At 39.2% G+C, this 144,179-nt stretch overlaps 5 protein-coding genes across 7 annotated transcripts in view; 2 read left to right on the top strand and 3 right to left on the bottom strand.

Annotated features, from left to right (window-relative positions):
* Nucleotides 1-33,418, top strand: part of LOC121377571 (protein delta homolog 1-like) — a 47,379-nt gene extending 13,961 nt beyond the window's left edge. For all 3 annotated transcript variants that reach the window (XM_041505619.1, XM_041505618.1, XM_041505621.1), the window contains exons 4-8: nt 6,877-6,969; nt 9,601-9,690; nt 14,200-14,292; nt 23,630-23,750; nt 33,236-33,418. In XM_041505619.1, the coding sequence (XP_041361553.1) occupies nt 6,877-6,969; nt 9,601-9,690; nt 14,200-14,292; nt 23,630-23,750; nt 33,236-33,317 (479 nt within the window). In that variant the 3' untranslated portion in view covers nt 33,318-33,418. The remainder of the gene's footprint in view (nt 1-6,876; nt 6,970-9,600; nt 9,691-14,199; nt 14,293-23,629; nt 23,751-33,235) is intronic.
* Nucleotides 33,419-42,748: 9,330 nt separating this feature from the next.
* Nucleotides 42,749-44,790, bottom strand: LOC121377390 (secretin receptor-like). The gene has a single exon (XM_041505372.1). It carries the CDS (start codon nt 44,308-44,310, stop codon nt 43,123-43,125), a length of 1,188 nt encoding a protein of 395 aa, XP_041361306.1. The 5' UTR covers nt 44,311-44,790; the 3' UTR covers nt 42,749-43,122.
* Nucleotides 44,791-46,237: 1,447 nt separating this feature from the next.
* On the top strand, nt 46,238-48,494 carry LOC121376869 (PDF receptor-like). Its single transcript, XM_041504653.1, has one exon. The coding sequence runs from the start codon at nt 46,593-46,595 to the stop codon at nt 47,802-47,804; it is 1,212 nt and encodes a 403-aa protein (XP_041360587.1). The 5' UTR covers nt 46,238-46,592; the 3' UTR covers nt 47,805-48,494.
* A 1,299-nt stretch (nt 48,495-49,793) lies between these two features.
* LOC121376868 (pre-mRNA-processing factor 6-like) lies at nt 49,794-95,222 on the bottom strand. Its single transcript, XM_041504652.1, is given in 26 exon segments — nt 49,794-52,045; nt 52,772-52,898; nt 53,872-54,010; nt 55,784-55,851; nt 56,498-56,631; nt 57,418-57,492; nt 61,523-61,594; nt 61,596-61,625; nt 63,153-63,317; nt 63,699-63,792; nt 66,676-66,797; nt 68,158-68,227; nt 68,583-68,691; nt 70,547-70,697; nt 70,699-70,710; nt 71,543-71,661; nt 75,177-75,303; nt 76,562-76,754; nt 79,632-79,726; nt 80,125-80,232; nt 85,114-85,195; nt 87,181-87,275; nt 88,178-88,375; nt 88,651-88,738; nt 90,457-90,516; nt 95,104-95,222. Coding segments are annotated over 26 exon segments (2,775 nt in total). The 5' UTR covers nt 95,193-95,222; the 3' UTR covers nt 49,794-51,892.
* Nucleotides 95,223-104,745: 9,523 nt separating this feature from the next.
* LOC121376870 (techylectin-5B-like) lies at nt 104,746-118,171 on the bottom strand. The gene is made up of 4 exons (XM_041504654.1): nt 118,035-118,171; nt 117,021-117,117; nt 113,348-113,512; nt 104,746-105,216 (listed from the first exon to the last, which is right to left on the bottom strand). The coding sequence occupies exons 1-4, from the start codon at nt 118,140-118,142 to the stop codon at nt 104,945-104,947; spliced, it is 642 nt and encodes a 213-aa protein (XP_041360588.1). The 5' UTR covers nt 118,143-118,171; the 3' UTR covers nt 104,746-104,944.
* Between the last annotated feature and the right edge of the window lie 26,008 nt (nt 118,172-144,179).

Below are 144,179 nucleotides of genomic sequence, written 5' to 3'. Positions count from 1 at the left end.
CAACTGGTATACCAGAAGCTGTGGTATGTACTATCCTCTCTATGAAATGGTGCATATAAAAGATCCCTTGCTACTAATTGAAAAATGTAGTGGATTTCCTCTCTAAGACTACGTAAAAATTACCAAATGTTTGACATCAGGTCAGGTCAGGTCAGGTCAGGTCATAGGGTTTTACATGCACATTCAGAACAAGCTGTTGTAGCGTCCATGACAGGAAAGGGGGGGGAGGGGAGAGGAGGGGCCGCCTGCACTAGCAGGTGCAAGGGAGCGCCAGCAGCCAGGGGGAGTGGTGGTGGTGCTATGGAATTTTGAATGGAGCAATTAATGCCAAAGAGAAAGGGTGCACAATTTTGATTGAGGAAATTTGGTGCAATTTTGAATGGTCGGTCGAAAGGTAAATGGCAGAGCTAATATAGGTTTTGATATTAATGAATCGAGAGTAATTTTAGACCTCTACGATGCTGTGGTGTCTCCCCAGGTTGCCCATAGGGCCCTTAGAAAGGGCCTGACCGCTTCTGGTCATGGCATGACAACCCAGGGGAGACTCGTGCAATTGTGGTTTGACATCCAATGGTCGATGCTTAATAAATCAATGTACTCTAGTGGTGTCATAAAAGGGAGAGTATAAACTAAAACATGACCTTATGTGTTGGAAAGTTGCATACCCGGACCACCAACACATACTGACACTTTAACAAATGAAAAACGCATAAGTTTAGTGTTAATAAAAAAACACGATTTTTCCTGCTAACTGCATGGGGGCACAGTGCTCTACAAAGCGAGTAAAATACTCGCCATGGCGACTAAAAACATTCCTGGCATCTAAAAAATAAAATCACATTTGCCAGTTGGCGACTGTCCAATAATTTTACTTTAATCTGTAAACAAAACTGGACATTGAAAACACTGTGGACCAGTAGCAATTTATCTTCCATAAAACGTGTTTTCTATCGGTAATTTGTTTGAAAAATAAAAGTTTGAGACATGTTAATCGGACTATGAATAACGATTTTCCAAATAAACAGGGTGATGTTAAGTGGAAGATAATACTTCGTTATGATGTTATCTACCTTAACTTGAATATCAAGCGTTTGGAAATAATTCGGCTCCAGTTCAGTTTTGAACCAAGTCGGTCGTGTCTGCCTGTCCCATTTAGAGCCAGGTTTTATTTATGTATTAAAATAACATTGTTGAGCCACTGTATGTCTTTACTTGTCTGTTTGAAACTCAAATGTTAATTATTTTAAATATCGACTTGTATATGTGTTATGCTGCGCTCCGATCGACTCGTGCTTATCGTGATAACGGGTCCCTCCACGATAACGACGTCTCCAGTTGTGAATGTCGTTTTAATCATGTCGGAAAACATGTTCACCAGTGGAGGATGAAAACATGTTTCTATTTTTATGAATCGACTTTAGTCAGCTTTAAAGACACAACTATTTACACAACAGTATTTATGGATTTACAAGGCATTATGTGACGAAAATAAATATTATTTAAACCAAAAGTAAGGTAGCCGATTGGTAACTACTAGTAACAGCTATTTTCTTTTCTTTTCGAGACGTCCACTCTTGTTCTAAGACTCATTCCTGACGTTACGCATTAGTAACCATGGCCACCACCTCGCCAGAGGGTGTATTCACTGGAATGGAACAATATGACTGCATGTGCCTGTTATATATAATAATAGCTGTCACATTTAACCATTTTATTAATTAAATATAATAATATACTTGTTGATATTAAGCAATAATTGCATTATATTTCGTTGAATGTGCATACCAGTCCAAAAGCCTTGCTTAAGCATTCCTTTAAACAAAACACACTTTAACTTTGTATTTGCCAAGTTATGAAGAATACGTTAAACCAGTGCAGAATATTTCTCACTGAGAAAATATGAAAAATATTTCCTCCATTATCAGTGGCTGCTGGGGTAATAAAATGTGTTTACCATGTTGATCAATTTGCCATTCTTCTAAAAACAGCTGATTAACGGACGCTAGTTTGGACAATGGTATCTCGATTGGTGAGGAAGTAGTACATGTATATATATATAAGTACATTAACCTAGTTACCTACCTACCTGTGAGGAGGACACAAGTTAAGTCCCGACTTTTGAAAGTGGGATATTAACATTTGACTGTAATAAAAAATATGTGTTCAGATCAGAACGCATTTAAAACAACAAGTAGAATAAATAACATTATTTTATTGATTAATATCACATAAAATAGGGATCTGAATTTATTGTTTTAGACAGATCGGTATGATGCAATGTATATATGGGCATTGTATGGGCTGTCACATAAAAATAGTAATACGATTTATCTTGCTACCAACATCGGTTACTACAGGTGTTGTTTATTGTTTATTAAGCTTTCAAAGAGGCGCGATTATTTCATAACATTTTCTGTGGTGTCCTAATTACTGGGGAAATTCCGTCATTGTTAAAAAGGTGACCACTGGCAGACAGTAGAGGTATGATCGCATGCCTGTGTAGACAGTAGGGGCCAGATTGTGCACCTGTCTAGACAGAACTAATTACTACATGACCTGTTCTTTTGTTCTTGAATTTGCATCCAAAGTCCGGAATAGAAGGCGTGTGTGTGTGTGTGTATTTTTTTTTCTGTTTTTGGAAGAAAATAATAAGATAATGGGCCTACATTGCCAATTGCTGGTTATTTTGGCTGATATAGGATTCTCATAATTTCGGTACTTTCTGTTCAGACCAGGAAGTATTAAGCTTAATGCTTCCGGGAAATCCCTGTCTATTATCATTTCATTCAAATTATTGTTTGGCACCAATAAGTACTCGCATGTAAAAGAACCGATGGGGTTGTGTGTTGTAATGTAAACGGACAGCTTTCAAGTTCGTTCTAGCATACATTTTTAATTTTTTTTTATTATTATTATATTTTTTTTGTATTTATGATAGGACATTTGATGGAGAAAAGCTACGAAATTTGTACATATTGCATTCTCATTTAGTTACTGTGACCCATTAAAATTTGCATTTTTATCTGAACTACTGAAGAAAATCGTTTATGTAAAACTAAAACCACACGAACGACATGTCGGTTGTCTCAAAAATTCTAATTGTATGCCTTGTATATATACACACATACACACACACACACACACACACACACACACACACACATATACATATATATCAGGGTTGAAAATTAACATGAAAACCATGGTCGCCAGCAGGGCCAGTTGAAGACAAATCTTACTGGCCCTTCTCAAATTCAACTAGCCCTCCAATTATCACATTGTAATTTAAATGCACAGCAAAAATCAAAACTAGAATATTCTTTGTTGAATAACAGTCATGTGCTCACGGTATATAGTCTGTTTCCTTCAAAAGGAAACCGATGAATTGACATGTTACTTCATAATGAATACAGTTAAAATTCATATAAAAACATGTTATCAAGTTTTAAACCCATACCAACTCAACATTTTTTCAACAAAAAAAAAGAAAAAAAGAACAAAGAAATCCAGTATATAAAAAAAAAAAAGCTTTGCAAATTACCATTAAATTATGATGATTAAATCTCATTTTTAATACAGGAATGAAAACAAAATGCTAGAACAGCCGAGGTATACAGCTTGACTTGCACTGTCTCTGCAGTAAAAACAAATAATGTAATACAAAGAGAATATAGGTAGAACTGCGCATGCTTTAGTACATAAACCTAGTCTCGGGGTGGCGATGCAAGAAGGGTACTATCTCCAATATTGGATTTCCTTGGGAATGGATGAAGCACACACACGTGTGCATTTAATTTGGATATTGTAAATGCTACATTAGTAGGCTGCTAATAAAATGCTACATTAGTAGGCTGCTATATTACATAAAATGTCTTAAAGTAATAACAATAAATCTGTCAAAAAATATGTTCCCAAAATCGCTTAAATTTACCAAAAGCATACTTTTCAAATGTACTTAGTTTATTATATTACATAGCATAACGGTGTACTTATTGTTTATTGCAGTAATATTTGGACAGTTATGTCATTATGTAAGTCTTGGTGTCAAGACTTTAGATCTGATATGTTCTTATTTAATGCAAATCGCTTAAATTTAAATTGACAACGACAAGCAGTTAAATGACATAAGAGGTTTCAAAGAGACGTAATTCTTTTTAGGTTACTGCAGATTGTTGTATCTGTGAAAATGTCCTTCTCAGTTGAATTAAAAAGAAGAGTCAATGGCAACCTTGTTTGCCATACCACTATATTTTACTAAACTGCTGGTTCACCTGCTTTGGTAACTATCCCCGCCTCCTCCCATACCCCCTTTTGACCTCTAGTTTACGCTAGTTGACGCTACACGAAAATAGGAAACCAGTCTAGCAAGTTGTTTTCGTACACAATTAAAAATAAACAAACATCAAAATGCAGCGTATTCAACTTGCATTAATTATGAAACGAAATAAAAATAAGTAGAAACTGATGTGCAGATCGAAATTTTGTTTTATTTCTTATTTATTACCGTAGGCTTAATATACGTAGGTACGGTGTGTACGTCTTGTACGTTTTTCGTGACTAACATTAATTCGGACCAACTGCAAAATGGGAGTAAAATTATTATTTTGTATTAATATTTTTTTCAGAAGTGATAATCATTGTGGAGTACAATGTCTGTGAATTTACATAAAACTTTATTATGACTTTTTTAAACAAATTATCGTCAATGGCTTGAGTACCAGACATTTCCTCTCCAAGCCAGTTTGCCCCTAACTATTTGTCGGTACGCCCCACCCCCAATATTAATGTTAAGCAGTAAAGATGACATTGATTAATATACATGGGTGTTAGTGATCACATGACCTATTTTACCTACAAACGTAGTCATGTTTCATAATTTTGATTGTTTTTTGTTTTTTCCTTATCAATATTTAAAAAAAAGGATACCCCAAAACACCAAGTGGGGGCGAACAGGATTTTTTTGTTGGGGATGAACATATTTGAGGTGGTGGTGGGGAGGGGGGGATGCATATTTTATTATCACTCTTCAAACTTACCTGGATGCTGTGAATGCCTTTTTGCTTTATGACACCACTAGAGCACATTGATAAATTAATCAGCTATTGGATGTCAACCATTTGGTAATTGACGGTTTTCCATTAGCAGCATTATAATACACAGTATACACTTCTCCACACAGGATAGCAAATATCATGGGGTTTATATACCAGTCATGGGTCACAGTTTGGGACAATATACATTCACACCACTAATAACTATACTTTAATGTTTTTATAAAACATTTTGTCACCTTTCCTTCTCTCCATTTAATAAATAAAATGTTCCACTTAAATTGTTTTTGGAATACAGATTGCAGTAGTGAAACAATATGGGCCCATTCATAGGCATACAGGATGGGGGGGGAGGGGGAGGGGCGTATGAACCCAAATGTATGTAAACAAAGCATTTATAATAGTCTAGGTGAAAAAACCCTGTTTCATATCAATTTTATTACCATTATTTCATGGCTTACATTGCATGACAACTTTCAGTGGACTAATTTTTAGTCATTCAAAGCATAACAAAAATTCCAGTACCCAATGTTCCAACTACAGTCTGATATTCACTTGTATCTCACAACTTCAACATCTGACACATTGACACTTATTATTACTTTTTGTTTACCGCACATTAGGTGATTGTCTTACCACTGGTCTATGTCCTGGCTCTATATAAAATATTGAGAGGCTTCTTATTACAATTTGATTGGCTGCACATTACAATTTGATATCCTTGCATTAATTATGCAAAGATTAATTGTAGGATTGATTAATTAAATATGTACTTATAATTGACAAGTAGGCTAGACCTAAATAATGTAAAAGTGGTGAAAAAATAGCACATGCAAACTAATAATATCAGTGATAGAGATAGTGTGCCTTTAAGCAAAAAGAAAAAATTCATATCATCGTGTTATTAATATTTTATATTTTAGCATTACCTAAACTATATCCTAACAGAATCTACAGGAGAAAATAGTAAAATAAAAATTCAGTAGGACTTACATGTTTTATAATCTTCTGTCACAGAATATATGCTGTCTGTAAAAACAAATAACACTGACGGTTGACTTTCAAGTGGTATTTGTCTTATCTCATAGCAACAATCCTTCTTTTGTTTTACAATATCTTGTCACTTGGAAAGTTTCCTTCTTCCGTGGTATTGAGGAACAGAAAAACACGAAGAAGGCATTATTTATAGAACTTTTTACAAAATGTTATAGATGCAAAGTTGTTTACTTCCTTGTTTTTCAGTGTCACGTGGGACCCTGTTGTTGCCTTACGCCACCTATTGAGGAGTTGGCGCACCTCGAACACCCATTCAATTCAATAGAATAAAATTTTCGCGTTTTAAAAATACACGTGTTCCACCTTCCCAGTAAAATGTCTGAAAGGCTGCGAATCACGCTTTCATGTTATGCCGGTTAGCGCGTCACGGGGTCACGTGACTTAGCTCATGGATTCGACAGGCGTTTTGGCAAACGATGGGGCAAAACATGACTTTTTTATGCAAATAAATATTATATTAAAAACGGGTTAATGTTTTAAAATTTATTTTATTGATACGTCATATATATTGTAAAAGGTATACGTAGATACCAAACAATAGTGAATTACATTTTTGATAAACGTGGACCTTTAAGTCACAGTTTTTTATTATAGTCATGGGTTTTTTTTGTTCAGTTCTCTAATATTTGTTCTTTCAAACAAATGATAATTTGTCATACACTTATAATGCTCTTTATCTCTGTGAAAGTTGTAATCATAATTTTATCTGCATTAGGATGTCATATAATAGGGTACGTGTTTGAATAAAGATACGGTTTATATCTTACAGATACATGCACCTTGAACTGTTTAAATGATGGCTGTCGTCGTGAGGCTAGTTGCTTTTGTGATTGTAAATACTACTGGAGAGGAAATCGTTGTGGTATATGTCTTTTTAGTGAAAAAAATATTTTTGTAATATATATTTTTATGGGGTTAAAAGCATTCAGTCACAGACCATTGACCTAATTAATGACCCAACAAACTGAGAATATATCATATACATTTGATTTGTCCCTATAAGTACTGTATTTAACAATTTACATAACCAACCACTTTAATTATTATTGATACATACGGTCGAACCTCGTTAATCCGGACTCCGATTATCCCGGAAACCCCACTTTCCGGACAGATGAGTGACAAAACGAATCGGCTACTATGCAAATTTATTCATTAGTCTGGATATTCAGCTTCCGGATCCGTACAGTTATAATCCAAAACAAGTGTCAAGAATAAAGGAAATTCGCTTCATTTATCCAGTTAATGCTAAAACAACAAATCCCCTGCCTTCAATAAACGCGACCAGTTAAGACCAGTCAGGCAATCCATACGAGATCTAATGGCTGCAAGGGGTTTCATACCTCTGTTTGTTTTACACACTTATTGGTTCGCTGCACGTTAGATATACCACTCTATGATCCTATTGTTTTATAATCTTTAGAACAGTCAATTGAGGGTAATTAAATTATAGTTACTGTTACAATTGGTGGACAAAAGACAAATGGTCAGAGTTAAGGGATATCACATGTTTCGTTTTTTAAATACTTATCAAGAAATGCACATTTTGTAAGAAATTTCCTTTGATCGATGTTCCATTTAATTTAATGCTTCTTATCTTAACAATGTCCACTCAATTGAGGATAATCAATTTTGAGTGACTGTTGCCATCTGCCATCTTTTTGCCCCACATAAAGATCAAACTTTTAAGGTTTTGACACCATTTTCTAACTGTTATGGAAAACCAACCAAAGAAAAGAAAACGATGTTTTGGAACCGATTTCAACCCAGAGGTCTATGTTTGGTACAGACACAACAAGAAGGCGTGGATGACATCCAAACTGTTCTGTGATTGGTTGAGAGCTTTTGATAGGCAGATGAAGTCATGAGGTCGCCGTGTTATTCTGCTTGTCGACAATGCCGCTAGTCATGTCATGGTTGTAAGCACGTGCGGTTAACCAACGTAAATGTCCATTTCTTGAACTTGTTCTTAAAATGCAAAGCTCTTATACGTCAAACTGTGCTATTAGACAATGCCGTATTTTAGATTACTTTGTGAATATTGATTGAGGTTTGTGCAGTGTGCATGTGATATTGAAGGTTAAACAAATAAATGATTGTATTTCATGCTTGGGTTTTTTTTTGGTAATCAAAGGGAGACTACTCTGAACATGATTCAGTAGTCCGAAAATTTGTTTATCCGGTCAATTTGTGGGAAAACCATTCTGTCCAGATTAACGAGGTTCGACTGTATATATAACCCATTCCTAAATATGTCCTCCTTTGGTTAAATTATGGATCTGCCTCTGAAATTTCAATAAGGAAGCACCTCTAATAGATGTGTAATGGACATATCTATAAACCAATAATTTGTATATATACACATGTAATATATATATGTATGTATGTATGTATGTATGTATATATTCAGAAACAATGACCTTCATTTGACCTTGAAATTAGTCACTTATGAAAATATAGCAAATCAAAATGGAATGCTTGGATATTAACTAATTAAGCATTGTGAAAATAAGTTTTAAAGAGTTTAATCTCCCCTATAACTGAAATTTGGTTTGTGTTCCGTGGACTTGTTTTTGGGTAGCAGCAGATTGACAAAAATTTTACTTTAAATTTAGATGTACCATTAAAAGTGTGCAAATACCCATTTAACGTACAGGTTTAGGTAAGTAAGAGTTGCAGATCTGATATCTACACATGTTTACATGTAACATTTAATTAGTACATGTATAGTATTTAGACAAATCTAAGCCAATCTAATTAAAATTAGCTCTACTGGTTAATTACTATTACCTCAGTACCTGTGGATCTAATAGCACCCCACTGGAGCTCATATGTCCAGTTGACCTTTCATTCGACCAATCAAGACTTTACTTGCAAAATCATGCCAGTGATTTGAAAAGAATTTAAAAACATTTGGGATTATGCCGAGGGTATACGAAATGATTCGGGTGAATTACGAAGTATGCCGGAAACTAATTTCAATATAAAATTTTATATAAAATTTGTTTCAAGACAGAAAAAAACAACTAGTGATGGTATAGCCATAAAATCTGTTTATACTAGTATACAATCCAGAGTTTATTACTGCATTTTTTCCCCTGTTTTTTAATGTTAAAATAGACCAACAAGTTCGCCTATTGCATAAATAGTTTCTCCAATATTTTTAGAATTTGTATGCTCCTGAATAACGCTATAAAGGCGACGTGTAATTGGTCAATATTTAAATTGTTATTTATAGATGAAATGTCACCTGGACATGGGAGCTACGCAATGCTGTTAGATCTACTGGTAGACCGGTAGAGGTAATTTTAATCAGATTGAATCCAAGCATCTATATCAAAAGAGTATTTACAGATTACAACAGCATGATAACAGTGGTACTTGTTTGTATAGACACAAACAAAAGAAATTAATAATAGACAATATAGTATAAAAATTAACATAACCACATGTTCATGATTTTGCTGGATTCTGTACTGTTTATATTTTACAGAAAAATGTTCCTTAAAATGTGTTCATGGGGAACTTGATGGGAAACATTGCCTATGTGAGTGTTATGGCCTGTGGACTGGAGATAAATGCGGTATGTTTGTCATAGTAACTGTTAACTATGATGGTAGTCTGGTTTCCTGGAATACTACAATACTTAAGACAAATATAGTAGAAAATTGTCTTCTTTCTTTCTTTCTTTCTTTCTTTCTTCTTTCTTGTTTTTCTGTTAACTATGGTAGTCTTGTTTCCTGGAATACTACAATACTTAGGAAAAATATAGTAGAAACATTTCTTCTTTCTTTCTGTCTTCTTTCTTGTTTTTCTGTTAACTATGGTAGTCTTGTTTCCTGGAATACATAAAATATAGGTTATGTTGTGATTGACTACATAGTTATATGGTTAATGTACTCGACTATGGCCACAAAGTCTTTTATATAAGTACATGTTGTGATTATGGTAAATTAGCGTTGATAACACAATTTAATACATAAAAATACTGAAATGGTCAGAACTCTTTCCTATTTATATTGGTTCCAAAAAATCCAATAATTATGAAGTCATAATTAAATTATATTTATTACAACATAACATCATCCCATTGGTCCAGATGTAGCCATCCCATTGGTCCAGATGTAGCCATCCCATTGGTCCAGATGTAGCAATGGGAGTTGTCATCAGGGAGCGTCGTATCTGATAACGCAGCTTAATGTTTATGGACCAAAAATAATTCCAAATAAAGTATGACGTTTTAGTGTTATTATTAGCAAGTATCATTCAAATTTAAATACAAGTATTGTCTTGTCATTTTTTTTGCGTTCTTCTGGGTAATAATCCTGTAAACTTATGTGAGAACGGCTTTGCCAAAAATTCACAGTTTGTGGATGATTTATTTGTTCATACCCCAATGAACGTAAAAGAAATAACAGACAATCCTTAAATAAACTGAACCTAGTGAATACAATTATCTATATAATTAATTTAAAAGTACTTACGCATGAATGAATCGGAAAGTATATCGGCAGACTTTTTCCCCCTCAATCATTTATTGAACTGTTTTTTGATGTTTCTAAATTCCTTCATTGCTGTGTTTTGAACGCTGTGTCATCAAACTGAGGTTGGTCATACATCTAATCATGCCCAGCAGAAGAAGATCTCTGTTACTTAATTCACTCATTTCAATCCAACATTTTAAAATGTAGTTTGGCTCAAATCTGGCTGAACATAACATTGTTGTATTTTCATTTGTCTGTGTTTGGAGCAGTCACCTTGAAAATTCTGTATCTTTAAAAGTTACTTCTCATTGATGTCATCCAACACCCTATTGACACTATCCATTACCTCACTAATTATGTCTTGGTCTATATTGATCCTGACCTCTGGCCAATAATTTGGGACTGAATTGTCCTTCAGCATACAGGTAGTATCATCCAACACATGACTTGAAACATTTGAAATCATGCAGATATTGTCATTGGTTGTGTGTGTGTGTGTGTGTGAGAGAGAGACAGAGAGAGAGAGGGGTGAGAGGGAGGGAGGAGAGAAGGAGATTGCCCACAGATTTTTAAACAAACATTTTCTGTTATAAGGTGTCGATGCTACATTCAATAAAAAAGAGTAAAGTTTGTTTTATTTAACGACGCCACTGTCCAGAGCACATTGATGTTTTTTAATCTTATCATCGGCTATTGGACATCAAACATATGGTCATTCTGACACTGTTTTTTAGAGGAAACCCGCTGTCGGCACATAGGCTACTCTTTTATTTGCACTTCCCACAGGCAGGATAACACAAACCATGACCTTAGTTGAACCAGTTATGGATCATCATCACTCCTGTCACGGGGATCCTATAATACCCGTAACTGAATGAAACACGATTGTCCAAATATCTCTCCTAACTGTATATCTATTAGATCTCTCTGTAACAGGCAGTTATACCCGCTGGCTCGTCTAGGTATGATCAGAGATAAGATCTAAAAAAGGTACATATTATTATAGCACGTTTAGTTCACTAGAAAACACAACAAAAACACAATACACTTTGGAATCTGTATTAACCTACGCTGACAAATGTACTGCCGCAGTAGTTAATTAACAACAACAAATAATAACAACCCAGAACTGATCACTTAATTAGTTAATCTCTAGGTGTCTAGTTTACACAATATGCTAATCACTTCACCGTGACACAACACCCACACGTGTGATAATTGAGAAACGCTAACACACACACGTGTGATAATGGAGAAACGTTGCCAGGGGAACTTAATTAATAAAGGAATTACAACTCTATTCCTAACTGGTTAATTTTTAATTAACCCTAACTACTCATTCAATAACCTTGTAATACAGACTTAATACTAGTACCTATCACAATAAAGACAATAACCTACAGTTTACCTAGGTCCTCTAGGATGACTGGATAAGCTTTATATATATATATATATCAGACCGGTGAGCCTACAGTATACTGCGTCAGATGACCGGCAGCACCGTCTAAATAATATTGGTATAATACAGTATTAAAATATTTAAAGTCACATCAATCACATCAAGGTTATACACAGAGCAGAAAATATATAATTACCAGTCCAGATGGACAGCGATCCCCTGGAGCCTTCCTATGTTTCTTCCCGATATATCTAAACCCTAGCTATTTATTATAAAATCCCAGACTGGACGCGGAACCGAATCTTATGATGTGTATATTTCCACAGTAACCAAGCGGTATATTTTTCTCAGATCGTCAGACTTAATGACGCCAAGTCGCCAAAATCACGGTTGTAAAAACCGCACTCGCGGAGGTATTACGTAACTACTGGCCACCTGGCCTCCACACCTAGACTAAGTGCATATTGGGATGCACGGTCGCACGAAGGTATTACGTAACAAGGTGCCCACCTGGGCTAAGTGCATTTGGAACTGCACACGGCCCTCTAAAACAATTAATATCGCCACAGGCGAAAAGAAAATTAAGAGCATGTTCCTTCACATCACTGGTCGGTGCAAGTGGTTTTACACCTACCCATTGAGCCTTGTGGAGCACTCACTCAGGGTTTGGAGTCAGTATCTGGATTAAAAATCCCATGCCTCGACTGGGATCCAAACCCAGTACCTACCAGCCTGTAGACCGATGGCCTAACCATGATGCCACCGATACTGGTGCTACATTCAATAATCATTATAATGCATCTAATTACCTTAAAACATTTGCACAAAATATTGTAATTTAAACAAAATTGTACCCATTTACAAATTACGGTAAGATATGTGTTATACATGTACTTATTGTGTTTGAAAAAACCCAGTGATATGAAAAGTGTCGTATAGCCTTAATCCAAGATATATGTTATTAGTCGTTGTCTACCCCCGCAACCAGTCCAACCAGAGGGGACTATATAGACTATATAGGTTTCATCTCCGTCCGTCTGTCTGTCTGTTTCTGTCTGTCTGTCCATCCATCCCACTTATAGTTTTCCAAATAGTTTTTTTTTCACAATGCTGAAATTTTGTGCATGGCTGTATCATGTACTGTACGTTACAGATCAAGTTTTAACATTTATTGCGATTTACGCATTTTTCAGTTACAGCTGTTGAATTTAGGAGATAACATCTCATATGAAAATTTGTTGGGTCCATGCAGTAGGTGACATGTATTAATTGCTTTAATTATAAATAGCAGTACTCTTGGAATGCTTGTTCTTATTGTGTTTGAAACCAAAACAATGGTGTGGAAAGTGTCTGTAATCGAGCTTAAATTAATTAACCCAAATCCTTAAATCTAGCTGCTTATCTCAACAAAATTAAGAACAAAGCTCCAAATAAAAACCATGCACACTATTACAGTACCATGTCGGTGTTTGAGATTAACGGTATCCCTGGGATACCAGAATTTAATTTTGGATACCAGACTTCAATAACCCAGTATCCCACCAGGATACCATATAATGTTGTTGGTTTTTTTAATCCTGCATTTTTATTTTTCGCTGAAACAATAAAAGTCGTCATTTACTGGTGAATTAAGTTAAGTAACAGTGTTGTCCAAGTTTGTTACGATGTTATTTATGAATTTCATTTAAGCAGGATACTAAATTCTCAGGTGAGATACCAGATTTTGAAATGTTAGTATCCAACTGGGATACTGCTCAAAATTTTTAATCTTGAACACTGCATGTCAGTATAGTTGCGGCCAAATTTGGGTGTTTTATAATTATGATTTTTTTTTTTTTTTTTTTTAATATTTGTATCAAATAATAACAGAAAATGGTACTGACACATACTGTTACTACATGTTTATGATTTTGCTTGTTACTGTACCAGTGTTCGAAATAAGCACTTATCCGTTTATCCCGACAAGTGAAAATCTATTCGGACAAGCAAAATGTGCCTCAGTGGTTGTCCAGTGGACAAGTATAAATATTCAGTGCAGTTTCATTAAAATTGAGCAGTCATAATTTTAACATCATTCTGGTACTTGAATAAAACAAACCATTTATTTGGACAATATTGGCGGACAAGTAGATTTCTAGATGTATTTGTCCAGTGGAATAGTAAAAAATTCTGCTTATTTCTATCACTGTGTACTGTTTATATCTTGTAGACATCTGCTCGGCTGATTGTTTTAATGGTGGCTCCTTTCACGAAGAAACCTGCTCGTGTACTTGTCCAAGCAACGTGGGTGGACCTGAGTGCCGTACGTCTGGTTTAAGAATGACTACACGTGTTATCGTAGTTTAATGGTATATAGATGAAGAGTTTCGGTGCAAAAACCAATAAAATGCCATTTTATCAAAAAAAACATTTTCTACTATCATAACTCAGTTCAAGGCGTTATGTTCTGATTTTCATACTTGTTTTTTGAAATTCTCTCCTTTATTTACTTTACTTATTTTAACTTAAGTTCACTGAGTGTGGACTTGATATGTTTTACATACATGTATATAAAGCATAACAATTTTTTTTACTAAAATAGCTTTATCAAATTTTTGCATCTGAACTCTTCATATATATATTACTGTAACAGATAAAACTTAACCTCCACTGAGGGGATTCGAACCACGGGCTCTCTGTATGAGAGTCCCGTGTTCTACCAACTGAGGTAATAGGGAAATCTCAGCGCTGCAGAACTCTCGTACTGAGAGCCCGTGGTTCAAATCACCTCAGTGGAGGTTGATTTTTCTGTTACATTGAGGGAATGCACATGTATGCAGTGTTTCTGCCAGAAAGAAATTTTTGGGTATAGCGCTATGGAACTGAATGCAACCACGGTCAACAGGGGGTATGGGGGGCCTTCCCCACAAAGTAATGGGTTACATTTAGGGTTAGGGTTAAGAAAATCATACAATAATGATAAAAGAGTCATTAATTTTGTCAAAATGTAAACTTAAAAAAATAAAAATTTGGGTATTGCGCCATACCCGTTTTACTCTGGCAGAAACCCTGGTACATGTATGTATAGTTGAACCTCATTCTATCTCTCTCCTCTCTCTCTCTCTCCCCCCGTTTCTTTGTTCTATTTCTCATCCATCATAAAACAGTTTCTTTAACAAATACTTAGAGAGTACGGTTCATGTGGTATAGATCGACCCCACTGGAAATACATACATGTTAGTCTGATTTAATCATTCTGCATGTAGCAGAATTAAAAAAAAAAGAAAAAAAAAGAACCCCAAAACCTATTTTCTTTTAACAACTTTTGATTAATACATCCATTGAGCTAACAGAAGTTCGTATAATGGTGAAAATCAGTAGTGTTTGTTTACTGAAGTAAATGATGATCATAAATAATATACAGTAATAGTATATTTCCAACGAGAAGTCAACTGTTTATCATTAAAATATTATTTAATAACATGGGTTGTAGGAGAAGTGAAGAGTATTGTAACAGCATTACCTTTTGCCCGAGAATATTTTTTTATCCAAATTAAATAATCCCTTCCGACTACTGCGGGCGAGATATTGAGAACAAAACTAATGAGTAGAACGTTTAAAGTTTTGTTTAATAACAACACTAGACCTTGGGTAGAACGTAGCCCAGTGGTAAAGTGGTAACCTGATGCAGTCAATCTAGGATCGATCTCCATCAGTGGGCCCATGCATTGGGCAATTTCATGTTCCAGCTAATGCATCATGACTGGTATATCAAAGGCCATGGTATGTGCTATCCTATCTGGGATGGTGCATATAAAAGATCCCTTGCTGCTAATCGAAAAGAGTAGGCCATGAAGTGGCAACAGTGGGTTTCCTCTCTCAATAACTTTGTAGTATGTACTTAACCATATGTCTGATGCAATATAGCCGTAAATAAAATGTATTGAGAGTGTCGTCAAAATAAGCATTTCCTTCCTTTCTTTCAAAATTGGTGTATCGTGGCATGTACTATATCTTGTCTATGGGGTGGTACATATATAAAGGATCCCAGGCTGTTCAGGGATAGAAGCTAACACTAGCCCCCTTGCCCCAGGCGAGTAGAAATCCCTGGGGGCAAGTACAATTTCAGTGTTCTCCAACCCCAGTAAGCGGCTTGTACACCCGCCAAGCTGAGAATTTGTGCCGCCAAGCTGAAGATTTTCGCAGACGGGTCCGCCAAGCTGATAAAAAATGCCGCCAAGTCGAAAATCAATCCGCTATGACGAAAAATAACTTCCGTCAGTTCTATTCACCTATCGCTATATTTAGCCTGTACTTTGACTTGGAGTATATAATAATAATATTCTAATTCAACACATTTGTAAGAATGAATCTGATTGGATCCCTGCTAAAAATTTCAGGTGGTAAAATCACCAATATACCGGTCGCAAATTTTCTGGCAGAAATACGTCATAGGTTAAGCGAGGAACAGGGTTGTTTTGTAATGACATCATAAAGACAATTTCTGTAGCGTTCATATTACGTACAGAAGTCGTTAAATACTGAGAAATGTTTGGAAAGAGTTCGACCCGTACCCCTCTATATCAAAGGCTCTAAAGACTAAGCCTAACCCTATCCTAAAACTACCTTAACTATTGAAGGGGGTACGGGTCGAACTCCTGCCAAATTTTTATGTCAGAAATGAACATATTATTCTTTATTAGTCGTTATCTAATCATGAGAGCAGATTAAATATGTCAAATTACACATCTATGTTCGAGCCGCTAATTGTCCGACCACCCATTGTCTGTTAATGGGCTACCTAATGACGTCACCAGTCGGTGACGTTTATAGGCTTATTCTTACTACAAATGTGACAATTTCCTATTTAAAATCAACCAGCAAACAGTTTAATTAGAATAGGGATAACCCTACTGTGTTTTCCGATTTGCTAACGCATCGCCAATAAAACTAAATTTGCGACAGTAAAACCACCGATATACGTCCGCAAATCGGAAAATACAGTAGGGTTATTCCCTAAATAACGTTAGAAAATTTATTGCATGAAGTTAGACATCAAAGGACCTATTGAAGAAACCAAAGGACCTACTGAAGAAAGCTCGGGCTTCATGTCTGAATGCTCGTAGTGTATTGTTTGTACTGCGATTAGCATCGTGCATGCACCCTCCTCTAATTACTCCAAGGCCTATACGATCCCTGGTTTGTTTCATTAGCATGCAGTTTACCGCGATATGACGTCACGACCACTCCCTATAAAATCCTGCACAGGCTAGCACATTGCGTACTGATCGTTTATACCGACGTAATATTTAATCATGGCAGGGAAGAAAGATTTGTCTGCTTTCTGATTTATCCGTAGGCCTACATGTACCAACGATAACACTTCAAGGCCCCTCCCTAATACCGGCACAATGTAGTTAGAATTCGCTCCTCGCCAACCGCTCTAAGAACAACGATGAACGCCCATCAAAATGTCCACGTGTCGAACGGGCCTCCCCAATATCCAGCAGTGATAAAGCGGGAGTCGTTAATACAAGTGGCACAATCTCAGCGGTGCAACGTAGATTGCCTCTCAACAGCTTGGCTCCTCTAATCCAATCAGCGAGCGGTAATTTTTGACAGACGTGCACAGCCCCCCGTCACTTCATCATTGGCAATTTGCATATTATGATTTTTAGTAAATCTTAGTCCTTGCAAGTAATTAACAAGGGTCCGGGCAAATTTCATGCAGGTGAATTGTCTGTTGCTGGCTGTTGGCATGTTGAAAACCATAAATCGAGAATAATATTTTATGCAATGAAAGGCGGCAAAATACTATCCCCAGATGCCAGGAAATCACATCTATATGAGCTTTTATTTTCAAAATTTTCCGGGTGAGATTAGCCAACTGGCCGCACACATTTAGGTCAATGATCATGTAGGCCCTACTACTTCAACGTGACCGGTGCCGGTGCAGCAGATCATGAGATAGATTATGGTTAACTTTATTTAAATCAACTATTAAATGCCAGAAAAAAAAAGGCCTCACATGTCCGCCAACCTGGTCGCATAAAGTTGGAGAACACTGCAATTTAAATGGCGCTAGTCCCCCGAGCGAGTAATATTGGGCAGTTGTGACACAGATTCATGATGCAGACAGTCAATCTATTTTATCAATGAAACCATGACAGATTGACTAAAGTCAAAAGTATCGCAGTTTCGTTTGGTCTCAATAAATCCAGATATTTACTGCAAACACAATCAGAACTTTCCGATATTTGTTTCCGAATTCCGAAAATTGCTGTAATATTCCGATTATAGATGAAACATGTTTGGAAGGGAAAAATTTTTTTATTTGTGTGTGTGTGTGTGTGTGTGTGTGTGTGTGTGTGTGTGTGTGTGTGTTGGTGCTTTGTGTTCGTTTCGTCGGTAGTAAATACAGTCTTTAATTAAACGCATTGTAATAGATCATGTTGGCATTGATCGATTTTAACTAGCTGCTTCCAAAAGGCTCTAGTGGAGATTTCCAAGTTTACCAAGTGGACATCCGAATGTATTAAGACAGAATAAAATAATTCAGTAACAGTAAAGATAATTCCTGAATTTTATTTGCACCATTAAAGTACAAGCAACATAGTAATGTGTGTTCAATCCTTGAACAACTTGCTAGGTCCCATATAGGTTTCGTCTTCACAAACTTCTTCAATAATGAAGTGGGGGTGGGGTGCTAGTGATTTTTCCTGGGGACTAGTAACTGTCCTCAGCTACTAGTCCCTCGGGCCAGTGAAAATATTTCCTAATTTCTACCACTGCTGTTAACTGAAAGAGTAGCCCATGGAATAGAATCAGCTGGATTCCTCTCTCATTACTAGGGTCTCCACAACAGGGCTAAAAATGTGGCTGTTTTCACGAAAATCCATGTGGATTCCCATGGAAGCAGTCCACGGGAATCCTCCGATTCTAAACATTTTCAGAGAACTTTGTCAACAGTGTTAGTATATAGACTTATGTGTCATATGCTACTAACTGTATCTGGATTAGTGTATATAAAACAACCCTTATTATTTACTGGAAAAAATACCCAGTTTGTCAGTAACAGTGTATTCAAGTTTAAAGCAAAAAACAAACAAACCGAACACATTTTTTTTCTACTAACAGTTTTTTTTAGTTGTTGGTTCCATTTTTCTTTACAGTCAGTTTTTTAGCTGTCTTACCAGCCCCAAGTTCAGCCAGCAAACGTTTGGTAAACGTTCATGAACTAATTGATCGGTTTCTAATAAGGCCATTTGGTTTACTGTGACGTGCATAAACCAGTCTAGCGGACATTTTTCCACTTGGTCTGGCTGATCGCAGCACAGGTTACTTTTCGAAGATTGCTTATTCATAAACAGCGCATGGGATACTTTTGTCGATGTATTTTGTGCATTGGTTCAATGTTTGTATGGATATTACTGAAGTACCTTTCTGCTACCGATAAAAAGATTTATTGATTAAAAAGAGCAGCTAATTCAAGGTAAGGAACATAATATCGGCGAACTAACATAGAAATGTTTAATGTACATACGTATTACTAAAAGTGGCACACTGCTGTCTATTGTTATTATGTAAGAACTGAACAAAAATGTTCCTTTCGGTTCTTTTCATTGGCAATTTGGTTCATTGAAATGGACCAACCACTGCTTGTCTTGGCCAGACTATTCTCGATAAACTTCTATGTTTTGAACATGCACGGATTCGAATGTATGATATGCTTTTGAAGCCAGTTTAATCTGAAGCTTAATGAGCAGACTTTTTTTTTTTTTTTTAAATACTGTCATGTTATACTCACTGATTATTCAATTTAATAAATTTGTGGAAATATTTCACGCGAATCCAAATAGATTCGGATGTTTTATGGTTGCGCGAATCAAATTCGGATATTCGCGCGAATTTTTGGCGCTGCATGAGTACTTGGGCACAGACCGAGTCTAGCAATACTTGAGTCCGTTCACAGGAATTGAGTACCCATGCAAGAAAGAGCACTCTCATTTAATAATATTTTTAACGTCATTTTGCCATATGCTTGCCGCCGGTTACATTGTAGGGCTATGAGACATGGAGTGAAAACAAAAGTCGAATGTGTGGAATGCAATACATTGACAATTTGGCATCTACGTTCAATGCTAGAATTAAGATGCATACTGCTATTTTACTTTATTCCTTAGTTTCGTTATCCTCTAGTGTTAGTGTCGGGTACTCGGGTCCGGGTTGAATTTGACCCTTGAGTACCGTATATCTTCGCCTGTAAGTCGATCTCGGCTATAAGTCGAGTCCCTAATTTCAAGCCCTGAAAACTTATTTTTTTATTGACCCGTTTATAAGTCGACCCATGAAAAACTACTTATAAATATTGAAATATTTCTTATTTTCAGCACATGAGAACAATAATATTTGAACAAAAGAAAATTATTTTACAAACTTCGGTTTTCACGTTTTGTACATCGCAATATGATCAAACTATTCCAATCAAACTATCATTATTACATAGCATCAAAACGAAACATTCCCTGGTATAATATCCGCCCGGTCCCCTCCATTATTATTTTTAGTTAGGGTTGAGGGTTAGGATTAGGATTGGGGTTGGGGTTGGGGTTGGGGTTGGGGTTACAGTTAAGGTTAGGGTTAGGGTTAGGGGAAGGGGGGACCGGGCGGATATTTTTCCCATTCCCTTAGTAGAGAGTGAAAGCTGTTTGACTGTTACTGTATAGTACTGTACAGATGGTTTTGTGCACAGACAACAACTTTATTTATAAACACTGACAACAGATCACTACGATAAAACTGAAAGTATCACGTTTTGCCGCCATATTAATACATGTAAGGAGGATAACTCTGGAAAGTACACTGGTTTTTGTACCAAATGATGTGTGTCCCTATTGCTCTAGATAAGTGAACTGCAGAGATCAGTCTATTTTAAGGGTAAGCTTAGTAATATTCATGAAGTTAATCACCGCCAAAACATTGTTTGAACAACCATTAATGCCAGTGACCAGATTTCAAAATAAACTCAGGCAACAGGTAGTTAGTATTGTTTACATTTTAACTATTAGTTATGACTGTTAATTTAACTAAGTGGACTGTTGTCTTGGCATGTGAGTGAGATCGTACGCCTTTTCGCATAACCAAAACCGTTCTAATGCCAAAAAAAAATAGGTTATAAAAAATAAATGTGTCAAATTAACATGAGTATAAATACATGGCATACTTCAACAATAAAACTTGTAAAATAATCCCCAAAACAGTAATATTTTTTGGTGAATTTTTTTTACCCTCTTATAAGTCGACCCCCCAAGTTATAAAATAATTTTTGGGTGAAAAAAATTCGACTTATAGGCGATGATATACGGTACTCAAGTCCAATATTTTGGACTCGTGGTGCCCCTATTCTTTACCTGTGTGGTTTGTAACCATAAGTCTGATGCAATACATCCATAAACAAAAATGTTTTGAGTCCCGGGTACCTCATTGGCTAATTTTACTTTAAAAGTTTTTTCTTTCTTTCATCTGGGGAAATTGCATAATCTTCAAAGTTGGGTGCATGGGGGGAGGGGGGCAAGGCTATCAGCTTCACCCCATACTCTTACTGTCTGAACATGTGAAAGGTTATGAAAATTAATTTTTAAACTAAGCTATTTGGTGTGCTTATTTTGACACTTGGTCATATGAGGGGTCTTGGGGCGGAACCTGCTATACTGCTGCAATCATAATTACACTTTTGATATTGGAGGCTTTTTAGGGGGTTTTCCGTTTGAGCTAACCAAAATGTCTTTTTGTAAATGTTCTCTGGGTGTGGGACGTACTCCAGTGGTAAAGCGATCAAGTACTGCATGGTCAGTCTAGGATCGAACTCCGTCGTTGGGCCTATTGGGCTATTTCCCATTCCATCCATTGTGCCACAACTGGTTTATCAAAGGTCATCGTATGTGCTATCCTATCGGTGGGATGGTGCATATAAAAGATCCCTTGCTACTAATGGAAAAATGTAGCGGGTTTCCTTTTTAAGATTATCAAATGTTTGACATTCATTAGCCGTTGATTAATAAATCAATGTGTTTTAGTGGTTTCATTAAACAAAACATATTTTAACTTTCACTTTTATGTTGCCTGTGGAATACCAGTGACTGACCTGTCATTTTCAAACATTTTTAATGTGACTTTATAATTTATATAATGCAAATTTGACAAAAGATGACCTACATGCAAGTTTAGTCTTATTGTTACACGTAGATTAATACTATGAGTTTTTCATGTGTTCTATATGTAACAGAAAAATCAACCTCCACTGAGGGGATTCGAGTCTAGAGTTCTACCAACTGAGCTAATAGGGAAATTCCCACTAGCTACTACCAATAGGAGCACTTTATCCAAATACTACTACATATAATTTACATAGTACTCTCTGATTAAACGGATAAGTTCATAACATATCATACTTTAACCACAAAACAATGGAATGGGCTTAAGAATTTCAACTTGATATATGTCTGGAGTGTACAACATACCACTATTTAGCATGTTCAATGATTGATTGTGGTGGTGTTTGTGAAGACATTGCATTAGCCAAAATTTACGTCACTTGTTCAGAATGATCTGTATTATTAAGGAAACCAAAGAAATACGATTCATCTTGGCTATAACCATTTTGTTACACAAACGTCTTGAAGTAACATTGCCAAAGTTTTTAAAAACTGGAGAATTGTTTTTTGCAATTTTTACACGGTTCAAAGATGATAAATTTTTGTCCATATGTTGTTACTTAATTATCTTAGCTATAAAAGCATAAACATAGCTTCTATTTGGAAAGAAAATACCTTTTTAGTAAAATGTTGTATTTTCTTGTATGCATACATGTATATACATGTATATATGAAGAGTTCAGGTGCAAAACGCGATATAAACCATCTTCTTTCTGTTTTTTTAGTTAAAGCCATTATTGTATGTCAGTAAGGGCTAATCATAGGCCCGCTGACTTGCCGCAAAATGCGATTGATCCTTATGAAATTGTATTGGGTAAATCTTGTTTTTTTTTAATGAAAACATGATATACGCCAATTAAAAAAATCACTTTTACTGAGGATATATCGCGTTTTGCGCCTAAACTCTTCATATATATATATATATATATATATATATATATATATATATATATATATATATATATATATATATATCTTCATAACTGATGCAGTTTTTCATCATACCTACAGAGTAAATGCGTAAATGCGCTTTTCCATTTCATCTGAAAAAACCCAAAAACATGATGTTCAATATTGTTGACCACACAAGTTTCATGTTTTCTCGGTCTCAAGTTTATGATGTTTATAAGTTATAACTAGTTTAGATTGTTAGCATTGAATGCAATTTTTGGCAATTCCAGGGGTTGCAAATAATAATTTCCTTCAGGGGCCCTTGAGCACCCCCTGGACCCCGGCCACAGTAAGCTTTTTTGTTTGAACCCCTCTCACATCCCTGTATAAAAGAGCATCATGGTTTTTTTTTTCTTTTCATTTTTCCCCAGCTAAACAGCACTTGTGGTGTCTCATGCAAGTAAAAACCTTGTTAAAACATATTTTAATTTGACTTTGGTCACGATTGTTTTTGCTTTGTTAACTTACATGTACGTCAGTTTAATATATTTTCAGAATTGTTTCCTAAGGCCATGCATGAGGCTGATGGTTTAAGTGTAGGTACTATAGTGGTGATTGCCGTCGCTTGTTTGGTGGCTGTCACTGCTCCTGTGCCTTGGGTATTGTACATGAGAAGGTAATTCATTCCTATAGACAACATTGTGTTTACATTTATCATAGTTTGACACCCAATAGCCGATGTATTTTTCGTGCTGGGGTGTCGTTAAACATTCATTCATTCATTCAATCCTATAGACATTTTTCTCTTTGTTAATTACTATTAGGATTAGTAGTTGTTGGCGGGGGAAAGGTTTTATTCAACTGGTCCAATCGGAGGGGATTATAGGTTTCATATCTGTCCATCCGTCTGTCTGTCTGTCCATCTGTCCCACATATAGGTTTTCAGATGGGTTTTTTATAATGCCTCGAGACATTGAGCTGAAATTTGGTGTATAGTTTTATTATTTCCTGTTACAGACCAAGTTTGAATTTCATTGTCATTTACCCATTTCTTACGTAGTCATGTCCCTTGAACTTAAAATTTTATATTTAGAGGATTCATCACTGGAATCTTTTAATATAGAAAATATCAACTGAGTTAATGTTAATCGGTATTTGTTGAGGCTCTGCCGAAACAAATACCGATTAACTAGACGAGGTTGATATTTTACATATTAAAAAACACAAGTAGCAAATTCTATTTATCCTATAACACTTCTAAAATAACATTTTAATTAATTTTTTAGTAAATCACAGTGATAAAGTCGCCGCCATCTGTAATATGATGCCATCATGATTAGCTCAAATTAGTTTGACGTCACGCATTTTAACTAAATCTTTGAAAATGTTACACTCAGGCACACAATTCTTATTGGTTTGTAAGCAAATGACCCATCCACAGCAACACATTACCTAGAGACCTTGCAAATTTGCATACCATTATTAACCGGGTTAATATACTAAAATTATCACATGGGTTTATGACATGGATATCATGGGTAAGTTATAGGGTAAATATCTTTATCATATACAGTTAAAGATCAAATTTAACTTCCATTATAATTTAATTTAGGAGATTCGTTGAGGAAGGGGACATGTATTGCTTTAGCAGTACTTTCAGAATGCTTGAACCCTGAGTGAGTGCTCCGCAAGGCTCAATATGTAGGTGTAAACCACTTGCACCGACCAGTGACCCATAACTGATTCAACAAAGGCCATGGTTTGTGCTATCCTGCCTGTGGGAAGCGCAAATAAAAGATCCCTTGCTGCCAATCGGAAAAGTAGCCCATGTAGTGGCGACAGCGGGTTTCCTCTCAAAATCTGTGTGGTCCTTAACCATATGTCTGACGCCATATAACCGTAAATAAAATGTGTTGAGTGCGTCGTTAAATAAAACACTTCTTTCTTTCTCAGAATGCTTGTTGCTAATATTTTGTGGGGTGGGTGTCGTATTCAGGAATGAGAATTTCTATAGACATTACCTGTCCTCAAACAAGTGCACCTCCCCCCCACGCAAGTGGTCTGGTCCGAACATCCCAACAGCCAATGGGATGGCCTAAATTCTTCTACTGCATACTGCTCTCTAGTTCCGGTCACATGACTGTAACTTCCTTCTTTTTCTCTTCGCTAAAGGGTCTGGACGTCCTTTTGCTTGGCTCTGTTTGGAGTCAACTTTTTTATAAGACCTTTGGTTTTGTATTCATGTTTGGGTGAAATGTTTTTCACCTTCGTTTTTATTAGCTTTCTTATGTTCTTTTCGTGTATTTCGCTTGACTTTCCAAGCGTTTAATTACATGAAATGTTGTTTATATTGCCGGTTGTCGTGTCGGACGCCATTTTGCAAATGGCTTTGTGTTGACTGGCTTTGTGTTTGGGTGAAATGTTTTTCACCTTAATTTTCGTTAGCTTTCGTATGTCTTTCGCGTATTTCGCTTGCCTTGCCAAGTGTTAATTACATGAAATGTTGTTATATCGCCGGTTGTCGTGTCGGACGCCATTTGCAAAATGGCGTCTTTATTTACCGGCTTTGTATTTGTGTTATGGTTGGTTTTTCTTTCTTTTCACAGATTGAAAAATTACTATTATCATATCTGATAATGTTCAGGCGACTAGTTCGAGCGTGTTACGCTGCAAGAAGTTAGTGCCGGCGGCGACCCACACGACTTATGTCCAGGTTGTCGTGTTCGTGTGGCCTCACTTCTAGATGCGACCTTTGTGCGGGCTTGTCTGATGTCGAGTTCGCGGCTTACCTGAAGGTGGTGTCAGCGAGGACCAAGAAGGTGGAATCTTCGAGGACCAAGAAGGTGGAATCTTCGAGGACCAAGAAGGTGGAATCTTCGCCTTCGATTGCTGACTCCGTGGCGGAAGTGTTACGTTCAATTCTACCGACCATGCTGGAAGAAACAATGGCGTCAATGGCGACCTTACCCAAACCGGCGGGTTCGGGGTCAGGTCCGGTTCCAGTCCCCTCTTCAGGGGGTGCGGCTTCTTCAGCTCCACCGATACCTAAGACTTCGGATGACAGGCCTGCGGTCTCTATGCAGCCCTCTAAGAAGCCGGCTCATTCAGATAGACGCTCCACGGATTCCAAGGCTCACCGATCTTCGGCGGGGATGTCCTCTTCGGCGCATCGGAGCCGGGACCGTAGCCATTCCACATGACCTGTATGGCTCCCTACGGGTTCCACAGATCGTCAGTGCCAACCTTCAGTCGATGTGGCTTCCACGGCCTCCAAGGGCTAGATGGGACCATCCACGTTACGGTTAACCGGCGGCTTCCATTACGGTACATCGATTGACCTGTGCTCGAGTTCTACGAGACTTGGTGATGAAGCGCCTGTGGCATCTGTCATTGAAGAGCCCGACTCTACGGACCATATGACTATGAGGGATTGCTTGGTGGCCGTCTACGACATGTTGCCGTCCTTGCCACATCCAACGACGATGTGGTCATCCGTTCTTTGGTATCCACACGGGACCGCCCACGGTCCGGTTCTCCGGTATCTCCATCGGGCCATGACCAGAGCGACTGGCTTGTTCACGGGTGCTACGTGACTTTCTGATGATGAATCGGTTCTTGCGGTGCTGGAAGATCTGGATGCGGCGGACCACCTGTCACTGAGGGATTGTCTGGCTGTCATATCTGATATGCTACCGCCGCTGGCCCATCCACCTGTTTCAGCCAAGAAAGGTCCAGTTTCGATGATCGCCACGGAGGTTCCACCGGCAGATGTCGGCATTCGATCGTTGGCTGCCACAGGCCCCCGTCGGTTTACACGGCTACCAGTAACCGGCCCGCGTTGTTCCAGCAAGCAGACGGAGCCCTGTAACGAACTGGAAGATTGCTGCGTCATCGGCTCACCGTTCGGTACCGTCGTCCCGTGATCGATCGAAGTGGTGCAGCGTCCAGGGTTACACCGGCTCCTGACGGGACCGTCCACGGTCCGTGTTTCCGATTGCAGCCAGTACATTGGATCGAAGTGCCTGTGCCAGGTTACTGACTGATTTTCCAGATGATGCGTCGGCACCTTCCGTTATAGAAGATCTGGACGCAGTGACCCACATGGCTGTGACTGATTGTCTCCCGTCTTCAACCTATCCTTCAACGGTATGGCGCTGGCTTTGGATGACACTGTTTCTGGCGGGACCAGACGAAAGAAGAGTCCACACCAGTCGGCAGCTGATTCGGCGTTTAGGGTTTACACCGGCTCCTGACGGGACCGTCCACGGTTCGTGTTTCCGATTGCAGCCAGTACATTGGATCGAAGTGCCTGTGCCAGGTTACTGACTGATTTTCCAGATGATGCGTCGGCACCTTCCGTTATAGAAGATCCGGACGCAGTGACCCACATGGCTGTGACTGATTGTCTCCCGTCTTCAATCTATCCTTCAACGGTGTGGCGCTGGCTTTGGATGATGCTGTTTCCGGCGGGACCAGACGTCTTCCTAGAACTTACAGATTGGCACGTCCTGTCGATGGCTTCAGTTCAGCGTACATGTACATGGCGACCATAACTCCTCATGTGCAGGATGCCAGAGGATATGGCTTGTTCCAGCCGTCGACTTTGATGTTGGTCTACCTTATATCTTCCGTGATGTCGATGTGCACTACGATTGCACACTATCATCAACCGACTTGCCTGAAGCGATCCATTCTCGACTTTCAGCACAAGCCGGTAATCTTGGCAGACCTGTGGTCTACATACGGCTCTTTGCCGTGAAGGGGTTCGACGTTACAAGCGTTCCGGGTTGGTGACGAAGACAGTCTACTGGTCCGGTCACTTGTGTTGAGATCCCGTGCACCGATGTTCGAGGAAGGTTCAGCGACATTCGGCAGATCGTTCTCTATATCCGGTGGCGATGCAAGACAGTCGCTACTTCCGCTGTTTCCGGAAGTTATCCAGTTGCCATCGCGTGGTACGGGGATCATTGCGGCTTATCAACTCACTGACATTCACTGTTGTTACCGCCAGAGTTCGTGATCGATGCTGTCTAGATGGTCTCTGCTGCTGTTTCGCACCGGGTGGTGTGACGACCGTGGATTTTAGCCGGTTGCTGTTTTGCGTTGCTTCACTTCCAGGTATATCGGGCATGTAGCGTAGCGAGTTGCTACGCTGTCTTGGCTCTTGCCTGTATCACGGGGTCGCTGTTTCCGATGTCTTGATTCCTGAATCACTCTATTACTGTTTCATGAAGTATCATTGCAAGAGTAATTTTGACTTTGGCGCAACATATGACGCTTAGAGGTCGCGGTATCCAGTTTGTTTCTGAATCCATGCATTCAGTATAATAACGCAGATTTGCTGATCCGGTTACCAGTCGCCTTGCAGTCCAGTCCCTGTTGGTGGCTGTGGTTTCCAGATGAAGCCGATCTACACATCAGCCTGTTGGAGATGTTGGCAGTTACGTCATCCTTCATTGGCGAGAGATGCCGTCAGGCGCCTCTCTCATGGTAGCCACAGACAGTACCACCGCAGTGGCTTATATCAACCGTTGGGGCGGAACCCACTCCAGCAGTCTGCTGCAGTTGACTTATCGTCTCTACAAGCTGGTTGACGAGATTCCGTTGCAACTTCGGGCTCGCCATATTCCAGGGGTTTCCAATGTACTAGTCGACACACTGTCTCGGCCGTTGTCTCCACATCCGACGGAATGGATGCTCCATCCCGAAGCATTTCGATGGGTGTGCGACAGACTGCACACCAAACATCGATCCTTTCACCACACGATTCAACCATCAGCTGAGGGTTTACGTGTCTCCGGTGCCGGATCCCGAAGCTCTGGATCTCGACGCATTGGCCATCAGCTGGGAACAGATGGACGCATACGCTTTTCCTCCACCAATCCTCCTTCCAAGGGTGCTTCAAAGGTTTCAGCTGTACCATTGTCGCCTGTTACTCATTGCTCCGATGTGGCCATCCAGGATGTGGTATCCAGATCTAATACGTCTTGCCGATCCACATCCTTTATCGCTGCCAGACTGGGATCATCTGTTGCTGCATCCCACGTCAAGACTATACCATCCACATCCGCAGTTGTTCCAACTGCACGCGTGGACTGTATCTCCAAGAGTTTGAGGAAGAAAGGTTTTTCTTCACAGTCTACGGCGGCCAGTTTGAAAGCGCACAGATCAACTACTACTGCGGCTTACAACGTCAGATGGCTTTGTCTTCACCGATGGTGTATCCGGCAAAAAACTCAACCCTCAGACGATTCAAATACCTCGTCTTGCTGATTTTTTTGCTGTATCTGCGGACCACTTTACGATTGAAGGGGTCTGCCATCGCTGGGTACGTTTCGGTCATCGCTACTGTTCGTGATGTCACTACTGGAACGAAGTTATCGGGTATTCCTGAGATCCATAAGATGATCAAAGGGTTTCGCCTTGAAGATTAAGTACACCGGTTTCGGCCACCAAGATGGGACCTGAATCTGGTGTTACGAGCGTTATCGACCGCACCTTATAAGCCGATCGAATCCTCTTCCCTGCAAGACTTGACGCGGAAGACGGTGTTTTTACTCGGTTTCGCCACGGCTGCCCGTGTCTCAGAACTCCATGCTCTTGATGTAGACTTGGTACGTTTTCACAGAGATCGGCGTGCAGTCAACTTGGGGTTACTCATGAACTTTGTTGCAAAGAATCAGTTACCAGACCAAGCGCCTCGTTCGTATGCTGTGCAGGCCCTCTCCTCTATCGTTGGTCCAGCGGACGTTGAGGACTTGGCGTTGTGCCCTGTTAGAGCCCTGCACCAGTACATCGAGAGGACCAGATCTTTTCGACAACATCGCAAAAGACTTTTCCTCTCATGTAACCAGAGTCGGTTGAGGGATCTTACCAAGAACACGGTGGCCACCTGGATCCGGTCTTCTATCCTGACCGCCTATCAGAATGAGGGTTTACCTGCTCCGTCTGCTTCTAATCCGCATGAACTCCGTGCCTTGGCTGCCATGATGTCCCTGCACTGCAACACACCCATTCAGCACATTATCACTGGTTGGTTCTGGGCTACGGACTCCATCTTCGCCAACTATTATCTGAGGGATGTCTCCACAGAAGACGTTGAGGGGTTCCATCATCTGGGTCCGGTTGTTGCTGCACAGACTCTGTTGAATACAAGCCGTCTTCGTCGCCGTTGATGTCTGTCTGATTCTGGGCTGCATACCGAGATGCCCATCGAATCAACAGATGAGGATTACTTAGACTTTGTTCTTTTGCACAGTTCACGTACTGGTGCCGGAACTTTTGTCTCGATAACCTTTACCCTGCACTGCATGTGGTTATTGTTTGTCGTTATTGAACTAACAGATCTTTGGTGTACTAGACAGAAAAGACTTGGGGGTCTTGTTTTGTTCAATGTTCTGACGGATGCACCTCATTAATTAGGTTGTCGCTTGTTATTGAAAAACTATAACACTTCAATACGTGAGGGTTACCTAACACCTGCATCCCTGGTGGCTACGTCTTCCCACCCTGTCAGAACCAGCATGAGATGTGGCTTCCGCCTCCTGGTCTATGTGTTCTAGGAGCCGTACCTGCCACTGCTGATGGATGCCACCATTCTGGTTGTTGTTACTAACATCACCTGCATTGGTCTGTGACGGGCATCCCTAGGTGGAGAGCTTACCAAGGTTGGCCTTATTCTTCCACTAGTCAGCCTCTTTCCGGTTTGGGGAGTTACCACAAGCATCTACGGATTTCGGCACCCACCACCATCTGTTGAATGCTGCACTTGTTTGAGGACAGGTAATGTCTATAGAAATGGAGAAAACTTGGAGTGTTTTCTCTTTTATAGATACATTACCTGTCCTCAAGATTCATCCCGCCCGGGCCTCCCCGCTTCCTGTTCTCCGTGCGATGTGCTCAGGGAAAAACAAGGAAGTTACAGTCATGTGACCGGAACTAGAGAGCAGTATGCAGTAGAAGAATTTAGGCCATCCCATTGGCTGTTGGGATGTTCGGACCAGACCACTTGCTTGGGGGGGAGGTGCACTTGTTTGAGGACAGGTAATGTATCTATAAAAGAGAAAACACTCCCAAGTTTTCTCCAGTATTTAAAAAAAAGTTAATTCTGTATTTGAACAGGTTCTTAATTAAAGTCCTCACCTGATGCACCGTCAGTCTACTATCAATCTCTGTTGGTGGGCCCATTGAACTATTTCTCATTCCAGCCAGTGCACCACGAGTCACTAGTATATCAAAGGCCGTGGTATGTGCTTTCCTGTCCATGAGATGATGCATGCAAAAGCAGTGGTTGCAAAACAAGGCGTCGCATGCGACGTTTACTACCCTCATTTCCAACGTCTATTTTTGCCACAGTTGCTCAGACTCCAGTTCATATTTTCTTGGTTCTTGTCTGAATGTATAGCTCGGCTTCTGTTGGTTAATTTCTTAAGGAAAACTTTGAGTTTCCCACGAATACAGCGTCCATTACTGCTCATTGCTTTTGTTTTTAAAATATATTTTGTTTTGATTCATGAGCACACTAGACCCAGTGAGTTTCCGCGATCGCGGAAAATGGACAGAATTCCCATTGTGAAACGGAATTTACATTTGGAAACGGAATTACGATTTTCCGCGAAGTTAAAAAAATTTTTTTAGTATTTTACTATTGCCACACGCTGTAAAACTGACGATTGACCCGTACGCAGTACTATTAGTGTTGGCAAACGCTAGACTGGATTATGCGCTTCACGGTAAACCAAATGGTCACATTGGGAACCAATCAAATACTTCGCGAACGTTAGCGAAACGTTTGCTGGCTGAACTTGGGGCTGGTTTACTGCTTAGTCTGTTGTGCCTGCACAGATGGGACAGGGTTTTTTCCAGGAGTAAGTTTAGCCAGCGGTTTGTTGCTAACACTTGTCTTGGAAGACAGATTTTTACCTTACACATTAAACCGAATGACCATTTCGGGAACCACCAGTCAAAATATGTTTGCAAATGTTTAGCAAAACTTTATTTCCACTGTTTACGTTTATGTTTTGTGAACCCTAAGCCCCGTTGAATACAGCAGTGCACTTAATTGTTGGACAATCATGCTTTATATACTTATTATAATTGTAGCCTTTGCTGCTGATGTGATTTTTCGCTACTAATATGTAGGCTTACTTTGATTTAATGACAAATAGCGACGCATGTCGACACCAGTCAATTTTCGGACCCTTTAATTTGTCACAACTTGTGTTAGTTCAATTGTTAATTACATATTTTTGTCTGAAACGGAAATGAAATGGAATTTACAAAAACATGAAACGGAAAATAGCTTTTTTTGAAAATGGAAAACCACTGAGTCATACTTGTTCTATTCATGGGCCAACAATTTCACCAACTATATGCATTACAAGTGGACTACATTGCACACTTCTGTGGTAACAGATTCCGGCCCATAGACCCCCCCCCCCCCCTCACCCACCCCCCACCCCACCCTGCATGCCCCAATTATTGAGTGTCTGTAGCTCTTGATAAACCCCCAACTCCTACTCTGTCAGTTCCAACGCCTACCAGTACTTCGTTTTGCAACCGCTGCAAAAGATCCCTTGCTACGAATGAGGAAAATGGCGTGCACTACAGCAGCTTGTTCTGAATGTGCACATAAAACCCTATGACCTAATGGGGAAAATGTGGCAGGTTTTTCTCTGGTATACCAGTCGTGGTGCACTGCTTGGAATGGGAAATGGGTTGACCACACATCAGGCGAGTGCTTTACCACTAGGCTACCTTGTGAGAATGAACGTATTTGGCTCAGGACATAAACATAATAACTGGTAATACATTTATTATGCTAGTTCTACATTAACTTTTTCATCTAGGAGCCAGATGGCACCTACTTCTATTTTTATATAGATAGTATATTAACTATTTTAGTCGCCAAATGAAAAAAGAGGTCGCATATATGCAACCAAATCAGTCGCAATGTAGAGAGCTGTATCATAACACTTACAGAAATAAGGCTATTTTATCTCATGTAACATTGGGGAATTTTGGTACCATAACGCAGAAATAAAGCTATTTTTATATTATGTGACACTGGAAATATTGGTATCATAACACTAACAGAAATAAGACTAGCTGTTATGGTATGTATTATTAAGAGTAAAGCATAGATTTTGGTTTGTTTTACAGGAAAAGACAAAATCGAAAAGAACAGAACGCGCTTATTAAGAAAAATGTTCAAAGCCAAGCTAACCTGTCCTTCTTGCCTTAGTAACCCAATACTAAAGAGGAAGAAAGGACAGTACACCAACAACAGAACAAAGTTTGTCTTTTTGTCTGAAAATAGTTCATAAATAAAGTTTGTTTTGTTTATGAAAAATTTGGTATGTTTATAACATTCGTGAATCGATCCCAGTTGGTGGGCCCATTGGGCTATTTCTCGTTCCAGCCAGTGCACCACGACTGGTATATCAAAGGCTGTGGTATGTGCTATTCTGTCTGTGGGGTGGTGCATATAAAAGATCCTTTGCTGCTAATCAAAAAGAGTAGCCCATGAAGTGGTGACAGCAGGTTTCCTTTCTCAATATCTGTGGTCTTTAACTGTCCGACACCATATAACCGTAAATAAAATGTGTTGAGTGCATCGTTAAATAAAACATTTCCTTTCTTCTCTAACAGCATTCATAGCGGTCTTTAAATTCCTAGAAAGTCTTTGAATTGTAATAAAAGTCTTTAAATTCTCACAAATCATAGCCAAAGCAATGATGATATTTTTTATAGCTGCATGCACTTGATATTTTCCAGTTACAAGGTTTAACCTGTCATGATACATGTAAAAAAAAAAAAAAATTGTTGCCATCGACAGCAATTTAAAACGAACTGATTTGGTAATTTTATTGCATTCTACTGTCTTTGACCGTTGTGTAAAAGTCTTTGAAAGTCTTTGAAAATGTTAGGTGAAAGTCTTTGAAAGTGGTAGGTAAAAGTCTTTTGAAAGTCTTTGAAAATGGTAGGTAAAAGTCTTTGAAAGTCTTTGAAAATGGTAGGTAAAAGTCTTTGAAAGTGGTAGGTAAAAGTCTTTGAAAGTCTTTGAAAATGGTAGGTAAAAGTCTTTGAAAGTCTTTGAAAATGGTAGGTAAAAGTCTTTGAAAGTGGTATGTAAAAGTCTTTGAAAGTCTTTGAAAATGGTAGGTAAAAGTCTTTTGAAAGCCTTTGAAAGTGGTAGGTAAAAGTCTTTGAAAGTCTTTGAATTTGTTTGGTCTTTAAGGCTATAAACTCTGTGAAGCCTCTAAAGGTGAAAAAGTGAATACTGTAGAACCAAAATACACTAGCATTAGATCGAACAGCATATATGGCTGATCAATCATGACAAGTGATTTCTAAATCTCTTGTACCTACGTCCTTCCCTAATATGTCGCTGGATCCAAAGTAGATGGTAAAATTGATAAGATGTTCTCATATGATAGTAAAATTCATGTAGCACACATAAATGTGTTAGTCACAGTTCCAGCTATAAGCATATCAGAAGGAGGATGGGGGTGAGGGCAGCTGTCCCCATAGTGCTGGAACAAATCATCACATTCAGGCAAAAATTATAGATATTCAGTCAAAATGTGCTAATTAGATACCATGTATTTCCATTATTTTACACACATAATTAGTTGTAATTCATGTAAAATGTGTTGTTATTCGTTTACCACCTTATATAGCTGTTTGGCAGTAATGCTAATATGTATAATGGGGCAATTGCCCTGGGTCCCCTGCCAGTGGAGCCCCCCAGACTAAGGACTTCCTTTATTAATTTTTTTTTTTTTTTTTTATAAAATTAGTTTTTTTTTTTTTGTTTTTTTGTCATGTAATTCAATTTCTATGTTGAGGGGCCCCCGAACCTGAAGTGCCCTGGGCCTCCCAAGGTCTAAATCCGGCCCTGCTAATATGAATAAATGTTGTTATCCAGATTTGGGCACTTTCGTTTAATTTGGGCAAAAAATACCCCCAGCCTGACCCCCTACAAAAAATGGGAGCCTGTACGTCTATGTTGCCAATCTGGCATGTACAGTGTTCTGGGTATGCAGAGGTGGCTAGGTTTGCTTCACTGACCAAACCATGCAAGTTGAAATGATGCCCCCAAAAAACAAGGATGGAGATGAAGAATCGTAGAACATATGCACTTGTAAGACTGAAATGTACGACCAAAGTGTAGTCGTTAAATTCTCAAATGCGTTGTAATACAACATATACACACTTTAACTGTATGTTTAATGAAGCATAACGAATATATTGATCAATTAGTTGTGCTGAAATTTTCACATTGATGAAGTCCTCTTTTTGTTTTGGTAACATGCGGTGTCATAATGTTTATTATTACCCATATGGTTATAAATATATTGGTTCATATCAGTGTTATATCCCACTAGAAAGTAAAGTGGGATATAACACCTCAATATCATATGATGACGTCATATAATTGTCGCACGACGATCTTACGGGAATGTCATTCAAACGAATTCAGTGATATAAATTAAAAATGATTGTGTAATAAATTATTAAACTCGTGAAATAATTTTCATTGTCATTCGTTAAAACTCGTGACAATTGAAAAATATTTTACTCAGGACATAAACATGATACGAAGTGGAAATTCGAAATAGAATCTCGTTGAATATCCTGTAAATATGTATTAATTATTTCTACTGTTGCTTCATATAATAGATTAATTGAATCCTTTATATTTTAAAACATACAGAAAAAGTTTGTCTTGTTTAACGACACCACTAGAGCACATTGATATATTAATCATCGGCTATGGATGTCAATAAAACATACAGAAATACATATAATTCACGTTTCTGTCATCTGGTAACGGACCAGTGCACCACGACTGGTACATCAAAGGCCGTGGTATGTGCTATCCTGTCTGAGATGGTGCATATAAAAGATCCCTTTCTGCTAATCGAAAAGAGTAGCCCATGAAGTGGCGACAGCGGGTTTCCTCCCTCAATATCTGTGTGGTCCTTAACCATATGTCTGATGCCATATAACCATAAATAAAATGTGTTGAGTGCGTCGTTAAATAAAACATTTCCTGGTAACGGAATATACACTGCTTGTTTCAATAATTATGTCATAGAATTCATTGTCTTTTAAAACATATAAAAAGAAATATAATTCATGGGGTTTCTTTTCATATCTGGTTACAGATATATAGCACGTTTGTATTCCATAGTAGCCATCTTGAATATTTTAAATTATTCAAGAGTGATAATGTAACACCCACCTGGATTTAAACAGCACTTAATAAATAGAGGATATTAAACGAGCCTTGATAATACATAGTAGCGAGTTTGATATTCTATTTATTACCCAAGCCTGGATGTTTATTGTGCCCCACCATAAATTGTTCTATGTGCATATTATTTAGAAACAAACTATAAGGAAGCGCAAACTATGTGCGCACTCATTTACTTTCATCCGCGTTCGAAAGTAGTTCCTTATAAAATACATTTATTTTTCAAGTTATACATATTAAAAAACAAATATATTGTTGATAAAAATAACATTTTATTGACATTGTAAAACGAATATAGAAATGACAATTAAAATGTTTAGATAACAGTGCATGTCCATTCAGCAAGTTATTTAGGGCAAGTCTGTCGAGTACGCTGCATCGTTATTTGGCGGCAAACAATAGTCATTGGAAAACAACAATTAAACAGAGAAAACAGCTGAATCTAAACAAGTACCGTTTGTCTGAAGAATATGAACATTTTAATTTTCATCGGAAGAAGAATCAATAATAATACGTCGACGTTTAGCTGTGTTGTCAGAAGACGCGTGGTGAATAGTTGGCGACCTTGTTCCCGAATTACCAATGTTTATGTTAAAAACGCCACCATAAATGGGACCCGAAAAAAGAGTTTGGACTGCATGGTGATGAGATGTCCAATCTACCACATTATTCGTATTTCTGGTCTGATTGAAATTTGACTGGCTTGCAACACTGCCGAAATTTGTTTCAGTTGCTGAAGATTTTAATGTCGAAGAACGTGCACATGTCGGATCAACAAGTATGCTGTTGATTTCCTTGTGTTGTTCGGAAATTCGAGCATACGCATTGATGGATTGTAAGTTGCGATGTCCTGAGACTTGAATGATCTGATTTGGATGGATGTTTGCGTCAGTAAGAGTTTGTATCATGGTTTTTCGGGCACTATGATTTGTGAGGTTTTTTTCATCTTGGGAGAGGCCAGCTGCCAATGCCATTTTTCTCATTAGTGTGCCTAGTTTGTTTTTGCCAACCGGTTGTCAGTTTGTTATTGTACTGTAAAAAATCGTTGACCTTGTTGTTGTTGTCGTCTGCTGTGCAACCTACAGTGCGTGCGACGATGTCAGTTTGTTATTGTACTGTAAAAAAAAAAAATATTATAAAAGAAAGTAATAATACTTTGTAAAGGTTTTGCTCAAAATGCTGTTTTAATTAAAATTAAATTGTGTTCGTGTATCGTCGTGTTCATTTACGGAGATTTGTTTATATTTGACAAGTAGTCCGGTAATGATCAGAAATTACTACTACTGCTATTGCTCGGTCAAGGTCGATATATGTCGCATCTGGTTTAGTACGTGCCCGTCCATTGGTCGAAGTCCCCTAAAGCACCCAATCAAATACCCGGTTAGACCAATGCATCATAATTTCTCAATGAGAAATTTTGATTTTTATTTCCCCAGTTATGTGTGCCCATATGGGTAATAAATGTGATTATTATCCATAAGGTTAAACATATCTTTGATCATATCAGTGTTATGTCCCACAAGAACGTCAAGTGGGACGTAACACTGACGTCATACGATCAGACAAGTGATATGCATTGTAAATTAAAATCAAGTATGGATAATAATTAGGATATTAAACTTGCTACCATTTCGTATCATGCTGATGTCCCTCGTAAAAGAATTTTCATTGTTACTCGCTGAAGGTCGTCACAATTGAAAATTATTTCACTCGGGACATAAACATGATATAATAAGTTCAGTTTGGATGTTTTATGATATTTATTGTTACACTAAGTGTGTTTTAGTGTTTAACGTTTGTTGTTGCTTTGAATGAACCATTCGATTTAATTGTGCATGTCTTTTTGTAAGAATGTATTATAATAAACATATATTGATGGAAAGAAATAAGGGAACACATCGAATGGTAGACCAAATTTAATTCACTACTAGCGTAGTCATGGCTGTATTTCATACCAAGTTGTAATGTGGGACTGAATGTCTGTAGTGTTGAATGTGCTGCCTATATGTTCCCAGTCAACTTCTAACAATATGAATTGATTTTTGATGCAGTCATTATTTCTTGTTGCTATCTGTGTGATCCTTTATTTCTTTCCAACAGTATATATTATATTACCGTAGATAAAGATGGTTGCTGTATAATAATACCACACTGTTAAATTTGTTTTGAAGCGAGTGTTTGACAGTACACATAATCAACTATGGTTAATTACATTTTTTCATTGTGTAGGCAGTTTATTTAATAAACATAGATTAGATAAAATTAGTTAAATTGTTACAGTTTGTGCATTTCAGTATTTTGTTGTTTCTTTAATGAACTCACAGGAACAGCGGAAAGCCAGTAGACATTGGGAGATGGGGTGACGGATCGAGGGCGCAAAGCAAAGTTCGTAGGGTGTTCGGGGGCTATGCTCCCCCGTAAACGTTTGAAAACTAGATGTCCTAAAATGCTATTTCCTGCATTCTATAAGTGAAATTTATCTCATCCCATGAGATTTACTACCAATATTATTTTTGATTCAGAATTATTTGGGGGGGGGGGGGGGGGGGGGGGCTAGAGCCACCCCTGCTCCGCAGTGCCTGCTTCAGCTTAATAGTTGATGACTGTTTTGTACAAAGTTATAATAATAAACAGATTAGATTAGATAAAGATGGTTTACTCTCATTGTTTGTTTGTGTATTGTGTACTTTACCTTGTTAGTCCAAGAGCTATACCATCAGGTAAAAAGTTGTTCATGTAGCACTCGAGTATTGAAGGGGCGGGACGTAGCCCAGTGGTAAAGCGTTCGTTTGATGCGCGGTTGGTCTGGGATCGATCCCCGTCGGTGGGCCCATTAGGCTATCTCTCGCTCCAGCCAGTGCACCACGACTGGTATATCAAAGACCGTGGTACATGTATGTGTTATCCTGTCTGTGGGATGGTGCATATAAAAGATCCCTTGCTGCTAATCGAAAATAGTAGCCCATGAAGTGGCAACAGCGTGATTCCTCTCTCTATACCTGTGTGGTCCTGCATCTAAAACGAGAACAAATAAATGTGCGAGAATTTCACCAAAGAGATGAAAAGGTATGCCCATGTTCAAAGTATGTAATAGCATCAGCCATCATTTTGGTCAGTGATGCATCATTTCACCAAAGAGATTTGGTCATGTAATAGCATCAGCCATCATTTTGGTGTGATGCATCATTTCACCAAAGAGATGAAAAGGTATGCCCATGTTCAAAGTATGTAATAGCATCAGCCATCATTTTGGTCAGTGATGCATCATATTTCACCAAAGAGATGCAAAGGTATGCCCATGTTCAAAATATGTAATAACACCGGCCATCATTTTGGTCAGTGATGCATCATATTTCACCAAAGAGATGAAAAGGTATGCCCATGTTCAAAGTATGTAATAGCATCGGCAATCATTTTGGTCAGTGATGCATCATATTTCACCAAAGAGATGAAAAGGTATGCCCATGTTCAAAGTATGTAATAGCATCGACCATCATTTTGGTCAGTGATGCATCATATTTCACCAAAGAGATGAAAAGGTATGCCCATGTTCAAAGTATGTAATAGCATCGGCAATCATTTTGGTCAGTGATGCATCATATTTCACCAAAGAGATGAAAAGGTATGCCCATGTTCAAAGTATGTAATAGCATCGACCATCATTTTGGTCAGTGATGCATCATATTTCACCATGAAAAGGTTTGGTCAAAGTATGTAATAGCATCGCCATCATTTTGGTCAGTGATGCATCATATTTCACCAAAGAGATGAAAAGGTATGCCCATGTTCAAAGTATGTAATAGCATCAGCCATCATTTTGGTCAGTGATGCATCATATTTCACGGCTTGAAATGGGAAGTAAAAGTGGCTGTTGTTTTTGTGCGTAGATCGAGGTATGAAACTGATTTCTTGCACACCCATTGGTGAGAACACCGTGCGTTATTTATAACACATACCCTGTTTACACACCCATTGGTGAGAACACCGTGCGTTATTTATGATAACACATCCCATGTTTACACACGTACATGTGTTAACAAGTTCAAGACCTACGACTGGCTGCTCCTAGGTGATGACCAGGTCATATATCAAATGAAACACAACACGATGGAAATCGATTACCTTGTGACGTATAGTTAACCTGACAATTTCAAGACACGACTGGCTGCTCTTAGGTAATGACCAGGTCACCAATGCCATATATCCAATGAAAAACAATACGATGGAAATCGATTACCTTGTGACTTCCACTCGTCATGTGTCTGTGACGCGTAAGTCATCTACAAGTGCAAAGGGTTGTAAATATCTTTTAGTCGAAAAAGATGTTAAAATTTGCTTAAAATCTTGTTTTTGAGGATATGTAAGAAATAGAATACTAGTAATACATTCGTGTCCGTTAGATACCATTTATCTCACAATTCGCTCGTTGGATACATTTTAAAACCACTCGTTTTGGAATAAATGGTATCTAACGGCCATTCGTGTATTATTCTCTATTTAACACCTTCAAATGATTATTTTATTTGTAAATACTTGCGGGTAAATCTATGGAAAGTAATCTGTAATCCTATTATTGAACAAGATCATCGATATAGCGGAATGTAAAAGTTTTCGCCAGATTTGTTTTGATTCAACCTAATTATGCCTCAGTCACAAATGCACCGGTCGCCGTACCGTGGGGGGTAACCGTACGGCGTCTTGACGTCCGCGACATCGGGAAAGAATCGTAAGGTTTTCCCAAAAATCTTTGTCAAGGTAACATTAGATACGGTGTGTTTACGGGGACCCTACGGGCTGACACATTTCTTCGGGCCATAAAATCTTAAGGACATCGTAAGTTGACCTTACGACCACCGTAAGGTCATCGTTCGGTGCCCATACGTTGTCCCGACATCGTAGGTGCATCGTGTGTCCTCCCTGCGATGTCTTCAGATACCGCAAGGTCACCTAAAGGCCACAAGATTCCACTACGATATGTCTGCGGTGCGTTTCTGATTTTTAAAATCGTACGGTCTTCAAAAAATTATAATTCCGCATTAAAAGTTTCCGATGACCCTAAGATGCCCAAAAATCGGCCAAAAAATCAACGGTGTCCGTAGGATGTAACCGATGCCCGTAGGATATCGTCAAAATTACCCATCGTACGGGCATCTTACCCACTTACGATGCATTTGTGACTGAGGCATTAGTAAGACATTCTGTTAAAAAGTCCCAAGTTTTCTTTGCTTAACGACACCTGTAGAGCACATTGATTTATTAATCATCGGCTATTGGATGTCAATTATTTGGTCATTTTGACAGGTAACCCGCTACTTTTGTTGTTGCTTTTTCAATTAGTAGCAAGGGGAACCTTTGATATTCCAGTCGTGGTGCACTGGCTGGAACAAGAAATGAGCCCACCGGTGGGGATCGATCTAAGACCTTAAGACTTGGAATCACCACTTCAAATCCAGTGAATATATCACACTTACTGTAACTATTTTCAACTGGGTGCTTTACCGGAGAATGCAGAGTAGGTTAACATGTATTAATATTTTATTTTCTCGGAAGGAAGGAACAATGAAGGAATGTTTTATTTAACGGCGCACTCAGCCTATTTTAATTACGGTTATATGGCTAAGGATCACACAGATATTGAGAGGGGAACCGGCCTCGGTGGTGTCGTTGTAAATCCATCGGATATAAGGCTGGTAGGTACAGGGTTCGCAGCCCGGTATCAGCTCCCATCCAGAGCGAGTTTTAACGACTCGATGGGTAGGTGTAAGACCATTACACCCTCTTCTCTCTCACTAACAACTAACCCACTATTCTGGACAAACAGCTCAGATAGCTGAGGTGTGTGCCAAGGACAGCGTGCTTGAACCTTAATTGGAAATGAGCACGAACATATGTTGAAATGAAATAAAATAAGAGGGGAACCGGCTGCCGCCAAGCATTGGGCTACTCTACTATTCAACTAGCAGCAAGGCATCTTTTATATGCCGCAACTCACAGACAGGATAGTAAATACCATGGTATTTGTTATACCAGTTGTGTGCCACTGGTTGGAACGAGAAATAGCCCAAATGGCTCCACTAATCCTAGACAGACTGCATCAGACAAACAAGCGCTTTACCACACATATACACACAAATTATCGGGGGGGGGGGGGGGGGGGGGGGGAGAGACCGTAGCAGTTCCTTTCAACAGTACTGGTATAAAGATATTCACAGTTATATAATTGCTGTATTCTTCAACGTTATTAATCAGCTGCACGATAATTATGACAAAATTTACTTAAGAAAATTGCTAAATCCACATAGGCTACTAATGTTAATACACAAAATGTCTTTCCCACTGACGAGTGCATTATTATTATTATTATTATTATTTAATGATTTAAAATAGTAAATATATAGCACATCTGACACATCTAACGTTTTAAACATTTATTACAGAATGGATATTTTTTTATTACAATATGGGCAACTAAGTTGGCTAGCCTACTTTTAAATGGGCCCAAAGTTATTACAGAATGGGCACCTAGTTTCATTACAGAATAGGTCGTTCATTCCAAAATGGGCCTTAACATACGTGTGGGTTTTTTTTATTTATATGAAAAATTTATTTTGTGGTAGGCTATTAGAAACAATAGGATGCCCATAAACACTTAATTCAGATGTACAGAAATGGATAATCTAAACAACAAAATCTAAGTAATGTCTGATGTTAATAGTCAGAATCGGCTCTTAATAGTGAAAGCTTTGCCGTAGTGTTAAAATCTGTTTAGGGTGTATCACTTTACAAATCACGTAACTAAGATTGGTCGTCTGCAACAGCCCCACAATTCCAGATCTAGGAAACAGACGACAAGGGCCAGAACGAGGCCTCTGACGTTGTACAGCGCCACCTTTAGGTACCCGACGGCCACCTCGCCAGAGTCGCTCATCTTCGAAAGAGCTGTAATCCACGTAAACGCTTCAACTGGAGCCAGATACAGAACCAGGACAAGTTCGCGGACACAACAATGTCTGAGGTACCTTCTAAAATGCGAGTTCCGACTTGCTGAAATGTTGTGCGTCTTAGTTGACATGTTATGCATCTTAGCTGGAATGTTGTGCGTCGTCACCACGATGACGAGGGCCGTTGTAAACATGACAGCGGCGGCAAACAGACACGCCAGTTTCGGTCCTTCTGTTATCCACCGCGTTGCGTGCGCAGTATCCAGCTGGCACTGAATCTTGGAGTCCGGCATCACGTATCTGACAGTCGCCATCCAGAGTGGAGTGAAACTGGCGGGGACTCCGAATCCCAGTAGGTACATGATCAGCACGTGGTCGGTCTCGATGGTCCAGTGACAAGCTCGGAAGAAGTAGTACAGGGCGAGGACGAGAATCCACGCGTAGAACGCCAGCCCAAAGAACCGAGTCAGAAACGCCGTAGCCTGACACGCGATGGCGTCTTCGGCTAGCTGGGCGATTTCCGGCAGCCGGATGTGGATAAGAGATGCCGTCGATTCGAGCAAGGCCGAAACAAACAGGGGAACGAGAACGATTCGGCGATTGGTCCTCTGGGATACACAAAACGTAATCAGAGCGAGCGATACAAAAAGGGCAATAAGAGTAACCGAAAGTGCAGATAATCCAATCGCATCTTCGGTTACTTTGACGAGCTCCAAATCCTCCTTTGTCGTAATGTACTGATTATTTTGTGAAAGTGGTCCGTTGTTCTTTAAGAAACATTCACTGTAATTCGAGTACCCCGCCGTGCCCGTTTCGTCACTGCTGTACCACTCTCCGTTGTCCAGACACATTCTGTAAACGTATTTCGAAGTGTCCAAGCCTATTAATGGCGGACAGGGTTGCTTGGTAACAGTTCCTGGTTTCGTCGGAGGCCAGCAAGTCACCAGATCCCAGGCAGCTTTACAAAAGAACGCTGGTGCTGGAACATGTTGGTAATGGTTCAAACATTGTTGTGCGTCTTTAATCACCATCATGTATTTAAACAACGATACAGTTTGAATTGTACGGTAGATCTATAAAGTTTCATTAACCAAGTATTTGCTAGTTCCGATTCTCCTGGTGCAGTAGGCCTATATCTAGCTCAGTAATCGGGGTCAGTGGTGTTATATGATCGGTAGCAAGATCAAACCTCGTCGACGAACTTATGGGATCATTTCCCGTCAAAGCAATCGTTTTAAGAATGTATACATCACGAGCAACTAGAACAGAGCAGCAAACTTATGCATTATTGTGTAGCTTGATGAAAATTATGGTTAATTTATTCCTGTCACTTATGGAATAAACTGGTCATAATTGTGGTGAGTCATACACATGGCTCGTACCCAGAGTGATGGAAAAAAGACATGTTTTATTTAACAACGCACTCAACACATTTTAATTACGGTTGGACATATATGGTTAAGGACCACAGCGCTAATTAGTTGGAAGTTTGTTTTGTTTAACGACACCACCAGAGCACATTGATTTATTAATCATCGGCTACTGAATGTCAAACATTAGGTAATTCTGACATAGTCTTAGAGAAGAAACCAGCTATACTTTCCCATTAGTACCATGGTATCTTTTATATGCACCATGCCATAAACAGGATAGCACATACCACGGTTAATGATATACCCACCGTTGGTGATAGCAGGGAAAATACCATGGGCCCGGTTATTGATATACCCACCGTGGTGCAATTGAAATTATATTTGGAATGATCTGCAGACAGTTGGTGGTTTACTGTCGGAAAGTCGACATGGTTAAACGGATACTGTCTGTCTGTGTCTGTCTCTGTCTCTGTCTGTCTGTCTCTCTCTCTCTCTCTCCCCCACTCTACATTCTCCCACCCACTTACATTGCTTTTGAACCTTCCCTAGAAGTAATCATATACACAAAACCAATTGCAGTGGTCTATTGGAAGCAAATGTCAATCGCACTATAATGACGTGCAACACGTTTTGTGTGTGTATGTTTATTAACTGGTGTAATTAATGAGGCGACTTTCATAAACCAGATCAAATAGGGCTGGCTGTGGTATTTCGTTCTATATACGAACTGTAAAACAAATAATAGTGGGAGAGGGGTAAAATGACCTGGGGGAAATAAATGTAAACACCGCCCCCCCCCCCCCCCCCCCCCCCCCCCCCCCCCCCAGCCCGAAGCGCGGGGCCCATATCACGTGCTACATGTGCTACTAGGACAAACCGGCTCAGGTTTAATTTATCTATCATCGGCTATTGGTTGCCACACATTTGATAATTTTGAGAAATAGTCTTACAGAGGAAACCCGCTACATTTTTCCATTAGTAGAAGGGATATTTTATATATGTGCATTTTCTCACAGACAGGACCTTTGATATACCAGTCGTGGTGCACTGGCTAGAACGAGAAATAGTCCAGTGGGCCCACAGACGATGATCGATCCCAGACAGACCGCACATCAGTCGAAACTTTACCATTGGGCTAGCTATGCCCCGCCCACACGTTGATTAAAAGAATCCCCCCCCCCCCCCCTCAATCCTGTAAATCAACATGACATCCACCGGCGGGGGGAGGGGGGAGGGGGCATGTGCCCTCTCATTTTTTTAGCAGCAGCGATGATTTTTGTATATATGTATACCCAACACACACACTTTGGCACCTTCCTACGCTCGTGACATCTTTGTATTATTCTCGTTCCAGCCAGTTCCAGCCAGTATACCACGACTGGTATATCAAAGGCCGTGGTATATACTACCCTGTCTGTGGGTGGGTGCATATAAAAGATTCATTGCTGCTAATCGAAGAGTAGCCCATGAAGTGGCGACAGCGGGTTTCCTCTCTCAATATCTGTATGGTCCTTAATCATATGTCTGACGCTATATATCCGTAAATACAATGTGTTGAGTGCGTCGTTAAATAAACATTTCTTCTTTTTTTTTCTTTGTATTATATACAGACATAACTACGCTAGTACTGAATTAAATTTAGTCTACAATATCAAGTGTTCCTTTATTTGTTTCACGCAGTATAGTTTTGAGCGAAATCGCACTAGGTAGTAAACAGAGCAATTGCGCTAAATAATTTGACTGTTAATTAGCGCTACATAATTAGACCGTTACATGGCAATACATCCATTTACTGGTAATTATGTCAATGGAAACAAGATAATTTATAAGTTGTTGTTTTGTCAAAGACTGTTGGGTGAAGCACATTCAAAAGCAATCGTATTACTTCCAGATAATTCGGATAGAGCGAGTGAGAGAGAAAAAATTCGAAACGCGCCGTTTCCATGGATGAGCCAAAATCCAGACAGGAATGCTATGAAAAATACCGAGAGACCGTTTCGCCGGCGTTCTTCTGCGATGCAACCTGGGACAGCATGCTCTGCTGGCCTCCCACAATGCCCGGGATGACCATCCGGAAGCCGTGTCCAGCCGTCCCGGGCTTCGACGTCACTCAATTTGCATACAAGAGCTGCCAGAAGGACGGCCAGTGGTACCGGGTTCCAACCTCGACCAGGGAATGGACGAACTACACTAACTGCGAGGTGGAGTCCTTCACGGCGCGGCCGAAACTGGCCAGCAGCAGCAGTCGGGAGCAGCTGTTCCCCTTGATGAGGAGCGTCGACGTCGTTGCCTTCGTCCTGTATTCCATCTCCGTGATTGCCCTCGCCGTCTGCGTCGTTCTTTTCTGCTGCAATACGTCGAGGAGGACTCGACGTCACCAGGTCCTCATCCCTCTGATCGTGTCGGCGATGGTCCTCTCGCTGGTGTCCCTCGCAGATCTCTCCATCCGCGAGATCGAGAAGGCGAACGGCCTGTCCCTCAGCGCGGACGCCAATGTCTGCCAGGCCATAGCGTTCCTGACGCGTTTCTTCCAGATCGCCACGTCGTCGTGGATAATGGCGCTCTCCTTCAACTACCTGATTCCCGCCATGAAGTACCACTTCCGGTCTGGACGTCTGCTGCTGATGTACCTTCTAGGATTCGGCCTGCCTCTCGTGTTCACCCCGGCATGGCTCGCCACGGCCAGATACATTCTCTCGAAGAAAAAATTCTGTTTCTCTCACGCGGTCCACGCCACGCACTGGGTCGCAGACGCGCCGATGCTCACCTGCCTGGCCGTGTCGTCGTGCGTGTTCGCCGTCAGCGCCGTCGTTGTTGTCGCCGTCTGCAGTCGAAAACCTCGGAATACCAGCAAGACCTTCAGCGGACGCGATCCCTCGGGGAGTCTATTCTTGAAGCAAGGGTGCATCAGGGGATTGTGTCTGGTGCTGTACACCGCGGCGGTTCACACCTACCTGGCCGTGTCGTCGAATCTGGACACTGGGATTGACGACGCGGTAAACACCTACGTCGAGGTGGTCGTAAAAAGCACCTACGGCCTCGTCGTCGCTGTGGTTCTCGGTTTCCTGGACACGGAGATTTGCTGTTGTGGACAAGAACCGCCCGAACACCTCATCGTGGAAGGAAGCTACAGACTGCGCTCTGGAAAATTCTAAATTCCTATAGAAACCACGGAAATGAGCTCTGGTAAATTTTAAATTCCTATGGCAACCACGAAAATGAGCTTTGGTAACTTTTAAATTCCATCGCAACCACGGAAATGAGCTCTGGTAAATTCTAAATTCAATGGCAATCACGGAAATGTGTTGTGGTAAATTTTAAATTCCATGACAACCACGGAAATAGCTGTGGTAAATTTTAATTTCCATACCAAACACGGACATGAACTTTCAAAGTGACTTTGGTAATTTGTATTTAAATTCCATGGTAACCATAAACATGCGTTCTGGTAATTCCATGGCGACCACATCGACATGCATTCTTGTACATTTTAAGATCTGTGACAACCATGTATATGTGTATAATGAACAAGTTAAAATTCCATAGCAACTAGGAACATGCGCTGTGATTAATTGCAAATTCCATGGCAACCACATACGTGCGTTCTAATAATTTTTTTTATTTCACGTTAACCACGGACATACGATCTGATAATTCCACGTTAATCACGGACATGTGTTCTGGTAAATTTTGAATTCCATGGCAACCCCAGACATCAGTGATCATTTTTTTTAATCTGTGACAACTATGTATAACACTATGTGTATCGACAATTTTTAATTCCATGGAACCCACGGGCATGTGCTCTGGTAATTTATTATGCAACTTAAAACTCTTGAATTATAGTTTTTGTGGGGTTTTTTTTAATGTAAAGATATCATTTAAAAACAAACAAACAACCCAAATAATATGTTTGGCTTTTCATTACTATTAGCCGAATATTTCAAATATAAATATAAAGTGGAAAGGTTCTAGTTAAATATTATCCATTTCCAAAATTAAAGGGACAGACCCTAGTTTCAGCCCATGAACATGCACACTAAATTTAGTTAATCTACAAACCTGTAACACATTTGGATAAAGTTACGATAGAGTGAAACATGAGTCTGTGACTTAGAACTGGTGAAATACCCTCTAAAAAGAGACTAAAACTCGACTCCATAATTGTTACTTCTCCCATGTGTGCAGGGGGCAGGGATATGGGGATGAAAACCTTTCACTTTATTTTCCGGGATAGCACGAGTCGACCCTTTATGTACTTCGCTGGCAAGTCATTACGCCCCCCCCCACCCACCCACCCCCCCCCCCCCCCCCCCCCCCCCCCCCCCCCCCCCCACCCCCAACATCCCTACACATGCGTCTATGACATCTTTCTTTTTGTATCCCCAGAGGGTGGGACTTAGCCCAGTGGTAAAGCGCTCGTTCGATGCGCGGTCGGTCTGGGATCAATCCCCGTCGGTGGGCCCATTGGGCTATTTTTCGTTCCAGCCAGTGCTCCACAACTGGTGCAACAAAAGCCATGGTATGTACTACCCTGTCTGTGGGATGGTGCATATAAAAGATCCCTTGTTGGTAATCGAAAAAGAGTAGTCGATGAAGTGACGACAGTGGGTTTCCTCTCTCAATATCCGTGTGGTCCTGTAAATAAAATGTGTAGAGTGCGTCGTTAAATAAAACATTTCCTTTCCTCTGTTAACATTTACATAAGCCATAACTTGCATACTTAACAGAGATGCAAGGTAATTCCACCCACAGTAATCAATAACGTTTATGAGGAAACGCGATTATATAACTGTTCTGTGTAAAAGGGGAGATTAGTCATCACATTTGGACCCTCTACCCCTTTCAGAAATCCTGCATCTGCGCCTGGTAATGCATACAAAAAGTGCCTTTTTAAAAGTTTAATTTAAAGATCAGAGCACGGGGGGGGGGGGGGGGGGGGGGCAATTACGGTGTGCTTTTTTTAATTTAAAAGCAAGGCCACACAAAATACAAATACACGTACGTACATGTAGACCACTTGACGCCTATAAACGGGTTTGATCTCGTCTACCCACATTACAAATGAAAATAACATTCTGGTTACTTTAAAATGATTAATTTGTCAAGTAAATGCTTCTCTGATAAGTAACAATAAAGTCATATTACAGTGCAAGACATTTATTTTTCAAAATGTATAACAAGGTATACATCACACTTCACATATCGCTGATATACACCAGTTATTAGGTACATTTAGTACAACCTTTCTTCTTAACCTCCTTGGACCTAAATTTAATTAAGGTTATCAGCTGTCCATAAAATTTATAATGAATGAATGAATGTTTAACCACACCCCAGTACAAAAATGCACATCGGCTATTGGGTGTCACAAATGGCAAGTCTGAAATTTATAAATAAAATTTATTTTAGACTAACCCATTAAAATTTTGCGCCACTTATGTTGAAGTTGTTAGGTATATTTTTTAATTATAATATATAATTTTTTTTTTTTTGGCGCATCTAAAAATTAATTACCCCTTTTCTCCCATTTATTATTAGGACTTGAATAAAAATTTCAAAATTATCTGTTAAGTAATTACGTCCTGTCCCGAGTCAGGCCCCTGATCATATCGGACTCGTGATGGGCGTGTTCGAAACCCTAGTGGTATAGGGCGTGTTCGAAACCCTAGTGGTATATGGCGTATTCGAAACCCTAGTGGTATATGAGCACGTTAAACTAGTTACTTACCTACCTACATACCTAGGAAACAGGTTTTAAATTACAAATGCCAGACAGGTTTAAGAAACCTGGGGGCGGGGGTGGATGGTGCAGTGATGTGTCCCTGAAAAAATAGGTTTTACCATTGAAATTACAAGCTGAAGAAAATCCTAGACTGTTGGGGGTAGGGGTGTAGAGGAGCAGACCGGATATGCTAATCTTCAATTATAATAAAGTTGTATCCTAACCAGACGCGAGCGTTTTATTTTAGAAATCACCGATTTCAATTGCTGCATTCGTAACTGCATGCGTACACTGCTACATAATTATCTGTCGCGCCTTACGCATGCGGTTAGGATACTGCGATTGAAACCAATGATTTCTAAAATAATTTCTCGCGTCACTTGCATCCGGTTAGGATTTACAGCTTAAGGGAAGAAATATTTATTTCACAAGACTTTAGCTCATTTTAAACAATGATTATTCAGTGTCTAAAATAGGTTATTTCATTTGGCTGACAGCGAGTAAGAGGGGAATCCTGCTACTAGTAATACCAAATAGTTGTTCATACCCATCATCTTCTGGCAGAACGCCTGCCCCACCCCCAACCCCACCCCACCCCACATTTACCACAAGGACAGAAAACTATGGCAGTGCGTCCAGAAGAGCTGCGTTTGAATGTTCAGTGGATTTAAGTCTCTGTGAATGAGCATACTGAAACTCACAATCAAATTCTTGTAAACTATGAAAATGTAATTTTACTGAAGGTGTTATTCTTTGACAATTTATACTGGAAAATAACAAAAAACTGGCATCCACCCAGTTTGTAATTCAAGTTCAAAACCATGGCGACCCAATCGACACGAAGTTCACGAGATGAGTTTTTCAATGAAAATGTACTTTACATACCTGATAAAGTTTTGTTTTGTTTAACAACACCACTAGAGCACATTGATTTATTAATCATCGGCTATTGGATGTCAGACATTTGGTAATTTCGATATATAGTCTTAGATAGAAAACCCGCTACATGTTTCCATTAGTAGCAAGGCATCTTTTATAATGCATCATTACCACAGACAGAATAGTACATACTATGGCCTTGGATTGACATACATGATAAAGAGATCCAATCAAAATGGTGTTCACAAAAGGCATCCAATCGAGATACAACTAACCAAGACCAGGGACCATGTAACATTGTCAAATCTTCAGTAAGCCAGTAAAATACAGATAACACTGAACCCTTTCTTCAATCAGTGATTGTCTAAGATTTTCAAATCTACAGTAAGTCTATAAGATGCAGGTGATAACACAAGTTATCCAATCGGTGACCATCTAAGATTTTCAAATCTTCAGTAAGCCAAAAAGATGCCAATGATAACACAAGTTATCCAGTCAAAAGGAAAGGATAGTTGAAAGGATAAAATGAGTTATCCAATCAGAATGAAGTTTACATCATCACTGATCCATCAGGATTCAGTCCCCAATATTTATGTGTTTTTTTTTTTTTTTTTTTTTTAGAGATCTTCTTTAAAGATCTCATGTTGGAAGGGGAAGTGATCGTGCTACAAGTGGGAGCAACTCTTCCGTCCTCAGTCTCCAGTTTTCAATGTTTTTCGACACATTACACCAGAACTCTCCATGATGAGGTTCTGACTGGACACATTTCTTGGCAACGAGCTTCTGTGATTGCTGCAAATACAAAATCAATCTAAGTTTCAACTCTTTGTTTTTCTGGGGGGTTTTAAATTCGAGACTTAACATTTACAGGAAATGTTTTTATTTAACGACGCACTGAACACACTGTATTTACGGTTATATGGTGTCAGACAATGGTTAAGGACCACACAGATAATTCAGAGAAGAAACCCGCTGTCGCCACTTCCTGGGCTACTCTTTTCGATTAGCAGCAAGGGATCTTTTATATGCACCATCCCACAAACAGGATAGTATATACCACGGCCTTTGTTACACCAGTTGTGAAGCACTGGCTGAAACGAAAAATAGCCCAATGGGTCCACCGACGGGGATCGATCCTAGACCGACCACGCATCAAGCGAATGCTTTACCACTGGGCTATATCCCGCCCCTAACATTTACAGGATGCAGGCAGTAAATGTAAAACAAAATGCACCATTGTTTTCTAGTAATCAACTTAACAAGAAGCTTTTGCTTTCCATTTTAGTTTTCACGTTTAAATTAAGTGGGGGCACAACCTCTAGTGGAGGGGGAACACAAGCCATATTTTTACCTTTATTTAGGAAGCAGAAAGATAATGTAAAAATTTTTTGTATAGATTAGAACAAAAAACCCATACATTTTCATTCTTGAGTAGAAGGGGCTTGTGCCCCCCCCCCCCCCCCCCCCCCCCACCTCCCTTTCTTATGGGCCTGACATATTATGGTAACAAATGCGTACCTCATCCCCGTGCATGAGCTCGAACCTGTAGAAGAAGGCCCAGGCGTCGCCGAGATCTGGGTCGATCTTCACGGTCCGGTTAAACCAGTCCCGCGCCTTGCTGATCTTACGCTCTGTCCAAAACAGCCTGAAGAAAAACACACACACAAACCTCTGTAGGAAAGGGAAGGAATGTTTGTTTAATCACATCTCTGTACATTTTAAACTACGGCTATTTGGTGTGTAACATATGGTTTATTTGACACTTGGTTTTGAAGGAAAGGAATATTTTAACATTTAGCACATTTTAAACTATGGCTATCTGGTGTCTCACTTATATTTATTGTGACTTTTGGTTTAGAAAGGAAAGGAATGTTTGTTTAATGACACCTCAGCACATTTTAAACTATGGCTATTTGGTGTCACATATGGTTATTTTGACACTTGGTCGAGAGTGAGAAAGGAAAGGAATGTTTGTTTAAATAACAACACCTCAGCACATTTTAAACTACGGCTATTTGGTGTCTGACATATTGTTATTTTGACACTTGGTTTGGAAAGGAAAGGAATGTTTGTTTAATGACACCTCAGTACATTTTAAACTCTGGCTATTTGGTGTCTAACATATGGCTGTTTTGACACTTGGTTTAGAAAGGAAAGGAATGTTTGTTTAAAGACACCTCAGCATTTTAATCTATGGCTATTTGGTGTCTAACATATGGTTATTTTGACACCTGGTTTAGAGAGGAAAGGAATGTTTAGAGACACCTCAGCACATTTTAACCTGTGGCTGTTTGGTATCTAACATATGGGTATTTCAACACAGAAAGTGCAAGAACTAAAGTTGTGTGTCCACTTGTATGTGTGCAGACACAAGACATGAATGATGCTAAAATCCCACAGTGAAATAACACAGGACTGTGTCCATTTGTCCGTGTGGTGTCTGACCACATCATGTAGCAGTAGATACGGAAGCGTGTATGGCAACACACCAACAGCAGGTGACAGGATTGAAACTGTATGGGCAACTGTATAAATAGACACACACAAAACATGTCTGCTGCTATTACACAAAATTAATGGACACGTAGCTAAAGAGAAGTTTTAGTAAAATATCTCACTTGGATGCAGCTAACAACACGTGTGGATCGTGCTCACACTTGCGAAGCGCGTCGACCGATTTCGTTTTTCTCTGCGGCCGCGGCTCCATGAAAATAGCCTCCGCCCATAAGATCCCTGAGTTAGGACACTCCTGCAGGGCTGAGAACAAATAAAACAAAACACATAATATCACAATGTGTTACAGGAGTGTTAAAAAATAGAGACGGTTATACGAGCTTGTGTGTCGTACTGGTTTTACGAAACGAGTGTTACAATTGTTGTATTGCCCGAGCGAGAGCGAGGTTAATACGTGAATTCTGACACAAAAAATCACTATGACACACACGCGAGTGTAATAATTTCTTTATTATCCATATTATTAGTGTTGTTTTCTTTATGAATAACAAGACACAAATCAAAATGATTCAGCCACAACTAGAAGGAGACAACGAAATGACGTCTATTTCACATGCAAAGTCTGAGCTAGAACTGGAGAAGCAACGTCATGTTATGAGGTCGCTTCCCAAAATTATGTCATTACACTTGTTATTACACGTGCTTCGTATGATTATTATCAACTTGGTTATGTTGAACCATATGGATAACAAAAGTACATATTACAGACCCGTAGGAATATCTGGAGGGCAGGGCACAACCTCTTGTGTGGGAGGGGGAGGGGGGAAACAAGCCATATCTTTACCTTTATTTATATAAAGTAGGATTTATTTCATTCCTCAAGTGGGGTTTTTGAGTGTATGCTGTGTCCTTCCCCCCGGTTCCTACGGGCCTGTATTAGGAAGTACTAGAATCTAGAATTATCAGAATTATAATGGATAGACAGACAACGAGAATCTAAATGCATTCAATATGTAATATGTAATCGGAGCTGGGTCTGTGTCAAAGCAGACAACATAGAACATGCGCTGTATTTGAACACTGCTTAAAGAAGAAAATTTGAACTTTGCAAATATCGCTTTATTCAACACCATCTGATTACAGTCCAAAACACACCGAAGCTAGGCTGGAGTCTGGGGCTGGCGAGTATGGTACTAGTTGAAAAAGAAATGCACTGAATCTAATGTGGCAAAACACATCACGTCAGTGCTGGAGTGAATTACAGATCTCGCAGCAGATGACATAGAACATGTGCTATATTTCTGTTTTAAACCTATTTATTACCAAATTATAATGGTCATGAATCGGTCAACAGGTCACGCCTATATTAAGACATCTCCATCACATCATAAAGAATATACAGATGCAACAATCAAGTGATACGATAAACTGAAAGCAATTTATTACTTAATAAATAAAAAACAGATGAGAGAGAGACAGAGAGAGAGAGAGAGGAAGAGAAGAGAGAGAGGAACAGATTTTTTACATTATACATCAAACCGTTTACTTTCAATAATCAACTTCTGAGTAGCCTTAACCATAACGTCATTCTCATGTGTTGAGTAATTTGGATTTCTAGAAAGAATAGTAGTGAAATAAAGATTTATATATTGAAACATGATCATGTTCCGAAGTTCAGTGTATAGGGGGCAATACGGAATGAAATGCTCAGAATCTTCGATATAATGCTCAGAATCTTCGATATAATGCTCAGAATCTTCGATATAATGCCCACAGCCACAGCACTATATTTTCATGGTACAAGACTTACCAAGCCCAGATCCAGTCTCAGTGTACTTTGGGCCTTAATCAAGAACAGATAAAAAAAAATGTTTTGTTTAACAACACCCCTGGAGCACATTAATTTATTAATCATCGGTATTAAATAAAACAGTTTGTTTTTTAACTTCTCATGTTTACAGTTACCCACCTCAGAGCATTCTGCATACATCATCCATCTATTTTTCTAACAGCCTCCTATTTTGAAAGATGGTGAACAATGTTAGTCATGTAATATTATTAGTTTTTTGCAATTACCTTTTGCCATCAGCGTGTGGGCAATGTTTTTCAGTCCACATCTGTTTTCCACTCGGACGGCTTCCAACCTGGCAAGTAAAACACATTTTCACAGAACCTGAAGATATGAGAAAAATTACAGGTTTAAAGAAGAAAAATTCCGTGGAATTAAACATTTCACAATATCATAAACTTTCTAGACATTCAACTTAATGGACATTAAAAAATATAATAAAAAAAGATAATTAAATGTTAAACTTTAAAAAAATGTGTAGAAAAAATGTTTAATATTATAAGCCCTGGTAAATATCAAAAAAAATTTAAAAAAAATTAACATACATTGAAAAACTAGAAAAACCAAGTTTTACTGATGTAGGTGAAGAAACTTAATTTAGAAAAACTAGCAGTTTTGTCAGAGTGAGCATTGGGAAGAATTTAGTTTTGTAGCCAAAACTAAGTTATGAAAAGGATTTTCCCTGAAAATTAGTTTAGTAGCTATATTAAATGTTGTAGTCATTTTGTAGAAAAACTAGCAGTTGGCTATTTTCACAATGATTAGAGTGAGCCCTGGTGAAGAAAACTTAAATGTGTAGAAAAACTAGCAGTTGGCTATTTTGGCAATGATTAGAGTGAGCCCTGGTGAAGAAAACTTAAATGTGTAGAAAAACTAGCAGTTGGCTATTTTCACAATGATTAGAGTGAGCCCTGGTGAAGAAAAGTTAAAAGTGACTTTACCAAAGATCTGGACAGTGAGGGTTTTTGAGGCGAGATTTCTCGAGAATCGACCGAGCTTTGGTGAGCTGACCAACTTTCTCTTCCAGGCGAGACAACAACAGCCAGAGAGGAATGGAATTCGGACACTTCTTCAGCTGTGTGAAATAGAGAAAAACTAATCATTCTTAAGCTGCACACATAAATGAGATATTACACAACTGTAGATCAATATCATAATTTTTTTGCAAACAACAAAATATTGTGAAAAATGCAAGTGAACAAGCATTCTGAGAGTAGGCTAAAGTAATACACATTCTCTACCGCTCCCAACAAACGTTTGTATCTCTTATGTTTAAAGGGCCATAACTCTGTGAAAAATTGGTAAATCGCCAAGAATGTTAAACTTGATCAGTAACAGTACATGTTAAAGCAATATAAAAAACATTTCATCTTAATATCTTCAGGTGTTGCAAAAAAAAATGTCTGGAATTTTTTTTTTACATCTCTTATGTTCCAAGGACCACAACTCTGCAACAAATGGGTATATATCTCCATGAAAAGTCAAACTCAATCCGTAACAGAACATGTTAAAGCTATACACAAAATTTCAACTCAATATCTTGAAGCATTGCCAAAACAAAGTCCCGAAAACTAATTTTCATATCTCCTAAGTACAAGGGCTATAACTCTGGCTGGAACGAGATATAACCCAATGGGCCCACCGATGGGTGATCGATCCCACAACGACCATGCATCGAGCGAGCACTGTACCACTTGGCTAAGTCCTGCCTCCAACAGACAGACAGAGATGAAACCCACAGTCTCCTACGGTTGGACCATAAGGAACTAATAACCTGTCATAGTTTTGAGATTTCAGAAACAATACCCAAAAGACGAAAAGGTATTACTGCCAATATATAATAAGACTGAAATACGCTTACCCCATGATTATACGCTTGCCTGGCCATCTCTAGCTGACCCATCTGTTCCTCAATCTGACCTTTCATCATCGCAAGCTGTACAAAATTAATCATAAACAAATATACAGAAATATGCAGTGATAGTCAACATATTAAAAGTTGAAAAATTTCCTCAACGACTATATGTTGTCAATGTAAAATAAAATGAAAATGAATGTTTAGCACACATGAATATATGCTGAATTGTTCAAGAATTTCAGTTTTTTACACCAACGCTCGAACTTAAGAATTTGTCTCCCACGGCAATTTTTAAAAGAATTGCCACGGGTGAAATGTCGTTGTGATGCTCTCTACCTACAGCAATTTATATCTCAATGACATAGGTGCCTTCGTTAAGTTCGAGCTGTTACACTGAAGAAAAAGCTCACAGCAACCACCCACTTTTCAAACCATGCATAATGTACCTGCTTCTGCGTCCAACACCGAAGTGAATTGTATTTTTAAAATTCTTTCTACAGGCATGTTGGATTTATCCAGGTGTTCCGAACATAGGCCCCTTCCCAAAAGAACATTCCCAATTTCTGTACTAAAATTACCAATAAATATATATATTTAATTATGACTGTTCTAATAAGTTAATTTAACAGTGGTGTACTGCATCATTCAGTGGCCTGAAGACATATCCCAAGTATGATTTACTGGTGCTCATTTTCCCAGTCTCATCAGACACGGGATCCTGTCAAAATATCCTAGAAAATTCACTGATATACACAAGATTTTGGATGTCCATCACCAGCAACCTACCCAAACATACACACCCACCACTCTCCTACCCAAACATACACACCCACCACTCTCCTACCCAAACATACACACCCACCACTCTCCTACCCAAACATACACACCCACCACTCTCCTACCCAAACATACACACCCATCACTCTCTCCTACCTAAACATAAACACCCACCACTCTACCTAAACATACACACCCACCACTCGATCCTACCTAAACATACATGTACACAGCCACCAGTCTCCTACCCAAACATACACACCCACCACTCTCCTACCCAAACATACACACCCACCGCTCTCCTACCTAAACATACACACCCACCACTCTCCTAACCAAACATACACACCCACCGCTCTCTCCTACCTAAACATAAACACCCACCACTCTACCTAAACATACACCCACCAGTCTCCTACCCAAACATACACACCCATCACTCTCTCTTACCTAAACATAAACACCCACCACTCTACCTAAACATACACACCCACCACTCTCTCCTACCTAAACATACATGTACACAGCCACCAGTCTCCTACCCAAACATATACACCCACCTCTCCTACCCAAACATACCACCCCACCGCTCTCCTACCCAAACACACACACCCACCACTCTCTCCTAGCCTAAACATAAACACCCACCACTCTCCTACCCAAACATACACTCACCACTCTCCTACCCAAACATACACACCCATCACTCTCTCCTACCTAAACATAAACACCCACCACTCTACCTAAACATACACACCCACCACTCTCTCCTACCTAAACATACATGTACACAGCCACCAGTCTCCTACCCAAACATACACACCCACCACTCTCCTACCCAAACATACACACCCACCGCTCTCCTACCTAAACATACACCCACCAGTCTCCTACCTAAACACCTACACACCCACCGCTCTCTCCTACCTAAACATAAACACCCACCACTCTACCTAAACATACACCCACCAGTCTCCTACCTAAACATACACACTCACCACTCTCCTACCCAAACATACACACCCACCACTCTCCTACCTAAACATACACACCCACCACTCTCCTACCCAAACATACACACCCACCACTCTCCTACCTAAACATAAACACCCACCACTCTACCTAAACATACACCCACCAGTCTCCTACCCAAACATACACACCCACCAGTCTCCTACCCAAACATACACACCCACCGCTCTCTCCTACCTAAACATACACACCCACCGCTCTCTCCTACCTAAACATACACTCACTCTACCACTACACCCACCAGTCTCCTACCCAAACTCTCCTACCCAAACATATACACCCACCACTCTCCTACCAAAACATACACACCCATCACTCTCCTACCCTAACATACACACCCACCAGTCTCCTAACCAAACATACACACCCACCGCTCTCTCCTACCTAAACATAAACACCCACCGCTCTCTCCTACCTAAACATAAACACCCACCACTCTCCTACCCAAACATACACACCCATCACTCTCCTACCCAAACATACACACCCACCAGTCTCCTAACCAAACATACACACCCACCGCTCTCTCCTACCTAAACATAAACTCCCACCACTCTACCTAAACATACACACCCACCAGTCTCCTACCCAAACATACACACCCACCAGTCTCCTACCCAACATACACACCCACCAGTCTCCTACCCAAACATACACACCCACCACTCTCCTACCCAAACATACACACCCACCAGTCTCCTAACCAAACATACACACCCACCAGTCTCCTAACCAAACATACACACCCACCAGTCTTCTACCAAAACATACACACTCACCACTCTCTCCTACCTAAACATACATGTACACAGCCACCACTCTCCTACCCAAACATACACACCCACCACTCTCCTACCCAAACATACACACCCACCACTCTCCTACCTAAACATACACACCCACCGCTCTCCTACCCAAACATACACACCCACCGCTCTCCTACCCAAACATACACACCCACCACTCTCTCCTACCTAAACATAAACACCCACCACTCTACCTAAACATACACACCCCCACCAGTCTCCTCCTACCCAAACATACACACCCATCACTACACACCCACCAGTCTCCTACCTAAACACAGTCTTCTACCAAAACACACCACCACTCTCTCCTACCCAAACATGTACACACCCACCACTCTCCTACCCAAACATACACACCCACCGCTCTCCTACCCAAACATACACACCCACCGCTCTACCCAAACTACCCAAACATACACAAACATACACACCGCTCTCCTACCCAAACATACACACCCACCGCTCTCCTACCCAAACATACACTCACCACTCTCTCCTACCTAAACATACACACCCACCACTCTCCTACCCAAACATACACACCCACCGCTCTCCTACCCAAACATACACACCCTCCGCTCTCCTACCTAAACATACACCCACACCAAACATACACACCCACTCTCCTACCCAAACATACACACCCACCGCTCTCCTACCTAAACATACACACCCACCAGTCTCCTACCCAAACATACACACCCACCACTCTCTCCTACCTAAACATACACACCCACCAGTCTCCTACCCAAACATACACACCCACCGCTCTCCTACCCAAACATACACACCCACCAGTCTCCTACCCAAACATACACACCCACCCTCTCTCCTACCCCAACCCACCATCCTACACACCCACCCCAGTCTCCTACCCAAACATAAAACACCCACACATACACCACCTCTCCTACCCAAACATACACACCCACCAGTCTCCTACCCAAACATACACACCCACCGCTCTCTCTAAACCTACACACCCACCAGTCTCCTACCCAAACATACACACCCACCGCTCTCTCACCTAAACATAAACACCCACCACTCTACCTAAACATACACCCACCAGTCTCCTACCTAAACATACACACTCACCGCTCTCTCCTACCTAAACATACACACCCACCACTCTACCTAAACATACACACCTACCACTCTCCTACCCAAACATACACACCCACCACTCTCTCCTACCTAAACATACACACCCACCACTCTCCTACCCAAACACACACTCACCAGTCTCCTACCCAAACATACACACCCACCACTCTACCTAAATATACACACCCACCACTCTACTACCTAAACATACACACCCACCACTCTCCTACCTAAACATACACACCCACCACTCTCCTACCCAAACACACACACAAACAAATCTAAATCTCAAGCTGTTTATATAATTTGTGAATTTGGATTACTACCTTCGTTTTTTGACAATTTAATATTGTATTAACGTACTGCTATAGAGCGACACTAACCTTTGCGAAGTCTGGGTAATGTCGAACTGCGTCCTCCAGGAGTTTCTTGGCATTGTTGATCTCTCCCAAGACACCACTCCAGCTTGACGGACTTCATGAAAACCTGAAACAAAATCACAAACAATAACATATCAAATATTTTTTGGGAGATCATGGGGAAGAATGCATGTCTTGGGGTGAGAGAGAGACAGATAGAGAGAGAGAGAGAGAGAGAGAGAGAGATAGAGATAGAGATAGAGATAGAGATAGAGATAGAGATAGAGAGAGAGAGAGAGAGAGAGAGAGAGAGAGAGACAAACAGTCAGACACAGCAGGGGTGAAGTACTGCCACGACATACAGCTCACAATTAGCAAGGGATCTTTAATATGCACTTTCCCATAGACAAGGAAAAACCAGAAGTCAATAAAATACAATACACACCCACACAACATGTCCAAAACACAAACAAACAAAACTTACACTATCCCAAAACACACTGCACTACCAGTGTTCTCGATGCTCCATTTAAGCGGGGCGGCCCGCCCTGCTATTGCATTTTGCCACCCTCCTTTAACGTTCTCCACCCTCCTTTATTTTTCTGCGCCCTTCTTCATTTTCCAGCACCTATCTCCGCTATTTCCAAATGCACACATTTTTCCACACATTAAAAAAACCACAACGATCAGTCTGCACACTGGACATCAAAGGAAACAAGCTGCGTTGTGTACGAAAAAACAACTGACGAAACATTTACGACAGTTACCGTAACGTAATTTAATAGTATTTTTAACAGCCTCTGTTTTGTCCCATACCTGTATTCATTTGTATGTTTAATACAAACAACAAAAGTTATATTTTATTTGAGCAATGAAAACATTAAAAAATTGGCAATCTCCGACTGAAAACCCCCCACTTATTTGGCGCCAAATTTATCACGTGATCAGAACATTCACTCTATCTTTTGTTTCCATTAACTGTCGTCTGATATTTTGTCCACAGTTACAGATACAATTGATTGTAACTGACAATTTTTACTTTCTGTCATTTCTGTCATTCTGTTTATTCAGCAGTTCTTATAACATATTGTAAACTTTTCATTTTGGGGGGATATCACCGCTTATAAAATCAACGTAAGTGGTAGTATTTAGCATTAAAATCATTCATCTTGGGTGCCAAATAATATATACACCGCCACTACAAAAACGAAACTACTTTTTATCAGTTGGCGATAATATTTTATCAAAGCGATCGATTCATTCGATGAAGATGGGAATAACAAACAAAAAAATTCAACATTAGGGGATCACACAAACATCTTTTTTGTTTTTCGTAGATCTTGAAATCTTTATTAAAATAATAATATTAAAACTTTGATCGGTTCAGCAAAACCGGAACTGCCAGTGAATATCAGACCGATAACATCTTTGGTTCAATTAAAAGACGAGTTTGCTTGTTTATCGTATAAACTTTTTGTAATCAAAATAAGGAGTATGTCTTTCCACAAAGTCTATCAACACACAACATGGTAACCACCCACCCACCCCTTTTGTTTTTTGAAGGGTGTGGTGCATGCGCGGCCGCCCTCCTTTAATTTTCACCCAGCGAGAACACTGACTACCCTCTCCATTCTCACAGTAAGTTATCACTCACCCTGGCTGTGGGGGCGCTGGCCCTGGCTTTCTGTAGGAGTCTGCGAGCTCTCTCAAACTCGTTGTTCTCACTCTCCAGCTTGACAGCAGCGAGCCAGATCTCCTCGCTGTTCGGGTTAGCCTGAAACGCCAGTGCTAGGATACTTCGAGCAGCCGGAACATCATCCTGAGGGTGAAAAAAACCTCAACGTGTATTCAGATATACTGAATGAGAAATCCACAGTATTTATATTTTATATAGCAGAAAGAACATCATAAAGTGGTAAGAAAACAAAACATGTATACAGATATCAGAGCTGTTAGCATTTTCTAAAAATTCAATAGCCATGGCATTAGTGATTTTTAAAATCCACTAGCCATAGTTAAAAAATTACTAGCCCTACTTCGGTGTGTACTGTAAATTTCGATCAAAAATACTACAAAATAGGTTGATTAGAAATGAAAACATATTTAATGTCATCAGGAAATTGACTACAACTTCACAAAAAAGTTTTTTGTTTGGCTTTAACTTTAAAGTTAACTTTTAAAAAGGAGGAACATGACTTACTGCCAGCCATTTTGACTTGGCCCCCATCAACCAGAGAACTTCCGCTTTAGGACAGTGGGCAACCGCTCGTTGTAAAAGTGCTTCCAGCGATTCTCTGTGGAAAATTTTAAAAGATGAGGTGACATATATAGAGATTATTATACGAGCTTGTGTGTCCTACTGATTTTATGAAATGAGTGTCAAGATTATTCAAATACATGAATCCCGACACGAGTTTCGTAAAATCAGTACGATTCACACGCGAGTGCAATAATTTCTTTATTATCCACATTATACATTTTATTTTTTTTATATAACAAGCTAGGACCATGTCAAAATGTTTGAAATGTATCTAAAAAGAGATAACGAAATGAAGTAATTTTTTATAAACGGTTACACTGAAGAAGCCACATTAAACGGACACACCCTAGTTACGGTTAGTTGTTAACCATTACGGCGTTGTTTTTCGCTATTAAACCCATTTTTTCACAAATAAAATTGCACTTTACTTACCGTTTATTATTTAGAATATACATTTCCATTCACCTGAAGTGTTTTTTGGTAATCCTGGTGTTTGTAATACCACAAAATGCATTTTTCGTATTTCTGAAAAACGGGCGCACATTTGAGAAAAAAACGTTGAGCAGACAAGGTCTAATCTATTTTTAGAGGGGATATTTCCATTTCAATGTCACAGACGTTGGTATACCACGTGACCGTTATCATTTTGGTTCGGTTTATTTTCTCATGCACGGTTCACGCGATCAACATCCGATTTGTTGTTGTTCATTTGTGAGATTTTTCTTCACAGTTCGTGAACATTTTCAGTAACAATAAAGTTCAGACAAGTAAGTATCTCAATACAAAACGTTACAAACCCTTAAAACCAATAATTTTGCCAAGTCTTACGATATCTGGAGAGGGGATACAACCAGGAAAGAACAGTTGGAACATGTCCAGGAGAGGTGAAAAGAACGCACCCCAAGTCTGTGAAAATTATCGTGACGTAGGCATTGTTGTGCTTCGAGCGACATCTACCGGTGACATCAGAATACAAACTTTCAAAATTATTTCAAGCAATTGGGACATGGGGATTCCCATGATATTTATCGATATAAAACCTGCTTTTTCACTCCATTTGATAAAAACGTGATCTAAGTGTGTTACAGGTTTGTAGATTAACCAAATTATAATTTATTTTCGCTGGATGGAACTAGGGTGTGCGGCTTTAAGTTACGACGTCGCTTCACAAAATGTAGTCATTCGTGGTGCATGTGAAATCATTATGACACACATGGGTCATACTCATTTTATTTCCCTGAATATCTTGAACTATGTGGATAATAAATGTGGCTTACACCTTCTGACTACTGTAGACGATATATCACACAAATCGACATACTGTACACTGTATACAGTGTATTCCCCAATTAATATTTCACGCTGTTTTGCAGAGTATGGCAGCTTTAGTTTTTCAGTTTTCAATGGAAAATACCTGGGTAATTTTGGCAAGTATTTTTGCTTGACAACAATGGTAATTTTCATGAATCGATAGCTAATTGGGACAGCTAATTTAATAATAAATTTGACCGTTTTACCAACATCAAAAATCATGAAATATTGGGATATGAATCGTAATTCGTTTGCACAAAAAAAACAATCTGGTCAGAAAAACAGTTATTGGGAATAATGGACATAAATACTGGACATCCGGCATATCTATATTAACCTTCTGAGTACTGCAGGCGAGATATCTCGCCCGACGTCACGTCAGTCGACATACTATACACTGTATACAGTGCATTCCCCAATTCATATTTCTCGCCGTTTTGGACACGACGCTCACCAGAAACGGAAATATAATAAAAGAAAAAAGAGTTTTTTTCAAAATGGTGGCTTTTGTTTTGATTTTTTCAATTGAAAATACCTTGAAATTTTGAGTTTTCGGCAAATATTTTTACTTGACAACAATGGCGGCACGTCGCGGTCATTTTCAGGGATCGATAGCTGATTGTGACAGCTAATTTGATAATAAATTTGATTGTTTTACCAACAACGAAAATTATCAAATATTGCAATATGAATCGTAGTTCGGGTTTAAAAAACAATTCTGGTCAGAAAACCACTGTTATTGGGAATAATGGACATAGTACTTGACAGCTTGCCACAAATGCCCATAAGTAAACGCAACTTTTTCGATTTTTTGCCTAATTTTAATCACCATTAGCCGATCTAAAAATAATAAAAATTACAAAAAAGACACGAAAATAATACTTACCGATTCATATATGAACTTTATTTCATGTATTTATAAAACATTTAAGTGAATATATGTCAGTAAAAATTATAAACTTGTACCCACTCAACGTGGTTTTTGTTAAAAATTAATCCAGTAGTCTAAAGGTTAATGAATATGTTACGGGTATGATTCAATTCTAATTATGTGAAATGTTTGTTTTGGACCAACCACCATCCCAGGTTGTTCTTACATGTGGTTTGATGATCTTGTATGCATCTGTATTCAAGATATGATCTGGACATGGATTTACTGTTATGTGCAGTAGACAGTGAAAAGTAGGTCACAGTGACCTAGTAATGGAACGCACCACACCGCCACCCCTAGTTGTTCCTACATCTGTATGCAAGATATGGTTCGGACAAGAAAAAAGTTAACAGATGGATGGACAACGCCATACCATAATACGACCTATCATAGATGGGCGTATAAAATGAGAAAAACCCATGAAAATAATACTTACCGATTCAGATATAAACTTTATTTTATGTATTTATAAACATTTTAAGTAAAAATATGTGAGTAAAAGTTATAAATCTGTACAACCCTCAACATGTTTTTTGTCAAAAATCAATCCAGTATCACAAGGTTAAACTTGCTACCATTTCGTATCATGTTTATGTCACTTGTGAAATAATTTTCATTGTCACTCGCCAAAACATGATAGGAAATGGTAGGGAGTTTAATATCCTGTAAATCTACCTGCTTCCGTAGTTCTTCTCAAAGTAGGCCGCTCTCAGCCAGATACTCTTCTTACTGGGGAACACAGTCAACGCATGGGCGTAGATCGCTCGCGCGCACTCGTACGCACTGTGTGCCGCACACTGGAAACAAGCCACACAAGTAAATCAGTGGATGCATGGATGGATGGATGGATGGATGGATGGATGGATGGACAGATGAGTGCTAAAGCATGCTTGAATTAATTAATAATTGAATACTTAATTGATTTGATTGATGGATGGATGGATGGATGGATGGATGGATGGACGGACGGAAGGATGGATGGACGGACGGACGGATGAATGGATGGATGAGTGAACAAACAAATGAAGGAATGAAAAAATCAATCAATAAATGAACATGTACTGATGCTCCAACAACAAATCAATCTGAATGAATGAATGAATGAATGAATGAACAAATGAAAGAATGAATGAACAAATTTATACAAGAACAAATGAACATCTACTAATACCAGAACGCCGAATCAATATGGCAGTAAAGTACACATTTAACTGCCATTCAAACAAAAGGAAAGGAATAGTGTGTGTTTAACAACTCCAGAGCACGTTGTAAACTACAGCTATTTGAAGTCTGACATACAGTTACTTTAATATGTGGTCAACAGAGAAAAAGACAAAAATTGCTTCCACTACATCATAATTCCTATGATTATGCAATGTCTAACAGCCGATAGCTATCGGTTGTCAAATTTCTTTCGCAGACCCAGTGGTTTTTTTACCCATCCCAACCAGTGCCCCACCTCTGGTAAATCAAAGGCTATGGTATGTGATGTCCTGCTTAGATGGGATTCTGTATATGAAAGATCCTTGCTGCTAATGGGGAAAACATAGCAAGTTTCCTCTAACACTATTAGTCATAATTATCAAATGTCTGACACCCAGTAGCCGATGATTAATTAATTAATGCACTCGAGTGGTGTTGATAAAAAAGTTAAAGTTTATTTTGTTTAACAACACAACTAGAGCACATTGGTTTATTAACCAGCAGCTGTTGGATGTAAAACATTGAGTAATTCTGGCATAATCTTAGAAAGGAAACCTGCTACATTTTTTCATTAGTAGCAAGGGATCTCTTCTATGCACCATCCCAGAGACAGGATAACACATACCATGGCTTTTGATATACCAGTCGTGGTGCTCTGGCTGGAATGAGAAATAGCTCAATAGGCCACTAACAGGAATCGATCCTAAACTGATGGTACATAATGTGAGTGCTTTACCACTGGTCTACATCCAGTCCCCCAAGATAATTTTTTGAAAAGAAAGGGAAAAAAAAGGAAAAAAATGGGAGCAAAAAAAAAAAAAAATTCTATGTGTTAGTCTCTGTGCTGGGTGTTGAAAACGTGTTAGTCTCTGTGCTGGGTGTTGTGAAAACATTCCTTTCCTTCAACTGGTGTTTACTTGTAAACATTCCTTTCCTTCGACTATGTTTACTTACCGCGTCGGCGTCCTCCATCCACGTGTGTTTCCAGTCTTCTTCCTCTATACCAACACTGACCACAGCTCGACTAAAACACAACACAAGTATATAAAAATACGAGATGGAATAAAGATGGTCTAAAATGGAAAACAAATAATATTTTAAAATAAATAAATAAATAAAAATAAATCAGCAAGAGAATAAGAGAGAGAGAGAGAGAGAGAGAGAGAGAGAGAGAGAGAGAGAGAGAGAGAGAGAGAGAGAGAGAGAGAGAGAGAGAGAGAGAGAGAGAGAGATGGAGTAATACACAACCACCACGTAGGATACCTACAGCAACAAATAGAAAATCTGAACCCAGACTAATCAATAACTCAATCTAATTATCGTTTAACCGTGTTGTGGCAGACGCTTTAAAATCAACATTCCTTTCTTCCGTGACTTACACGATGGCCTGACAGGTGTGAATGCTGCTACTCTTCTCACAGTCCTCTGCATCCTTCAGCCAGTGTTCACGGTTTATCTCTACCATGTTGGCGCGCAGAGACGTCAGTGCTGGAAACAAATACAGTGTAACACATGTGAAATACCAATGTGATGATACACATGTTATTAAAGTTTGTTGTGTTTAACGACATCACTAAAGAACATTGATTTTAATCATTGGAAATTGGATGTCAATTTACGTTTAGTATGTTTAATGACACCATCTGAGCACATTGATTAATTAATCATCAGCCACTGGATGTCAAACATTTGTAATTCTGACGTAGTTTTCAGTTAAAGTTTGTTTTGTTTAATGACTCCACTAGAGCACACTGATTCATTAATTAATGGCTATTGAATGTCAAACATTTGGTAATTCTTACAGTTAAGTCTTCAATTAAAAGTTTGCTTTGTACAACAATGCTATTAGTGTACATTGATTAATAATTGGAAAATGGATATCAAACATTTGGTAAATCTGACGTCATTAGTTAAAGTTGGTTTTGTTTATCGACACCACTAGAGCACATTGATTCATTAATAATTGGATACTGGATACCAAACATTTGGTAATTCTGACAAGTAGTATTCAGTTAAAGTTTGCTTTGTATAACGACACCACTAGAGCACATTGATTAATCATTGGATACTGGATGTCAAACATTTCGTGTGTGGAAAATTACAAGGTTCTATGTGCACAAAACCTCATTTTGAGAAATCGCCACTTGAAGTTTGGAGCTGCCATATCTGAGTCATAGAGAGGTCTTTGTAATAGTTTTAATATAAAAACTCTGTCTTAAAATACCATATTCTATGACTGTTTATTATGTAGATAATTTTATTTTCTATCAAATAGGATGGATATCTCATTTCTGGAAAAACTGCAGATAGAACCTTGTAATTCTCAGGCCACAAAATTTTGTTAATTCTGACACACAGTCTTCAGTAAGTTTGTTTTGTTTAATGACACCACTAGATCACTTTGATCATCGGCTATTGGATTCCAAGCGTTTGATAAATGTGACTCGTAGTGTAGAGAAAACATGTCACATTTTCCCACTAGTAACAAGATCCGTTACATGCACTTCCCAGACTGGGTTAGGTTACGCAGGTATCATGCATATAACTGAAACATAGGTTACCCAGGTAAAATTTAAATAAACCAAGTTCCGGTTACCTAAGATTCTAAAATACTGTCCCCTACATAAAACTCTGGCATGAGACCCTGTATAAAACGGTGACACGAGACCCTGTATAAAACTATGGTGTGAGACCCTGTGTAAAACTGGCATGAGACCCTACCTCTGTCAGTAATTTTTTTAACCATGTACGTTATGATTGTAAAACACTGTCCCCTGTATTAAACTGTGACGTGAGACCCTGTATAAAACTGACATGATACCCTGTATAAAACTGTGGTGTGACACCCTGTATACAACTGGTATGAGACCCTGCATAAAACTGGTATGAGACCCTGCATAAAACTGTGGTATGAGACCTTACCTCTGTCAATAATTTTCTCAACCATGGGTGTGTTACGATTCCAAAATACTGTCCCTGTGTAAAACTGTAGCTAGAGACCCTACCTCCATCAATAATATTCTCCACCATGTGTGTATTATGATTAATACTATCCCCTGTATAAAACTGTGGTATGAGATACCTCTGTCAGTAATTTTCTCAACCATGTGTTTATGATTCTAAAACACTGTCCCCTGTATAAAACTGTGGTGTGAGACCCTTTATAAAACTATGGCGTGAGACCCTGTATAAAACTGTGGCGTGAGACCCTACCTGTCAGTAATTTTCTCAACCATGTGTTTATGATTCTAAAACACTGTCCCCTGTATAAAACTGTGGCGTGAGACCCTGTATATAAAACTGTGGCGTGAAACCCTGTATAAAACTGTGGCGTGAGACCTACCTCTGTCAATAATTTTATCCACCATATGCGTGTTCCCGTTGGCTTCCTCCAGCTTGGCAGCCGACACCCAGATCTGTCGATCCGTCGGAATGTTTTCTCGAGCCTTGTTCAACACCTTCCGGGCATTCTCGTAATTTTCTAACCTTGCCAAGAGCCAGCCACAGCTGAAGAAGAAAGGAAGAAATGTTTTATTTATTAATGCAACAAACACATTTACTCACTATTATATGGAGTCAGACATATGGTTAAGGACCACACACCGATAATGAGAAAGGAAACCCACTACCACCAAGTAATCCGCTACTTTTTTTCGATTAGCATCAAGGGATATTTTACCTGTAATATTACAACCAGGATAGTACATTAGCCGTGGAGAAATAGTCCAATGGGTCCACCAACTGGGATTGATCCTACATCCTGCCTGCTACAACTGAAGAATGAAAATTAACTCTTTGTGAAGCCTTATATAACAAGAATAAAAGTCTGCCTCCATTCCTTTAATGACACTCCCCTCTCAACACACACCCCCCACACCCAATGTTTTTGCTTGATGTGTGGTATTTCCAATGTCCTGTAAATATCAAATAAAATACATTTTATCTCCTGCATCCCCATATAAAATAAAAATTCAGCCACTGAATTTGGGAATTTTTAAGGAACCCTACGGAATCATAAACATTAATATGTAACATAGGTATTTTGGTACTCCATGTCAACCAAGAATGTGAGATTCATGGAAGCACAGAATCATATCCTATGATTATGATAATCTTGTAACATCCTCCTCCCCATGCTACCCCCCCGCCCCCACCTAACTCAACGCTGAGGGAGCAGCACTTGACAGCACGACTCAACTCCCCACCCCACTCACCTCGACGCTGGTGGAGCAGCACTCGACTCAGCTCTCAGCCTCCACCCCCCCGCACTCACCTCGACGCTGCTGGAGCAGCACTCGACTCAAACCCCTGCACGCAGCTCTCAACCCCCCACACTCACCTCGACACTGGTTGAGCAGCACTCGACGGCACGACTCAACATGATCCTCGCATCCTCCTCATTCTCCAGTTCGACAGCCATCTTCCACAGCTTCACTGAGTTCGGGATGTGCTCCAGAGCTAGAGGAGAGGAAAGGAAGGTGGTCAGTTTTAACTACCGATGCTAGGAAGTTCATGTCTGTGTTGTAATTACCATATAAATTGACTGTCCTCCTACAGATGGAGTTGGAACCATATACTGTGCTCTCATTTAAAAACAACACAACTGAGTGTGTCATGGCTGCACAGACTCTATCGTAACATCTTTTGGAATCAGTATTGTGCAGATTTGTAATAATCACATCAGGGCTTGAAATAGTGGTCTGCCAAAAGAGAAAACCAGTAACAGGGGTGGGAATTGGTGAACTGTAAAAAAAAAAAGGAAATCTAGAGGGGTTCCAGAAATCCTTGCGATCCTAGGTTAAAATCTGTGCCATCTGACACATTTTGGAGGAAAAGACGATTAAAATGCGAGGAAACACAATGTTCCATGAGAGGAAAACAACTGATCCGAGGAGAATTCCCACACTTGCAGTAAACAAATTTGGTAGGGCAGGGAAAAAACCCAATCAGAGAACAGGTCCACTAAAGAGGTTCTATTTTCCACCCTCCACAGGCGAACCGGCCTTGGTGGCGTCGTGGTTAGGCCATCGGTCTACAGGCTGGTAGGTACTGGGTTCGGATCCCAGTCGAGGCATGGTTTTTTTAATCCAGATACCGACTCCAAACCCTGAGTGAGTGCTCCGCAAGGCTCAATGGGTAGGTGTAAACCACTTGCACCGACCAGTGATCCATAACTGGTTCAACAAAGGCCATGGTTTGTGCTATCCTGCCTGTGGGAAGCGCAAATAAAATATCCCTTGATGCTAATCGGAAAGAGTAGCCTATGTAGTGGCGACAGCGGGTTTCCTCTCAAAATCTGTGTGGTCCTTAGCCATATGTCTGACGCCATATAACCGTAAATAAAATGTGTTGAGTGCATCGTTAAATAAAACATTTCTTTCTTTTTTCTCAGGCGAATGCTCTACTGACAGATAGATCTCAGGTGAATGCTCTACTGTCCGAGATAGATCTCAGGTGAATGCTCTACTGTCCGAGATAGATCTCAGGTGAATGCTCTACTGACCGAGATAGATCTCAGGTGAATGCTCTACTGTCCGAGATAGATCTCAGGTGAATGCTCTACTGACCGAGATAGATCGCAGGTGAATGCTCTACTGACCAAGATAGATCTCAGGCGAATGCTCTACTGACCAAGATAGATCTCAGGTGAATGCTCTACTGACCGAGATAGATCTCAGGTGAATGCTCTACTGAGAGAGATAGATCCCAGGTGAATGCTCTACTGACTGAGATAGATCTCAGGTGAATGCTCTACTGACAGATAGATCTCAGGTGAATGCTCTACTGACTGAGACAGATCTCAGGTGAATGCTCTACTCACTGAGACAGATCTCAGGTGAATGCTCTACTGACCGAGATAGATCCCAGGTGAATGCTCTACTGACTGAGATAGATCCCAGGTGAATGCTCTACTGACTGAGATAGATCTCAGGTGAATGCTCTACTGACAGACAGATCTCAGGTGAATGCTCTACTGACTGAGATCTCAGGTGAATGCTCTACTGACTGAGACAGATCTCAGGTGAATGCTCTACTGACTGAGATAGATCTCAGGTGAATGCTCTACCGACCGAGATAGATCTCAGGTGAATGCTCTACTGACCGAGATAGATCTCAGGTGAATGCTCTACTGACTGAGATAGATCCCAGGTGAATGCTCTACCAACCGAGATAGATCCCAGGTGAATGCTCTACTGACTGAGATAGATCCCAGGTGAATGCTCTACTGACAGACAGATCTCAGGTGAATGCTCTACTGACTGAGATAGATCTCAGGTGAATGCTCTACTGACTGAGACAGATCTCAGGTGAATGCTCTACTGACTGAGACAGATCTCAGGTGAATGCTCTACTGACTGAGATAGATCTCAGGTGAATGCTCTACTGACCAAGATAGATCTCAGGTGAATGCTCTACTGACCAAGATAGATCTCAGGTGAATGCTCTACTGACCAAGATAGATCTCAGGTGAATGCTCTACTGAGAGAGATAGATCCCAGGTGAATGCTCTACTGACTGAGATAGATCTCAGGTGAATGCTCTACTGACTGAGACAGATCTCAGGTGAATGCTCTACTCACCGAGACAGATCTCAGGTGAATGCTCTACTGACCGAGATAGATCCCAGGTGAATGCTCTACTGACTGAGATAGATCCCAGGTGAATGCTCTACTGACTGAGATAGATCTCAGGTGAATGCTCTACTGACAGACAGATCTCAGGTGAATGCTCTACTGACTGAGATAGATCTCAGGTGAATGCTCTACTGACTGAGATAGATCTCAGGTGAATGCTCTACTGAGATAGATCTCAGGTGAATGCTCTACTGACTGAGACAGATCTCAGGTGAATGCTCTACTGACTGAGACAGATCTCAGGTGAATGCTCTACTGACTGAGATAGATCTCAGGTGAATGCTCTACCGACCGAGATAGATCTCAGGAGAATGCTCTACCGACCGAGATAGATCTCAGGTGAATGCTCTACCGACCGAGATAGATCTCAGGTGAATGCTCTACCGACCGAGATAGATCCCAGGTGAATGCTCTACCGACCGAGATAGATCCCAGGTGAATGCTCTACTGACTGAGATAGATCTCAGGTGAATGCTCTACTGACAGACAGATCTCAGGTGAATGCTCTACTGACTGAGATAGATCTCAGGTGAATGCTCTACTGACTGAGACAGATCTCAGGTGAATGCTCTACTGACTGAGACAGATCTCAGGTGAATGCTCTACCGACTGAGATAGATCTCAGGTGAATGCTCTACCGACCGAGATAGATCTCAGGTGAATGCTCTACCGACCGAGATAGATCTCAGGTGAATGCTCTACTGACCGAGATAGATCTCAGGTGAATGCTCTACCGACCGAGATAGATCTCAGGTGAATGCTCTACTGACTGAGATAGATCTCAGGTGAATGCTCTACTGACTGAGACAGATCTCAGGTGAAGGCTCTACTGACTGAGATAGATCTCACCATTTTTGCTGGAAATGAAAGCAATTGGTTTTACAGGCATATTATTAAGGGGTTTTTTAATTTACATTTAAAGTTTAACAAATAATTTGGAACATTATACAGTGATTATTAACAAAATTTAATAGGCATGTTTCCATTGTCACCACATTCTAACTAATGTCATAATACCAAACAAGTGAATTTTACTTTTTTTAAACAAACACCCTAATTGTTTTAAAATCATACAAACCTTGTGTTATAAGTTGTGTTGGTCCCTGTATTTAAAATCATACCAACCTTGTGTTATAAGTTGTGTTGGTCCCCGTATTTAAAATCATACCAACCTTGTGTTATAAGTTGTGTTGGTCCCTGTATTTATAATCATACAAACCTTGTGTTATAAGTTGTGTTGGTCCCCGTATTTAAAATCATACAAACCTTGTGTTATAAGTTGTGTTGGTCCCCGTATTTAAACTATGCCTGATACTGCCACTACAAACAGCAACCAACCTTTTCTGTAGACTCTCTTCTTTCCTTTAAGCTCCGGTTCCACGTCGGCCGCTTTGATCCAGATCCTGACGGAGTTTGGTAAGTGCCGCACCGCTTGAGCCACAATCGCCTTGGCCTGATCCCCTGGCTGAAGTACCACAAACGCATCACAAATATACTTATCAAATGTGCATATAAATTGATATTAGCTTGTTCTGGGAACAATATTTTTTATTTTTTTTAAAGGTCTCATGTTTAATGTAATACAAATACTGTCTTTAGTAATTCCAGGTTACTAGAAATTGTTATTAGTTGGGGGGTGGTGGGTGGGGGTGGTGTTTCGATCTGGGTTTGTATTTACCGCCTCCAACCACACGTCCTCACTGTTGGGACATTCCTCGCAGCCCTTCATGATGAGATTCTGACAGGGAGGTGTTTTAACAAGGGAGGGTTCTGACAGGGAGGGGGTTTAACAAGAGGGGGTTCTGACAGAGATGTTTTAACAAGGGTGTGTGGGTGTTTCGACCTGTATTTACCACGAGTCTGGCCGCCTCCAGCCACACGTCCTACTTGTTGGGACATTCCTCGCAGCCCTTCATGATGAGATTCTGACACGGAGGTGTTTTAACAAGGGGGGTTCTGACAGGGAGATGTTTTAACAAGGGGGGGTTCTGACAGAGATGTTTTAACAAGGGTGTGTGGGTGTTTCGACCTGTATTTACCACTAGTCTGGCCGCCTCCAGCCACACGTCCTACTTGTTGGGACATTCCTCGCAGCCCTTCATGATGAGATTCTGACAGGGAGGTGTTTTAACAAGGGGGGGGGTTCTGACAGAGATGTTTTAACAAGGGTGTGTGGGTGTTTCGACCTGTATTTACCACGAGTCTGGCCGCCTCCAGCCACACGTCCTACTTGTTGGGACATTCCTCGCAGCCCTTCATGATGAGATTCTGACAGGGAGGTGTTTTAACAAGGGGGGTTCTGACAGGGAGATGTTTTAACAAGGGGGGGTTCTGACAGAGATGTTTTAACAAGGGTGTGTGGGTGTTTCGACCTGTATTTACCACGAGTCTGGCCGCCTCCAGCCACACGTCCTACTTGTTGGGACATTCCTCGCAGCCCTTCATGATGAGATTCTGACAGAGAGGTGTTTTAATAAGGGGGTTCTGACAGGGAGATGTTTTAACAAGGGGGTTCTGACAGGGAGGTGTTTTAACATGGGGATTCTGACAGGGGGGTGTTTTAACAAGGGGAGGTTCTGACAGGAAGGTGTTTTAACAAGGGGGGTGTACTCACAGGGAGGTGTTTTAACAATGGGGGTGTTCTCACAGGGAGGGTTTTTTTTAACAAGGGGGGTTCCAACAGGGAGGTGTTTTAACAAGGGGTGTGTTTCGACTGTATTTACCATGAGTCTGGCCGCCTCCAGCCACACGTCCTCACTGTTGGGACATTCCTCGCAGCCCTTCATGATGAGGTTCCGCGCAGCCTGGATCTTCCCCGTCACCTCCTCGAGACGTGCCGACGCAATCCACGCAGGGGGGTGTTTTGGGTTCGTCTCACGCACAGACTTGAGGAGCAGGCGTGCCTTCTTCACATCACTGGATCAAAACAAATAACATTTAAGTATTGTCTGTTATTTACTTTTACGTTCATCGGGGAATGAACAAAAAAAATCATCTGCAAACTGTGTGAATCGGCGAAGATGTTCTCACATAAATTTGCGGATGCTTTTTTTTCTCATACCCCAATGAATGTAAATGAAATATACCAGACAATCCTTATAATTAAATTTGAAGCATACCGTATTTGACCGGAAATAAGCCCAGGGGGCTAAGACAACTCATTGTAAGCTTAGCATGGGGTGGGCTTATTCCCAGACAAGGGGCCAGTTTTGTTGAAAAAAACACATAAAAAACTAATAATTAAAATAAATAATAATTAAATGAACTAGGAAGAAAATGAAAAACGTCCAGTAGCACATCTATTAATTAGTGTTCCATTTGTTATTAATAAATAATAATTGTTTATTAATTAAATTGTTTTTTTTTACTAGTATCTAATTATCAGAAACACACCTTCTATGTTACAATTACTTACCAGTGCTGTTTATTTACATCCAAAATTTAATGCTGAGAAGACTTAAAACAACAAACTCAATAGCGTATACACACGTTTCTGACAGGCAGCCAGCTTACACTACAAAGAATTGTCAATCTAGGCCATTGTTCTTAGCCAATCAGAATACGGTATTTGCCTAATTAGCATTAACTGCGGACCCAGTGTGGTGGTAAAAATAGATGGTTTTAGTTCAGACTTGGGTTTAGGTACTTCAAAGAAATACTGCAGACATGAAATTGAAAACAATGTTACACACTGTTACTGTTACACTACTAAATCTCACTGGTGGTAAAATATTGTGTTACATTTGTGTTTAGTTATCTGCAGGAGGTATGACCTTTTAAATGAACTTTGAGCAAACTTGCAGTTTTGTTATTTATAAGGTGACGAAGTTGGGGGTGGGCTTATTTACGAATGAGGGCCTAATTTCTTAAATGCTAACAAAACGGAGGGGGGCTTATTCAAAGACATGGGCTAATTTCCGGTCAAATACGGTACTTGCTAATAATAACATTAAAAGTTCATAGTTTATTTTGAATTATTTTTTGTCCATAAACAATAACGCTCAATAAGACAACTATATAAACAATAATGCTCAATAAGACAACTATATAAACAATAACGCTCAATAAGACAACTATATAAAATGAAGTCATCAGAAATGAATAAAAACTCCCGTTGCTACGTCTGGACCAATGGAATGACATTATATTGTAATGAATGTACTGGAAATTTAAGTATATTATAGAGATAGAGTCGAGACCAGGGTTCGTACAGAAAGTGTGAAATTAAATTCAAGAACATTTGCGGGGGGAAATAGAACTTTTTCAAGAACATTTTAGAAACTTGCAACTTCTATGTTGGCGAGGCATGATCGAAAACATTCCAAGAAACTTCCAACATGTGCGATGTAAAAATCCAAATGGCATCGCGTAGAAAATAAAAAGCAAACACGGTCCTAATTGGTCATTCGCTCTTGAACGAACGAATAGAAAACATTGTAGCATTAGCCTATATAACGTGGCGCCATCTACTGAATCAAACTACCACTAATTCATCAATTCCCGGATCTCATCAGCTATTAGATGTCAAACTTTTGGTAATTTTGACATATGGTCTTAGAGAAGAAACTCACTACATTTTTTTTCATTAGTAGCAAAGTATACAAATATTTCTTATATACTGTAAACCGTATTAATATTGCGACGTGTTTTTTTCGCGAATGTATACCTTAGCGCATGTTCGCGACGTGTAAATTTCGCGAAAGACTGTTGACAGCTCAAAAACAAAAGTGGATAAAGACAGCTCACTGTAATTGTTATAAAGTTACTGTCTGTAAATCAATATTCTGTTATCCTACATCAAGCAATTGTGCCTGGTACAGAGTCTATAGAGGGTATTAGGCCCTACCCACCTCACCTGTATTAGAATCACAACTCACAGCTATAGTTGTTTACTGCTAACACCCTTTGGTAGATAAAACAATAAACGATTAGTTGCCATCGATTGAAGTTACATAAAACAATTAATGATTAGTCTCCATCAAGGAGAGCTTGTGTATAGGCTGTGCCTGTTGAGTGAATCTTTTTGTGAATTTTATTCTCAATAAAATATTTCAAACCAAAACAAATTACTTTAAGCACACTTCAAACTGGAAAATAGTATGTGCGTATTAATTTCGCGACATAAGGATGGACGCGAACTACGCGAAATTTATACGCACGCATTTTTTTCACGGTTTACAGTATGCACCATCCCACAGGCAGGATAACACATACCACAGCTTATGATATACCAGTCATTGTGCACTAGCTGGAATGATAAATAGCCCAATGGACCCTCCAACGGAGATCGATCCCAGACCGACTGCGCATCAAGCGAGCAATTTACCACTGGGCTATGCCTGGGCCCCTCAAACAGACACTGACAGACAAACAATAAAAAGTTTGTTTTATTTAACGATGCCACTAGACCACATTGATTTTTTTATCTTATCATCGGCTATTGAACGTCAAACATATGGTCATTCTGACACTGTCTTTTAGAGGAAACCCGCTGTCACCACATAGGCTACTCTTTTACAACAGGCAGCAAGGGATCTTTTATTTGCACTTCCCACAGGCAGGATAGCACAAACCATGACCTTTGAACCAGTTATGGATCACTGGTCGGTGCAAGTGGTTTACACCCACCCATTGAGACTTGCGGAACACTCACTCAGGGTTTGGAGTCGGTATCTGGATTAAAAATCCCATGCCTCGACTGGGATCCGAACCCAGTATCTACCAGCCTGAAGACCGATGGCCTAACCACAACGCCACCGAGGCAGGTAGACAGACAGAGAGAGAGACACTCACTTGATATCTCCTCCGTGGGACGGGAGCATGGACTGCAGGTCGGTGAGGTATCCCTTGGGATCGACGACCGTCTGTCCACTGACTGAATCAGAAACCTGAAACAGTAACACACACATTGTTCAAACTGGAGAGCGAATATTGTTAGTTATTGGTGCCTGTTTGAATATGGAATCCGATTCTTTTTAACAAAACATGCCACAAAACATGCAAGTTAATTCTGAAATTTGATTGGATGACTTTCTGAGAATGACATAATATACTTGAAAGACTGGGGCTATACAGCTCTTTGTAAATGCCTAATTACCAACATATTTTAGAAATATAGAAAAAGCCATTACCCCATTCTCAGTAAAGAAAGACCCCCCCCCCCCCCCCCAAAAAAAACTTTTAAAATACTAGAAAGTTTGCTTTGCAGGATTATATGTACAATTAAAAATAGTCTTAAAAAAAAAATTAACAGCAAAAAAACAAAAACAAAAACCATTTCAATGACCTGTGTCAATTTGATATCCATCAGCGTGTTTCTGGCCTGGCCGATTTTCTTCATGTCTATGTCGGCCTGTGGCGTGGAAAACCCGGGAGTCACGAGACCATCGAAACGCTGAAAACAGAAGATAGGTCAACTTAGAATATAACTGGCCACGTCAGATACATAGAGAATACTACTTGAGTGGCCGTTAGATATCGTTTATCTTACAAGGTGTTTTAAAATGTATCCAGTGAGCAAAACCGAGTTGGATACATTTTTAAACAATGAGTTGTAAAATAAACGGTATCTAACGAACACGAATGTAGTATTCCATTTCTTACATATCTTCAAAAAACATTTTAAAATAAATTTAAACACCTTTTCCAACTAAAATCTATGTACAGCCCAAGCTCTTATAGTTAACACGTCAATTTCAGGTTAACTTGTACTTCACAGCCCATCCATGACATTGTCACATTGATCCGGGGCAATTAAAAAACCTACCCCAAAACAAGTCAATTTCAGGTTAACTTGTACTTCACAGCCCATCCTTGACATTGTCACATTGATCCGGGGCAATTAAAAAACCTACCCCAAAACAAGTCAATTTCAGGTTAACTTGTACTTCACAGCCCATCCTTGACATTGTCACATTTATCCGGGGCAATTAAAAAACCTACTCCAAAACAAGTCAATTTCAGGTTAACTTGTACTTCACAGCCCATCCTTGACATTGTCACATTGATCCGGGGCAATTAAAAAACCTACCCCAAAACAAGTCAATTTCAGGTTAACTTGTACTTCACAGCCCATCCTTGACATTGTCACATTGATCCGGGGCAATTAAAAAAACTACCCCAAAACAAGTCAATTTCAGGTTAACTTGTACTTCACAGCCCATCCTTGACATTGTCACATTGATCCGGGGCAATTAAAAAACCTACCCCAAAACAAGTCAATTTGAGGTTAACTTGTACTTCACAGCCCATCCTTGACATTGTCACATTTATCCGGGGCAATTAAAAAACCTACTCCAAAACAAGTCAATTTCAGGTTAACTTGTACTTCACAGCCCATCCTTGACATTGTCACATTGATCCGGGGCAATTAAAAAACCTACCCCAAAACCCCAAACAAACCTTGTACATCACAATGATCGATTCAACAGTGCAGGGTTTTTTCATTGGATGGTATGGTATTGGTGACCTGGTCATCACCTAGGAGCAGCCAGTCTCATGTCTTTAAAATGTTATCGCACATACGTGTGTTAACAATAAATGTGCTATTAAAAATAATGAATAATGTTCTCACCAATGTGTGTAATAAAGGTTAATATCACATGTTCTGCCAGGTTCTAACATTCAAAAGCACACCACAATCAGTCTTGTATGTCCCAAGTTCCAATTTCAATCTGCTTTATTAAATTAAATACTAAAACCTCAAGCAAGAATACAAATGCATGATAATTAAGAATTGTATAAAGTTAAAACTTAGAGAGCACAGCAATTTTATCTGAATTTGTGAATGTTACACATCTATTAAGTCACAAACAAATCTAAAAGAATTCTTATAATTGTAAATAAAAGACCTCTTACAGATCAAACTACACATAAATTCTTTTGTTCTCGTCTCGATCGGTTTTCCATAATAACATCCTATTTTTCATGATGTGATATTTCTATATTTCATCGAAGCAGAACATTCTGATTTTTAAACACATCATTTAATCTGAATGAAATAAATCTTACAGTAGCAGAAAGTTTGTAAATATGTAAAATTATTAGTTTTTATGAATTATGATTTCTTTTTTTCGTTGTGAATTAAACTGATTATCAGTACGTAATTAAATTTCCGTTACATTCATGACCCATTGATCCAACGATAGCAATGTGAGTTTGTTCATTTCTCGATGAATGTCAAAAGAAATTTGTCAGGAAATGTCATAGCTGATGACATCACGTTACTAGTATATTGGTTCAAGGTCCTAGTGAGCATTATTGTTTAGAACCAAAAAAACTAAATTCAAAACAAAATATGAAGTTTTTGTATTATTAGTATGTTTCAAATTTAATTATATATCTGTTATTGTTCTAAGTTTATTGCCGATTCAGTTTGTGGATGGTTTTATTTTATTCATACCCCAATACACGTAAAAGAAATAACACCCAATTCTTATATAATTGTATACCAGGACACCGTTCTATGAAACGATCTTAGTGCTAAGGTTACCATGAGCACGTAACTGCCGTATGTACTTATATAACTGTATACCAGGACACCGTTCCATGAAACGATCTTAGTGCTAAGGTTACCGTGAGCACGTAACTGCCGTATGTACTTATATAACTGTATACCAGGACACCGTTCCATGAAACGATCTTAGTGCTAAGGTTACCATGAGCACGTAACTGCCGTATGTACTTATATAACTGTATACCAGGACACCGTTCTATGAAACGATCTTAGTGCTAAGGTTACCATGAGCACGTAACTGCCGTATGTACTTATATAACTGTATACCAGGACACCGTTCTATGAAACGATCTTAGTGCTAAGGTTACCATGAGCACGTAACTGCCGTATGTACTTATATAACTGTATACCAGGACACCGTTCTATGAAACGATCTTAGTGCTAAGGTTACCATGAGCACGTAACTGCCGTATGTACTTATATAACTGTATACCAGGACACCGTTCTATGAAACGATCTTAGTGCTAAGGTTACCATGAGCACGTAACTGCCGTATGTACTTATATAACTGTATACCAGGACACCGTTCTATGAAACGATCTTAGTGCTAAGGTTACCATGAGCACGTAACTGCCGTATGTACTTATATAACTGTATACCAGGACACCGTTCTATGAAACGATCTTAGTGCTAAGGTTACCATGAGCACGTAACTGCCGTATGTACTTATATAACTGTATACCAGGACACCGTTCTATGAAACGATCTTAGTGCTAAGGTTACCATGAGCATGTAACTGCCGTATGTACTTATATAACTGTATACCAGGACACCGTTCCATGAAACGATCTTAGTGCTAAGGTTACCATGAGCACGTAACTGCCGTATGTACTTATATAACTGTATACCAGGACACCGTTCTATGAACTGATCTTAGTGCTAAGGTTACCATGAGCACGTAACTGCCGTATGTACTTATATAACTGTATACCAGGACACCGTTCCATGAAACGATCTTAGTGCTAAGGTTACCATGAGCACGTAACTGCCGTATGTACTTATATAACTGTATACCAGGACACCGTTCCATGAAACGATCTTAGTGCTAAGGTTACCATGAGCACGTAACTGTTGTATGTACTTATATAACTGTATACCAGGACACCGTTCTATGAAACGATCTTAGTGCTAAGGTTACCATGAGCACGTAACTGCCGTATGTACTTATATAACTGTATACCAGGACACCGTTCTATGAACTGATCTTAGTGCTAAGGTTACCATGAGCACGTAACTGCCGTATGTACTTATATAACTGTATACCAGGACACCGTTCCATGAAACGATCTTAGTGCTAAGGTTACCATGAGCACGTAACTGCCGTATGTACTTATATAACTGTATACCAGGACACCGTTCCATGAAACGATCTTAGTGCTAAGGTTACCATGAGCACGTAACTGCCGTATGTACTTATATAACTGTATACCAGGACACCGTTCCATGAAACGATCTTAGTGCTAAGGTTACCATGAGCACGTAACTGCCGTATGTACTTATATAACTGTATACCAGGACACCGTTCCATGAAACGATCTTAGTGCTAAGGTTACCATGAGCACGTAACTGTTGTATGTACTTATATAACTGTATACCAGGACACCGTTCCATGAAACGATCTTAGTGCTAAGGTTACCATGAGCACGTAACTGTTGTATGTACTTATATAACTGTATACCAGGACACCGTTCTATGAAATGATCTTAGTGCTAAGGTTACCATGAGCACGTAACTGCCGTATGTACTTATATAACTGTATACCAGGACACCGTTCTATGAAACGATCTTAGTGCTAAGGTTACCATGAGCATGTAACTGCCGTATGTACTTATATAACTGTATACCAGGACACCGTTCTATGAACTGATCTTAGTGCTAAGGTTACCATGAGCACGTAACTGCCTTATGTACTTATATAACTGTATACCAGGACACCGTTCTATGAACTGATCTTAGTGCTAAGGTTACCATGAGCACGTAACTGCCGTATGTACTTATATAATTGTATACCAGGACACCGTTCCATGAAACGATCTTAGTGCTAAGGTTACCATGAGCACGTAACTGCCGTATGTACTTATATAATTGTATACCAGGACACCGTTCCATGAAACGATCTTAGTGCTAAGGTTACCATGAGCACGTAACTCCCGTATGTACTTATATAATTGTATACCAGGACACCGTTCTATGAAACGATCTTAGTGCTAAGGTTACCATGAGCACGTAACTGCCGTATGTACTTATATAACTGTATACCAGGACACCGTTCTATGAAACGATCTTAGTGCTAAGGTTACCATGAGCACGTAACTGCCGTATGTACTTATATAACTGTATACCAGGAGACCGTTCTATGAAATGATCTTAGTGCTAAGGTTACCATGAGCATGTAACTGCCGTATGTACTTATATAACTGTATACCAGGACACCGTTCCATGAAATGATCTTAGTGCTAAGGTTACCATGAGCACGTAACTGCCGTATGTACTTAAGGGGATCTTAGCATTAAGATAGCTTAGTAGAACGGTGCCCAATCTTTCTCAGTATTGCATTCTTTAAGTTTTTTAAGAGACATCATGCAATCACCATCAAATAAATCAGTCAAAAACAGTTTGTAATTATATAAAATAATAACAGTTTGTAATTATATAAAATAAAAACAGTTTGTAATTATATAAAATAATAACAGTTTGTAATTATATAAAATAATAACAGTTTTTATTCTTTCTTTCCCTCTTGTTTCACACAGATTATACCTGATCTTTATCACTCAGTGTTGTATTCATGCCCGTCGATGCCGCGGCCTTGGCCAGGATACTGTCTGGGACCGGTGTGAATCTGCGTGTATAACAATAAAGTGTACAGTGGTCATATCACAGAATACAACAATACCTGCTTAAGCCCACAGTTTCTGTTACAAGATACGGAGGGTAAAATTATGTACCCTAAAATTGTGGAAATTAATGGACACATATTTTAATATTTTTCAGATAGTGAGAGAACTGCTGTTTACAATATGTCAGAGCACATGAAATGTGGTGTCCGATGTCACATTTCGAACCCTTAATCATATAGTAGGGGCACTTTTTTTTTAAATTTGTTTTGTTTTTATTATAATTATGTACCCTCAAATTATTTTCTGCAGAAAAAGATTTTAAAAAGTTAACAACACCACTAGAGCACATTGATTAATCATCGGCTATTGGATGTCAAACATTTGGTAATTTTGACATACAGTCTTAGAGAGGAAACCAGGTACATTTTTCCATTAGTACTTGTAGTAAAGAATCTTTTAAATGCACCATCGCACAGACAAGCACATACCACAGCCTTTGATAGTCGAAGTGCACTGGATGGAATGAGAAATAGCAGCTCAGAAATAAATAACGTGTAGTAAATTCCATAGCATAAAAAAGGAGTTCCCCGTGGGACGGACTATACGTACCGTATTGTTCCTATTTGTAGCGCCCGGGCGCGATGCAAAACACAAAGGGGGCGCGCTAATTAGAGTACTAGAACACGTTTCGTAATACGTGTGAAAAATCCTCGTCTCAAACTGTCGATGCGTCTGGCTCACTGAGACATCAAAAGCTTTGCCGCCGAGTCACTCCACCAGTGACGTTTTCTTGTTGAAATGACGTAGCATACCATACATCGTCAGCTGATTATCGAAATAAATGGTACTGTGCATGTAGGCATATAGGGCCTGCGGAGTGTATTTGAAAGTGGGGTGGGGGAGGGGTGTGTGATTGAGACCCCTCATACTCGCCCACTTCATTTTGTCACCCAGTCTGAATACGGTATATTTTTATAGTTTGTAACTGACACGTTTCAATTGTCACTGTGTACACAAATTATTGTCATTTGACTCCAGTTTTAAGTTTAGTTAAAGTTAAATTGTTGACATTTGACTCCAGTTTTAAGTTTAGTTAAAGTTAAATTGTTGACATTTGACTCCAGTTTTAAGTTTAGTTAAAGTTAAATTGTTGACATTTGACTCCAGTTTGCAGTTTGCTTAAACTAAAGTTATCATTTACCCGTTTTTTTAAACGGTGTTACGGTGTCGGTGTAAATACCTACCGGTATGTTTTTTAAACGGTGTTACGGTGTCGGTGTAAATACCTACCGGTATGTTTTTTAAACGGTGTTACGGTGTCGGTGTATATACCTACCGGTATGTTTTTTAAACGGTGTTACGGTGTCGGTGTAAATACCTACCGGTATGTTTTTTAAACGGTGTTACGGTGTCGGTGTAAATACCTACCGGTATGTTTTTTAAACGGTGTTACGGTGTCGGTGTAAATACCTACCAGTATGTTTTTTAAACGGTGTTACGGTGTCGGTGTAAATACCTACAGGTATGTTTGTACTTCCGGTTTTGAACAGCGTTAACGGAGTGTCGTGCGTTCATTCTGCGTGGAGATAACAGTGACATACATTTGATAAACGACATGTGTGACATACTGTTCGCCCATACTAGTGTCGTAGTGCTTCACCTGTTTGGATTTTATTTGTTTACCGATTATAATCATTGCAAGTCGGCAGTCAGGTAAGCCAGTTTTACTATTTTACGGGTACCGTTTCATGATACATTTCTCATGATCATAGTGGGCGCTTATATTAGAGGGGGCGCTACAAATAGGAACAATACGGTACTTATGTAATTATGCAAAACTATGGATACTGCAAAAGCATCCTGCTTTATCAAAAATCAAATGATTTCATCTTTCCTCAGTTCATACTTTTGGGGAAGGGTGTTGTAGTATTTATGTTTATTTATATAAATGGCTGTTGTGAAATTCAAAGCACCACAAATAACTTACTTTTCTGTACGAGGGTTGCGCTGTTTGCGATTTCTAGCATCACCGACTTCCGGTAAATTATTCCATGAGTCCACAGTAACATCAGCCAGATCTCGCTATAAATAGAAAAAAGTTTGTTTTGTTTAACGACACCACTAGAGCACACTTTGAATTATTAATTATCGGCTACTTAATGTCAAACATTAGTCTATAGTCCATCCCATCATTCTATTTAAAATGTTTTTTTCTTGTAAATAATTCCAGTTTGGTTTGACGTAAGAAGAAAAGTAAAAGTGTTTTGGAAATAACAAAAAAATACAATTTGTGTGTGCAATTTACAAATCAGTCGGCTCGGAAATAAATAACTTGTAGTAGTAAATTACATAGTATGAAAAAAATGTGATCCATGTTGGACGGACTTTAGACAGAAAACCCATTACACAGAATGGGATTTTTTTATATGTACTTTTCCACATGTAGACAAGACAAGCCTTTGATGTATCGGTCGTGGTGCATTGGTTGTCACTGGAAAAAACCCCAATCAGAGACCAGGTCCTGTGAGACGATTTGATCCCATGACACAAGCACCTCAGGCAAGCACTCTTCCGACTGAACTCAATCCCGTTCACTGGCCGTCATGGATCCATCTGTTTGCTTATAGAAACTTACTGGAGTAAGTAAATAAACAAATTTACATCTTTTTTGGGACTTATCTAGGCGTTCTGTGGGTCCGAATGTAGGACCCTTCCCAAAAGAAAGCGGCACTGAAAATTCCCAAATTCTGTATGGTACTAAAAATTCCTGAGTGATTTTCGTAACCCATTTTCTTTCTGGAGGAGGGCCCCCCCCCCCCCCACCCCATAACCCCTGTTGACTGTAGATGCATTCAATTCCATAGCGCCATACCCAAAATTTTCTGCCCAAGTATGACTTACTTGCGATAATTTTCCTAGTCCCATTGGACATGGGACCCTGTTAAAAAAAACATCTAGGATAAAACTCTGCTTTTGGTTCCAACCTTGAGATCGGAGAACTGTTGCTGAATCTTTGGTCGTTCTTGTCGAAACTTCTCCAATTCCTGCCTCAGCTTCTCCTCTCTTCTCTCTCTCCGTTTCTCGTCCATTCTTTTGTCGATCGCCTCGTAGATTGCGTCGGCCTCCTCGTCATCTTTGTCATAGGGATCTTTGTTGCACAAGCTGCCGCCGTAACCTGCAAACTGTAGGCAGAAAGTAAAAATGTTTATAGTTCTTGATTATCCCCTTTTAACAAAACTGATCCACAGGGCTAGCTCTGGGTGAGCAAAAATACTTTACCAAATTGTCTATAAAACTTCAGAAATTGCAGAAATCAAGTTATTTTAAGAATAAATTCAATTATTACATGAAATTATTTAGCTAGATTAAAATAACATTCGCCATCTGCTTTCAACATTCGCAACTGGCAAATTTGGTGAGTGCCCTGAAGTTTCATCGAGAGCTATTTTCCACTTACTTCATCAAAGTTGGCGTCGTTAAGATCTTCGTCATCATCATCATCCTGGTTCTTTGGCTTCTTTATCGGAACAGGATGGCGGTCCTCACTAGCAAACAAATATACGGCGAGAATAAATACTAACAACAAAGACAGAGTTATAGGGCATTAAAGGAGCAGACCCTAGTTTCAACTTGTAAACATGGACACTAAGTTTAGTTAATCTACAAACCTGTAACACATTTGAATAAAGTTACAACAGAATGAAACAAGAGTCTGTGATGTAGAAATGGTGAAATACCCTTAAAAAGAGACTAAAAGTAAAACTCGACTCCCATAACTGTTACTTCAAAGACGCACGTGTATTTTTTAAAATATGAAACATGCATTTTGTGATATTAAAAATACCAGGATGGCCAGAAACACGTTGGATATACAGAACTAGACAAGATAAACAATGAAATCTAAGCAAAGTATGATTTCAGTTATTAAAAATACCAGGATGGCCAGAAACACGTTGGATATACAGAACTAGACAAGATAAACAATGAAATCTAAGCAAAGTATGATTTCAGTTATTAAAAATACCAGGATGGCCAGAAACACGTTGGATATACAGAACTAGACAAGATAAACAATGAAATCTAAGCAAAGTATGATTTCAGTTATTAAAAATACCAGGATGGCCAGAAACACGTTGGATATACAGAACTAGACAAGATAAACAATGAAATCTAAGCAAAGTATGATTTCAGTTATTAAAAATACCAGGATGGCCAGAAACACGTTGGATATACAGAACTAGACAAGATAAACAATGAAATCTAAGCAAAGTATGATTTCAGTTATCAAAAGCGGTTGTAATAGTGAAAAACATGCCTTAGTGTTTAAAAATTAGTGTTAGTGTTATAAGCTTTAGCAAGTGACAATAAAAATTATTTCATGAATGGACATAAAACATGAGACGTGAATGATAGCGAGTATTCTATTTAATACCCATAAATGATTTTAATTTAAATATCACTAACTTGCTTGACTGACATTCCGGCAAGGTTGTTGTGCATGACCTAATTGCACGACGTTGATGTGTTATGTCCCACTTTATGTACCGTAACACTTTGATACAAACCAAGATATTTATAACCATATATGGGTAATAATTATTGTTCTTAGCCAGTTACCACCTATTACATGACAGAGTTGACAGCAAGGTTACACCTACCCCTTTAAAAACAACTACCAACTGATCAGTTTCTGCATTAAGCCCATCCTTGAAAACATTTATATGTATATTTGACTATAGACCAACCCTCAGAGTATTAAAAACGTTTGATCCAGTTTAGGGTGTATACTACCAAATCAAATCCCATAGACGACAATAGTAATATTATGTGGCTAAAACTCCTACCTGCAGTGTATCAATCGACATAAACACGATGGGTATAAATACTACCACCCCTCACCCTTAAAATGTATCAGAAAAAATGGGGGGGTCAAGCTGCTCATTTCTGAGGTAATGGGTAGAATCTATGACTAGTCACTACCCTAGTTCCTCACAAAATTTGAGGTTGTTTTTTTTACAGGTACCCTATACATGTTCCAAGCACAAGGCTACTTGACACAGTGGTACTAGATGAAATAAAATTGCATTATTTTTTTTACAACCAACACACTCACATTTATAACCAATCACAGGACTCGTGGTGTTCACTTCTCTATCAAAAGTTGGGTGCACCTCAAACTTTGACCCAGCCGGAAGTTATTTGGTTTAGTACTACCTTTAGAGTAATTACTGCCAGGAAAAGCATGTGTTATCATTATACTCACGAGATGTCATCTATTTCTCTTGCAGGACCTATGTCAGATCTTGTAGTAAAGCCAGTTGCTCTGAAACAGAAAAAAACAATCATTAATCACAGATGAACAAACACACACACACACAAACACACACCTCCACAAACACATACCTCCACAAACACACACACATGGACAGAACAAACATGTCTAAGAGTAAGAGGAAAAAACACCTGCACTGCCAACAGCACAACACTTGCGAATCAAGTTGTAAAATTTAAAAGGGCTGGATTCAGTTCAAGGGAGGTTATCACATTACATATGAATAAATGTGCCACCTGTAACAATGTTCAAACATAGAACCACACTTTCTATGTCCGTTTGGACTACCATGATACCATAATTGAAAAATAGAGAATATTCTTGTGTAAATATCGCATTCGTGTTTTTGTAATTAGCCCCTGCGCGTGCTGTAACCTCACTGTGGTGCAGGGGTGTAACATTCTCTTTGAAAGAAATGTTTTATTTAATGACGAACTCAACACATTTTATTTACGGTTATACAGCATCAGACATATGGTTAAAGACCACACAGATTTTGAGAGGAAACCTGCTGTCGCCACTTCATGGGCTACTATTTTCGATTAGCAGCAAGGGATCTTTTATTTGCAATTCCCACAGGCAGGATAGCACAAACCATGGACTTTGTTGAACCAGTTATGGATCACTGGTTGGTGCAAGTGGTTTACACCTACCCAATGAGCCTTGCGGAGCACTCACTCAGGGTTTGGAGTCGGTATCTGGATTAAAAATCCCATGCCTTGACTGGGATTCAAACCCAGTACCTACCAGCCTGTTGACCGATGGCCTAACCACGATGCCACCGAGGCTGGTACATTCTCTTTGAGAACAGCCAATACAGCACAAATCCTTGGGTTTTTTTTAGATATAATTGAAATTTTGAGTAAAAGTCAGTATCTATCTGTGATATTTGTATTTTTGCACAGTTCCTTACACTGTTTTTATACTGATGTTGATCATCACTTTATTTGTTTGTATTACCATAGTTTGACACCCAATAGCCGATATATTTTTCTTGCTGGGGTGTCGTTAAACATTCATTGATTCATTTGTCATTAGCCAAATGCAGTTTGGGACGTCAATGGTATCCTTGAGTAACTGTGAACCGGGCTATTAACGGAAATGATTTCTGTACACACGCATTGTAATGTACAATCGGATTTATGAAATAATATTTTGTCTTGTTCACTTTATGGTCAAAATCAACCAACAAAGGTTAATATCCATGCCATTTTCTGATTAAATGCATGTCGTAGTCTAATGTTGATATTCTTCAACTACTTCCGTAAACCGGGTTATTGTTTTTCAAGAGTAACATGTTTCACGTGATATCACCAAAACTCTTATGCAATGAATCTGCGAAGAAGACAAGACGTATGGATCAGGAAGACAAGACTTTGACCAAAAAAAGAGTAAAGTTTGTTTTATTTAATGACGCCACTAGAGCACATTGATTTTTATCTAATCATCGGCTATTGGACGTCAAACATATGGTCATTCTGACACTGTTGTTTAGAGGAAACCCACTGTCGCCACATAGGCTACTCTTTTATGACAGGCAGCAAGGGATCTTTTATTTGCGCTTCCCACAGGCAGGATAGCACAAACCATGGCCTTTGTTGAACCAGTTATGGATCACTGGTCGGTGCAAGTGGTTTACACCCACCCATTGAGCCTTGCAGAGCACTCACTCAGGATTTGGAGTCGGTATCTGGATTAAAACTCCCATGCCTTGACTGGGATCCAAACCCAGTACCTACCAGCTTGTAGACCGATGGCCAAACCACGACGCCACCGAGGCCGGTGGACTTTGACAATGACAGCAGTGTAAAACTGTTGTTTATTGAGGTTTGTTTAATATTACACACCATTTAATGTAGTGCACACAGTGCAAAATGGTGATAGTGTATAGGCCTACATTTCCCAAGGTAGCCTATAAAAATATGTTTAATGTCTGCTTATTTTTTCCTCATTTGTGCACTTTGTTTTTGGGAAGGTTTTCTTAATTCGACAAAAGTAGAATGCACTGAATTTTTAAAACAGGATTTTGATCAGAAAAAACATGGCGGATTCACATATGCATTGTGGGTGAGAATTTTTTTTTTTTAATAAATCAAATCAGTTTATTCATAAATATCATCCGTGGCCCTGTTTCAGTGGCTTCGTCCTTTGTGCTCAACAGTATGTACATATGAAAATTTCTGACGTCATTGACTTTTGCATGGAGAAAGTAAACAAATGTCTGTGACATTCACAGAAATGTTCGTAAAAATAAGGTTAAAACAAGCAAAGAAATCAAGATCGAACTTTTCCCAGTCATAAACACGACACATTTCTTAATACCTTTATTCTATGATTTTCGAAGACTGTTATTTCAAAGAAATGTTCTTTTTGTCTGTTCTCAGTTGTACTGCTATTTTGTTATTGAAGTCACATGATTATCACGCTGTCTGCTGGCAAAACTCTCTTTACAGATACTTGCCACAAATATATGGTCCTTATATGTTTTATCATCAATATATTTCTGGATATCTGTTTGTATATTTATTAAAACTCAGAATGCTGCTTATATTTTTTAATCAAACAATTTTACCATTATAACTATTCATTTGTTCAACTTTTAACACAATTGCAAATCATCAGAATTATTATATTCGTGTTCCTAAAATGTTGTCTGTTAACATTGTTTCTCGAGGACTCCCATTTTGTAATTTGTCTTAAAATATTTGTTTATAAATTATTATAAGTACATGTTTTGTTGAACAACATACATGTTTTGAAAAAGCACTGAAAATTTTTGTTGGAAAGTTTTGGCTGTAAGCTATACCACTAAAAGTTTCACTCACAAAAATGGGTGACGTAGTTAACAATATTTACTGCTGATGCCTGCTACAGTTTTTGACACACGTGCAGTGATCTTTGCTACATAGCGGCCAGTTTAGTGCTCATTTGAAGCGTAGAAATACTAATAAAAAGGTAGCTATTTGAATAATGACTGTCTGTGTATAAATATTGTTGTATTATTGATATGATTATAAAATCTACTGATTATGCTCAATGAAACTGGTCCACCCATGATACATAAACAGTATAAATGTGTTTTTTGCCATGTATTGCAGTCTATTAATAATTATAATTTTTATAATTTGTTTTCGCAAGGTTTTTGTTAATTCAATAAAAGTATTCTGATGTCTAGGTTCATGCTTGTTCTGACTCCATAAAACAAGTCATATATGTAAATAGTTCATCAAGATAAACGTCTCCGGCACGATATTTATTATTGTGATGTTTATTGCTGTGCCGTAACGTTTATCCATCCATCGAATTTTCCATTTGCAATCACGATTTAATAAAATCAGGCATATGTGCTTTAGTTAAGAGCCTCAACACGTACAACAACATATTTTAATAAATTTTAGACAAAAATATTAAGTACAATACCTTTGGTAACCTTTCCAGGATTAGATGTTTGAAGATGACACATTTAAACTTTTGAAAGCTATTTTTATCCTGGCACATCGAAAATGCGGAATGAGAATTATTCGTATCAAGCATTTTACGTACACCCAGTAAAAAGAAATATTGTGGAACTGAATGGAATTGATTATTAAATTTATTTATTTTGTTATTTTTGTTTCTACATATGTGCTTTGTGTGGGTTGCATTATTCTTTTTTATTATTATTAAAAAAATAATGATTGTTAGTACAGGTCATTACTTATTTTAAGGCCTTCATTTATTTACTTTTTCCAAAATTATTATTTCCTTTAGTAATTGTTTTTAAATATTATTATTACAGGCCATTGCTTACATGTGTTTCAACGGTTTTTCTCTTTTTTTTTGTTTTAATTTCATTTAATTTTTTTAGCTATAATTACTGGTCATTAGTTATTTTAGGGGTTTTATTCAGTTAAATTTAATTGTTATTATTAATTTATTATCAATTAATTGATTTTTTAAAAATATTATTCATTAATTAAGTTTATTTATTTATTATTATTAAACGTGATATTCCATTAAATATTGTGGAATAAACTCGTGAACCCGAGACGAATAATAATAAAAATAATCCGATTCCACCAACAGTTTTCAATCACATTTTAAATATGCTCAAAATGTCCAGCGGGTATATTCGAGATTTTGTTCGTAACTGAAAATTGGATTAATGCAGGATTACTATTTGGACAAACTGTCTATTTATGCGTAAAATGTGACTCGGGGAGTTTTCTTTATACAGTAAGTGTTTATATTTATTGGTACATCTCATATTTCGCCACGAAATAATTAATTCCATGGTTGTATCGATTCCGCCTGAAATCTGGGCGGAAACTGCACGCTTGTTTTTGCTGTTCAAGTTGTAAACATCGGTTCCAATAAATGTCAAAATGTAAAAAAAACGGACCATAGATGTTTACCTTGGTGAACTAATATGTAAATAGACCAGTTTGGGAGATAACTCTGTTCACACTATTTCACGAAACTCAAACTTAGTTGTACCTTTAAATTTTAATTTAACCAACGTTAAAAACCGGGTGGGATGCAATAAAAAATCAGCAAAAGCAGCCCACTTAAAACTAAGGCTTAGTATTCTCGTATTACCCTCGTCCAAGACCCGGTACATAACCGAGAGGCGCCGGTAACCCGATAAAACTCTTCTTCTTTTTGCTAACTAGCGACTGGACCGACATTTTGTACGCTGTACTTCCGTCGCAAGTAGACTGGCTTTCATTAATGACACATTTCTGCCTTCTGCTAATACGAGGCGTAGCTAAATACGGAAATTGCTTATTCTAAAGGTTGCTATACACCAAATCAATCTTACATTGGCGATATAATGACAGTTTAAAAGTTTGTTTTGTTTAACGACATCACTAGAACACATTGATATATTAATCATCGGCTATTGGATGTCAAACATTTGGTAATTTTGGCATATAGCCTTCGAGACGAAACCCACTTAATTTTTCCATCACTTGCCGTGACTTGGCCTAACAAGGGATCTGTTAGGGGCCCCACCATTCCATAGACTGTTATTAGACATGATCATTGACATGATTGCACATAACACGGCCTTTGATATACCAGTTGTGATGTACTGGTTGGAGAAAGAAATAACATAATGAGTCCACTGACGGGGATCGATCCTAGACGGACTGCGCGCTTTACTGGGTTACGTTCCGCCACTTCTCAATCCAGTGCAAAGTGTGTCACATGAGCTGAGGGTGAATGTGATTATGTGTCCAATGCATTGAGGCAACAGATAATGCAGATCAGGGCCGTAGCTAGCAGGGGGGCTAAATTCGGAAAGCATTATAGAAACTTAAAGAAAAGGAGTTTTAGACTATTAACTACTCAGTTGTTGTCCTCCCCCCCCCCCCCCCCCCAAACAAAAAATCCTAGCTACGGCCCTGTAGATGTGTCTCATACTTTGATGCAACAGGTAATGTAAATGTTTCCAATGCCTTGAGTCAACAGGTAATGTAAATGTTTCCAATGCCTTGAGGCAACAGGCAATGTAAATCGTGTCCATTGCCTTGAGGCAACAGGCAATGTAAATCGTGTCCATTGCCTTGAGGCAACAGGTAATGTAAATGTGTCCAATGCGTTGAGGCAACAGGTAATGTAAATGTGTCTAATGTTTTGAGGCAACAGGTAATGTAAATGTGTCTAATGTTTTGAGGCAACAGGTAATGTAAATGTGTCTAATGTTTTGAGGCAACAGGTAATGTAAATGTGTCCAATGCGTTGAGGCAACAGGCAATGTAAATGTGTCCAATGTGTTGAGGCAACAGGTAATGTAAATGTGTCCAATGCGTTGAGCCAACAGGTAATGTAAATGTGTCCAATGCGTTGAGGCAACAGGTAGTGTAAATGTGTCTAATGTTTTGAGGCAACAGGCAATGTAAATGTGTCTAATGTTTTGAGGCAACAGGCAATGTAAATGTGTCTAATGTTTTGAGGCAACAGGTAATGTAAATGTGTCTAATGTTTTGAGGCAACAGGTAATGTAAATGTGTCCAATGCGTTGAGGCAACAGGTAATGTAAATGTGTCTACTGTTTTGAGGCAACAGGTAATGTAAATGTGTCCAATGCGTTGAGGCAACAGGCAATGTAAATGTGTCTAATGTTTTGAGGCAACAGGCAATGTAAATGTGTCTAATGTTTTGAGGCAACAGGTAATGTAAATGTGTCTAATGTTTTGAGGCAACAGGTAATGTAAATGTGTCCAATGCGTTGAGGCAACAGGCAATGTAAATGTGTCTACTGTTTTGAGGCAACAGGTAATGTAAATGTGTCCAATGCGTTGAGGCAACAAGTAATGTAAATGTGTCCAATGCGTTGAGGCAACAGGTAATGTAAATGCGTCCAATGCGTTGAGGCAACAGGTAATGTAAATGTGTCCAATGCGTTGAGGCAACAGGTAATGTAAATGTGTCCAATGTTTTGAGGCAACAGGTAATGTAAATGTGTCTAATGTTTTGAGGCAACAGGTAATGTAAATGTGTCTAATGTTTTGAGGCAACAGGTAATGTAAATGTGTCTAATGTTTTGAGGCAACAGGTAATGTAAATGTGTCTAATGTTTTGAGGCAACAGGTAATGTAAATGTGTCTAATGTTTTGAGCAACAGGCAATGTAAATGTGTCTCATGTTTTGAGGCAACAGGTAATGTAAATGCGTCTAATATTTTGAGGCAACAGGTAATGTAAATGTGTCTGATGCCTTGAGACAACAGGTAATGTAAATGTGTCTGACGCCTTGAGACAACAGGTAATGTAAATGTTGCCAATAGCGAATTTGTTGATCAGGCTGTGGATCCAGTGCAAAGAGTGACATAGACGCTTCGGGTCAGTGTGTCTGATGCCTCGAGACAGAATTATAAATGCGGAATTCTTTGACCTGGGTCTACTGATTGCTTATAAATCTTTGCCGAATGACAATCAGCCAAAGTTGACTTCGGTAAGTGATGGTCATTATAACTTATTTTATTTTCGTGCTTGTATCCAATTAAGGTTCAAGCACACAGGGATGGTCAGTTGGTTTTACAATCCAGAATGCCATCCACTAAAATCTAGTTAAGATGGAGGAAAACTCTATTAACGTTCCCATATCCACTGAAGGCTCAGGCACGTCCATCCTGGGCACGAGTTCTGATTTGCGCCAGATCTCCTGTACAGGACAGTCTAGTTAAGTCTAGTTGTTCGGTATATTATAATTTTTTTATTATGATTTAATTCTTTGTACATATTTATCTCCCCCAATCTGACCTTTATTTTAACGAAGACGATCACGAATGGAGAACAATTGGACTCCTTTGATTTCAAAAGTAGAAAATTAGAAGATATGATAACAAGTTCACCCCCACCAGGGGCGTAGTGTGATCTGCACCTGGGGGGGGGGGGGGGGTCGAATATGAACCAAGTGGACCGTTTCTCTATTTTGTTTTTGCACCACCTGGTCAGAAACTCAATATGTATAAACCTGTATGTTTTAGTTCTGAAAGCGGACCATTTGCTTCAGCGGGGGAGGGGTTGTCCGACCCCTCCCCCCCCCCCAGCCTACGCCCCTGCCCATCTCCTTTCCCTACTTTTTAATCTACAATTCAGACAGAATTTCTCTTCAAGTTCATGGTTCGACTATCTTGCATATAACCCCACCTCCTGTCTAAACTGTTACGAAATTATGAGTTGTTTGCAGCTGCTTCTTAATTTACATATCAAGCGGATCCCCTCTAGTTCCTGATCCATACGTCTTCGATGTCAATAACCTGGGAATATTCGTCACAGCTTTCCCATTAAAAACGGTGAGGGGAACTCGCCTTGTTTAGACTCGCGTACGTATGAAATTATTGAGAGACCAAATGCAGTTTGGGCTACTTACAAACATTAGAATGCATTTTGATGTATCATGTACGTTTCTAAATCTGCGAGATATTCCTTACACAATTTGACGATTACAGACCTGGATTTTGTCGTATTTGCGGAATTAAACTCTCAGTTTGACTAAAAGATGTTATCTTTTTGTTGAAGGACAGCAAAGTGTTCAGTCACAAGCTTGTGCTTTTTACTTACTCGGCGCTCGCTCGATGCGCGGTCGGTGTGGGATCGATCCCCGGCGGCGAGCCCATTGAGCTATTTCTCGCTCCAGCCAGTGCACCACGACTGGTACATCAAAGGCCGTGGCATGTGTTATCCTGTCTATGGGATGGGCCATATAAAAGATCCCTTACTGCTGATCAAAAAGAGTGGCGACAGCGAGTTTCCTATCTCAGTATCTATATGGTCCTTAACCATATGTCTGACGCCATATAACCGTAAATAAAATGTGTTGAGTGCGTCGTTAAATAAAACATTTCTTTCCTTCCTTTTACCTACTCATTAATTGGATAGAATTTTGTCTCATCTTTATTTTCATTGGTCAGGGCAATGTCATTTTTGATGGACCGGTGGGACCGTCTCAGGGCAATATCATTGTTTACGGAAGATCATGTGACTAGTTTTTGATCAATAAGAATACAGATATATATTCATTATGTAAATATATATATATATATATATATATATATATATATATATATATATATATACATACATGTATATATATTAGTCGGAAACATCTTACAGTGTAACGGATGGGACGTAGTCGGTAGGCCCATTGGACTATTTCTCGTTCTAGCCAGTGCACCACGACTGGTATATCAAAAGCTGTGGTATGTGCTATTCTGTCTGTGCGATGGTGCATATAAAATATCACTTTCTACTAATAGAAAATGTAGCGTGTTTCCTTTCCAAGACTAAATGTCAAAATTACTTACTGTTTGACATCCAATATCCGATGATTATAATCAATGTGGTCTAGGGGTGTTGTTAAACAAATCAAACTTTAAATAACAAAACGACAAAAAAACAAACAAAAACTCCTCCACAAAAGAACACATCCATTGTAGTAAGCGAGATTTATTCTGATGTCTTTGTAATTTATTAGTTTTTTTTTTATTTCTTTAAACAACAATAAAACTAAAGGGAGCCATTTCTGACATTTTTGTTATGCCCCTTGTGATATTCAGGTAGAGAAGTACCGCAGTTTGGGATTGAGGTAGGAGGTAAGTACTTTGTGGGTAGGCAGACGATATCAACACAAAATGCTTTTCTGGACAGTTAAAATTCATCACAGGTAGGTAGACAGACATATACGATATGCAGGCTACATCGTGGTAACACGGTCACTACAGGCGGGTAGGTGGGTGGTTAGATATGCAGGCTACATCGTGGTAACACGGTCACTACAGGTAGGCGGGTGGTTAGATATGAAGGCTACATCGTGGTAACACGGTCACTACAGGTAGGCGGGTGGTTAGATATGAAGGCTACATCGTGGTAACACGGTCACTACAGGTAGGCGGGTGGTTAGATATGCAGGCTACATCGTGGTAACACGGTAACTACAGGTAGGCGGGTGGTTAGATATGAAGGCTACATCGTGGTAACACGGTAACTACAGGTAGGCGGGTGGTTAGATATGAAGGCTACATCGTGGTAACACGGTAACTACAGGTAGGCGGGTGGTTAGATATGAAGGCTACATCGTGGAAACACGGTCACTACAGGTAGGCGGGTGGTTAGATATGAACGCTACATCGTGGTAACACGGTCACTACAGGTAGGCGGGTGGTTACATATGAAGGCTACATCGTGGTAACACGGTCACTACAGGCGGGTAGGCGGGTGGTTAGATATGAAGACTACATCGTGGCAACACGGTCACTACAGGTAGGCGGGTGGTTAGATATGAAGGCTACATCGTGGTAACACGGTCACTACAGGCAGGTAGGCGGGTGGTTAGATATGAAGGCTACATCGTGGTAACACGGTCACTACATGCGGGTAGGCGGGTGGTTAGATATGAAGGCTACATCGTGGTAACACGGTCACTACAGGCGGGTAGGCGGGTGGTTAGATATGAAGGCTACATCGTGGTAACACGGTCACTACAGGCGGGTGGTTAGATATGAAGGTAGCATCGTGGTAACACGATCACTATAGGCGGGTGGTTAGACATGAAGGCTACATCGTGGTGACACGGTCAGTACAGGCGGGTAGGCGGGTTGTTAGATACGAAGGCTACATCGTGGTAACACGGTCTGTACAGGCGGGTAGGCGGGTGGTTAGATATGAAGGCTACATCGTGGTAACACGGTCTGTACAGGCGGGTAGGCGGGTGGTTAGATATGAAGGCTACATCGTGGTAACACGGTCACTACAGGCGGGTAGGCGGGTGGTTAGATATGAAGGCTACATCGTGGTAACACGGTCTGTACAGGCGGGTAGGCGGGTGGTTAGATATGAAGGCTACATCGTGGTAACACGGTCACTACAGGCGGGTAGGCGGGTGGTTAGATATGAAGGCTACATCGTGGTAACACGGTCACTACAGGCGGGTAGGCGGGTGGTTAGATATGAAGGCTACATCGTGGTAACACGGTCACTACAGGTGGGTAGGCGGGTGGTTAGATATGAAGGCTACATCATGGTAACACAGTCAGTACAGGTGAGTAGGCGGGTGGTTAGATATGAAGGCTACATCGTGGTAACACGTTCACTACAGGTGGGTAGGCGGGTGGTTAGATATGAAGGCTACATCGTGGTAACACAGTCAGTACAGGTGAGTAGGCGGGTGGTTAGATATGAAGGCTACATCGTGGTAACACGGTCATCATAGGCGGGTAGGTGGGTGGTTAGTTAGATATGAAGGCTACATCGTGGTAACACGGCCAGTACAGGCGGGTAGGCGGGTGGTTAGATATGAAGGCTACATCGTGGTAACACGGTCACTACAGGTGGGCGGTTAGATATGAAAGCTACATCGTGGTAACATGGTCCATACAGGCGAGTAGGTGGGTGTTTAGATATATGAAAGCTACATCGTGGTAACACGGTCAGTACAGGCGGGTGGTTAGATATGTGCTCTAGTGGTGTCGTTAAACAAAACAAACGTGTTGCCTATAGCCTATATTAGAAACATACTTATCTGCCCTTGATTTGCATAGCGCATAGCGGCCCCAATCAGCCACTAAATGACTTCCGGCGCATTCACGCTCCAGTCGCTTGCAACAAAGGCCCTTTGTTGCTACTGAATTGTGGAGTAGTCATCGACTTGTTCTTTTATTTTTTGACGTTAATAAAGTTTTATATTACTATTATTGTTTGTCAGATTGAGTGCAATCTCCTTCTTTTACAGAAAAAAAAAAGTACAATATGTTTTGTGCGCAACAGAAATACTTACGAACACGTCTTGGGGAGACCAAGAAAAAAGAACTCATTGATGACCGACTCGTTAAAACGGCTTCTTAATAAAGTTTTGATATTTGCAATTAATATGCATGTGTTTGTGTATATATATCACTGTGTACGAACGGAAGTGTACATTAATTTGACTAAATGACTGGCTGCGATTTTCTGTATCTCTAGCTGCATTATTAACTACGACCTATGCTGTAGGCTAGTTAATAACGAAACTAACGATACAGAAATTCACTTCCTCGCCGAACCACAGAAAATAGATGACTTTGTGAAACTTGCAAATAACGCCGACTCTCAAAGAATTAAGGACGAGTTTTTCCAAATAGGACAGTTCCCTCCTGTTATCGAATGTGTAGTTGGCACACATCTTTCTGGGGTGCGTCGAGTGTATCTTTAACTTCCTCGTACTTTTACGCCGAAAATAAATTTTCAATTTGAGAATAATTAGACTTTCTGCCTTTTTGTTGCTGCATTTAACTCACAACTCATATCGAATGTTCATTACAGATGTAACTATTATCCTATCACAAAATTACCAACATTACATTTGAAAGGGACGTGTGTAAAGCAATTGATATGGTGTTGTCAAGGATTGCACGTGTGCCAATATGCTTATCAGACAACTATGGAGCAGCATGTTTAACATGCTTTTATGGATTACGTTTTAGCTACCAGCTCTGTAGCAATGAACTAGGCATTTAGAAGCTTGCTAACATCTAGCAACCAACTAAGTTAGATGCCTTTTATGAATTTGGCCCCCGTTTGCTAGGCGATGTTTTGTTTTTCAGGACGACAATGCCCGTGCTCACCGTGCACGAATCGTCAATGCTCACCTCGAGCAGCACAACATCTATTCAATGCCATGGCCAGCAAAGATCCCAGACCATTCCCCCATTGAACACATGATTCATACGCAGGATGCTTCGTCGACTGAATGAATGTCGGACACATCGTGGCAGTATCACCCACTACTGATAAAAAAACGTCAACTTTCAAATTTCACTTCTGACCCCAATCGTCCTTCAAGATCTTTGGTGGTCATAAAACCTACTGTAATACTGAACTGCCGGTTGTAATGTTTTCTCAATTAATTCACTATTATCATATAACCATTCTCCACAGCTAATATACCTTACAATTGTGGCAATTGTAAATACTTATTAGAGTTCCCCTACCTTTTTTGAAGAGTATATAATACAAATTTAATACAAATGTGATTAATGTTTGTCACTGTTACGGCACTGTATATCACTTGTCTTGATCCAGCAACAGCAACGATGTCACACACACACACACACACACACGTACCTCCCCCCCCCCCCCCCCTCCATCCCCATGCCACCTTCCAACGCCACTGGTATATGTACATACATCGATAAAACGTTTATTTTAAATGTGCCGGTTCGTCTGGGTTATGTTTTTGGTTGTGCGTGTGTACTGGTGCGTGGGCTTGTTTTGTAGGCTATTGTTTATTTGGGGACAGATTTGTTGCTGTTACTGGGGTTTTCTTTTTTTATTGGGGGGGGGGGGGTTTAGGGGAGGGGTCGGGTCATGCAGCCCCGGAAATACATTGACCCCCCCTCCCACACACACACACGCGTACCCCCCCCCCCCCCATGCCACCTTCCTACGCCACTGGTATATGTACATACATCGATAAAACGTTTATTTTAAATGTTCCGGTTCGTCTGGGTTATGTTTTTGGTTGTGCGTGTGTACTGGTGCGTGGGCTTGTTTTGTAGGCTATTGTTTATTTGGGGACAGATTTGTTGTTGTTACTGGGGTTTTCTTTTTTTATTTGGGGGGGGGAGGTTTTTAGGGGAGGGGTCGGGTCATGCAGCCCCGGAAATACATTGACCCCCCCACACACACACCCCCCCCCCCCCCCCCCCCCCATGCCACCTTCCTACGCCATTGGTATATGTACATACATCGATAAAACGTTTATTTTAAATGTGCCGGTTCGTCTGGGTTATGTTTTTGGTTGTGCGTGTGTACTGGTGCGTGGGCTTGTTTTGTAGGCTATTGTTTATTTGGGGACAGATTTGTTGTTGTTACTGGGGTTTTCTTTTTTTATTTGGGGGGGGGGAGGTTTTTAGGGGGGGGGTCGGGTCATGCAGCCCCGGAAATACATTGACCCCCCCACACCTCCCCCCCCCCCCATGCCACCTTCCTACGCCATTGGTATATGTACATACATCGATAAAACGTTTATTTTAAATGTGCCGGTTCGTCTGGGTTATGTTTTTGGTTGTGCGTGTGTACTGGTGCGTGGGCTTGTTTTGTAGGCTATTGTTTATTTGGGGACAGATTTGTTGTTACTGGGGTTTTCTTTTTTTATTTGGGGGGGGGGGAGGTTTTTAGGGGAGGGGTCGGGTCATGCAGCCTCGGAAATACATTGAACCCCCCCCCCCCCCCCACACACACACACACACGCACACACACATAATATAGCACGTGGTGAAGGAGACTGTTCTGATCGGAATAGTACATATAGTCCGTCCCATCCTCCTACAAAAATGTTTTGTTGTTTTTGTAAATAATTTAAGTTTGGTTTGACGTAAAAATAAAAATAAGTGTTTTGGAATTAACAAAAATATATTATTTTTGTGTGTAATTTAGAAAACAAGCGGCTCAGAAATAAATAACTTGCAGTAAATTCCATAGTATGAAATAAAATGCGTTCCCCGTGAGCCGCACTATAAACATGTTTTTATTATCTATTACAACTGTGTTATTGTCACACACAATTCATTAAAAATGCAGGTGTGTTTGTATGTTTAAATGAAATTATAATAATTAATGTGAGACCACATTGCAATTTTGAAGAAAAAAAAATTCCATGCAAGAAAACCAAAACAACCAGGGTGGGTGACAGCTCCTATATTTAACACATGGTCAGTTATAACAAAACGCAATTTCATCAACTTAATTTTTACCTGTATCATTCTTTATTTTTAAAGCATGGGTGGGGACATTTATGACGCCTGGGGCTGGCATGCATAAATCTCAGCTGAACATTCACAAACAATTGTGGTCATCGGCCATTCTTGCTGCTACCGGACCGCGCCGGAAGTGGTTAGGGGACGTAACTCTGCCTATTTTTATTCTCACGAATTTCTAATAGAGATATTACGACATCATGGCGATCCCGGGCGTATCTTCATAACGCTGCCCTTGAGCGAGTAGGAATACATTGGCCAGGATAACCACGTGACCCCCTGTGGGTCACGCGTGGCCATCACTGGGTCAGGTATTTCGTTCTTCAGGTACAGACCGTTGAGGTTGGACTCAGCGCAATGCGAGTACCACCAGGCACCGTGCACAGAGTCCGAGCAGTTGTATCCATCCTTGGCAAAACTACGATCTACGGTGGAAAACCGCCAATTGTTGTGGTACTCAAGTCCGTCACCTGGAAAGCGTAAGGAAGGAAGGAAGGAAATGTTTTATTTAACGACACACTCGACACATTGTATTTATGGTTATATGGCGTCAGACATATGGTTAAGGATCACACAGATATTCAGAGAGGAAAACCGCTGTCGTTACTTCATGGGAGTAGTATCAGGGCCTACCGGGAGTCATGACCTACTTTTCAGTGACCTTGACCTTGATGACGTCACGTGACCTCGTCCTACTGGCCCTAACCTACTTAGACTGGCCTTGACCTTGATGACGTCACGGACTACTGTACCGTGTGCAACGTCCTACTGACCCGGCCCCGACCTACTTAGACTGACCCTGTCCTACTTAGTCTAATCCTGACCTATTTAGCCCGACCCCGATCCGTCGTACTTAGCAACGCCCGTGCTATCCTGTCTGTAGGATCCCTTGCTACTAATGGGAAAGTGCAGGGGGGGTTTTCCTCTCTAAAACTGTCAGAAGTATGTTTCACATCCAATAGCCAATGATTCATAAATCGAGTGCTCTAGTGGTGTCGTTAACCTACCACTTCTAAGGACTCTGCCCGACGCGAGGTAGTGTATTTATTTTTAGCGCCCTGAATGATGAATGGTTATCACTGTTTATATCCGGGAAGCGGTGGTATCTTGTGTTGGCAGTCTCTAAATAAAATACTCTTCGGAACTAGAAGTTACATTCTTAAAGACGTGAAATAAGAAATGATTTAAATAAGTGTAAAATAGAATTGTCGTCCCACTATGTCTCCCGCGCTAGCGCATTCACAAGATTATTATTAACTGACCTATTTCGTCACTTCATTCCGCGCTTCGCCGCTCGCACATATAATAGTTTAAATGACAGATTTTGTTGATGTCTTGGTAGCTCAGTCGTTAGCGTAGTCGACTTTAGCGTGAAAAGTACGTCGTTCGTATCTCATGTGGGGAAATTATATTTTCCTATTATTTTTAAAACAAAATAATAATTTATAGTTTGTTTTTATTTTACTTATTTACTTACTTATTTATTTGTTTATTTATTTATTATGTTACGATTTTTTTTCAAGCATCCTCTAATAACCCTGTGGGGACGGGACGTAGCTCAGTGTTCCCTTGATGTGGGTCGGTCTGGTATATATCCAGCCAATGCTCCACAACTGGACAACGGTATGTACTATCCTGTCTGTGGGATGGTGTAGGATCCCTTGCTGCTAATAAAAAGAAAAGTAGCCCATGCAGTGGCGACAGCGGGTTTTCTCAATCAATATCTGTGTGGTCCTTAACCATATGTTTGACGCCATATAACCGTAAATAAAATGTGTTGAGTGCGTCGTTAAATAAAACATTTCTTTCTTTCTTGTATAACCATAAATAAAATATATTGAGTAAATAAAACATTTCCTTCCTCGTAAAATAAAGATTAATTGAATACAAATATTTTGTTTTGTTTTAGTCATAGGAAAAGAAAGACATATTTGTCTCGAAGAAAGGAATGTTTGTTAAGAAGAAAGGCATATGTGTTAAGGAGAAGAAAGGAATAATTGTTAAAGGAGAAGAAAGGGATGTGTGTGTGTGTGTGTGTGTGTGTGTGTGTGTGTGTGTGTGTGTGTGAAAGAGAGTGAAACATCCCCAGCCCATTGCTTTGAAGAAAGAACGCGTGACTGCAACTGAACTCTCCGACCTAAACTATGATCTTTTAGCTGCATTTTAAACACAAGTATTTCCCTAGAGTACAAACCTTTTTACAGGGCTTTTTTAATTACCAAATAGGTAAATACAGTGGTCGATCTAGGATCGATCCCCGTCGGTGGCCCATTAAGTTATAGCCAACTAGTGTATTATATCTGGTATATCAAAGATCGTGGTATGTTCTGTCTTGTACACACAGCTCTTGCTACTATAAAGTAGCGGTAGAAATATCCAATCACAAATCTAGTCATAGAGTAAAAAACTCAAAAAACAAACGCAATGTTTTGGTTTTTCATTTATTTCTAAATTACAAATCACTGACACATATATAAAATGGACACACACTGGGTTACATCGAGAGGCCTTAAGGGCGACATGTGAATAATATGAGTGTTCATTTCTCTTCATCATCGTCGTCCTCCTCATCGTCGGTATCGTCGTCGTCTTGTTCATCCAAATATTCGCCGATCCATGAACGATACTGATTTAATTTAGAACGAATCTGTGGTCTCACATCTTTGTCTGGATTCACAAACTGTAAAAATTTTCTGGTGTTGGGACCTTTGTCAAAGTAATGCATATAGGTCAGAAAGCGAGAGTACGTGTCACTTTCGTAGGCGGGTATGCCTGGTAATTTTCTCTTGAATGCGTTTCTTTGCATAATTTGCAGGTAGAGCTCTTTCTTCGACAGTGGTTGCAACTCTTCTGAGACATTCGCCGTTACGTTCGTGCTTTTATACCATTCGGACGGTCTCTAAACCATCAGGCTGAAGACGCCAATGTTCGGGTGTGATCGGTTTCAAGTCCACCAAGAGATGTCCGTAGGGCCTGTGGGTAGCTTCCTCAAACTGATGCATGAAATGACTAGTGTTTTCCGGATACATCTGCCGTGCCAAAGTCAGAACTTGCTGCTTGTCGATGGGGTTGTTGAACAGCGCTAGATAATGGCAGTTTCTTCTCTGTGTCGGGTCCTTGCTGTGATACAGGTTCATGTTTGATAGCGATGACGGATAAGTTTCTGTGATGACTTCCTTCTGTGAACAGGTCGGTGATCCTTGGGTCTTTATTAGCCATACACATCAGGTCGTCCAACACGATGAGATTTCTGACTCTGGGATCCAAATAACGATCCTTTTCCAAATTCTCAGGTATACCTTGAACAAATTTCACTCGAGCAACCATTTTGATCGTATCATAGAGGGGTTGCCATCGTTTGTAGAGCCAGTTGATGCGCTGGGGAGGCGGCTGGATTTTACCATCCCTTAGCAGTTTGTACAACAAAACTGTCTTTCCACACGACGTGGGTCCCGACACGATCATGGTGAACGGACGTAACAATCTTAGGGGCTGCTGCTGCAGCGGATCAGGAGCTATAGGAGCCCTATGAGCAGGAGCTATAGGAGCCAGAGGAGCAGGAGCTATATGAGCTAGAGGAGCCAGTGGAGCTGTAGGAGCCGGAGCAGGAGCTATAGGAGCCAGAGGAGCAGGAGCTATAGGAGCCCTATGAGCAGGAGCTATAGGAGCCAGAGGAGCAGGAGCTATATGAGCTAGAGGAGCCAGAGGAGCTATAGGAGCCAGAGCAAGAGCTATAGGAGCTATAGGAGCCAGAGGAGCAGGAGCTATAGGAGCCCTAGGAGCAGGAGCTATAGGAGCCAGAGGAGCTATAGGAGCCCTAGGAGCCAGAGGAGCTATAGGAGCCAGAGCAGGAGCTATAGGAGCCAGAGGAGCAGGAGCTATAGGAGCCAGAGGAGCAGGAGCTATATGAGCTAGAGGAGCCAGAGGAGCTATAGGAGCCAGAGCAGGAGCTATAGGAGCTATAGGAGCCAGAGAAGCTATATGAGCCCTAGGAGCCGGAGCCGGAGCCAGAGGAGCCGGAGCTATAGGAGCCATAGGAGCCTGGAGTTGAGCTGAATGGAAGGTCTTCCAATGACGTAGCATATTTGATGGTTTTGAAAAAGTCTTTGGACATACGGGACACGATCTTTTGTTCATGACATGTTCCGGAATAAACAAATTCTGATTCATGATGTTGATTGTTGAAGTGTTCGACGTGAACTGACGATGTTGAAACTGCCATGCCCCCTTTTATAGCCTTCTCAGAAATGCTTGTGCCGTTTTTGCCCAGTCTGCTCTCGTCGTTTCTGTTCCACGCCACTCTCTTGACGTTTCCGTTTCTGCTCGGCCTTGGCTTGCTCTACCACTTGTTGTGTTGGGGAGACCATGACGACTTTGGGTGTCGGGGACTTGTTCTGTTCCTCTTTTTCTTTTTTCCACGTGGGATCGTAGAGTTCTAGACATCGATCCACACTGTACATGATCTGACTTTTCCCACCACGTTGCACTGGAAAATGAGGTTGAAGTTTACCTTCTGTCTGCAGTTTATAGAAACGGGTCCACTTATCCACGTCGGTTACATATAACTTGTACTGGTCTGACATGTTGCTCCTCTGAAAGTTCTACCTCAAATGACGAGTTTTCCAAAACTATTTTACTTATATACCTTATGACGCATAAAGATATGGTACAGGAATGTTTGAATGTGTGTGATACGTATGAGCAGTGTCCCTCCTCCCAAGCACAAATCTCATCGTGCGAGCTCCCCAAAATAATCGTTACCAAAATATTACCCTTTACAAGTGTTACTACCATAGGGACACGTCCAGAGATACACTCATGGACCCAGGACATAAATAAGAAAGCAAAACCTGTTATTCACGGTTTTATTCACAACATACAACATGATAACATAGCACACAAGTGTCTAAAACATTTAATGTCTGAACAGGTTGTTCACATAAGGACATCTTGGAGAGAGTCTGTAATGTTCCATCACTGGGTCGTCTGTCTTCTTCCATCGGTAGACGCGAAGTCCGCATCAGTAACAGGTGATGGCATCGTGGTCTCCCGTGTAGTAGAAACCGGCCTTGGCAAGTTCTTTTGGTTTTTGACGTAATTGTATGGGCCACCGAGCATACGTCAGCATCCGGGCATAGAAATGTCTCATTTCGGGACGATGACAGAACACGTAACGTCTCGAATAGCAATCTTCCTCACAGGCAGCATCTGTTTCACAGGCAGCATCTGTTTCACAGGCAGCATCCGTCTGATCTGTGGGTTCATCCACGAGTTCGCCATCTTCAGTTCCAACCCCAATGTCACGTGTAGCATCCGTTTGATCCATGAAATGTTCTTCTTGTTTGGTAGCCACTCTTGATTGTATGTCTTTCTGAACATTTGCAGACCAAGACGTCGTCCTCGTCGCTACTGCTGCTGCTACTAAGACTGCTCGAATATCCCGATGCCATCTTCTTCGTTCCAGATAGAGTGCAACAAGACACAAGAATGTCAGAATCATAAAACACGTCTGTTCTCTAGCACAGTCACAAAGCAAATGAAGTGTAAACCATAAATCCATTCTTTTATACCTTCGAGTTCATCCAAAACAAAACTCGTTCACCACTGGTGACACTCGTTAGGGTTGCAGAAGTTACACTGAAGAAATCCCATCTGGTTTTGATGGTCGTCTTGCATGGCGCAGGGCACAATCGAGTTCAGCTCTGGTACAAAGTCACACATGACTGTGAAACAGCCTTTCAGTTTCTCCCATTGTTGTAGAGAAAGGAATAGTCCCTTCTTCGAAGGTTTCACGGATTTAGTTTCATCACACCACCACCACTGACGCAGGTCCACCCCAGCTGACTTGGACGTTGGCACCAAGGTGTCTGAACAATTTGTTGTCTTTCCCCTGGTTTAATGCTGAAATTGTTTCGTCAATTTGGCTTTTACATCCACACAGTTCGATCCACTGTTTAAGACTAAGGACAATACCTCGCTTGGTGGGGAAAGTTTTCCTATTGTCACTGTCAAATTTCCTTATGTGATTATGTGAATAGCAGTGTCCCCTTTCCATAACTTGGCCACCACGTAGACGTTAGTTCCAAGTTCTAGACGGCATCTCACTTCATCACTTGTGGAACAGGCCATCTCTGGATTGCACGTAGATCTGACCGTTTTCGGCAAGCGAATGACAATGAAACCGTATCTAGCCTTTTTATACTCTTTCGTGCCAGCCTAAGTAGGTCAGGGGCCGGGTCAGTAGGACGTTGTACACGGCACAGTAGGCCAGTCTAAGTAGGTCAAGGTCAGTCTAAGTAGGTCAGGGTCAGTCTAAGTAGGTCGGGGCCGGGTCAGTAGGACGTTGCACACGGCACAGTAGTCCGTGACGTCATCAAGGTCAAGGCCAGTCTAAGTAGGTCAGGGCCAGTAGGACGAGGTCACGTGACGTCATCAAGGTCAAGGTCACTGAAAAGTAGGTCATGACTCCCGGTAGGCCCTGATACTACTCATGGGCTAATCTTTCCGATTAACAGCAAGGGATCTTTTATATGCACCATCCTACAGACAGGATAGTACATACCACGGCCTTTGTTACACCAGTTGTGGAGCACTTGCTGGAACGAGAAATAGCCCAATGAGCACACCGACGGGGATCGATCCTAGATCGATCGCGCATCCGGCGAGCGCTATACCACTGAGCTACGCCCCGCCACCCTAGAAAGAGAGTTAGTAATATCTAGAACGAGAAAGAGAGTTAGGAATATCTAGAACGAGAAAGAGAGTTAGGAATATCTAGAACGAGAGAGAGTGTTAGTAATATCTAGAACGAGAAAGAGAGTTAGTAATATCTAGAACGAGAAAGAGTTAGTAATATCTAGAACGAGAACTCTGACCGTAAGACCGCAAAACGGACGCGTGGACAGTTACAGGTTTTTTTCATTGAAACATATTGTGTTGCTTTTTAAAGAACAAATGGATTAGGCACAAGTTATACAACTTACTAGACCTTCTTCATAATACATACATATTACGACAGTAATATATACTCTTTAAAAAAAGTAGGGGAACTCTAATAAGAATTTACAATTGCCAAAATTGTAAGGAATATTAGCTGTGGGGAATGGTTATATGATAATAGTGAATTAATTGGGCAAACATTACAACAGGTAGTTCAGTATTACAGTAGGTTTTGTGACCACCAAAGATCTTAAAGGATGATTGGGGTCAGAAGTGAAATTTGAAAGTTGACGGGTTTTTTATCAGTAAATCGCAAATTCAAACAATAAAAATGACTGAAAACAAAACAATAACAACTGTATGATCAACAGAATGAAAAAGATTGACAGAAATAATATTCCACAGTGATTAATGGACCTTCGTGGAAATTGTCAAAATCGAGAATGACTCCCACTTACGTGTACGGGGCAACTGTGTGATGCATGTGCAAACTATGGAAAGTGTTTCGGTATGTTGATAAACAGACCTGAACGTTCTTTACTAGGATGTCTATGGTCAAAACGTATGTTCGGTCTAATAGTTGATATTAACATTAATATTTCAAGTTCCCCTACTTTTTTGAAGAATATATTTTTGCAATTTAAATATGAACAAACATAAATATTTGTTGAAAAAGAGAAAGAAGAAAGAATAAAGGGAACAGAAAAAAAGACGCAATAAAGTTTTCTGTGTTCTATAATTAGACAGCAGGTTTGCTAAAGGAATAGAATACATAGAATAGAATAGATGTTTAACGACACCCCAGCACGGATATACATTGGCTGTTGGGTGTCAAACTGTGGTAAGTGTAACGATCTTACTTATATAATTGCTAAAGGAAAACAGAAAACACAAACAAACAAACAGTGTCCTGACTGTGGAGTGAGGCTGAAATAGAGTCATGCTACCTCGGAACACTTTCTTGGAGCAGGGTGCAGTTTCCGCCCCAACCCACCCCCACCCATCTGCACGCGTGCCTGAATATAAACAAAGACGTGATTTATTAATCATTGGCTATTGGATGTCAAACATTTAGTAGTTTTGACGCATAGTCGTAGAGATTAAAGTTAAACAGTTTTGTTTAACGACACCACTAGAGCACATTGATTTATGAATCATCTGCTATTGGATGTCAGACATTTTATATTTTCCGTTAGTAGCAAGGGATCTTTTATATGCACCATCCTACAGACAGGACAGTGCATACCACGGCCTTGATATACTAGTCGTGGTGCACTAGCTGGGACGAGAAATAGCCCAATGGGTCCAACGACGGGGATCGATCCTAGACCGACCGCGCATCAAGCGAACGCTTTACCACTGAACGACGTCGCGCCCCTATAGGGGTGAGAAGATGCCAGTAATGGGAGGGGTCAGTAACACATGAATTCGCCTGCATCAAGGGGTGTGTGTATTTTCAGAGTTTGACGGGGTGGGGCGGTTTAATATGTTTAGCAACACCTCACATTCTAAATTAAAAATCATATGCTCTAACGTGGTGATTCTGACAACTCGGAGACGCATATAGACAGGCCGGGTGAGGCAGAGAGGCAGACAAAAAGACCGACAGTCGCACATACGCACGCACGCACACACACGCACACACTTTTAAGAAGCATTTACCTGCATCCCCGGTATACTGCCCTACATTGAGCCGAAAATACTCGTCCTCTGACGCTATGGTGAAGTTCCGGTAGAGGGCGTACGAGGTGTTACCGTCAAAGTCTTCCAAGTCCACTCTGAGATCGTACACGCCTTGGTTAGTCAGTCGATGGATGTTTGTGTTTCCTGGAAACCAGAATAATGTTAAAATACATAGACAACAGATCGTACACGCCTTGGTTAGTCAGTCGATGGATGTTTGTGTTTACTGGACACCAGAACAGTGTTAAAATACATAGACAACAGATCGTACACACCTTGGTTAGTCAGTCGATGGGTGTTTGTGTTTCCTGGAAACCAGAACAGTGTTGTTAAAATACATAGACAACAGATCGTACACACCTTGGTTAGTCAGTCGATGGGTGTTTGTGTTTCCTGGAAACGAGAACAATGTTGTTACAATACATTGACAACAGATCGTACACGCCTTGATTAGTCAGTCGATGGATGTTTGTGTTTCCTAGAAACCAGAACAATATTGTTAAAATACATAGACAAGAGATCATACACGCCTTGGTTAGTCAGTCGATGGATGTTTGTGTTTCCTGGAAAACAGAACAGTGAAAGAAAGGTTATTTACGGTTATATGGCGTCAGACATATGGTTAAGGACCACACAGATTTTGAGAAGAAACCCGCTGTCGCCACTACATGGGCTACTCTTTCCGATTAGCAGCAAGGGATCTTTTATATGCGCTTCCCACAGGCAGAATAGCACAAACCATGGCCTTTGTTGAACCAGTTATGGATCACTGGTCGGTGCAAGTGGTTTACACCTACCCATTGAGCCTTGCGGAACACTCACTCAGGGTTTGGAGTCAGTATCTGGATTAAAAATCCCATGCCTCGACTGTGATCCGAACCCAGTACGTACCAGCCTGTAGACCGATGGCCTAACCACGACGCCACCGAGGCCAGTACCAGAACAGTGTTGTTACAATACATACACAACAGATTGTACACGCCTTGGTTAGTCAGGCGATGGATGTTTGTGTTTCCTGAAAACCAGAACAGTGTTATTATAAATATAGACAACAGATCGTACACGTCTTGGTCAGTCAGTCGATGGATGTTTGTGTTTCCTGGAAACCAGCCCTAAGTTCAGCAACTATTTGATTGGTTCCCGACGTGGCCATTTAGTTAAAAGTGAGGTGCATAATCCAGTCTGGCGGACGTTTTGCTGCTCGGTCTGGCTGAACGCAGCCCTGAACACATCAAGGCTAATATTCGTTCCTAGTATTCAGCCTTGATACATGTCGTCAAGAAATCGTGCCACAAAATGCTTAAATTTCATTGGATGCGATGAGATGTGATTGCAACGAATCGCAACGCTCCTTATAGATTCCCTTGTTATTGTAAACAAAGATGGCAGCGTCAGCGTCCTACGGTTAATTTTTGATATTGCTTTCAAGATTGTCACATGTTACCGATGCTGTGATTGGTCAGCGATGTCATCGTGTAAGGGACATAATCGGTGTTACAAATTTTCTTCCAATAGAGGGCGCTAGTAGTGGATATCAGTAATCTTGACTACATGTATCAAGGCTGAATACGAGGAACGAATATTAGCCTTGATTTATAAAGATGCCCCCTTCACATACACGGATTTTTCTTACGAGTCCTTACGGATCGCACAAATTCACGGATCCTTACGATTTGGCCACTTTTACAACCGATTTAAGAGTTGTTACAAGTTATTACGAGCAATTTACGGTTTATTACGGATTATTATGAGTTATTACGATGTATTTATGGCAAAATTCCACGATTTGTTACGAGTTGTCACGGATAACTACGAGCAACTTACGGACATTTTACGAGCTTTTTACGGATTGTTACGAGTATATTACAGAATGTTACTATTCATCGAAGCTTTTACGTGTTAGTTACGACCTGTTTACGTGTTGTTACGAGTTAGTTACGAGTATTTAAAAAAATATAAATCCTGCAAATCTCAATGTATCATCATTCGACGACTGACAGAGAGGTGACTTCTAGGACTTCTTGATAACAACTGAAAATGAAGTGTTCGATTTTGCAGCTTTTATACCTTTCCCCAAATCGTAAACAATACGTAAGAATACGTAAAGTATACGTATCTATTCGTAAAGTACTCGTAACTACACGTAAAGTGCTCGTAATAACTCGTAACAATCCGTAAAGCCATCGTAACACGACCCCAATGAAATCGTAAAGAACACGTAAGCACTCGTAATAATCCGTAAATAAATCGTAAACTAACCGTAACAAATCGTACAAAAAATTGTCACGAGTCATTTACGGATTCTTGCGAGGAGTTTACGGATGGTTACGTGTTGTTGCGAGCGGTTTACGATACTTACGGATTGTTACGAGTTATTTACGGAAAAATCAATCCGTGGACAATCGTAAGAAGATTTTCGACATGTCAAAAAAATTGCCTCTCCTTTCACGAATCCTTAAGAGTGTCTGCGAGTTGTTGCGAGTTGTGACGAGTTATTTACGGATACCAGCGAGTTATTTACGGATGCTTGCGATTGACTACGAGTTGGCGATCCGTAAGGACTCGTAAGAAAAATCCGTGTATGTGAAGGGGGTATAAAATACATATATTTCATTCTACATGGGCTCGGTTTAGGATCGATCTCTGTCAGTGGGCCCATTGGGCTATTTATCGGTCTAGCCAGTGCACAGTATATCGACTGGTATATCAAAGGCCGTGGTATGTGTCTGTGAGATAGTGCTACTAATGAAAACTGTAGCGGGTTTCCAGTCTAAGATTATGTCAGAATTACCAAATGTCTGACATCAAATAAACGATGATTGATAAATCAATGTGCTCTAGTGGTGTCGTTAAACAAAAACAAACTGTTAATCTCAACTCCTATCATCGATCGCTGCCATGAACTCCAATTCTCTATTTCTTAACCTCAACTCCTACCATCAGTCGCTGCTGTCAACTCCAAGTCTCGGTTCTTAACCTCAACTCCTACCATCAATCGCTACTGTCAACTCCAAGTCTCAATTCTTAACCTCAACTCCTACCATCAATCGCTACTGTCAACTCCAAGTCTCAGTTCTTAACCTCAACTCCTACCATCAATCGCTGCTGTCAACTCCAAGTGTGAGTTCTTAACCTCAACTCCTACATCAATCGCTACTGTCAACTCCAAGTCTCAGTTCTTAACCTCAACTCCTACCATCAATCGCTACTGTCAACTCCAAGTCTCAGTTCTTAACCTCAACTCCTACCATCAATCGCTACTGTCAGCTCCAAGTCTCAGTTCTTAACCTCAACTCCTACCATCAATCGCTGCTGTCAACTCCAAGTGTGAGTACTTAACCTCAACTCCTACATCAATCGCTACTGTCAACTCCAAGTCTCAGTTCTTAACCTCAACTCCTACCATCAATCGCTACTGTCAACTCCAAGTCTCAGTTCTTAACCTCAACTCCTACATCAATCGCTACTGTCAACTCCAAGTCTCAATTCGTAACCTCACTCCTACCATCAATCGCTACTGTCAACTCGAAGTCTCAATTCTTAACCTCAACTCCTACCATCAATCGCTTCTCACAATTCTTATTTTCAGCTCTTAACCCCAATGTCTGCTCTAAATCCCTGCGTTTTACAACCACCTGTATAACTGGCTTACCTAACCAGAACTCGTTTTGTAAATCTCCGAATCCGTCTCTATATTCGTTCCACTTTTTGTAAAAATCTTGTGATCCGTCGGTCCGTCGCTGGATTATCTGCAGAAAAGAAACTCCCATTATAAATATGGAACACCGTTAGTTTCAGCCGGCGCATATTGTTATAATATGAAAATTCCAACAAAATATTTAATAGAACCTATCACACGAAACTGCAGAGGGCGATGCAACTGCTACAAAGCCAAGTGGTGGATATGTATCTGTGTTTCTGTGCTGAACAGTGTACCAGTATATATGTTGTTAGCGTTTTTTAGTTTTGGATGGTTTATCATTAGCTGGTTATTTCAAATGAACGTATCGTGTAGATGAGCACTAGTCTAAATATCTTCCGTGAATTGAGATTCTTGGGCGCCATTTTGGACAAAGAAAATTTGACGTTATCAAATATTATTGCTATTCCTAAATTCCAAAATCTATATCCCAGCATTTGAGATCGTGGGGGGGGGGGGGGGGGGGGGGGGGGGTTTATTTTGTTGTTGCTTTATTTGGTTGGTTTGTTTGCTGTTTGTTTTGTTTTGTTGTTTATTGTTTTTTGTTTTTGTTTTGTTTTGTGTTTGTTTTTGTTGTTTTTTGTTTGTTGTTGTTTTTTTTTGTTTTTGTTTTTTTGGGGGGGGGTAATTTAATTTAATTTTATTTTATTATTATTTTGGAGGGGTTGGTTGTTTTGTTTGGACTTTTCTTGGTTCTTTTCTCTGGGTTTTTTCCTTTGTATTTTTTGGGTGGGTGGTTGTTTTGGTGTTTTTATTGTGTGTGTGTGTGTGTGTGGGGGGGGGGGGGGTTACACCTCGTACGCTCGTTCCATTCTTAACTTAAGAATGGAACGAGCGTACGAGGTGTAACCCACACACAAGTTAAGGTATTATTATTATTACAAGTTAAGGTATTATTATTATTACAAGTTAAGGTATTATTATTATTACAAGTTAAGGTATTATTATATGCATCTGGTAACTCACCAACCAGCCGCCATTAACCGAGGCCAGTTCACAAAACACACTGATTGGTGCTCCACCGTCACGTGGCTGAACCGTGTAAACCCCGTCTGTGGAGCCACCGTTCCTCATGACGTCATAACAGTCCACCTGTACGTCTGTAACTAGATCTGTAACAGTGTAAGGAAATTAATAATATCGTAATATTAGTTTAAACTTAAAAGTGTTATGTTAAAGTTGCAATAATTGCGGTTCACGCCAAAAATATTTATCAATTTTTGCTTTGAAACATACAGTTTATATCTTATGTTATATGCCTATAAAAAAAATAAAACCAAATAATTTCATTTACAAGTAGATTGTTTGTTCCTGAGGGTGTGTCGCACGCATTAACTAGTGATGTCACGGGGATTCTATAATTCCCGTAACTGAATAAACACGATTATCCAAATCTCTCTCCTAACTGTATATCTATTAGATCTCTCTGTAACAGGCGGTTAAACCCTAGTATGGCTCGTCTCTAGGTATGATCAGAGATACGATCTTATATAAAGTATATATTATTATAGCACGTTAGTTCTCTAGAAACACAACAAAAACACAATACACTTTGGAATCTGTATTAATCTACGCTGACAAATGTACAGCCGTAGTAGTTAATTAATAACAGCAATAATAACAACCCAGAACTGATCAGTTAATTAGTTAATCTCTAGGTGTCTAGTTACACAATATGCGAATCACTTCACCGTTACACCATACCCACACGTGTGATAATTGAGAAACGCTTCCAGGAGAAGTTAATTAATAAAGGAATTACAACACCATTCCTAACTGGTTAATTTTTAATTAACCCTTACTACTCGTTCAGTAACGTGTGATAATTTAGGAACGCTTCCAGGGGAACTTAATTAATAAAGGAATTACAGCTCTATTCCTAACGGGTTAATTTTTAATTAACCCTAACTACTCATTCAGTAACCTTGTAACACAGAATTAATACTGGTACCTATCACAATAAAGACAATAACCTACAGTTTACCCAGGTCTTCTAGGATGACTGGCTAAGCTTTATATTAACTGTAGTTACTGTAGTTACCAAACACTGTAGTTACCAAATACTCGTATAATGTTAGAACAAAAAGTCTACGATTTACTTCGTCAGATGACCGAAGACACTGTCTAAAGAATATTGGTATAATACAGTATCAAAATATTTAAAGTCACATCAACCACATCAAGGTTATACACAGAGCAGAAATGATATTTACCAAAGTCCAAACGGACTAACGTTCCCGGGAAGCTTCCTTTTCGTTCTCCTCGATATCTCTAAAAACTAGCTATTTATTATAAAAATCAGAATTCGCCTGGGGGTACAAGGCGGTACCTCCCCCTATCATCTGATATTTCACCTCTACTAGAGTCGATATATTTCTCTCTGATCGTCAGACTTACTGACGCCTTGGTCGCCAAATCACGGTTGTAAAAACCGCACTCGCAGAGGTATTACGTAACTACTCGCCACATGGCCTCCACAGCTGGACTAAGTGCATATTGGAATGCCCGATCGCGCGAAGTATTACGTAACAAGTTGTCCACCTGGGCTACGGGCAATGAAACTGCACACGGCCCTCTAACACAATTAAAATCGCCACAGGCGAAACAAATTTAAGAGCATGTACCGTCACAAGTGACGTCACTGTTTTATGCATACACATTCAACACACTAAATTTACCCATAATTCCTTGTGGTTAATTGACAAACAAAGAAAGATGGTGGCCATGCTATATTTAGCCACTAATTATTCTGGAAACCTCTCGTGTACAGTTAAAATAAAATAAAATAAATAAATATAAGATAAAAAAATCTAGAGTTAATTGGTATTGATAATTTGTAGTTATTTACTACAAATAAATGTGAAAATAGAGAAATTTTACACTTTGAACTTTGACCTCTAGGACCTTTAAGGACACTTCAGCTCGTTGTAAATGACAACCTTTTTGTGTCTGACAGGTAGTTATTTAGGCACAGTCTAAACGTCGGACACTCAGAGAGAGAAAGAGAAAATCTACTGTCAATACTTAGGCCTAAGCTATACAAGCGTCAAAAGATGCCACTGCAGACGCGTGCGCAGGGGGTGCTCAAGGCGAATTTTTTTTTCATATCCCGATTTTTTACATTCCTGTGAAAGCAGCTCGGCTAGCCAGCAGAAAACACCTCAGAATAGCCCTAGAAGGGGTCAATTTTTCTGCGGCGTTCGCGGTGTTGAGCTTCGCCAGACACCTCGACCCCCCCTGAAACATTTCCTGCGCACGCCCCTGCACTGGCGTAGCCAGAGGGAGGTCTTAGGGGCCTTGCCTCCCCTAATCACACTTCGTTTACAACTTATTTTTGTGCTTATATCCAATTAAGATTCAAGTACGCTGTCTTGGCCACACACCTGAGCAATCTGGGCTGTCCGTCGAAGACAGTGGGCTAGTGAGTTACTGGTTAGTGTGAGAGAAGTCGCTGTAGCGGTCTTACCCATTGAGTCATTAAAACAGTGCATTGAGGGGAACAGAGGTAAAATCCACAACTTTAGACAGGTCAATAGATCTACATGTTGATCCAAACCATTTACTTTTCTTTATTCTAATATATATATATATATATATATATATATATATATATATATATATATATACACACACACACACACACACACACATATACACACATACACGTACATACATGTATATAAATGTGTTTATGCCCTGCTCATTTGAGTGTGTCCCCCTTCCAGAGGCCTATTCCACAAAACATCGTAAGTTTACGTCTGCGACTAGCAGTTATACCAAACATACATTTACACGTGTTTGGCGTATATTTCACAAAGAAAATTACATCATTACGGAAGATGAAGCATTTTAATGATAAATTAAAATAAAATATGTGTATTTAAAACTCTTATTTGTTGTATAATGATAGGAATAAGAATTGCCTTTTAGTCGTAGATTTACGTTTACGTGCAAAACTAGGCTTACGATGTTTTGTGAAATTGGGTCCAAGGCCATAGAAACCGGGGACGGCAGTGGGTTGAGTGTCACACACCTCAACATTTGAGTCCCAAATCATTTACTTTTCTTTTATTCTATCATATATAAATCCCCCAAGAGGGTGCTTTTACACCCCGTGCACCCCCAATACACACCAGCTGGACATGTGCCCACATCACATATCGTTCCCACCAGCCTGTTCAACGAAATAGGTTTGTCATATTTTTCAAGATAATTATGTAAAAGATTAATATGTAGTTTATTCGTCAAAAGTACATGAAAAATAGCAAAACATTTAATATGGTACTTGTAACTATGACACTTGTAACTATGGTAACACACCTTTTAAATATACTGCACAACAAAAGAAGCGCGAATACTTTTAATATTTTTTTTCAAATTAGTTGTCAAAATTGGCCTAAAATGTTCACAAAGCATTGATAAATTGCTTTATTCACTACTTTGCTTCACTTTGCTTCCTCTAATGACTACGCGTCAGAATAACCAAATATATGACATACAACAGTCGCTGATTAATAAATCAATGTGCTTTAGTGGTGTTGTTAAATAAAACTAACTTTAATTTTAACTCACATGTTTCATGGACGAAATCTTAAAGGGACAGTTCTGAGTTTACAACTAGTGTAACATGTTTCCGACCAATAGAGCCTTTTCGATGACGTAACATACAAATTAAACACATTTTCTCATTTAAAATATCAGTGTCTGTATTTACACGGTGTTTGTAGTTGTCCTAATGTTTGTAGTAGCCCAAACCGGATTTTACCTCCCAATAATTTCGTACGTACGCAAAAATATATATCACGAATTAAAGTAATAACTGAGTGCTACAAACATTAGTATACGACCGCAAACACATTCGATATACAGACACAGGTATTCTAGACAAGAAAATGTAATTAGTATGAAATAGCAGTCGCCAACAAGGCTCTGTTATCACAAACATCTTACAATGGCTGCAAACTCAGGATAGTCCCTTTAAACTCTCTATTGCCTCATCATATCGTTGCATCCCAGGGTGCTCCATAAAGTTTTCAATTGGAAATGTGGCATTATATCCAGCACACGTTTGTATGTCATTGTTGGAGATGAAGAAACTATTACAGTCGACGTCTCTGGAGCATTTGATGGCGCATTGAATATCGCTGGTGACCTGAACAAATTCCAGAGTTGACGTGTTAGGTTTAAACCCATTAAACTGAGACAGTGGCTGGAACGATTTTTGGGAAAACGAATAGCTAGTCGAGAAAATAGTTCCAAGTTGAAAAACCAATAAAACCCAAAATAAAGCTTTCTTCTCAGTAAAATATACTTTACTGATCCATTCCATGATTCAGGTGAATTCAACGTTCAAATATTACTAACGTTGGCTTCTGGTTAATTGATTTTTGTTTGTGACAGATACTACTAAATGTATCACTAATAATAATAATAATAATAATAATAATAATAAAAATTAATATTTGTTTTGTCAAATGGTAGTTTTGAAAAACCCCAAATTAACTATAGCTGTACAAAAAAATATGTGCTTGAATTCCCACACATTTTAGATGAACTGATTTAAAAATGTACGTTTTAAGTTTCGCATTCCGTGCGTGTTTCAGCGTTGTTGTCCGCTGAGCAACTATTCTGAAAACACTGTGTCAGTTAGACGAACAATAAATAGATGTTTTGTTACTTCTAAATTCGCCTTCTGAAGACAATGACATTTTTAAAATACCAGTATCGCTGACTGAAAGACACAAAAAGTATGGGTGATCCTGATCTCGATGTTTAATATACTATTCACAAACACTTTAAATTGTCAGTCTATGAAACATACGTTTAGCTTAACTGACAACTCAGTATATTTGTAATATAATATATTTTGAAATATAAGAAAATAATTACTAATATGTTATTCATATATATATATCGATCGATAATCGTCGTTGGGCACGTTTTCTCGCTCTAGCCAGTGCACCAAAGGAAGGAAATGTTTTATTTAACGACGCACTCAACACATTTTATTTACGGTTATATGGTGTTAGCCATATGGTAAAGGACCACACATATATTAAGAGAGGAAACCCGATGTCGCCACTTTATGGGCTACTCTTTTCGATTAGCAGCAAGGGATCTTTTATATGCACCATCCCCAAAACAGGATAGTACATACCACGGCCTTTATTACACCAGTTGAGGAGCACTGTCTGGAACGAGAAATAGCCCAATAGGTCCACCGACGGGGATCGATCCTAAACCGACTGCGCATCAAGTGAACGCTTTACCACTGGACTATGACCCGCCCCAGCCAATGCACCACGACTGGTCTATCAAATGCAGTGGTAAGTGCTATCCTGTGGAATGTTGCAAATAAAGGATCACTTGCTACTAATGGAGAAATGTAGCGGGTGTCCTCTCTAAGACTATATGTCAGAATTACCAAATGTTTGACATCCAGTAGCCGATGATTAATAAATCAATGTGATCTAATGGTGTCGTTAAACAAAACAAACTTTAAGTTTATTCATATACATCATCCTAAATTTCATCTTTCTTTTAAAATATACGACAAAGTTCGGTTTTCAGAATGAACGAAATGGACCTTTTTCTATTTTGTTTTGTTTTTGCACCACCAGAAACTCCATATGTATAAACCTGTATGTTTTAGTTCCGAACCCCCCTAGCCTACGCCCCTGCTCAAACATAAGCCTTATGTGTTGGAAAGATGCATACCTGGACCACCAACACATACTGACACTTTAAACTGAGAGTAAACTCAAACAAGAGCCGTATGTGTTGGAAAGATGCATACCCGGACCACCAACACATACTGACACTTTAACAAATGAAAAACGCGTAATTTTAATAAAAAAACGTGATTATTCCTGCTAACTGAGGGTAGCCATTTTCTTTTCTTCATTCATTCATTGGTTATAGAGACAGGCATATTCCAACAAGAAAACGTAAGTAAATTATAATTTCAAGAATGTAAATTTATTTTATTTGCCAAAAACGTTTTAAAATATCTACAAAAACTTCAGCAAATTAGCATATATCTTTACATATCGAAGACCAGGTCCTGTGCGCAAAACTATTTTTTTTGACGAAGTGTTTACGCATAATATGAAATCTAAGACACACATAAGCATATGGATTACGGGCAAATTGAATTTGCGTAAATCGCGCCTAGATCAGTGTTAATATGATATTTTAAAATGTAAATTGAGTAAAGAGAATGACAAATTTAGAATTGGGTATAATGTTTTTTTTAATTATTGGTGAAACTGATCTAACGTTTTTAAAAAATGTCGTCAGACCAGGACCGACCATAGCCTATAATGTTGGGTTTGGGGTGGGGTGGGGGTGGGGGTGGTTTACGTGCTGGAAGTAACAATATATTCAGTGCATGGTATATAAAATATTGCATAGTTTTTAATTAGAAAGATAGGCAGATTTAATCTGTCTTTTTTAAAAAACATATTTATTTATTTTTGTCATATTTTGCAAGTGGACAATTGTCGCCCTTCCCCCACCCCACCTCCCACCCCCGTTTAGCTAGGCATTGCTGTACTTAGTCGATAGATAAAAACACATGAAATGCGGCATTTTAAAGGTATTTTTAGGTTCATTATGCGAAATAAATTCTGATATTTAAAAACATGGGGGTTTTGTTTGTTTGTTTGTTTGTTTTTGTTTTACATAATACTCTTAATACTCTTAATATTGTAGTTTATCTGGAGTTTACAAAAGAAAGCCTCAATTTCATTATTATTTTGTTTCACAAACATTAATGGATAAAAAAGACAGCAGTCCACATACTTCCATTCTGTATGCAAATAAAATTATGTCAGAGACCAGTAAAGTAAATGTTCTTTTAAACAAAGCATTACTTTAGTTTTTACTGTTCTCACTTTTAGAACAGCTTTTTTTCCACCAGAGATTAATTTAAAAAGAAAACCTTCCAATTATTTTCACTAACTTATTAAAGGTTTTCAACCGAACGCGTCAGCTCTGCAAGATGTTGTAAATAAAATGGAGTGTGGGAGTAGTTAAAGGGACATTCCTGAGTTTGCTGCAATTTTTAAAATGTTATCGACTAACAGAGACTTTTTAACGATTGAAATTACATATCGAATATATTTTTCTGTATAAAATATTAGTGGCTGTATATTAAACGTGTTTCTGATCGTTCTAATATTTGTACTAGCGTAAATTTCCGTTTATTTCATAAAATATGTTTTTTTCGTACATAAGAAATTATTTGAAGACAAAATCCAGTTTTGGCTTCTTACAAATATTAAGACGACCAGAAACACATTGAATATACAGACACTGGTATTCTAAACAAGAAAATATATTTAATATGTAAGTTTAATCGTACAAACATTTTATTAGTCGGAAACATTTTACAATACAGCAAACTCAGGAATGTCCCTTTAAGGTACGTTTATATGGTTATTGCAAAGGACAGAGATACGGGATGGCGCATATAATTAACCGCATACTGGTTTGATGATGAATTCTTTTTAACGGATCGAAAAGTTAAAATTTACTTTGTATAACAACACCACTAGAGCACACTGATTTGAAATTCATCGGCAATTGGCTGTCAATTATTTGGTAGTTCTCACATAGTCTTAGAGAGGAAACCCGCTACATTTTCCTATTAGTAGCAAGGGATCATTTATATGTACCATCCCACAGACAGGACAATACATACCACGGCCTTTGATATACCAGTCGTGGTGCTCTGGCTGGAACGAGCAATAGCCTTGAGATGTCAGAATGGTTATTGGATGTCACAAATGGTAAGTATATGAAAATATTATTTATAAATATATGCAAAATGGTTAAATAAAAAGACTAACAAACATTAAAGAGGTATGTCACCAGCACTTATAGTTTTTCTATCTCTACTATTCACATGAATGTATTTAGAATTTCACATATTTTTATATCTTTTGATAATGTTAGCAATGGCTATAAAAAAAATTATCTGTGAACTGTCAGGGACTGGGTGATTTAGATAAACACAGAGATGTTTCTAATTATCTTAGAAAATTAGATTGCTCAATTTACTGCTGGCAAGATACTCATTTTCCAAAAAAAATCAAGTATCGGCCACAGTGGGGCTATGAGTGTGTCATAAATTTATTTACTAATAATGCAAGAGGAGTTGCCATTTTATTTAAAGCAAATTTTGAATATAAAATATGTAGAATAAAAAGAGATAATGATGGCAACTTCCTCATACTAGAAATTGAAACAATGTCATATAAAATAACTTTAGTAAATATATATGGCCCTAACAAAGATTCACCTGAATTTTATAACAGAGTTTTTGAAATAATTGCAGAAATGGATAATGAGTTTACAATTATTTGTGAGGATTTTAATCTAATGCAGGATCAACAGATGGATACATACAACTATAAACATTTAAATAATTATCACACACATTCGGAACTAATAAATCTTAAAAATAAATTTAACCTCCGTGATCCATGGATAATACAATATCCAAAATATAAAAGATACACATGGACAAGAAAAGGTCTCCACTAAAAAAAGGCAAGGTTGGATTTTTTCTGGTATCTGAAGAACTATTATCTAGTGTTGAAAAAACTGAAATAATCTCTGGATATAAAACCGATCATAATGCAGTAGAAATCTCTCTTATCCTCTTACACTTTAAACAAGGAAAATGTTTTTGGAAATTCAACAATTCTTTATTAGGTAATACACAATATGTACAGAATGTCAAATCTGTCATCTGTTCCATAATAGAGCTATATGCAGCACGTCCATATCAAAGAGAAAACATTCTACAAGTAGACCGATAATCTATTAGGTTAATTATAGATGACCATTTATTTTTTGAAATGCTTCTTATAGAAATTAGAGGTACGACTATTTATTTTAGTTCAGAACTTAAAAAACAAAGAGTGAAGAAAAGTAAAGATTAACTTTTTAACCGAACTAGTAGATAAAAATCCTAACTCAAACGTTTTCAGGAAATGGTTAGATGAAAAGACAAAAGAAGAGGAACTAGATAAGAGTAAATATATGAAGGGGTTAATATTAAGAAGTCAAGCCAAGTGGATTGAGGTTTGAGAAAAGCCGTCTAAATATTTTTTGAATCTTGAAAAAGGAAACTGTATAAATAAAACTATAATGCGACTTATTGGAGAAAATGGTGAAATGATAAATGAACAAAAACAGATATTAGTGGAAGCCAGGTCTTATTATGAAACGTTGTACACATCTCAAGACAAATACCTAACAGATATTGATTTAGAAGAAGTCTTTAAAATATTACAATCCAAAAAGTTGAAAACAACTTGGATAATCCAGGTAAAATCACACCATCTGAAATATTAGCAGTATTGAAAAACATGAAAAATAATAAGTCTCCTGGGACAGATGGTTTTACATAGAATTTTTCAAAGTCTTCTGAAAAGATATTGGAGTGTTTTTATTCAGAAGTATAAAATATTCATTTGAAACGGGTGAACTCTCAACTACACAAAAGCAAGGAATTATCACTTTAATACCAAAAGGGAATAAACCCAGAGAATATTTTAAAAACTGAAGACCAATTTCGCTTCTCAATACTACATATAAAATTATATCTGAATGTATAGCCAATAAATTAAAAACAATGTTTGGACTAATACATGAAAATCAAAAGGGTTTTCTACCAGGTAGATGCATAGCAGAAAACATTTGATTACTTTATGATTTGATGCATAATACTAGTGAAAACAATATTCCGGCATTACTCCTGCTATGTGATTTCGAAAAAGCTTTTGATTCAGTATCTTGGAAGATTCATCGAGAAAGCACTTAAATTGTTTAACTTTAGTCCAGACACTATCAAATGGGTGAACATAACGAAAAAAGGTTGTAACTTAACAGTAATTCAAAACGGCTATTTCTCCACCTTCTTCCTGTTGGGCGCGGATGTTGGCAGGGCGATCCAGTGGCCCCATAACTCTTTATCTTATGTGCAGCTTAATAGGAAATGAATGAAAGGACAATTAGAGGAATCTTAATTGATAATTGTGAATATACAATAATGCAATATGCAGATGATACCGCTATAACACTCAATGGGTCAGAAGCTTCACTAAGGAGTACTATAAGTCTAATAGAACAATTTTCTAACTTTTCTGGACTGAAACCTAATATTGAAAAAAACTACTGTGGTCTGGATTTGATCTAATGCTAAAAATAACTGCACACTCTGCCATGATAAAAAGCTAAACTGGTCACAAAACACCTTTACATTCCTGGGAGTAAACTTTAATGTTGACTTGAATTGTAGATTTAAATTATACAGAAAAATTTATGAAATTTCTAAATTGGTCAACTCCTGGTCCAAACGACAGCTTACCATGTTAGGAAGAATTGTAGTAATTGAAAAATCATTAGCTTTGTCAAAGCTTATTCATCTTATTCTTGGCATTCCTAATCCGGACAGAAATAAATTAAAGATTATTAATAAATTATTTTACACTTATATTTGGAAGAACTCCAGAAGACCTTAACACATCCAAATGATTATGATGGCTTGAAGATGATCAATCTAGAATTCTTTTTATGAATTCTCTGAAATTAACCTGAATAAGAAGATTAATAAATAATCCTGAATCATTGTGGTCCCATTTGCTTCACTGTCAGTTATCTTCCAGAAATGTATTAATTACTAATGTTGGTGATGACTATCACAGGCAGTGCAGTAAGAATATTTCAAATGTATTTTTGGAAAGAGGTGTTTAACACTCTTGCATTTTTAAAGAATATAGTGACATTCGAAGAGGAGGATGTTGCCTCTGAACCACTTTGGTACAATCCATTGATAAAAATTAATAATAAAACTTTATATTATGCTAATTGAAATTCAAGAGATATTACAAATGTACACGATATGTTTGATCTAGATGGTAACCTATTCACTTATGATACCTTTTGCGAGTTTTATGGGTTTCATCCTCCATTCACAATTTTTGAAGGATTAAAAGATACTTTACTTGAAAGATGGCCATTTCTTTCTTTTAAACCCCGTTCAGAAAACTTCCTCTTTTGGCCAAAACATATCTATATTATTGTAAAGTACAAAAATGGATCACAGCATATACGATTACATTAGAAACTCGTTTTCGTCACCCAAGTATACGTTGTATTAGTAAATGGGAACATGATTTCGCTATAGAAGAGGACTTTAACTGGTGGAAAAATAGTAACAGTCTTGGTTTTAACATTACAAAGGACACTAGGTTAAAATGGTTTCAGGATAGAATAACACAAAACATTCTGCCAACAAATAAGTTTTTATTTGATATCAAACAGGTAATTAGTCCAGTTGTAACTTCTGCAATGAGTCAGTTGAAACTTATTTGCATCTATTTTATTATTGTACTTAAAAAGGTTTGCAAGAATGGATAGAAGTTTCTCTCCCAAAGAGTTTCTTCTTGGCATTCCAGAAAAACAAAAAACAAATAACAAATATTATTATTATTTTGACTAAACCGTTTTTATATCACTCTAAATTCACAAAGACAAATTTGTTTTTGAGCATTTGAAACATAATATACACAAATATTATATTTTAGAAAGAATATCATACTGTAATAAAATAAATATGAAGAATTTCTGAACAGATGGGATATCTGGTCAAATCTGTTCTTGCAGTTTGAACCAGTCTAGACAGAAACATATTGTTTGTAATAATATCTTGAGATGTGAATTGGTTAATGTTGTCTTTGGTAAAATGTACTATGTAATATGTTGTTACATACTGAAGATGATGAATAAAATATTTAAAAAAAAACAAAAAACAAAAAACTTATTCAAATGACCCCCCCCCCCCCCCCCCCCCCCCCCCCAAAAAACCAAAACAAAACCCAAACAACATTAAAGAGGTAGATTTAAAACAGTTTGTGCGACATTACCCATGATACTAATATCAATGTTTATTATACGATTCATCAATATTTTACATTTTAAATTGTTGAAACATACGTTTTGGTTAATTGACAATTTAGTACAGCTTTTATCTAATATTAATATTTCTTGAAATGTGAGAAACATAATTACTAGTATCTTATCATACACTCAATCCAAAATACCCCTTCACCCACTGAATAAAAGGCTGAGAAATTTAAATATACCATCTTGTCTGTTCATCCATCACGGTGATACTTAACTATTATACATTAAAGTGACCAACTCTAGTTTTTAAACACTACGGCGTATTTTTCACTTTTCATGCCGTTAGAGTCCGGGACACGGGCAGCCAGCCACCACATAAATACATATACTGTAGCTATATTGTCGTATATTTTAAAAGAAAGTTGAAATTTAGGATGATGTATATGAATAAAGGTAAAATTTGTTTTGTTTAACGACACCACTAGATCATATTGATCATATTGATTAATCGGCTATTGGATGTCAAACATTTGGTAATTTTGACATATAGTCTTAGAGAGGACACCCGCTACATTTCTCCATTGGTAGCAAGTGATCCTTTATTTGCAACATTCCACAGACAGGATAGCACTTACCACTGCCTTTGATAGACCAGTCGTGGTGCACTGGCTGGTGCGGGTCGTAGTCCAGTGGTATAGCGTTCGCTTGATGCGCGGTCGGTCTAGGATCGATCCCCTTCTGTGGACCTATTGGGCTATTTCTCGTTCCAGCCAGTGCTCCATAACTGGTGTATCAAAGGCTGTGGTATGTACTATCCTGTTTTGGGGATGGTGCATATAAAAGATCCCTTGCTGCTAATCGAAAAGAGTAGCCCATGAAGTGGCGACAGCGGGTTTCCTCTTTTAATATATGTGTGGTCCTTAACCATATGTCTGACGCCATATAACCGTAAATACAATGTGTTGAGTGCGTCGTTAAATAAAACATTTCCTTCCTTTGGCTAGAGCGAGAAATAGCCCAACGTGCCCACCGACGATTATCGATCGATATATATGAATAAGATATTAGTAATTATTTTCTTATATTTCAAAATATATTATTATATTATAAATATACTGAGTTGTCAATTAAGCTAAAGGTATACTTGATCAATTTACACTTTAAAGTGTTTATGAATAGTATATTAAGCATCTATATCGGTATCACAATTAATGTCACCCATACCTTTTTAAAGCGACATCTTAACATTGCTTTGCATTTATTTGAAGAAAAAAATAAAAATAAATAGAAAACCAAAATTTCTTGTGAAACCTTTTTAAAGAGCGATGTCACTATATCGAATTAACGTTACTCATTTGGGTAAGTTTGATTTTTATTAGTATTATCTATTTGTAATATTATACTTATTAGGGTCTATTATCCATATCGATTGAAGTTATCCCTGTGACAGTTGTGACGTGCTGGTGGGTTTGGAACACATTTAATTAAATGTGTCTTTGGTATATATATATATATATATATATATATATATATATATATATATATATATATGTATATACTCTGTCAAAAAAGAAACGTATAGGCGAAATATTCATGGGATTCTCTTTAATACAAAGTGGTATAATTTCGTTATCACAATCAAATTTGACACGAGTATGCAACAATGTTCTTGCTATGGACTGACGGCAATGGAGGCGTTTTCGTCACCAAACAGCGTCGCACGAGGACGCTGAAATCAGTACCTTGTGTGGCCACCAGCAGCAGCAATCACTGCGCGACATCTCCTTGGCATAGATTGAATGGGTCTCTGAATCAGGGAACGTGGAATCCTAGCCCATTCTTCCTGCAGTGCATGTGACAGTTGCGGAAGCGTCTAAGGCTCCGGGTCACGCTGGCATACATGTCTGTCCAGTCCGTCCCATAGATGTTCAATGGGGTTGAGATATGGCGATCTTGATGGCCATGGCAGCACATTAATGTTCTCAGTATGTAGGAAATCCATTGTTACACGGGCCGTATGCGGCTTGGCATTGTCATGCTGAAAGAGTTCTCTCTGTCGATCCATAATGGGAAGCATGTGACGTTAACAAATTTCATCCCGGTAGCGTACAGCTGTCAGGTTGCCTTGTACGAAAACAAGTTCACTTCTGCCGGTGTATGAGATGGCTCCCCACATCATGACACTCCCTCCACCGAATCTGTCAACTTGGGCGACGCAGTTGTTGGCAAAACGTTCATTGTGGCGTCTCTAAACACGTTGTTGTCCATCACGTCGCTGTAGAAAGAAACGTAACTCGTTGCTGAACCATACTTGCCGCCAGTTTCCCAAATTCCACCCCTGTACATTTGTGCACCAGCGAACACGTAAATGTCGATGTTGACGACGCAGGACGGGGCCAACATACGGTCTCCTAGCTCGTAAACCAGCTTCTCGAAGTCGGTTCTGAATGGTTTGTGCAGACACCCTTCTCAAGCAGGTATGCGTCCAGCAGTGTTCGTTGCTGTGGCAGTTCGGTGACGCAAGTGCAGAACCCGGATATAGCGATCTTGTGCTGCAGTTGTTATGCGTGGTCTTCCATTTCTGGGCCGGTCTTTAGCTGATTGAAAGTGCTGGTACCTGTCCCAGAGACGTGAAATGGTGCTCTGATGGACGTCCATGTGGCGTGTGACTGCTGACTGCGATGCACCTAACTGGAGGCGGCCTATTGCAATGTTTTGATTCGGCAGGCTTAGTCTTGGCATCATGTAATTCGTCTTCGTCGAAATGGAAATGAGGCATCATTGCGAGCATTGCACCTTCAAATACCCATCACTACCCCAATCTTTTCTCCGATATTCACGTGCATTCGCCAAAATCTGACCATTTCACGCCGATTTTCTGCAATTGTCGCACAACGTGCCACGATGTGCCACAACGTGCGTTAAAGTTGTTTTAGGGTGCATTTGGGCATGCTGTCCCATTCCAGGAACATTAACAAAAATAGTCATTCAGCAACATTGTAGAAAAAACTATATTTTGTAAAATCAAACACTTTTCTTCTTTCCCTATCACCTATGCGTTTCTTTTTTGATAGAGTATATATACAGACAGACAGTTAGAGAGAGAGATAGCCAGAGATAGATAGAGAGACACACACACACACACACACAGAGAGAGAGAGAGAGAGAGAGAGAGAGAGAGAGAGAGAGAGAGAGAGAGAGAGAGAGAGAGAGAGAGAGAGAGAGAGAGAGAGACACATGGACGGCCGAATGGACGGACAGATAAACAGACTGACAAACAAGACATGTAGATAGACATACATACATACATAGACAGACAGATAAATAGACATCCATGTACATTAAGGGGTGGATTACATGGTTTGTTTGTTAACTTGGCATTCTTTTAAATAATTTTGTGTATTTATTATTATTTTCACAAGAATATACAACTTACAAAACTGACAATGATTTTTGTTTCTTTCAGTCTACGATACTGGTATTTTAAAACTGTCATTGTCTTCAAAAGGCGAATTTAGAAGTAAAAAATATCAATTTATTGTTCGTCAAACTAACGCAGTGTTTTCAGAATAGCTGGTCAGCGGACAACAAAACTCAAACACCCACGGAATGCAGAACTTAAAACGTACGCTTTTATATCAATTCATCTAAAATGTCTGGGAATTCAAACACGGTTTTTTTTTTTTCGCTTATGAAATTCGTGGAACTATAATTAATTTGGGATTCTCCAAAACTACCATTTGAAAAAAACATATATAAATTTTGATTATTATTATTATTATTATAAGTGATACATTTAGTAGTATCTCTTTCACAAACAAAACACAGTTAATCAAAAGCCAACGTTAGCAATATTTGAACGTTGAATTCACCTGAATCATGGAATGGATCAGTAAAGTATATTTTACCGAGAAGAAAGCTTTATTTTGTGTTTTATTGGTTTTTCAACTTGGAACTATTTTTTCGACTAGCGATTCTTTCACACAAAAAACGTTCCAGCTACTGTCACAGTTTAATGGGTTTAAACCTAACACGTCGACTCTGGAATTTGTTCCGGTCACCAGCGATGTTCATTGCGCCATCAAATGCTCCAGAGACGTCGACTGTAATAGTTTCTTCATCTCCAACAATAACAGATAAACGTGTGCTGGATATAATGCCACATTTCCAATTGAAAACGTTATGGAGCACCCTGGGATGCAACGATATGGTGAGGCAATAGAGAGTTTAAAGGGACAGTCCTGAGTGTGCAGCCATTGCAAGATGTTTGCGATAACAGAGCCTTGTTGGCGACTACTATTTCATACTAAATACATTTTCTTGTTTAGAATGCCAATGTCTGTATATCGAATGTGTTTGCGGTCGTATATTAATGTTTATAGCACTCAGTTTTTACTTTAACTCTGAGATATATTTTTGTCGTACGTACAAAATTATTGGGAGGTAAAATCCGGTTTGGACTGCTACAAGCATTAGGACAACAACAAACTTATAAATATAGACACCGATATTTTAAATGAATTTTTTTATTTAATTTGTATGTTACGTCATCGAAAAGGCTCTATTGGTCGGAAACATGTTACACTAGTTATAAACTCAGGACTGTCCCTTTAAGATTTCGTCCGTAAAACGTGTGAGTTAAAATTGCAAGTACCATATTAAATGTTTTGCTATTTTTCATATACTTTTGACGAATAAACTACATATTAATCCTTTACATAATTATCTTGAAAAATATGACAAAAATATTTTGGGAGATTTATATATGGTAGAACAAAGGAAAAGTAAATGATTTGGGACTCAAATGTTGGTGTGTGTGACACTGAACAGGGGCGTAGGCTAGGAGGGTTCGGACCCCCCCCCCCCCCCCCCCCCCCAGCTGAAGCAAATGGTCCGCTTTCAGAACTAAAACATACAGGTTTATACATATGGAGTTTCTGGTGGTGCAAAAACAAAATAGATAAAGGTCCACTTTTTTCTTATAGATACATATATATATAATTCCAATCTCTAAAAATCCCTTTATTATAAACCCTTGGATTGGTCAAATTCGTATCACGTGACGATAAAAACTGGCATTCACAGCACCATGAATCTCAGTTTAGCACTATTTTTGGCTATATAGCCGGAACTACTTTATGAATTATGTCAACAAAGGAATCCCCGAGGAATTTCCTTGAGATTCTATTTTTAGACATCAAACAGTAATCGTCTGCTGTCAAAACTTCTAAACATCTTCACATATACATTATACCATACAAAATAGGTCGCTTCAGACATTTTTATTAAAGGTTAAAAGTTATTGAAATTACTTACGTTATATGTTTATAGGAATTCAAAATCCCACAGCTAAAAATCTATTTTGCCGATCCAATAAAAGTATATAATTCCAATGGAATTTGGTATTTTACAAAAGCGATTTCAAAAATAAAATTCAGTCAGTTCATGCCAACCATTAGCAGTAACGCGCATTCAACGGCATTGTAGTATGACGTACACAACACATAGTTTCTAAGTTTGCGCGCCACTGCGATGCAATCTTTAAACGAGTCGGGTTTTGAAACTAGACATATCATGTACATTTCGGGACACAGGAACGAAGCTTCAATTCGAAGCTACAACAGAGAATGTTCTACTTTCCAAAAACGAAACATGAGCATGGCACTGTCAAATCTCACGAATACTTGTGTCGCACCACTTGAAGTCACACATGCCAAAGCCATCCTGTTGCCACTTCCACAATTACAAGGCCAGTAAACACAGAAACTCGCGACACACCTGTTTCATCCATTTCCGGAAACATTGAAACCACTTTCTCCATTTCAAATCTATCAACACATGGAATTATCACGCACTCAAAATTTTATAACTGTAATTTCAACGTCGTAATTAGTAAATCTGGACAGTAATCAAAAAATGGCGCCCATCCACAGTTCGTAGTTAAAAATTCATACACCAACCGCTTCACATATAAATTATAGCATACAAAATAGGTCGCTTCAGACATTTTTATTACAGGTTAAAAGTTATTAAAATTACTTACGTTATATGTTTCTAGTGAATTCAAAATGTTTTTAGTTGGTATTGATATTTAATGCAAAAAATTAATATGAATTGTATTACTGATTGTAACATTGTCATTCTCTCATTCGGCTATTGACGGAAAAAGCCGAACCACCATAGGGATTCCGCTAATGTTGAGTATGAATTTCGTGTTAATAAAATAGTAAATAGTTGGAAAATAGAGTTCACTTTTTATTTTAAAGAGCTTTACATTAATGACATGGTTATGTGTTTGGAATTATAAGAATTGAACGTGAAATTTTTTGAGTTTCATGCTAGTATGAAACGCAAAACTTTAGTATGAATGGCTTCGCGCTAACGCGCTACGCCATTCATACAGTGTGTAAAGCGGTTTTGCGTTTCATACTAGCATGAAACTCAAAAAAATTCACATTCAATTCTTAAATATATATATTAGACAGGCCCGTACGCAGGATTTTTAATGGGTGGGTGCGAATTGCTCGTGATGGGACCAATCAACATAAAAATAACACCTCAAAACAACAACGATTACGTAACGTTATTTACATATAATTACAAAATTTCCGAATTTATACGATTTACTGTATTCTGATTGGCTGACGTCACTAAAAACCCAAGCGTTATCCTTCCATAAACCTCATAAAAATACGTCATCACGGAAGACCAAGATCGAAATAACCGCACAACACCAACAGTCACTACACGTAAACAAAAGTTAATATCAAGGTCACCTTGCGATAGAAAAACACAAGACAAATCTGCACATAAAATTGTTTCATTTTTTAAAAAGAAGTTATAATAAAGATATATACACTGTTTTTGTTGATTCAATACTTATTTTTATTTTTAGCGGACAATTTCCAATAGTATGTATACATGTATTCCTACGCTTATTTACAGAACATGGTTGACGGCAAGAACGAAAGAAATTGTTTTTGAGTGTTTTAAGGTACACTTCTTGTACTGTTTGTAATTATAAGAATTGTTTCTCATTTTTTTTAGGAATTTATCGATGTATAAAAGTCACAAATGTAGTATAAAATCGCTTCGCTACGCTACGCGATTTTATACCATTTCTGACTTTTATACATGGATAAATTCCTAAAAAATGAGAAACAATTCTTATTTAATAGAGAAAAGTGGACCTTTAGTAATTTGGGGAGGGGTGGGGGTGGGGGGGGGGGGGTGCGTACACACCCGTCGCACTCCCCCTGCGTACGGGCCTGTTAGAACAAAGAAAAGTAAATGTAGATCTATGTTGTGGCTTTTACCTCTGTTCCCCTCACTGCACTGTTTTAACAACTCAGTGGGTAAGACCACTACAGCGACTTCTCTCACACTAACCACTAACTCACTCTCCGACGGACAGCCCTGATTGCTGAGGTGTGTGGCCAAGACAGCGTACTTGAACCTTAGGCGTAATACAAAATTGTGTGTTTCCGGTTTCCCGACCGACCCTAATTTTACGCTGCGATCCTAAAAAAAATTTGACTACCAAAAAAACAACACCACCAAAAAACAAACAAAAACAACATCTACCGCGATTTTTGCAGTCCGCAAACTAGGTTCATAACACTTCGGTTTAAAAAAATAAAAAAATAAAAAATAAATTCCTACCTACCTACCCTATTTTTTCCAGAGATGAAACCTGAAACACACATATTTTTTTTTTTGGCCTTAATTGGATATAAGCACGAAAATAAGTTGTAAACGAAGTGTGATTAGGGGAGGCAAGACCACCCAAGACTTCCCTCTGGCTACGTCTGTGGCATCTTTTGACGCTTGTATAGCTTAAGTATCGACAGTAGATTTTCTCTCTCTCCCTCATTGTCCGACTTTTAGACTGTGCCTAAATACCTACCTGTCAGACACAAAAAAGACTGTCGTTTACAACGAGTTGAAGTGTCCTTAAAGGTCCTAGAGGTCAAAGTTGAAAGTGTAATATTTCTCTATTTTCACATTTATTTGTAATAAATAACTACAAATTAATCAATACCAATTAACTCTAGAATTTTTTATTATTTTGTTTTGTTTTGAACTGTACGACAAGAGAGGTTTCTAGAATAATTAATGGCTATATATAGCATGGCCACCATTTTTGTTTGTTTGTCAATTAACCACAATGAATTATGGGTAAATTTAGTGTTGAATGTATATGCATAAAACAGTGACGTCACTAGTTAATGCGTGCGACACACCCTCAAGATTCCCCCTTAAAAACAAAAAATCTACTTGTAAATTAAATTATTTGGTTGTAAATTTGTATAGGCATATAACTGAAGATATAAACTTTATCTTTCAAAGCAAAAATTATTATTAGAACTTTGACATAGCACTTTTAGGCGTAAACTGATATTACGATAGTATTCATTTCCTTACAGATCTAGTTACAGACGTACAGGTGGACTGTTATGACGTCATGAGGAACGGTGGCTCCACAGACGGGGTTTACACGGTTCAGCCACGTGACGGTGGAGCACCAATCAGTGTTTTGTGAACTGGCCTGGTTGGTAATTTACCAGATGCGTATAATAATACCTTAAGAATGGAACGAGAGTACGAGGTGTAACTCCACCCCCACCCCCCCCCCACCCCACCCCCGCACACACACCAAAACACCCCAATAAAATAATAATAAAAACACCAAACAACCCCCACCCCGCAAAAAAACAAAAACAAAACCACACACACAAAAAACAGAGATAAAAACCAACCAAAGTCCAAGCAAAACAACCAACCCCACCCCACCTCCCAAAGAAAACGCGAAAACAAAAAAGATAAAACAATAAACAAACAAAAAAAACCCCAAAAAGCAACAAAATCCAGTTTGGGCTTCTTACAAATCTTAAGACGACCTGAAACACATTGAATATATAGACACTTATATTCTAAACAAGAAAATATATTTAATATGTATGTAGTCGGAAACATCAAACTCAGCAGCAAACTCAGGAATGTCCCTTTAATCCAAAATGGCGCCCAAGAATCTCAATTCACGGAAGCTATTTAGGCTAGTGTTCATCTACACGATACGTTCATTTGAAATAACCAGCTAATGATAAACCATCCAAAACTAAAAACCGCTAACAACTTATATCCTGGTACATTGCCCAGCACAGAAACACAGATACATATATAGACACACACACACACACACGCACACACACACAGAGAGAGAGAGAGAGAGAGAGAGAGAGAGAGAGAGAGAGAGAGAGAGAGAGGTTTTATTTAACGACGCACTCAACACATTTTATTTACGATTATATGGCGTCAGACATATGGTTAAGGACCACACAGATTTTGATAGGAAACCCGCTGTCGCCACTACATGGGCTATTCTTTCCGATTAGCAGCAAGGGATCTTTTATTTGCGCTTCCCACAGGCAGGATAGCACAAACCATGGCATTTGTTGAACCAGTTATGGATGACTGGTCGGTGCAAGTGGTTTTACACCTACCCATTGAGCCTTGCGGAGCACTCACTCAGGATTTGGAGTCGGTATCTGGATTAAAAATCACATACCTCGACTTGGATCCGAACCCATTACCTACCAGCCTGTAACAGATGGCCTAACCACGACGTCACCGAGGCCGGTACAGAGACAGACAGAGACAGAGACAGAGACAGAGAGAGAGAGAGAGAGAGAGAGAGAGAGAGAGAGAGAGAGAGAGAGAGAGAATTTTCAAATTATAACAGTAAGCGCCGGCTGACAATAACGGTTTTCCATATTTATAATGGGATTTTTATTCCTGTAGATAATCCAGCGACAGACCGATGGATCACAAGATTTTTATAACAAGTGAACGAATATAGAGACGGATTGGGAGATTTACGAAACGAGTTCTGGTTAGGAAGTCAGTTATACAGGTGGTTGTAAAAAGCTGGGATTTAAAACAGACATTGCGGTTAAGAGTTGTGAGCAGCGATTGATGATAGGAGTTGAGTTTAAAAAGTAAAGAACCCGAGTTGACAGTAGCGATTGATGGTAGGAGTTGAGGTTAAGAACTGAGACTTGGAGTTGACAGTAGCGATGGATGGTTGGAGTTGAGGTTAAGAACTGAGACTTGGAGTTGACAGTAGCGATGGATGGTTGGAGTTGAGGTTAAGAATTGAGACATGAAGTTGACAGTAGCGATGGATGGTAGGAGTTGAGGTTAAGAACTGAGACTTGGAGTTGACAGTAGCGATTGATGGTAGGAGTTGAGGTTAAGAACTGAGACTTGGAGTTGAAGGTAGCGATTGATGGTAGGAGTTGAGGTTAAGAACTGAGACTTGGAGTTGACAGTAGCGATTGATGGTAGGAGTTGAGGTTAAGAACTGAGACTTGGGAGTTGACAGCAGCAATTGATGGTAGGAGTTGAGGTTAAGAACTGAGACTTGGGAGTTGACAGCAGCAATTGATGGTAGGAGTGTATTTCACGTCAAACATAGAATTGTTGTGGTATTAGAGTGGAAATCTTCGACTACTTTTTGGTGGAGGGCAATTGCCAAAAAATTACATAGCTTGGTCTCTGACTGTAATGAGAGCGTATTAATGTCCAAATGTCCGTCTAGCTCTCTTACAGTCACAGTACTCGGCTAACAATAACAGATTTTTCACATGCCAATACGACGCAAAGAGAAACAAAATCATGGTCATTGTTTGTTTGCCAAGACAATAAATCCTGCAATTTGATACCATAATGTTTATGAGTTCTTTTTTTCTTTCTTTTTTTTTCTTTTTGTGGTGTATCTCTTGAATGCGCCTATTGATGATCAGAGGGGTGAACGGCACCTTTGAGCAATTTGAGACGCCCTAAGTGTTCAAGATGTCTGCAGACATAAATAAATATAATTTGAAATCTGAAATCTGAATAACAAAACCGTATTACGCGAGCGAAGCCGTATCTGTACACAACGCAGTCGAATGGGCATTTGACAATCCCGTGGATTTCTAGCTAGTGCCTCGTCTACAGGAGAACAGCCAATCCCAAGGAGTTCCTTTACTGGACAATACACCCTGCACCGCTCAAAGAGGACTGCCACTCCCAGACCACTAAATCAAAAACTAGCACATGGCGGAGATCATTGGAATAAATACAGATGTGATGACATGCACTCACGAATCGATGTTAACACAGTGATGAAATCTGGTGTTCGCGAAAGATGGGCAGAACTTGACAATATCTCGAACATCTTTTCACCTTTGACGAAACTGAGTTTGCTGCATTGTAAGATATTTCCGACTGCGATTAAACTTACATATTAAATATATTTTCTTGTTCAGAATATCATTGTCTGCATATTGAATGTGTTTCTGGTTGTCTTAATATTTGTAAGAAGCCCAAACTGTATTTTGTCTTCAAATAATTTCGTACGTACGAAAAAACAATATTTTAGGAAATAAGATGAAATTTAACCTAGTACAAATATTAGAAGGATCAGAAACACGTTTAATATACAGCCACTAATATTTTATGCAGAAAATAGATTTGATATGTAATTACAATCGTTAAAAAGTCTCTGTTAGTTGATAACATCTTAAAAAGCGTAGTAAACTCAGGAATGCCCCTTTAATTTCTACGACGGTGTTTTGGGGATAGAGGAATTCGTTTTGAACTACATCCATCTAATCAATAGGATATCGAGATATTGTAACATCGTTTCAACTCCAATATAGCAGCCTAAACAGAGAAATAGTATTTATAGCATCAAATAGGCCAAGATGGAGATGTTAATGATCGATAAAAGAAATCATTTACAAAAACCTGTTGCTAACAAAGACGTCCGTTTAAATCCATGATGGCAATGATAAAATGCCAGCCAAGAGTAATAAGAGACCATATCAGACATTCTATTTTCATATAAATGAATACATCGTAAGTGGTCTGTACCAATCTATTTTGAACTGTTTAGACATAATACTGCATCAAATGGACCAAGTCTGTAATACGCATTTTGCTGTGATAAATGGGGAAAGTCGCAACCAAAAAATAAGAGAATAAAGTTTGTTTTATTTAACGACGCCACTAAAGCACATTGATTTTTTATCTTATCATCGGCTATTGGACGTCAAACATACGGTCATTCTGACACTGTTTTTAGAGGAAACCCGCTATCGCCACATAGGCTACTCTTTTATGACAGGCAGCAAGGGATCTTTTATTTGCGCTTCCCACAGGTAAGATAGCACAAACCATGGCCTTTGTTGAACCAGTTATGGATCACTGGTCGGTGCAAGTGGTTTACACATACCCATTTGAGCCTTGCGGAGCACTCACTCAGAGTTTGGAGTCGGTATCTGGATTAAAAATCTCATGCCTCGACTGGGAAAGTCGCAACCAGTGATTGATTTAAACAATACTTATTGCCGTTCTTTTTGCGGTCTGCGGATTGGCCAACAGGCGTTAGCCTATATTTAGGCCTCTTTCAACCAATGATTGGTATTTTGGTAAAGACTGTGGACTCGGTTTCAGCATAACCATTTACTTTCTCTTGAAAATGATATCTAGCGACTGGTGATTGGTTAATTACATTCTTTTTCCGGGATCAAATTAAATAACACCCATAAATCTAATGACCTTCATTAGAAAGTGACGGCATTAGCAATTGGAACAGGCCGAGTTGACGGTTCAAGGGTCTATAGTTAGACAAATAGACAATAACAGCTGCAAATCTAAAAACTCAATATAATTATCTCCTAATTTACCACATTCCTAATTAATAGTCAATTCCATTGTCCTTGTACAATAATAAATTAAATAGAAGTCATGTCATCAAAATGTACACAAATTGTTTGCAATTATTTGGTAAAATACATACAAATAGACGTTCTTAGCGGTTATTGGATGAAATACATAAATATATTTTAATATTTGCCTTAAATATTATTGTCAAATTATTTCAGGGTGTTTCTGTTAAATTATTTTCTGGAAACAAACAAGAAAAAAAAATCTAAAAGATTTTTTAATTTGTAGAATTTTCCTTTTTAGGATAGAGAATAGTGCTAACAATTTTGACAATACTTTAAAAATATACTTATCACGTGAAATATATTTTATTAATTACATTTTATAATAAATTTCCTTCAATTCCATGTATATGAATATGGTAATCTTTCTTTAGGTAATACATCAATTAAATATGTTTGTCACTCCATTTATGAAAAAAAAATAAAAAATTCTTTAGTTTATTTTAGGGTAGGCTTATACAAATGGTGATAACATACCAAAGACTACCACCATTCCCCTGCTATCACATTTTGTTTAACTCTATGGGTGTATACCTAGTCAAAAATCACCATGAGCCTTATTCCTCTCATATAATACCAGTGGTCAAACAATCTGGGGTACATGACGTTCCCGTTTTAAGAAAGCTGGAAAATTTCTAATGTAAAATTGCTATTGAAATTTTTTTTGTCTGAACATTACTAATGCACCTAAATGTGTTTGAACAAAATCTTATAGTTAAAAAATTGTACCTATTACGAAGTATGGATTTCAAGTGAAATTACGGTGAGATATGCAACATTTATTGTGTACTAAGCCAAAACATGAGTGCGAAAAGTGACTGTCGTAAACCTTAGAGGTTACGTGAGCTACCATCCAAAATGTAAGGAAAGCACCTGTCGAAACAATGTCGTACGTTTAGGACGCAGAATATGGAATGTTTGGGACAAACAGCACATCTAGAAACACTGTACAGATTATTAAAAATCCAGATTTCCGCATTATGCTGGCTTATAGTAACGATATCTGGTATGCGTGTGTGCGTATGTGTGTATGTGCGTCAACGTGCGAGTGTGTATGCGTCTGTATGTGTATGTATGTGTATGTGTGTGTGTGTGTGTGTGTGTGTGTATGTGTCTGTGCGTGTGTGTCGGGTGGTGATGGTGGGATCAATCTAATTAAAATTAGCTCCACTATTACATGTGGATCTAACAGCAGCCTGTTGGAACTCATGTCCACCAATCAAAACCTTACTTGCAGAATCATGCCAGTGATTTGAAAATAATTTTAAAATATTCCGAATTATCTTGAGGGTATACGACATGTTTCCCACAGACAGGATAGTACATACCACGGCCTTTGCACTGGCTGGAACGAGAAATAGCCCACACCGACCGCACCCTGTACCACTGGGCTACGTCCCCCCCCCCCCCCCCCCCC

The sequence above is a fragment of the Gigantopelta aegis genome, chromosome 7, assembly GCF_016097555.1.
Source record: "Gigantopelta aegis isolate Gae_Host chromosome 7, Gae_host_genome, whole genome shotgun sequence".
NCBI classification, from domain to species: domain Eukaryota; kingdom Metazoa; phylum Mollusca; class Gastropoda; order Neomphalida; family Peltospiridae; genus Gigantopelta; species Gigantopelta aegis.
The sequence above is the reverse complement of the archived record's forward strand: the minus strand, read 5'-3'. Positions and strand labels throughout refer to the sequence as shown.

Bases quoted from the DNA above. Each gene is read 5' to 3' on its own strand.
- LOC121377390 (XM_041505372.1), bottom strand. From the start codon at position 44,310: ATGATGGTGATTAAAGACGCACAACAATGTTTGAACCATTACCAACAT.
- LOC121376869 (XM_041504653.1), top strand. From the start codon at position 46,593: ATGGATGAGCCAAAATCCAGACAGGAATGCTATGAAAAATACCGAGAG.
- LOC121376870 (XM_041504654.1), bottom strand. From the start codon at position 118,142: ATGAGGAACGGTGGCTCCACAGACGGGGTTTACACGGTTCAGCCACGT. The intron at 117,118-118,034 runs GTGAGTTACCAG...TCTTTTCTGCAG, and splicing joins CGGTTAATGGCGGCTGGTTG to ATAATCCAGCGACGGACCGA. The intron at 105,217-113,347 runs GTAAATGCTTCT...TACGCTTTCCAG, and splicing joins GCAGTATACCGGGGATGCAG to GTGACGGACTTGAGTACCAC.